General features: G+C 38.4%; 4 protein-coding genes across 4 annotated transcripts; 2 read left to right on the top strand and 2 right to left on the bottom strand.

Moving 5' to 3' along the window:
- Positions 1-10,382: 10,382 nt before the first annotated feature.
- EEIG2 (EEIG family member 2) lies at positions 10,383-55,460 on the top strand. Its single transcript, XM_070939332.1, has 11 exons — positions 10,383-10,644; positions 41,480-41,600; positions 42,806-42,835; positions 43,067-43,183; positions 43,908-43,954; positions 48,827-48,933; positions 49,953-50,048; positions 52,090-52,276; positions 52,366-52,493; positions 53,496-53,565; positions 55,211-55,460. The coding sequence occupies exons 1-11, from the start codon at positions 10,496-10,498 to the stop codon at positions 55,251-55,253; spliced, it is 1,095 nt and encodes a 364-aa protein (XP_070795433.1). The 5' UTR covers positions 10,383-10,495; the 3' UTR covers positions 55,254-55,460.
- Positions 55,461-60,275: 4,815 nt separating this feature from the next.
- On the bottom strand, positions 60,276-74,071 carry HENMT1 (HEN methyltransferase 1). Its single transcript, XM_070941038.1, has 7 exons — positions 73,759-74,071; positions 71,231-71,355; positions 68,276-68,388; positions 67,534-67,668; positions 66,519-66,701; positions 63,073-63,247; positions 60,276-61,498 (listed from the first exon to the last, which is right to left on the bottom strand). Exons 2-7 carry the CDS (start codon positions 71,345-71,347, stop codon positions 61,067-61,069), a joined length of 1,155 nt encoding a protein of 384 aa, XP_070797139.1. The 5' UTR covers positions 71,348-71,355; positions 73,759-74,071; the 3' UTR covers positions 60,276-61,066.
- Positions 74,072-74,223: 152 nt separating this feature from the next.
- On the top strand, positions 74,224-91,138 carry PRPF38B (pre-mRNA processing factor 38B). Its single transcript, XM_070941037.1, has 6 exons — positions 74,224-74,657; positions 82,861-82,929; positions 84,865-85,016; positions 85,099-85,159; positions 86,864-87,087; positions 89,105-91,138. The coding sequence occupies exons 1-6, from the start codon at positions 74,322-74,324 to the stop codon at positions 89,943-89,945; spliced, it is 1,683 nt and encodes a 560-aa protein (XP_070797138.1). The 5' UTR covers positions 74,224-74,321; the 3' UTR covers positions 89,946-91,138.
- A 492-nt stretch (positions 91,139-91,630) lies between these two features.
- On the bottom strand, positions 91,631-108,534 carry FNDC7 (fibronectin type III domain containing 7). Its single transcript, XM_070939331.1, has 13 exons — positions 108,475-108,534; positions 107,096-107,114; positions 106,662-106,919; positions 104,186-104,440; positions 103,005-103,265; positions 102,150-102,407; positions 100,326-100,580; positions 99,453-99,710; positions 98,313-98,567; positions 96,753-97,007; positions 94,016-94,279; positions 92,693-92,722; positions 91,631-91,698 (listed from the first exon to the last, which is right to left on the bottom strand). The coding sequence occupies exons 1-13, from the start codon at positions 108,532-108,534 to the stop codon at positions 91,631-91,633; spliced, it is 2,496 nt and encodes an 831-aa protein (XP_070795432.1).
- Between the last annotated feature and the right edge of the window lie 373 nt (positions 108,535-108,907).

Raw genomic sequence — 108,907 nt, 5'->3', positions numbered from 1 at the left:
AGATAACCTTATCTTATTGCATGAAAGCAGCTTACTAACAATGAGATAAATTCCTATAGATCCAACATTCACACCACAGGTAACATGTTCTTTTCATAAAAGGCTTGCTCTACAGTACAGCTACATGTTGTTCCCGCACAAAACATATAATTTCAGGCAACACAACCAAGGTTGTAGATGACAGGCAATAAAAACAAGTTAAGAAGCATAATTACAGTTATAAAACTGATGTTTCCTTTAACTTGTTAGATTTATGTCCTACCTTTCCACTCAGAGCTGAAAGGAATGTGCGTAGCATTCCTTCCTCTATTTTCCCCAGAACCACAATCCTATCAAGTAAAAAGGTAGTGAATGGCCCAAAATTACTCATTGCAGTTCTTTAATGATAGTGCTGGCCAGAGATGATAGGAACTCTATTCCAATACACTTGAAGGACAAAAAAACTAGGGAAGACCAAATTAGGATGTTTTAAGGGTTAGGGTTAGTCAGTTATCATATACGTGTTTTTTCTGCACTATTGATAAATATAGGAACAATACTGGTATATCGTGCAATATGCATGATTTTCCTGAATTTCAATTTTGCACTAATGAGAAATGTCATTTGAATGTAGTAAACAATTAACAAAGTGGCTTGCTACTTTGCTTACTGGCAACACATGATATACATTTTTATTTATTGGTTTTTTATCCCACCTTTATTACTTTGTAAGTACAGATAGTCATCAACTTACAGCCATTTGTTTAGTGACCATTTGAAGTTACAAATGGCACTGAAAAAGGTGACTTATGACTGTTCTTCACACTTGCAATCATTGTAGCATCCTCATGAACTCATCAAAATTTAGATGCTTGGCAACTGGCATATATTAATGATGGTTGCAATGCCCCAGGATCACACAATCATCTTTTGCAACCTTCTGACAAGCAGAGTCAATGGGGAAGTCAGATTCATTTAACAAACATGTTACTAATCTAACTACAGTGCACATTTTTATATTCAGGTAGTCGTCCTCCACTCACTCATATGAGTAATGAAATGTCTGCAAGCAAACAAATTCAGAAAGAACCAAGGACTCCACAAATCAGATATTAATTACAAATTAAAAAATATTTAGAGCCCCAGGAATTCAAAGGTTTGAGCAAATTCATGCATTTTATCTTTTTAATGCTATCAACTTCTGAATAATTACACCATGAATCCAGCAGAGGGAGTTAAAACATTGGGCTATAAAAAAAGCCTACTGTATAAGGAAACTCTTATCTGCTGCTGAAAAAATTATTCTAAATATTGTATTGGGTTATACTTAAAAAGTTGTATTTTAAAACATGCATGATCAATAATCTTTCTAACTTCCAATTATTTGATAACTGCATGACAATAATCCATTTAAGATGAAAAGGGAGCAAACGATACCTTTATAAATAAATTTATAATTTATTTAAAAATAAATGCATAATTACCACTCTCCATTCTAAATTATACTGTTTTTGCTTTGGAATGTTAAGATATTTTCACTACTTTTTAAAAAGATGTTATATGGAGTTTGTGGAAAATAGCATTGAAGGTAAATTGATATACAGTAGTTGTTATCTATGATCCAATCTAGCCATCCAATATGCTGTCTACAATCTTTGTCTTTTGTTGTTGCTTTCTGAAAAAGTAAACACACTTCTAAACAAAACACTGGCCTGCAGTAGAATTAAAGATGAAAGTTTAAGTTTTTGTTAAATTAAAAGAAATCCACAAAAGTAACAGCAGGTAGTGAAACGTAGTTTGAAGAGTATTAAGAGAGATCTGGTAGGCATATATTGCAGATTCAACTAGCACTATAGGGTAGTTTTCAGCTTCTGACTGTAATTGAGCCTGCCAATTACAGTCGTAAGTTGTGACAGTTGTAAAGTGGGTCATCCAAGTGATCTGATTTTTATGACTTTGTCTTGCAATAGTCATTAAGTGAATGCCATAGTCATTAAGCAAACACTGGTCATGAAACAAATGTGGTAGTCATTAAGTGAACCCATTATTTGCTATGGGGCATTTTTGCTGGAAACACCAGTTTTCAACAAAAACCAGTAAACTCTGTAAAATCACGGCCATAAGACCACGAGATGCTGCAAACAGAAATAAATGTAGGCCTGTTACTAAGGGGCAAAAATGTGATCATGGGAGGAGCTGGCTATCAGAACTGGGTTGTATGTAGCTTTTGGGGTCCATCGTAATTTTGAAAGGTTGCTAAGTGACTGGTCATAAATACTGTAAATACAGGTAATCCTCAGTTTACAACAGTTCACTTAGTGACTGTTCAAAGTTAAAAGGGCACTGAAAAAAGTTATTATAATTTTTCATACTTATGACCATTGCAGAATCGCCATGGTCAAATGTTTTACATTTGGATGCTTGGCAACTGATTTACATTTATGATAGTTGCAGAGTCCTGGGGTCATGTCCCCAGACAAACAAAGTCAATTTGACTTTTGTTTAAGCCAGATTCACTTAACTAATTAACTAATGTTACTAATTTAAGAACTGCAGTGATTCACTTAACTAATGTGGCAAAAAAAAGTTATTAAATGGAGCAAAATTCATTTAAATTTCTCACTTAGCAACCTAAATTTTGGGCTTAACTGTGGTCGTAAATTGAGGACTACCTGTACAGGTTTCATGCCTTTTTTTTTTGCTTCTGTCTCTACTTCCTCTGTCCTATACTGGAAAGGACAGACCAGAGGTAGCAAGGGAAACTTGACCAAGGTGTCAGCATTCCAAGTTCTTCATCATCTGCCATTCAGTCATGTCCAACCCTCTCTATTTATTCATTTATTTATTAGTTCAATTTATATGCTGCCCTCCTCCGAAGACTCAGGGCGGCTTACAATGCACTTATAGCAATAGCCTTCATTCTTTTGAATATACCTGCTTATTAGGGCTTTTGGCCCCCCCATAAGTGGTGTTTCTACAAAGTCAGTTTATTGCCCCCACAATCCGGGTCCTCAATTTACCTACCTCGGAAGGATGGAAGGCTGAGTCAACCTTGAGCCTGGTGAGATTTGAACTCGCACTAATTGCAGGCAGGTGGCAGCTAAGTGCTACATAACAGCACTTAGTCCGCTGCACCACCAAGGCTCTTGCCTTCTATGCCCTCTGTCTCGCACTGCCTCCTTTAACCCTTAACCACAGACGTACTATTTTGGCTACGCTATTACAGACATGAGGTCATAATGACCTCAGTAGCAAAAAGACATTCAATGTTTTCATGGTTGGATCTAAAGCAGAAAACCAAAAAATGTATTGATCTCTATCAAATCCTTTATCCAAGGTCACTTTTTGTTTCTCCATCCTTGAACTTCAATCTTTCTTCTCTAATTTTTACATTGGTCTACTGAATGGTGGCACTAATAATTTCTTTAGAAAATAATAATTTCCAAATCTCTAGGGGAGTATGTGAATTTCCGAGATTTCTAGTCTAGTTGCACAACAATATTGTGAGTAGCAGTTCTGGATCTATTGCTTCTAAAAGGTGCAGAAGACCATTTGAATTTGTTCTTGCTATATAAATTATTGCACAATGTAGATTGTACCTGGTCATCAATTTCATCAGAAGCTTCATCATTGCTGATGTCAGAAACGGCGTCATAGTCAGGTTCCTCATCGTCCATTACAAAATTTTTGTTACAGTCCGATTCCACTTCATTCGGATCACTCTCTCTGCTTCTCCATACCATTTTAGAACAGTTTCTTCAAAGTTTCGATCACCAAATCGCACTCTTTTTGGCAGAACCCTTGGCCCCGACATTATTTAAAAAAAAATTAACAAAGATCTGCAGTCAAAATGACCAAAATTCAAATTCAAATGCCGCTACAGAAAACACCAAATAACTGATGCAAGCACAATGCTGCATACACTCTTATTGGTGGGAAAACAAAAGCTATTCACAACCGGAATGGTCAATTTCTAAAAACAGGGGTGTTCCAAACATTTTGGAAAACTGTTGCAGTCACTATGACCGCAGGTCTGTGGTTATGGGTTAAATCTGCCATGGTCTTTCCAATGTCATCTTTTACAGCAACAGTCCCCAACCTTTCCAACTCGGTGGACCGAGGGAGACAGTAACGACCGTGGGGGGGAGAGAGTGCAGGTGGTTTTGTGCACATGCCGCTTTCATAAATGCAGCTTTGCATGCAAGCACACTCTCTACCACCACTTCCATGGTCCAGTTCTGAATAGGCTGTGGCCAGGCATTAGGCCACAGACTGGGGGTTGGGGACCTCTGCTTTAGTGTCCAGTCAATGGGTGTTCTGACCAGCAGTGAAATCCTCCTGGTTCTTTGTGCACGCGCTCCCGCCTGCTCCCATTCCCGAACTGGTAGCGAAGGTAAGTGGATTTCACCGCTGGTTCTGACCCAGACTTCACAAGCAATGAGAAATCACTTACTCACAAGTAAAACGACCTTCTTTAAAACAGGGCAGGAACAGTCTTTATTCACATTGGATAGACCAAACCAAAAATAAGTAGTCACAAATGAAAGTCTTTTCCCCTTCTGAAATAGGGCACGAATAGTCTCTGTTTACATGAGAACTCAAGATAAAAAGTCCTTCAATGATAAGCCAAGCAGAAACATTCCCTGTTCACACCGGCTGAAGCAAATTCACTACCTATTATTTCCCAACAGGGAGTCTCAGTTGGCACCTCAAATACAGAGCAATTTGTCCCAACAAACCTGGTTCTGGCAAAGGAATCCATCTTGATGTACATTGGAAAATGAACGGTTGTCTGTGACAACAGGCCACTCCCAAACCCCTATTTATTTCCCAGTCAGGGAGGGGCTGGCTATTCAAGGTATTGGTTACCACCTTTAAAGCGCTCCATGGCACAGGACCCGGGTACCTTCGAGACCGTCTTCTGCCACCAATAGCCTCCCACCGACCAGTCCGTTCCCACAGAGAGGGTCTCCTCAGGGTGCCATCAGCCAAGTTATGTCGGCTGGCGACACCCAGGGGGAGGGCCTTCTCTGTGGGAGCCCCAACCCTGTGGAATGAACTTTGCCCCCGGAAATACGTAAGATCTCCGACCTCCGGGTGTTCCGCTGCGCACTGAAGACCCTGTTGTTCCGCCAGGCAGGGCTGTCAATATAATAATTTTAAATTGGGGTATTTTAATTTTTGGGGTTTTAAATCGGCCAAATCTATTTAATTATTTTAATTTTTAATTATTGTTGTGTCTTGTGTTTTTAAATTGGCTGTACACCGCCCTGAGTCCTTCGGGAGAAGGGCGGTATAGAAATAAAATTATTATTATTATTATTATTATTATTATTATTATTATTATTATTATTATTATTATTATTATTATTATCTACACTTTCTTTTCCCTGAGAGCTGGCTTATTGCTTTTCTTTGCTCTCCTCTCCTTTCCTCTCTACGCACACGTGCTGGGTTGGGCCCCATCTGTTCCTCCCCCTCATTCAGCTCAGAACCTGAAGACAACTGCCTCTCCATCTGGTGGCAGACAGAAGGCCCTGGCTCTGCATCTGCTTCTGATTTTGCTTCCTCATCGGAGCCTTCCAAAAGCTCTGAAGCTGGCCCAGGCTCCTCCTCCCTCTCCCCCTCCTCCTCATCTGACTCTGCTGCTAACTCTGCTGCCACAACACTGGGTACTAGAGCCCTTCTCCTTTTTCTGCTGATCATTCCCAGTATGATTGACTTTTTGAGTGAGTCAGTTCGCATGACATGACCAAAGTATGACAGCCTCTATTTGGCAATCTTGGCTTCAAGTGATGTTTCTGGTGAGGTTCAGTCTAGGACTGGTGTTGGCAACTCGCAGCTCCAGATCCACATGCAGCTCTTTGGGCCCTCTGCTGTGGCTCCCTGTAAGGGCAACAGCGTGGGATGAAGCGGCCAGGGCGGATTCTCTGGCACCTCACTCTTGTGGAACTTCTTCCGGCCTGCCTCAGTCGCTGGGGAGATGTGCAACCTGCTCTCCATCCTGAGACATTGGCCTGGCCCAGCCGCAACCGATGCCGGCCTCGCTAACACAAGGGCTGGACGGGATGGGAATGGGATCCAGGAGGATGGGACATCGGAAATGGGGACAGGCCAGCAGCGCCCAGCCACAGCTTTAAGAGGTTTAGGGCAGTGGGAAAAAGAAGCTGGCCCCACCAACCACGCATGCCCATCCTGGGGGTCAGGCTAGGAGAAAGCCCTCGCCAAAGACGCTCGCCCGTCAGCCGATCTCCCCCTCTCTATATATGTCTCTCTCTCTCTGTGTATCTCTCTCTTGCTCTGTCTCTGCGTCCCTTCTCTCTCTCTCGGAAAGCCGTGGTTGGGCCAAACCAGCAAGCTTTCCATGGGGCACTTCATTACTCCTTGTATTTCCTCTTTTGGAAATCCGAGCTGGCTGAGGAACGATTGCCAGCCGCAACAGAGGCTTCCCTTTGGGTGACCCTCCTCTTCCCTCTCCTTCTCCTCTCATGACCCCCTGGCCAGCTGTGGTAGGGTTGGGAGGGTACGCATGTGTGGGGAGACCCTCCTCAAGCAAGTGCCAAAGCACAGCAAAGGTGGCTGGCCACTCGCTTAAGGAGGGTCTCCCCACATGTGCGCATCCTCCCAAACCTACCACAGCCGGCCAGGGGGTCCTGAGAGGAGAAGGGGGGAGGTTTGCCGGAGCCTTTGTGCAGGAGCGAAGCGGCCCTGTACCTGTCTTCGTGCCACATTTGTGTGTAAGGCAGCCTTTGCTTCCTGCTGCTTTGGGCTGGAGCTCGTGCTCTCCGCGCTTGGCCAAAGAGCTGCCGGTGGGGTGGACAACATGGGAAGACGATGACTGGAACCTTAGTGCAGGAGAAAAGCCGCATCCGGTTGCATCCTGTTAAGACCCTCCTTAAGTGAGAGACCGCCTGCCCCACGCATGCCTTTGCTGTGCTTTGCTGTGAGACCCTCCTCACTTGAGGAGGGTCTCCCCACATGTGCGCACGCTTCCGGCCCTGCCCCAGCCAGCCAGGGGATCGCAAGAGAAGGAGTGGGAGGAGGATGGTTGCCTGGAGGAAAGCCTCCACCATGGCTGGCAATCATTCCTCAGCTAGCCCAGATTTCCAAAAAGAAGAAATAAAAGGAGTAGCGAAGAGCCCCAAGGAGAGTTTGCTGGCTTGGCCCAGCCACGGCTTTCCGAGAGAAACAGACAGAGAGACACAGAGAGCGAGAGAGAGACACACACACACACACACACAGATAGGGAGAGAGGGAGGAGAGAGACATAGAGAGGGAGACACAGAGTGATACACAGAGAGGGGGGGAGAGAGGGGAAGATAGGGAGAGATATAGAAAGAGAGACAGAGTGAGAGAGACAGAGAGAGACGGAGAGAGGGGGAGCGAGATAGTGAGAGGGGGAGAGAAAGGAAGATAGGGAGAGGGACAGAGAGAGACACACAGAGAGATACAGAGAGGGGGGAAATAGGGAGAGAGAGAGGGGGGGCAAGAGAGGGAGACGGAGAGAGGGAGAGAGAGATACAGAGAGGGGGGAAGAAAGGGGCAGAGATATACAGAAAGAGAGAGGAGGGGGAGGGGAAGAAACATAGAGAATGATTTTGTGGCTGGGTAGGCATGGCTAGGGAGGTCATGTGTCTGGATGGGAGTAAGTGACATCGAGTTGGCCACGTTCACCCAGGTTTTGTAGCTCCTGGTGTTTTTTTTTCTTTCTGTGGGAAACGGGTCCATATCAGGGGTAGGTTCTACTTACCTTTACTACTGGTTCGCATTGTGCCCGCACGCGCTTTTCTGTGCATGCACAGAACACCTATGATGACATCCGAGTCAGTGGGCAAAGCCTCCCACCAGTTTTATTATCAGTTCTTGCAAACCGGGGGCAACCCACCACTGGTCCATATGGCTGTTTGTGTGTTTAAGGTTGCAGACCAGTGGTGGGTTGCTCCCGGTTCGCACCGGTTCGCAAGAACCGGTAGTAAATATTTGTAGTAGTTTGGAGAACCGGTAATAACTTTGGCTGGCCATGCCCCCGAACCGATCCCCGGCCCAGTCGCTGCTTGCTTACCCCACCCACCTCATCAGAGGCTTTTTTTTTTAATTTTTAAAAGCCTTTTTTCTACAACCTCTTCGGCTGAAAAAATGCTTTTAAAAGTTAAAAAAAAACCTCTGATAATCGCGCGGCTCAGCTGGGATCGTCAGAGGCTTCTAAAAGCATTTTTTTCTGCAACCTCTTAAGGTTGTAGAAAAAATGCTTTTAAAAGTAAAAAAAAAAAAAAGTTGGCTATGCCCACCAAGTCACATTACCCCCCCACCAAGCTACGGCCACAAAATAAGCCACACCCACAGAACCCATAGTAAAAATTTTTAGAACCCACCCCTGTTGCAGACTCCTGGGACCCTAGGATTACTTTGTTATTTTTGCAATCCAGAAATTCAGGGAAAGGTTATTTTTCCTTCTTTCAATCCTCCACTCTAGGTTAAAAATAAGCCTGAGACATGAAAGTAACGAAACTAATGGCATATCTGTTATAATGAGAAACACCTGTATGAATAAGAGGAGACAGTTAAGAAACTGAAGGAAGCTCTGTATAGAAATGTATATATAATTTTGCTAAGCTAAGCACCATAACAATAAGAGTATGTGAGAGTGTATGTCCAAACCTGTTCTGTTATAACTTCCTGAGTAAATTACTGGTAACAGGCATGAGGGAGAAGAAATATCCACTCAGAGGTATACAACCTGGCAACAGATAATCTTCTTATCTCTTTTAACATGAAGCGTTGCTACAATAACCACTTGCTTGGAAATATGCACACCAGGAATTACTAAACTTGGCATTACTGTAATAAGCAGAGCTATTATGTGAGAGATCTAATTTCACATTCCTTCGTGTTTTTAGTTCAAACTTTTGCAATGTTCAGATCCATTCACTGCCAGTCATTCTCTCCCAGCAATCTACTTTGTTAAGGTTAGCCCAGATATTATGGCAGGGCGTGGGAATAAAAATATTGCCTTGAGTGTTTTAGAGAAAAAAATGAAATATTCTAATTCTGTAAAGGTAATTAGTGGCCCATTTAACTGTGCAAAACACAACATTCTTCTACTTGTCTCCACTTAGATGCCTTAAAGTGAATAATGATACGTGTCCTAATTTTTGCTGAGTGTATTTTGCTTAAGGTATTAAACATCCGGCTATTTTAAGGCACTTCTCCTTGATTGAAAGTCCTTAAGGCATTAACAACTCAGTACTTCTGCCAAGGTCTTAAGAGCGGGGAAGTCATAAAACCGTGCTAAAAAACCTTTTTCAAATTGTGAATCATATACAGTAGCACAAACGCATCTCAGTTGCAAAGAGGATGATATATTGAGGACACATTATTTTACAGGGAGGTTAATTTTTTATACTCCCAATCAGCTTTGCTAAAAGGAGTTTTAATTAGCATTTTTAAGTGAATAGTCATTCTAAGTTGCACCATTGTCTCTGGACATGGAGCCCGAAATTATTATTCTAGAATCTAGATGAACTGTGAATTTATATATATAAACGAATGAATGAAAAAGCATCCATCCTAAACACGGAAGGAGTCAGTACAGGCAAGGGAATTTGTATCATTCCGGGAAGAAAGAGTGCAGGATTGCAGTCAAAGCGTGAGGTGCCCTTGTGGCTTGGTTGGGAGAGATGCCCAAAAATTGAAATCTTGTTTCTCTTAAATCGGTGAGGTCACCGTTCGGTCAGGAAATGAGTAACATCATTGCAACACCTGGTTGCGGGCCTGTCCCCAAAAACCTCACCATTTCTTTTACGCCTAAAACCCCCGCCGCCTTACGGGGTCCTACTGCAGCTGGCGGGCAAGGGGAGAGAGAGAGAGAAACGCTGCTAAGGATCAGCGCCCGGGGATTCTCTGGCTGGCGCGCGCCGGACCGACCGACCGACCGCGTCACCTTCTCACCCCCGGGAACCTTCGGTGTCGGCTGGAGCCGGCAGGGGCGCCCACCCCGAGAAAGGGGGGAAGAGAGGGAGAGCTCTCCTGTCACTCGGCGGGCTCCTCGTGACTCAACGCCGCAGGAGGGCAGGAAAGAAGCCGGTCTTGGGAGAGACCGTCCCTCCCCCCTCCAGAGAGCCCGTGCGGGGAGAGAGGAGGCGGGCCGGTTTGAACGTGGCCGGGCGGTTTGTGGCCGGCGTCTCCTTCGCTCGTTGGGGCGGGCGCACCAAGACGCATGTCGTAGCAGCGCCCGCGCCGCCTGCCTGGGTGAAGACAGCGCGCGGGCGGGCGTGTTTTTCTTCCCTCTCTCTCTCTCTCTCTCTTCGCCCACCCGCCTCCTGCTGCTTTTCCTCCCGCTCCTCCCCTGCGTTGCCTGGTCACAAGGGCCGAAGAAACGACGGCTGTGTAGTAATGGAGGAGGCGGCGGGGGGTTAAGCAGAGACAAGAAGACGCCCGGAGGGGCGCTCCCCTTCGCCCTTGGCGGCGAAGGCTGCTTTATCGCGGCGCCTCTTTTCTTTGCCCGCCCCTGATTCGTATGGCTTTCATGATGATGAAGAAGAAGAAGTTCAAATTTCGCGTGGAGCTGGAACTGGACGAGCTCTCCTCGGTGCCCTTCGTCAACGGGATCCTCTTCTGCAAGGTGCGGCTGCTGGACGGCGGGAGCTTCAGCGGAGAGTCCTCCAGGTAGGAGAACCGCTCCGACTCCGTTAGCCTGGCCAGGAGCGGGGGAGGACGGGGACTGCTAAGAGTCTGGCGGAGCCTCAAGACACCTGTTCGGCTTTGCCAGCTACGAGGAATGCAAATTCGGGGTTGGCTGGGGACAAATAACAACATAGGCTATTGCTGCTTTTTTCTCGCTCGCTGCTAAGTTGCAAAATCGATTCTCCCCCCCCCCCCAGACCTGTAGACCCGCGAACCTAGGGAAACAAACCCGCTATCTTAAGTCAAACCCTTCAAATCTTCATTTCCCGGATCTGTTTACAGCCCCAAGACTGAGTTCACGGGAAAGCATCATCTGTCAATAATTGAGTGGCTCTGACGCTGCACAGGGCATCTTTTCTCTCTCTCTCTCTCCACGTTTGGATAGAGAAATCTCCTTCCCCCAAAGGGTTAAACTTCACCGTGGGGATTCCTTAGAGGAGTGGTTGTGTGGTTTCTTGACAAATGAAGCTCTAGTTTAAGGAAGCCATGACCACACCTGTATTTCTTTAGCATAATTGCAAACAATTCCATAGTGTCTCCAAACAGCACAAACCTAAAAATAATTGTATTATCTCATTAACTCCAGAATAAGTCCTCTGGTAGATGTAAGACGTCATATGAAATACAGTAGAATTTCTCCTGCTGGAAAGAGTTAAAAAGTGAGGTTCATTACTCAAAGCTGATCTTTTTATCCATCTATTTCTTTATCAAATCAAAATAAGGGAAAGTCTTTTGCCTTGTTTTATGTAGACAAAAGCAGTTATCACGCCAAGAGATCAACAAAATAGTTATTAATTGGCTTCAATATACTATACAATACTATACAACTCAGATTCTGAAATCTCTCACTGAATATCGTAATGTAAGGTGTACATTATTATTTAGATGGCATATAAATGATGGTTTGGAGTTTTGAAACTAATAATAACAGACTTCAGATTTCCAATATTTCTAATTTGATTTCTACAATTTCTAATACTAACACAAATATATCCAAAATAGTACCTGTAGATGATGGCCCATAAAATCACCAGGAGTTGAGCTCATCTTGAGTAGCCTTTCACTTTTAATTGAGTAATGGTTAGGGAACTCATAATATGCTTGGTTTAGGAGCTTGACTCCTAATCATTTCAGTAACTCCTTCATCTATTTGTATTGGCAGCAAAACAGAAGTGGTTTGACATTTCATTTTTCCTCAAGATTTTTTTCCCAAGTTAGCATTCTATTCAGCTATTTCCTGGAATCTCCATCCAATTTTGCTTAGTTTTTTGAATTTGACAAAGTGTTGCTAACTATGTGGGTACTATAGTATGTGCTCACTGGCTTATGTTTGTAAAACAGAGGGTTCTATTTATTATATTTTATATGCATAAATACTTTCTGTTTCATTAGTATGGGCATGAGTGTAAATTACATGGCGTTTTCTTGTTGCAATATATGAAAATGCACACTGCTGAGCCAGAGTTACATTTTATTAGCCAATAGCTGTGATATATGTAATGCAGCACAGTAAGTCCAAACAGAAAGATTTAATTGTCCTTTGACATATATATATCAGAACTGTCATTTCTTTGCATTCATAAAGTGGAATGAAAAATGGAGTTAGTAGTATATTAGTTAGTATATATAATCTCTCCTTTCCCCAATTTTCCCGAATGAAGAAAAATAACAAAGAATAAAATACTAATGTTGCTGGCCAATGTTTCTGTGGCCTTACCTTCTTTGCCTTCTACGTTCCTTAGGCTGACACAATAGCTAAATTTTATACCAGTGGTCCCCAAGATTTACAGCTTGGGGGCCCAGCCAGGGGGAAGAGGGGAACCTGCCCACCGCTTGTGTAAGTTGAGCTGCATGCATGCACGCCACCCCCGCCACTCACATAAGTCAAGCTGAGTGCCCGCTGCCCAGCTGCTCGCACTTCCCAGTTCTGAACAGGCCATGACCTGGTAGTAGGCCATGACCCAAAGGTTGGGGACCGCTGTTTTACACAACCACACATCTACAGCTGTATCACAGGAACTGAAGAGATGAGACAAACCAAGCAATAGCACACGTTGCTTGACATTCCTATATTTAAAAATGCAATTTCCCTGTTGGTGGATACAATGCCATTGAATTGACATTTATTGCAATGGTATCAACAATGGTATGAACATTATCCTGTGATCAACAAAGAGATAATCTTGCCTTGCAGTCAGGATTAGTTATTTCTGTTAGGGAGAGCATCACAGAAGAAGTTGAAAATTGTAACCTATGTCTGTAAAATATAGCATATGTCACATAACAGAATTTTCAATTACTATGTTTTTTTATTTTATTGTTGGGTAGAAATAAATAACCTAGATTCAACTCCTTACTTGGTTAAGCACCCGAGGGGGAAAGAACTAAATATTTGTATAGCATTTTGAACAGAAAACCAGTATTTTTGTAATTCTCTTTTAAAAGTCAATGTGCTGTGAGATCTTAGAGTGCAGTGTAACTTGGCCAGAGAGAATTCATATAGGAGGCAAAATTCATATTAGTATTCTTTTAGAAAATGTTATTAAATATCTTATTGGATTGCTTATTTATTGTTTCCAGGTGTGAATTAATAAATGCATATAGTAATTCTGTTCTCATGGAAGAACAATACTGGCTTGGTTCTTGGTGGTATTTACTGCCTCTGGTCTTAAGGCAATATACCTTATTAGCTGCTAGATAGCAATCATTATCAGCCTTTCAAAGTAGACCATACTATAAAACCAATGCCATCTAATTCATTGTAAAGCATTAGTAACAGAATCTTGCAGGTTTGAATGTACTTCCGCCCCTTTCCTTCCCTTCCCTTCATCTTCATGTGAACTAAAGATGGATTTGTCTGAAACAGTTACTTTTCATTCTTGGCCCATGTCGCTTTTATCTGATCATCTCCTTGGTAATAGCTTTTCTCCTGTTCCTCAAGGCCATTCCTCTTCCTCTACAATACCTTGGTGGAAGAGGTATCTACATACAGTATACAAGCTTGAAATCTTCCTGAATGGAGTTGGTTGGCCACTAGGTGACATAAGATGATGGACTCTATGGGCTGTTGATCTGATCCAGTAAGACTGTTGCATATTGATATATTCTTGTATAATTCCAGTGCATAGGAAGGCTTTTATAAATTAAAGGTAAAATCTAACTCAATGGAAATTGAAACTGTTTCCAACTATAGAAAACGAACCAATCTAATATCTTACATTGATATATTTAACAAGTATATCCTAGTATTTAAGGGTTAACTTATGTTAACATGGCTTTTCTTTATGTAGCAACACTAATACCATTCCTTATAAATGTTTGTCCCAATATTTTTGTTTATTTTGTTTTACATTACATATTCCAGTGTCATTATTAATTTCGAATTGTGGATAGTATTTGGCTAAGATGCTCTGGTGGGCCTTCTCTGAATGGTTCTACATTTAATTCCTCACCTGTTAATTTTATTTGTTTATTTTGCTGGTCTCAGTCAAATTAGTTTCCAGAAAGGAAAGCAATTTTATATTCCCTTTCCCCTTTTTTACTACTTACGCAATTAGAGAATAACAAAAAGAAATAATAGGTTCAGTAGGTTTTCATGTTTAATAGTAGGCCGCCAATTGGTTGAAGGTTTAGATTCAAATCTTGATCTAATACCAGCATTTTAATATTTATTGTTAATTTGATTTAAACCATTAACTATGATAACCATTTTAAATATTTCATGCTTTTAGTTCAGTCCTCACAATATCACAAATATATTGCTTGTCTTTTAAAATGCCATGAAATATTGTTGTTTTACACACACTGATAAATAGGTTTCTGGAATAGAGACAATTTACTTTATCACTTTAAATATTGCTTTTTAAAATGTTCTGTTGTAATATTCCAGCCAAACTACTGATTTAAGTATATGTTTATCTCTTAATCAATATCAACTCATTCTGTGAGTGAGATGGGCAGTCTCCAAATATGATAAATCAATCGATCAATTGAAGTATTTCTCAGCTTTAACTACATCATGTCTCAGATTTTTATCTTGATGAATTATGTTAGCCTTGCATCAACAGCAGATTTGCAGTGTTACTGCAAGCTGGTCTTTTTGGAATAGAGTATATTTCAGTTATAAACAGATGCTGGACTCAGACTGCCAAAAATTCTCCAGAGCAAGGAGAAATCTTGATATCTCCCATACATATTCTGGATAGCTGGCTTTTTGTGTGTGAATAGATGGCAGAAGCCATTGAGGTCAGTTGCAAACAACTTGTATTCTACCAAACCCAGAGACATTAATATAGACTTTCATGGACTTAATGTTCAACCAAACCTTATCTTTTGAATCACTCTGGACTTTACTCCCCTCTCCCCTTTTACTGCTTTCCATTAAGAAAAAAAAATTATAACTTTAAATTTCTGTAAGATTTTTTTTCAGACTACACAGAAAAAGGGTGATTACCATATTGATTTTAGAAAGTTTTAAATTGATTAAGGGCTTAAATGGACTTGATTTAAGACTTTGAAGCTGATTGAAAGGACACTTTCCTGTGGAAAAATCCTATTGTTTATCCTTTGAAACAGAAAAGATGACTTGGAAAGTTGGACACTAGAAGGCACCAGATGGCTACCTTAAAATAAACGTTTGATGAATGGGTGCTGGAAGTTTTGGAATTTAACTCCTTAGTAAAATCAGAAGTATTCTTGAAGAGGAACAACCCCCATTGAATAAAGCTGAAATTGACTTACAAGTGGATATAAAAATCACTTTCACCTATGAGAAAGTGATGGAAATAATGGATTTACAAATTAAATTTCATGAAGATTTAAAAACTTAGAAAGATATACAAATAATAAATCCAAAGAGCAATGTGGATGATTTTATTATAATGCATTTGCTGGAGTTACCACACTGGAATTATAAAAGGGGCCAGACAAAGATAACAAGACCTTTAAGAGAAGAGACCAAGAAAATACAAGAAAGCAGCCATTTGAGGGTTTTTTGAGGAACTTAAAGGTAGTTGGGGAAAAGAAAAAAGAATACAAAATCAGTTTATTTGATCAAGGTTAAAATAATGGGTTCTATTTCTTGTAATGTTTAATTGTGGGGTTTTTGTGGGGAGGACTGTGATTATTTGAAGAAAAGAGGAAAATGTTTATTGGGTATAGTAGGCAACATGTTTGTAATACTTAAATTATTTCTAGTAATCCTTATTTGACTTTAGCTAATTAACAGGGAGAGATGAGGTTTTATAGATGGGCATATAGAGAATGGGGTAAGGGATTGAAGGAAACAGGATGGTGCACAATAATCAGATAAAAAACAACATATAAAAACAAAATATAAAAATTAATATATATATATATATCATAAAACCATAGGAGAGGTTGGATAAAATTGGCCACCTCAACAATGGAGCCATCTGAGCAAATCTGTAGTTGCCTGGGAACCCCAGGACTTGACAATATAGCTTGGTCTTGAGGATTTTTTGAAATATCAAAAGAAATGAAACTGATCTGTTCTGGGGAGAAGAATATTCCATAAAGCAGGCGCCAAGACAAAAAAGGCATGCCTCTTCGGGCCCACTAAATGAAGGTACCCACTAAATGAAGGTACCTACTAAAGGCATGCCTCCTGGGACCCACTAAAATAACACACCTAGTCTACCAGATCTAATTGGGCAGATAGATTCAAATGGGGATAGGCTGTCCCTCAGATGCCCCACTCCCATGCCATGAAGGAGTTTAAATGATAAGTTGAATTGGCCCAGGAAGCAAACTGGCAACCAATGAACCTCTCCGAGCAGAAATGTTACAATGGTTGTTCTAGGACAGTGATGGCTAACCTTTTTGCCATCGTGTGCCAGGAGACGGGGGGCAGGGGAGGGTCGCGCGCGCACGTGCCCACGCGCATGCGTGCGCAACCCCCTCCCCCCGCCGCTCCTGGCACATGATGGCCTGGTAGGCCCGTTTTTCTTTCTTACCTGGTTCCAGATCCTCTCTGTGTATCTGGGAAGGGCGAAAACAGCCTTTCCCACTCCCTTGGAGGCCCTACGGAGGCTGAAAGGGCCCATTTCCCAATTCTCGGTGGGACAGGAAGTGACATTTTTTGCTGTCCCCAGCCTCCAGAACCTCTCTAGGAGTCTTTAGGAGCCTCTCTAGGAATGTCTAGGAGCCTCTCTAGGAGTCTGGAGGCTGGGGACAGGAAAAACCGTCACTTCCTGTCCCACCGGAAGTCGGGAAATGGGCCCTTTCAGCCTCCGTAGGGCCTCCAAGGGAGTGGGAAAGGCTGTTTTCGCCCTTCCCAGATACACAGAGAGGATCTGGAGCCAGGTAAGAAAGAAAAACGGTTCTTCCCCACACCCCTCCAGGCCCTCCAGAGGCAGGAAACAGCCTGTTTCCCTACTTCTGGTGGGCCCAGAAGGCCTGAAAATCAGCTGGCCAGTGCGTGCATGCGCCCCAGAGCTGAGCTGGCGTGCCCACTAATATGGCTCTATGTGCCACCTGTGGCACGTGTGCCATAGGTTCGCCATCACGGTTCTAGAATTACACATAACTGCCCATGCAGTGGTGAAATCCAAATTTTTTTACTACCAGTTCTGTAGGCGTGGCTTGGTGGGCGTGGCAGGGGAAGGATACTGTAAAATCTCCATTCCCACCCCATTCCAGGGGAAGGATACTGCAAAATCTCCATTCCCCCCTCACTCATGGGAGAAGGATATTGCAAAATCTCCCTTCCCAAACCACTCTGGGATCAGCCAGAAGTGGTATTTGCCGGTTCTCCGAAGTACTCAAAATTTCCGCTACCGGTTCTCCAAACTGCTCAAAATTTCCGCTACCGGTTCTCTAGAACCTGTCAGAACCTGCTGGATTTCACCCCTGTGCCCATGCCACTGTATTCTTGTGCCAGCTAAAGCTTCTGAATACTCTTCCAAGGGCAGGCCCATTGCAGTAATCCAATCTGGAAGTGACCAGGACATGGGAGACTGTAAATAGGACCTATTTTTGTATTTTATCAATACAAAATAATCTTTAATTAAAAATATTTTAAAAAATAAACTCTCAGCCTTACATGGACATAACCAATTGCTAGGGAACACAAGCTGGAGAGTATTATTGCAATCAAATGTAGTTCAAGTGCATTCCATAGGCATCCAGCTGGTCACTGAATGGACTGTTGACATAGAATGGGCTAAATGACTTTTGTTCTGATTCAGATAATTTCTTATGTTCTCAAACCCATTGCATTCATTTCTTTAAGGGAACATATATGATGTGTATTTCCTAAATACAGTAGGCTTCAACCTCCAAGTAAAATTTTCATGTATTTATTCACATCTTTTTATTAAATATCCCCAATCACAACAACCGAATCTGAAAAGTTAACGGGTAATATTTTTAAAAAGGCAAAAAAATAAAGGTAATAGAAACAGTATGCCAATCCTGCTCTATGAACTAACAGTAAAAAGGTGACTCATCTAATTACTTTAATGAGATACCAAACCAAAGTGTAGAAAGTGATACTATTTTGTCACATTAAATATGAAGTTTCAAGATAGTCAGCATAAATACTGAAAAAAATTAAATAGTGTAAGCACTTTCTAATACAGATTTCCCTTTGCCTTTGCCAAATGCCTACTGAAAATAAAAAAGAAAGGTTATTTCCAAGTAAAATACAATTCACTAATTAAATATAGTTGTCCACCAGAAGCTAACCTCCCTTGCTCTAGACTACCAAAAAAATTGCTTGGGAAGTCACAAAATTACAGGTAGTTTGCCACTTAGCGACCATATAAAGTTAGAACGATGCTGAAAAAAATAAATTTATGACCAATTCTCATATTTAACTACTGTTGCAGCATCTCCAAGGTCACACAATAAGTATTTTTGCATTTTGTAACCAGCAGACCTTTGCAGTCGTACCAGCATCCCATGGTCACATGATCACCACTTGCATACTTCACAGCCAACTTCCAACAAGTAGAGTCAGTGGAGAAGGCAGCAAGTCACAATAATGTGATGTCTCAGTTAATGACTGCTTTGCTTAACAATGGAGTTGCCAGAACCAATTTTGGTTGATAAGTGAGGACTTACATGTATGTATCTAGTAGGTCTGTGCAGCATTTCAGTTTCAAAGAGAAAAATGGATTTCAGATTGTAGGAAGTCATGCCTAGCACTTTTTTTTCTGGATTGGGGTGGGGTGGGTAGCTGTGCAGGCCATGTATGTGTGTTCTCCTTAAAGTTAAAAAGTTGCTGTTGGAAATAAGAAGCAAAAACACATTTTCAGTTTTGGGCGTCTGGAAATTCCAGTGTATTTTGATGATTCATTTTTCTTCCTCCAATAACTCATAGGAGGACAAAAAACCCTCAAATGAATTTGAAGAATGATCGTGAAAGTACAACATGAACATCATCATGTAAATTGGAATCTGTTTATCTGATGTGTGTGCTGATTTAAACATTGCATTTCTAGTACATAGGAAGTTGACTCACAGTGGAATGTTTTCATCAACATGCTCTTTAGTGCAGTTGCCACTGACACTGTCATTATAGTTCATTGCTAGGGTAACCAATCAATATGAATGTAAAAACAGATTTAGAGGACAGTTTTAGAATGTACCAAATGTAAAACAAGAACTTGTAAGATACTTTTAAATATGAATGAATGCTCAAAGAAGTGAAGTTTGTACTCAGAATATGTTTTCAATTAGCCTGAGAGTGGATTCTTTTGGCTACATGTACTGAGTATTCTTTCAAAGTTTTTGTTGCAGTCATTAAATATTGTCTCTAAATGTTTTGGCTTTGAACATTGTATTTTAATGGCCAGAAACATATAAACTTTGGGGATATACTTGTGGGGAAAAAATTGATGCCTTAGTTCCGTGATGGCGAACCTATGGCACATGTGCCCAAAGTGGCACATGAAGCCATGTCACCTGACACACGCAGCCCTGCCTGTTTGTCTTCTGGATTTCTGGCTCGCATGCACATATGACAATCAGCTGTCCTTCGTGTGCGTGGCAGTGCCAAAAACCAGTGTGCGCATGCATGCCGGCCAACTGATTGTTGGGTGCGCATGCATGGCAGAACCCGGAATTTCGGCTTTTCCAGAGCGTGATCCCTTCATCCATGCAGCAATGCTGAAAACCAGCCTGTGTTTGCTCACCGGCCAGCTAATTGTTGGGCACGCATGCGCACTAAAACCTGGAAGTTTGGCTTTTCTGGAGCGTGATCCCTTCGCACGTGCGGCAGTACCAAAAACCGTTGTGTGCATGCGAGGCTCAGCTGCAAGGACACAGGTGTGGCTGCGCGAAGAACGTAACAAACAGCTGGGCCGGAGCCTCGGTGCATGAAAATCACGGGGCGAGGCCAGCACAGGGAAGGGGTGTGGCTTGCCTACTTAAAGGCATCTAACAAGCTTGCTAACAGACTTTACACCTCTGTTTTGCTGCTGAATGACCTCGTTGTCTGCCAGAGCCCGGCTGAATAAACCCAGTTTGCTTCCTCATGTGTGTGGCGTTTTCCTACTGATGTCAGTCTGGAGCTTGAACTTTTGAGACTCAAGGCCCGCAGGCTGGATCCACCCCATGGGGTGCTTAGATCTGGCCCACAGGGCCGCCCTGGAAACAACAAAGGACCAGCCTGTGGTGCCCCTGCCATCAAAAAAGGAGCTTGTGAGGGCCGCTTGTAGCCCTCCCTAGCTGCGTTTTCGCTGGCAGAAGATTGCAGGAGGCCGTCCCAGCTGAAAACGGAACTCGATAGGGAGCCTATTTTCGCTGGCAAAGCGCTCGGGCCACTACAGGCGCCCCTGACATAAGTGTCATCAAACTGGCCATGCCAACCCTGGTCACATCCACCCAGCTCCCCCGAAGTCAAATACAACCCTGATGTGGCCCTCAATGAAATTGAGTTTGACACCCCTGTTTTAAACCTTCTACATGCAGGTGTACAATACACTTTATTTAATTCATTCTGTGCATACCACAACCTGTTCCTCAAATTACTGATACTTAAAGTAAAGGTAATATTATACTTATTAATTGACTATTCTTCTAGGAGAATATGCAAATAAAAAAAATATAAGCTACTTAAAGCCATGAGAATAGGTGGCATACAGTGATGGGCTAATCAAAAGTAAAATCTTCACAATAGCCATTCTCATGATGGTGGGCACGGCAGTCATGCCTGGGGAGTGACACTGCCTTGCTCCAATGGGACCGAGTCTGCTGTAAAGTTCTTAAGTCCCGCCTCTTCCTGTGTAGTCCAGTTTTTCGACTCGGTCTTCTCTGGGACAGTCGTATCTGTAGTTACTCAGGTCATTTTTAGAGTATTTACTCTGCTTTTTTATTTTCTTTCTGGCTATTTCTGGTGGAATCTAGCTGGAGTGAGAAAGGCTTTTACCTGAAACCGCTGTGAGCCGCTGGAGCGGCTTCGGTCTGCCGGCTGGCAGAACTGTTTGGATTTTCCGCCCACGAGCTTGCTCCGCGGCAGTTGCTGAGCCCATAATTAATGTTTGGAGCCTTTTGGAGGTTTTTTGGAGCATTTGGAGATTTACGCGGGGGCTGTATGTTGCCTTAAAAAACTTCAGTTCTACAGCTGATTGGTGGGAAGTATTTACCGCACCTTTATTTGTCGCGCCAAGCCGGATGGCTAGCGATCTCAACTTTCTCCAGGAGGCGACCACAGCAAGTATTGGGGGGCTTTCTTCTCAACTTGGCTTCAGTGCCTTATTGATTTGGTAGCTGAAACAAACCTTTTGAGCTGTTTGGGGGGCTTGTTTATATTTGTGCAAATACTTGAAATTTTGAACGAGCTAGATTTTCAAAATGGCCGATGCTATTGCCTCCAAGGCTTCTCGCAAGTCATCCCAAAGGAATGAGTCGCATGGGCCTGACCCAGGGGAGGGTAGTTCTTCCCAACTTCCCCCTTCTTCCAAAGTAGCTCGCTCTTCTGTTTCTAAGGGATCTAAATCCTCTAAAGATGAGGAAAGACGCCACAGAGCCATGGAAAGAGCTTTTAAAAAGGCTCAAGCTGATAAGAATAAAGCCCCAGGCCTACCCCAGGCTTCTCCCCTCTCTGTAGTGGCTCATTCCACTGCCGTTCAGGCTACTAGGCCCCAGCCATCTCATACTCCTTCTGTATCTCCAGATAGATCCTTGCATGGTGATGCAAATCTAGCAGATGCTTCAACAGTTTTTCCAGAGTCCACAGCAGAGTGCAGCCTTAGTCAGGCTGAAACTCAGGATATTGCTCTGGCTGCTCCAGCTCAGTCAGGTTCTGAAGCTGTGTGTGTGTGTGTGTATGTGATCATTCTACTCCTGCCCAGGATTTTAAAAGTGTGTGTGTGTGTGTGTGTGATCATTCTACTCCTGCCCAGGATATTCCAGGAATTTCTCCTGCTCTAGCCTCCATCATTTCTATGGCCATCCGCCAGGGCATTGCTGAAGGTCTTCATCAGCAGGCTCCTTCTGAGGCTTCAGAGGTGCAGAGTCATCATGGCCATTCTCATAGGCATCAAGAGTCCAGAGATACAGTAACTCATCAAGAAACTCATGACTCTCCTCACTCTGACAGTAAGGGTTCACTATCTGAGGGTGAGATCATTCCAGATCAGGAACTTTCTGAGGATGAAGGCCTAGAGCCAGACCAACCTGCATTTGTGGGCCTATTCAAACCTCAGATGTTTAGATCCTTGTTGTTCAAACTTCAAACCACTACACGTATGGGTGTTCCCAGTTCTAATTCTGGTTCGTCTTCCTTGACTTCTGATCCAACGACATCTGTTTTTCTGGAACCCACTGTCCATACTGAAGTTGTTCCTGCTCCCAAGCTGTTTTCAGACGTAGTTCAAAGACAATGGGCCTTCCCAAGTACAGGCCCTTTTCCTAATTCTCTTGACAAACGCTTCTATCACTTGGCAACTGATTTTTCCAATATATTGCAGGTTCCCTCTGTGGATTCTCCTATAGTAGCTTTGTCTTCATCGTCTCTGGTTTCAGGCCCAGCAGAAGAGGTCTTACGCCCGGAGGACAAAAGAGTGGAAAGAAACCTCATTAAAGGGCATCAGGCTTCTTCCTGGGCTGTGCAAGCTTCATCTGCTGCTTCTTTCTTCAACCGTGCTACCATCCTGTGGCTGAAGCAACTCCAGGAGAGAATTCCAGCGGCTGATCATAGATCTCACCAGGACTTAAAACAAAATTTTGGCAGCTGTGGAATTCTCTGCAGATGCCACTCTCAATGCAGCTCGATTTTCTGCTAAGGCTATTGGCTCTTCAGTGACGTCTAGGCGTCTCCTCTGGCTCAGAAATTGCCAGGCCGATCAAAGAGCTAAATGGCGTTTGGCTTCTTCCCCTTTCCAGGGTGACAAGTTGTTTGGGGCCCCTCTAGAACCCCTCCTAGTTGAGACTAAGGGCTATTGTAAAATCTTACCATCTATCCCTAGAAGGTCGGAGATTTGTCCACAGACTTCCGTTCGTTTGGGATCCTTTCAGGGCCACGACTCCAGTTTTTACCAGCAACGTTCCCATCGTTCCTTTCATCCACGAGGATCTCAACAGCAGGACTCTCAGGTCAGACAGGGGTACAGGTTCTCCTCCAGGAGACCGTTCAGAGGCTCCAGAGGCCGGCCTTTTCACCGAGCCCGTTAATTCTCCTCCTGATTCTAGGATTGGGGGCAGGTTATCCTTTTTTGCTGACATCTGGGATAACACCGTTTCAGACTCCTGGGTTAAAGATACTATTCGATTCGGCCTAGCTCTTGAGTTCCTCTCCAACCCCCCCCCCCAATTGTTTTCTGCATTGTCCTTGGACAGAACCAAATGTGCTCGTGTAGATGCGGCCATTGACCACCTTTTACTAATCAAGGCCATCCAGCCTGTCCCTTCTCTCCAATGGGGTCAGGGATTCTATTCCCATTTATTCCTACTGCAGAAGGCTTCGGGGGATGGAGGGCTATTGTAGATCTAAAATCTTTGAACTGGTATATCATTTACCACCGATTCAAAATGCAATCTCTCCACACTATCCTTTTAGCAATTAGAGAGGGAGATTTTATGTCCTCTATTGATTTAACGGAAGCTTATTTACATATCCCTATCCTCCCTGCCCATTGTAAATTCCTCAGGTTTTGTTACAATGGCAAACATTACCAGTACAAGGCCCTTCCAATTGGTTTATCTTCAGCACGTAGGTCGTTTACTAAAATTATGGCGGCCCTTATTTCTCACATTTCCTCCATCCCATCAGGATGGGATCCCATCCCATCATCCCATCATTTTTTACCTGGATGATATCCTCATCCTTTCCCAATCTGAGCTTCAGGCTCGTCGAGACGTTGCCACATCTCTTGATATTTTGAGGGCTCACGGTTTTTCCATTAACTGGAAGAAGAGTCATTTGGCTCCTTCTACCCGTCTTTAGCACCTAGGGTCGGTAATTGATACGGTGTCAGCTAAAGTTTTCCTATCCCAGGATCGACAAGATAGTCTCAGTGATATGGCCCTCTGTTTTGTTCAATCCCGGTCAGCTTCCCTACAGGGCTTGTCTAGCTTGCTAGGCAAGATGGTGTCCTGTTATGGTATAATACCCTGGTCTCGTCTTCATAGCAGGGAATTGCAGTGGCTTCTTCTGCCTTACCAGCGAAACATAAACAATCTCTCAACCTTCCTCCTTCCTCTGCCCATAAACGTCGTCAAGTCTCTCAGATGGTGGACACCCGCGAATGTCTCCAAGGGCTGCTCGTTCCTGGAACCTCAACGATTAGTCATCACAATGGATGCCAGCCTAGTAGGTTGGAGAGCTCATCTGGAGACGCACATGATTCAGGGCAGGTGGTCCCCCCCAGAATGCGACCTCAACATAAACCTCCTAGAACTCAGGGCAATCTTCCTTGCCCTTCAGGGATTCCAGGCCCAAGTCCAGGGCAGGGACATTCTAGTCCTCACGGACAGCATCACTGCCAAAGCACAGATAAACAGACAGGGGGGGACCCCTTCCCGAGCTCTTCTACAGGAGTCTCTTCATCTGGGGCTCTGGGCCGAGTCCCATCTGGTGTCTCTCAGGGCAGAACACATTTCGGTGGTGTCCAATGTTCAGGTGGACTCCCTCAGTCGCAATCCAATCGACCCGGCAGAGTGGAGTCTACACCCTCGTCTATTCCAGGAGCTATCCAGACGGTTCAGCGACCCTCAGGTGGATCTGTTCACCTCAGCGCTCAACCATCAACTGCCCCATTTTTTTCCTGTTTCCCCGCTCAGGGAGTGGAAGCAGTCGACGCCTTATGCAGCCCGTGGCCACAGGGAGTTCTTCTCTACGCCTTTCCTCCGTTTCCTCTTGTAGCCAAGGTGATCCGGAAACTCATCAGGGAGAGGGCAGAGCTCATACTGGTGGCGCCCCATTGGCCTTGGCATCCTTGGTTCGCAGACTTAGTGTCCCTGTCGGTAGCCCCTCTCTGGAGGATTCCCGCCGGACAGGTGTCGCTGCTACAAGGACAGCTGATTCATCCAGATCCTCAATCCTTCCAGCTAGCCATCTGGAGATTGAGCATGCCTCTTGACCTGAGCTCAGGTCCCACCTGAGGTCATCGCAACCATTCAAGCCTCTCGCCGCGGATCTACCACTCGTATTTATGATGCCACATGGAATGCTTTCTCCAAATGGTGTAGACGGCGCAGTATTGTCCCCACCTCAGCATCGGTGGTTCAAATCCTTGGTTTCCTGCAGGAGGGCTTTTCTTCAGGTCTCTCTCCAAATACTCTACAGCGTCAGGTATCCGCTATTTCATCTATTCTGTCTTACTCTTCAGCAGTCCCTCTGCCTAAGGATCCTTTAATTCACAGTTTTTTACGTGGAGCTGCAAGCCTCCGACCTACAGTCATTTATTTATTTATTTATTTATTTATTCGATTTGTATACCGCCCTACTCCCGAAGGACTCAGGGCGGTGAATAGCCAAACAATAAAATAACATAGACATAAAAAATTTAAAAACCAGATAAAATCAAATTAAATTATTTTGGCCCAGACAGATTAAAACACCCCAATAATTTAAAAACAGATTAAAATTTACATATTTAAAAGGGAAGAGATTAGGCCAAGCCCGCCTGCTGGAATAAAAAGGTCTTCACAGCGCGGCGGAAGGTGCGCAGATCCGGGATCCTCCGTATCTCCGGGGGGAGCTCATTCCAGACGGTAGGTGCCCCCACAGAGAAGGCTCTCCCCCTAGGGAGAGCCCAGTCATCCACAGGTTCCCTACGTGGGATCTTAACAAGGTATTGTCAGCCCTCACCAGCCCTCACCAGACATCCCTTTGAACCTCTTCGGGAGGTGGACCTCAAGTTTCTATCATTCAAGGTCTCTTTCCTGGTAGCCATAACCTCAGCCCACCAGATTTCAGAATTGGCGGCACTGTCAATCCGTCAGGATCTGTGTATTTTTCACGCTGACAGGGTGGTCCTGCATCTGGATCCGGCGTTTATCCCCAAGATCAACTCAGTCTTCCACAGATCGCAGGAACTTGTTCTTCCCAATTTCTGCCCGTCGCCGCAGCACTGGCTAGAAAGGGCATGGCACACTCTAGACGTTTGCAGAGCCCTCAGGATCTACATTACCCGCACGTCTTCTTTCCGTCGCACAGAAGCCTTATTTGTCGCCTTCCAGCCCTCGTCCATAGGCACCAAGCTGTCTTCTTCGGCCATTGACTGCTGGATCAGAGCTACCATAGCTACGGCGTATTCAGTCCAGGCCTTACCGATTCCCCGGAATATTACAGCCCATTCCACAAGGAGCGCGGCCACATCGGCAGCCTGGTCCACCAGGGCTCCCCTGGAGGAAGTCTGCAGGGCGGCCACCTGGTCCTCTCCTACTCCGTTCATCCGGCATTATCGGTTGGATGCCTACGCCTCGGCTGATACGGCATTTGGACGGAGGGTGTTGCAACGAGTATATCTGGAGATTGCTTCCCGGATCCAGCCTGCTTCCACCCTATAGGACATTGGCTTTTGTATGTCCCAGGCATGACTGCTGTGCCCACCGTCATGAGAATGGGCGTTGGTCTTGCCTGATATGCCCTTTCTGTGATAGATGGGCATGGCAGTCATCCCCTCCCTGTTGGGCCGTTCCCGGGCATGGGGGTGAGTGGCAGTCTCATATATTTTCTATTTTTCCAGACACAACAGTCTGCTGATCTACCTTGTCTCAAAACTGGACTACACAGGAAGAGGGACTTAAGAACTTTACAGCAGACTCAGTCCCATTGGAGCAAGGCAGTGTCACTCCCCAGGCATGACTGCCGTGCCCACCTATCACAGAAAGGGCGTATCAGGCAAGACCAACGCCCATTCTGTGTGTGAGAGAGAAATCTATAAAAGCTGTATATAGTTTTGCACATGATTTGGAAGCGTATTTTTCTATCAGATGTTGTGGAATAAGAACACAGTCAAAAATAGAGCAGCCGCTTCTAAATCTAGCTTGTTCCTTGGTTAATGTGTTCTCTGTGTGAAAATGTACTTTCTTCTCCCCTAAAAAAAAAATAAAATAAAACTATAGTTAATTTGTTGTCATTATTTTATTAAACGGAATCAAGTTAGTTTTTCCACTGCACTGTTTCCTGATTTACCAAAGCATTATTTGTGCTCAGAAAGCTTTTTCCCTCGATCTCAGTATTGATTATCACATTTGTTACTGTAGAAACTGTGGTTTGCTATAACCTATATTTCAAGATCCACATTACATCAGATTGTTAATAACTGGCTGCCAAAAAGCCAGGTATAGGGGTGGAGTACTGTTATTGTTGTTGTTGTTGCTATTTTAAAAATCTCAGTTGGCTTTCCACAGATGTTATTTTCTTCTGTCTTAGAAAAAGGTTTTGGTTCGTGGGTGGATGTATTTTCTACACAAATTAATGCACTTGAGTGGTCACTAGGAAATTCAAGATAGAATAAATTATTCATAATCTGGATATTCAGAACCTAATTAACAACTCTCTCTTCCATTACAGAAATGGAAAAGATGCTCTGAATGTTTTGTGCTTGAGTAAAATTCTGGGCAGCTTCTTAATATTGTAAATAATATTTCATATTCCATATCCATAAAATTTTAGACAAACTGGATAGAAGGGTGTGATAATATTGCTCAGAATAATGCTTGGTCCTTTCAGTTATTTGAAATGAAGGTGCATTTATTTTCCAGTAGAATATTTTCTTACTTCTCATTTTAAAAACATTTGCATGTGAACTGAATGGTATAACTATTCATCACAGAGAAATACAGGTAGTTCTCAATTTACAACAGTTCATTTAGTGTCCATTCAAAGTTACAACTCACACTGAAAAAATGACTTATGACCATTTTTCATATTTATGACCATTGCTGCATCTCCATGGTCATGTGATCATTCTATAACAACTATGGCAAGAAAGATTGTAAAATGGGATAAAACTGTTAGTTGAAAATACCTAACTTGTTCTCTGTAAATATGTGTATTTGTATATATGTTATTATGTGATGTCATTATGTTCCTTGCCATTGGTCCCTACTTACCTTTTGCTCCTCCTCCTCTGTATATAAGCCGTTGCTCCTGTCAGAACCTCAGCTGTCCAAATGTATTCCTGAGGAAGACAAGAAATAAATACCTTTGTTATAAGAAAGGCTTCAGTCTCTTATATTGGGCCTGACCAGAAAAATTAAACCAGTAACAAATTGGTAGCAAGAAGATGGTTTGGTAGGCCCAACCAAACATAAAAATGCAAGAATCACAAAAAGACAAAAGAAGACCTGCCACTAGATATATAACAAAAAGAATGGCAGCCCAGCTGACTCCTGACAAAAACACACTAATTGAAAACATGAAGAAACACATACAATTACAAGAAAATGAACTGCTAACACAAAACAAACAACCACTAGCTGGAACAGAAGACACCCCCTCAACCTCAAACAAAGAAGGTGAAGTAAAAAGAAAAATACTAGAATTAATAGAAACAACTACAGTTGAATCAAATCTGCTTGTGAAAATCCGCAGCATGATAAACAACCACGGAACAGCAGCAGATAACGAACATAATAAACAAGAAAAATCCAAGGTAAGAAAGTCAACCCCTGACTATAAAAACAACACTGAAGATGGCGATAGTTTCCTGCCTTTTTCTTGGCGGCCATCTTATCTATCTAATACTCCCAAAATGGCCGACCAATCACTAAAGGAATCCCAAATCTTAAACTACAAAGCAGGAAACAAAACCTACCAAGAAAATGCCTACCCGAGTCCAGAAATAAATAAAAAACAACTGTTTAAACAATACAGCACTCAACCTACTGAACTTGAAATAGATAATGCCATACAGGTGTTGACTGCAGCATTCGGGACTAAACTAAAATACCTAACAAACAATCAGAAAATGAAAAAGAACATTCTAAACTAACACCTATCAAAAGTCAAAAGGAAATAAACTATCTAAAAGAAGACCTAGTCACCCGAGAAAAGACGCACTGGCAACCATACTTACCTGCCGAAGAACACCTTACTGAGCGACCCGACTTCATCGCCAATGACGGCCCGCTTCGAGCTCCGCTTCCTGACCGCTTTGAAGAACATGGCCGACAAGCCTCCGGTGGCTTTTTCTTCGATCGCCGCAACTTCAGAGTCTCCCCGACAAGCAGGACAGCATCCCAGGCATTCTTCAGTCACCAGAGGCCCTCCGGAAACAAAGCCGAAGAACAGAAGGCCGACTGGGACTTCATCCCGGGAGCTGCAGGCACAGGATCCTCCCTCGTCGACTGCTGGGGAAGAATGAGGACTGAGCATGCGCAGAACGAACCTGCAAAGAAAAAAGAAGAAGACATAAATACAAGTCAGTACAGATCCAACCAGAACATAGAGATAAGTAAATACAGACATGCATCTACCATACCTAAGCCTTATTGCGAGTATGCTAAGGTCTTAAACCATGGACAGCTCCTGAACATAAATAACATCTCACAACACTCAGGAACACTATCTACAGACTTTATAAAATTAAAATTAGATGGAAGCAACTTAATGGAATGGAGCCAGTGTTTACAAATTATATATTTGAGAGAAAATGTTTTATTTTTTATTGATAATCCACCAGACAAACCTTGGATTTATGAAATAGACTGCCTCCATCATAAGGCTTATTATATATTAATTGCTTCTATTTCCCCAAGTATCCTTCCTAGTATTGAACATAATCTAACCGTATCTGAAACATACCAAAAATTATTTAATTTGTTTTATAGCAAAAGTGTAGCCACAACCACTAAAATTTCAAGAGATTTCTATTCTGCCAGACTAAAACATGATACATCTATGAGTGAACATATCCTGAATCTGAATGCAACCAGAGCAGATCTCATCCAAAGGGGGGAAAATATTTCTGATAACACTATGAAAAGCATTATAATCAATTCATTAGACCACAGCTGGGATAACTATATTACTTTAATTGATAACTTAAGTTTAGAACAAATTACCTTAGAAAACCTTACCAATAAACTTATTGCTGAAGACAGACTTAGAAAGGAACGATATGCACAACAAAGGGAAGGTAGAAACCAAAAAAGGACAGATTTTAGAGTCAGAGACAGATACCCACATGAATGCTCAATATGTGGATCTGAAAGACATCAAAAAAGAGACTGCCCCAAGAACGCAGGATATAGTGATACATATCATCACAAAGATAGAAGAATACATTTCTTAGATAGAACTTCCCCTGACTACAGATATAAACGCAGGGAATCACCACATTCTAAAGAAAAACAAATGTACAGAAACAACCCTAGGGAAAACAAAAAAGGATCACTATATGGAATAAAAGACAATGATACATCAACATCAGATTCACTCAACACTTGGCTCATCGATTCTGGAGCCACATGTCACACAACTCACAATAGAAAAATATTAAACAACTTCACAGAAAAGGAATATTACATAAAAGTAGCAAACCAAAATGAAGTCCTAGTAAGAGGAGTAGGTGACACGCATATAAAAGGTATAGGAAAAATAGAGGGGGTGCTATTTATACCCGAAATTCCAAATAATATATTGGCAACTCTAAAATTAAGCATAGAAAATGAAGTAGAGACCACATTCAAAGGTGGAAAAGTATTTATGACTAAAAACAACAGAAACATTGGCAAACTGTTCACAAATGAAGGACTAACATATCTACTACCACAAAATAACGAATTAATCTATGCTAACTATCAACTAAAAAACAAAGAGGCAAAGACAGATAGTCATGAAGGGGGTAATAATAATATACCAACTGCTGATACTAATATATCAGAAAATTTACACAATGGAAAACCTATACACGACAACTGTACCCATTTACTCCACAGAAAGCTAGGACACGCAAGTTTCCCTGTCATACAGAAAATGTTAGAATGTTCCGAAGACTTAAAAATAAAAAATTGTAAACATTATTTGGAATGCTCCGTGTGCAATTCATCCAAACTCAAAAATAAACCTAAGCCCAAAAAAGCCACTCGCACCACACACTCAATTTTTCAGCTAGTTCATATGGATGTTGTAGGCCCAATGAAACCTTCAATTAAATATAGGAAAAGATACTTTCTAACCATAGTCGATGACTACAGTAGGCTTGGGTTTGTGTACACCCTTAATCACAAAAGTGAAGTTTTCAAAAAATTTAAGGAATTCTTTAAAATGGTAGAAACCCAACATAATATTAAAATTAAACAAATAATGACCGACAGAGGGTCGGAATTTTTATCCAACGAATTTTCAAATTGGCTAAAATTACAAGGAATATTGCACTTTAAATCTTGTCCCTTCTCCCCCTTTCAAAATGGAGTATCAGAGAGAAAAAATGGTTTGCTACAAACCATGGTTAAATGTGTGTTAGACGATGCTGGTTTAAGCCAATCATTCTGGGCTGAAGCCCTTACTTATTCCAATTATACTCTAAACCGCTTATGGTCAAGTACACTCAACAAAACCCCATATGAACTCATGTATGGCAAAAAACCAAAAATTGGACATTTACACGTATTTGGTGTAACTGCTGATGTATATGTACCCACACAATTGAGGCGCAAAGGAGAGAAAGTATCCGAAAGACTAATATTTATGGGGTACGAATCAGGAACCAAGGGATATCGCTTCATTGATAAAAATAACCATTTCATTGTATCCAGATCTGCCGTGTTTCATGAACACGCGAATTGGTCAAAAATACACCTCAACGAGATATATCCAGAATCAAAAAACACTACACACACAGACACAGAACATTATTCAACAGATACCAACCCCAAAATTATAACAACAAACTCAAATACCCAAAAATAATTAATGATGAATGGAAGAAAGGACATCCCACATTGAAAGTAGACCAATTAACTGAAAAAGAAACTAAATATATGCATAGCAATGAACAACCCCAGAATAGACCCATTAGATCTAATAGGGGTACAATCCCTAAAAGATTAGATGATTACGTACTATCTATCCAAGCTAAATATCTGACTCCCAATACATATGATGACATACTCAAATTACCTCTAGAAGAAAAAAATAAGTGGGAGGAAGCAATGAAAAAGGAGATGGATAGTTTGAAGGAACTAAATGTATACTCACCACAGATCTACCCACAGAAAAGTCCCCCATTGGCACTAAATGGATTTTTATAATCAAAGAGCTAGAAGATGGTAAATTCCTATATAAAGCTAGGTTAGTAGCTCAAGGTTTTGCCCAAAGATTTCCTGATGACTATGAGGACACATACTCTCCAACCGTTAGATCAGAAAGTGTGAAGACAGCATTGGTATTAGCTTCCATCTTAAATTTAGACGTATATCAGTTTGATGTACAAACTGCTTATCTACATGCTGATCTTGATAAAGAAATTTATGTAAAAGCACCCCCAGGAAAGAATACAAAAAAGGGAGAGATTTGGCTATTGAATAAGAGTCTTTATGGATTGACTTCCGGTTTCCTTGTCTTCGGCGTCGGCGGTGCTCTTTGAAGCTCCGCCAGCCCCGCCGCCTGTAGAGCCGCTTCGAGACGAAGAAGCGGCTCGAAAACTTCTAGATCCTAAAGGATTGAAGAAGAGAGATCGCAGGGCACAGGTTGAGCCCCTGTAACCCCCCAGGGAAGTTTCTGGGGAGAGAACAGGCGTGGCTCCCTTCCAGCCTGCTGAAACTCCGGGCGACGTGGGACGATTCTGCCTTTGCAGAACAAGCCGGCTGCAGGAAACTTAAAGCGAAAGAACCGGCTCTAATAAACAGCGAAACTACCTGAATCCTGAAATTTGGAAACGCAAGTATCAGCACTTTATTGACTTTCAATTTGAGAAATGTGAGTGAGTGAAAGTGCTTTGGAAAAAAAAATATGGCGCCTAGCCTCAGAGTTAACGAGCCAGTGAATGTGGATTGGTGAAGTTATCTTGTTTTGTTACAAAGTTTCCAAGTTGCTACAAAGTTGCCTTGCTTGTTATAAGAGAAACAACAATTTCTCCCCTTTTAATACTGGACTTTGCTTTATTTTAGTCTTTATTTGATCAAATCTGGGGGACTTTTTTAGAAGTCTTTGTGCAGGAGGGAAAGGAAAAGGAACTTCCCTCTTTAGAAAAACTAGATCACGAGCCAGGATGGCTTCAAAGAAGCAGGAAGGGAAGGCATCAGGGGGGGGATCCCCCACACACAAACATGAAACGCAACCTCCCCCTGCTCAACAGTTACAAACTCAGAAAAAAGAATTTGATGTGGGAGATTTAAAAGAATTTATTTCTAAAACTTTGGATGATAAATTTCAAAAATCCCAACAGGAGATAGATGATAAACTTCAAAAATCACATCAAGAATTTATGCAGGAAATTAATGAAGTTAAAGATATGGTGAATCAGAATCAAAAAAAGGTGACCAAAAAAATATCAGAAGTGGCGTCTGGCCTGGTAGAATTTATTGGGAAAGTTGATTTTAAAGTTGAAGAATTTAAATCAGAAGTTAATGTTAAGATGAAAGACAATGATTATAAAATTGATGAAGTTGACAATAAAATGCAGAGAATTGAAGATGAGATTGTTATGATACAATTTCGGGCGATGGAATTTGCCATACGGCTTCGGGGAATTCGAGAGGAGGAGAGACAGGATTTGAGACAAGTTTGCTCTGAAGCCTTGGCTAAGATTTTACAAGCTAATCCTGATTTGGTATTTCATAAAATAGATAAAATTTACAGAGTGAACTCTTGGGTGGCCAGACAAAGACAACTGCCTAGAGATGTGGTGATATATTTTACTGATAGAGAAATTAGAAATCATATCCTGCAAAAATCTTTTCACACTTCTGTACAAGTGGGGGGTTCACGACTTGAAATTTTTAAAGAATTACCTCCTAAAATGCTGAAAGCTAGAAAAGAATTTGGTTTTCTTGTTAAGGAATTGAAAAATTTACAGATACCCTTCCGGTGGGACGCACCAGCTGGGATAATTTTTAGATACAAGGGAGAAGGATATCGGTTGAATACCGTGGAGAAGGCACAACATTTTTATAGTACTATACTTAAGGAAAGAACTCCATCTCCACGTACATCTACAGTTTTGGAGATTAAGGAGAGTGAAGAGAGGCAATTGAAAGAACAGTCTAAGCAGGAATTAGAAACAGTGCAAGGTGCAGAAGGAGGTTTTCTGAGTGAGCCCTTGCTGGATTCTTCTCCAATTTTGGATTTGATTCAGTTGGCTGAAGTTAAAGATCAACGTATAACTAGAGCTCAATCCAAGCTATTTAAACAAAAGCAACAACAACAACAGGAAAGACAAGACAAGAAGGCAGTTAAGAGTACCGTACAAGAGAGTGGCGCTATGGGAGGAGCGAGATCGAAGCTTTCGGAGGAACTTCAAATATATTGCTCCGCGCTCCAGAAAGAGGCTGATGACCTTTAAGTGTCTATCTTGGAATGTCAATGGGTTGAATTCAGCACAGAAAAGGAAGAAATTATTTACATATTTGAAACAATTTAATAATGATATAATATGTTTACAAGAAACGCATATAACCACTCAAGATCAAAAATATTTGATAAACTCAAAACTAGGAGCACATTTTATATCTTCAACTTCGCAGAAAAAGAATGGCGTGGTTATTTATGTAAATAAAAAATTAACAGCGAAAGTTATAGAAGCAGATCAAGATGGTAGATTTGTAGCAATTGAATTGCTTACAGCAAATGGCCAAATTCTTTTGATTGGAATTTATGCTCCCAACCAACAACAGGACTATTTTTATAAGATGTTACATACTAAAATACTGCAATGGGACTATAGATCTATTTTAATTATGGGAGACTGGAATGGAGTAATTGATTCTAAACTAGATAAAAAGAGCTTGGCAAAGTCTAGAATTAGACTACCACAGACTTTTTTTGATATGAAAGAAGATATGGAATTAAAAGATGTTTGGAGAATACATAATTCAAATGTATTGGATTACACTTTTTTTTCTGATAGACATAGATCCTTTTCTAGGATTGATTTTATCCTGTTGTCAAATGATCTACTTGTTAAGACAAAAAGAACAAAGATTTTTCCAAGAACTTTGACTGACCATAGCCCTGTATGGATAGAAATTGAGATGGATAAGGTTGAGAGACGTTCTTGGAGATTAAATGAGAACTTGTTTAGATATGAAAAAAATACAATAGAACTTAAAAAGCATTTGAAAGAATTTTTTGAAATAAATTTGAATAAAGGTACTCCAATTGAAATTGTTTGGGACGCAAGTAAAGCTTATATGAGAGGGGTACTTATCTATATGAACTCTAAACATAGACAGTTTCGACAAAAGAAAAGAATTGAGTTGGAAATGGAAATAAAGAATAAAGAACAGCTATTTATTAAAAATCCAACAGATGAAAGAATTCGAAGTGCTATAAAACTTTTGAAAGACCAATTTCAAATGCTTATGGCGGAACAAGTTGCAACAAGTCTACAATACGCGAAGCATAATACATTTTGCAACGCTAACAAACCGGGCAGATGGTTGGCTTACACATTGAGGAAAAAACAAAGTATACGGACTATCGATAGTATTGTTATTGGCGGGAAAGAAATCTTTCAACAAAAATTAATTAAAGAAGCTTTTGTGGACTATTATACTAAATTATATGCTAAAGAAGAGGTGCAGAATGGACTTATAGAAAAATATTTAAATGATAAGAGAGTTACAAAAATTACTGATCAACAAAAGGAAAGAATGAATTATCCCATAACAGAGGAGGAGATAACAGCAGCAATTAAACAGTTAAAAACAGCCAAAGCTCCTGGCACGGATGGTTTGACTGCAGTGTATTATAAAACTTTACAAGCTGAAATGGTGGGACAACTTAGAGATTTATTTTGTAACATTCAACAAGGGGGTAAAATACCCCCATCTTGGACAACTGCTTATATATCTTTGATACCAAAAGAACAAGTTGGTCCTAAAAAACCAGAGAATTATAGACCAATATCTCTTTTGAATACAGACTATAAAATTTATGCGAAGGTATTAGCCAACAGGTTGATGCCAGTAATCCAAAAGGTGATTCATGAGGACCAAGCGGGATTTATTGAAGGCAGATATATGAAGGACAATGTAAGGCAAGTAATAGATTTATTGGAATATCTTGATAAGAATAAACAGATTCCTGCAGTGCTGGCTTTTTTGGACGCAGAGAAGGCCTTTGATAGAGTGGATTGGAATTTTCTACTAAAGACTTTAAAAAAGATGGACTTTGGGGACCAATTTATACAGGCGATCTCAGCAATTTATCAAGAGCAAAAGGCACAAATTATTATTAATGGAAGTTTGACAACAGAGTTTAAAATTGAAAAAGGAACAAGACAGGGATGTCCGTTGTCCCCACTTTTATTTATTTTAACATTGGAAGTCTTGCTAAACACAATACGGGACTCTAAAATTTTGAAAGGCATAATGATAAGGCAAGAGGATTACAGAATAAAGGCATTTGCAGATGATCTGGTTGTTACCCTATCACAACCAATGGAATCAATAATCTTGATGAATGACATTATACAAGACTATGGTAGAGTCTCAGGCTTTAGACTGAATTCAAAAAAGACTAAAATGATAGTTAAAAATATGACACAAGATCGTAAACATGAGCTTGAAAGGAGGGCAGGTTTTGAAATTGTACCTAAGGTAAAATATCTTGGAGTTCAGGTTGCAGAATCAAATTTGAAATTGTTTCAAAATAATTATGAGGCGTTGTGGCGAGAGGTCCAGAAAGATATGGAGACTTGGAAAAAGCTGCAACTGTCTTTACTTGGAAGAATAGCAGCAGTTAAGATGAACATTTTGCCAAGATTTCTGATTTTGTTTCAAATGATCCCGGTGCTTAAAAGTGATAAACAATTGAAAGTTTGGCAGTCTGGTGTGAATAAATTTGTCTGGAACGAGAAGAAGCCGAGAGTGAAACTGAAAATTATGCAAGATGTTCCAGAAAGAGGAGGTCTTAAACTCCCAAACCTACAGTTATATTATGATGCGGCAGCTTTAACTCTAACAAGTGATTGGTTTGGAAGTAAAAAGACTGGAATACTGAATGCAGAAAGTTTTGATCTTGAATTTGGATGGCATGCTTATTTATTTTATGACGACAAAGTAGATAAAGTATTTAAAAGTCATATACTTAGAGACTCCTTGATGAGAGTTTGGAAGAAGCACCGACTCAAATGGGATTACAAAATACCACTATGGCTGGATCTTGGTCATACTTTGTGGAATACAAATATAATGTCACTTGGGGGGTTTTTATACAAAGAGGTTCTTTTTACAGATGCGGGCAGATGGCAGCTGAAGACATTACAGACACTGTTGGATGAAGGGCTTAATCTAACTTGGCTACAATATAATCAATTACAATTGAGATGGAAAGAGGACCAAAAAACTGGTATTATGTTGCATGAGGAAGAATTGGTTAGACATATAAGAGAGAAAGGTCCAATGCATATTAAAAGGCTTTATAATGTTTTGCTAGAAAGGGATTCAGAAACTGAATTAGTTAAAGATTGTATGATTAAGTGGGCACAAAATTTTGAAGAACCAGTGATGTTGGAAACATGGGAAAATATTTGGGTTCAGAATGTTAAATTTACAGTCCCAGAACTTGAGGGAAAATTTCTATAAAATGTTTTATAGATGGCATTTAGATCCCAAAAAGTTGTCATGTATGTACCCTAATGTTCAGCCAAAATGTTGGAGATGCGAATGTTTGGATGCTACGTATTATCATGTTTGGTGGACCTGTAGGAAAGTTAAGGCTTTTTGGATAAAAATTTGGTGGGTTATGCAGAATGTTTTGAAGAAAAAAATTCAATTTTCTCCACAACTGTTTTTATTGGGTATAGTTAAGGGTTTTACACGGGGTGAAATAAAACTAATATTGTATATGATAACAGCAGCAAGATTGTTGATAGGTAAATATTGGAAGAATGAAGCCTTGCCTACTATCGAGGAATGGACTTTGAAGATGGCTAGTTTTGCAGAGATGGCGAAGATTTCAGCGTATTTAAAAGACTGTTCACAAGAGACTTATGAATGGGAATGGAAAAGGTGGATAGAATATGTTCAGAACAAATATCAAACTAGAAAGTATCAAATAGCTTTTATTTGAAAATAATGTATTAGAAATATTTTAATGTAAAGAGATAAAGAGGAAAAATTATATAGGGGGAGGGACGGGTTCAGGCTTATATATTAGTGTTATTAGTTATGAGTATGTAATAGGGAAGTCTGGGGGGGGGAGGGTTAGGGAGGGTTAGGGAGGATGGGAAGTTTGGGGAGGGAGGTGGGGGGTGAAAAAGGGGGTGAAAATGTAATTGTAAAACTTTTGCAATAAAAAAAAAAGAGTCTTTATGGATTAAAACAGTCTGGCAAACGGTGGTATGAATGTTTATCAAAAATACTTAATGATATGGGTTTTATAGCTACTTCATCTGATTTATGTTTTTTCACTAAAAGAAATAATTCTATTGAATATGTTTTGATTTATGTTGATGACATATTATATTTTGGACATGATAAAATTAAATGTGATGATTTTGCTGAACAATTGGGTAAACATTTCAACTTAAAAATATTAGGAAAGGTAAACAAATATTTAGGAGTCCAAATTGATAAAACCGATAAGGGTTTCAAATTGTCCCAAAAAGATAAAATTATAGAACTCATACAAAAGTGCAATATGATTAACTCAAAAATTTGTGAAACTCCCATGTCAACCGACTTTCATAGAAACATGCACAATGAACACGAGCCATTCAAAGATAACACTTTATATCGATCAATTATTGGGTCATTATTATACATATCTAATTGGACCAGACCTGATATCACCCTTGCCGTTAATTTGTTGTCAAGACATGTAAGCAATCCTAACTTATACCATTGGGAAGGAATCAAGAGAATTTTGAGATATCTGAAATCTAGCGTTGATGTATGTCTATACTTAGAACCATTCATTTCTGAAAAGCCAACTTTGACCTGCTACGCTGATGCAGACTGGGCTGGTGATCCAAAAAGCCGAAAAAGCACCTCTGGATATGTTTTTCTTATAAATGGTTGTACGGTGCATTGGTACACTGGCAAACAAAATTTAATTGCCACCTCTACAGCAGAAGCCGAGTATGTTTGCCTATCTAAAGCAGTCAATAACCTAACCTGGTTTGATGATTTGTTATCTAATATATGGGATGAACCTATTTATCCAATTATCATCAATGAAGATAATAAAGCAGCAATAGATATATCAGCTTCCGAGGCAATAGGCCAAAGATCTCGACATATCGATATCAAATACAAACATGTGAGACAATTATTGAGTATAGGATTTATTAAAGCTGTTCATTGCGATGCTAGTGAACAAATTGCTGACATTCTCACTAAACCATTAGCAACCAAACAACATGTATATTTAACTTCTAAACTTAATGTACATATATAATATTAATAATTCACTATTGGTTAGGTATTTTAGAGGGGGATTTGTTACAGTTGAAAATACCTAACTTGTTCTCTGTAAATATGTGTATTTGTATATATGTTATTATGTGATGTCATTATGTTCCTTGCCATTGGTCCCTACCTTTTGCTCCGCCTCCTCTGTATATAAGCCGTTGCTCCTGTCAGAACCTCAGCTGTCCAAATGTATTCCTGAGGAAGACAAGAAATAAATACCTTTGTTATAAGAAAGGCTTCAGTCTCTTATATTGGGCCTGACCAGAAAAATTAAACCAGTAACAAAAACTCACTTAAAGTGTCTCACTTGGCAAAATAAATTTTGGGCTCAATTGTGGCCATAAGTCAAGAACTACCCGTCATGAATAAAAACCAAATAGGGTGATTAATTTTGATCAGAAAAATGACATGGGGAGAAATTAAGCACTTCATTCCATCTCTCCAGTCAGATTTCTGGTCTTCAACATTTAGTAAAATATTTTTAAAAAAATATCAAGAGATTGTACACAGACATGTTAGGTTTTACTTTAATGTACATTAAAAGAATTTGATAAAGTTAAAGTTAATGCATTGGCAACTGTTTTTTGTGCAGAAGTAAATGCCAGAGGTATACAATCTCAACTTTCAATATTATTACTTGTTTTATCGAATTACAACTGTGTAGTTAGAGGTCAGCAATGTGTTTTGCTAGAATAAGTAAGTAGATTCATGAAAGAAATTATTTGTTCTGGCAATCCTTTTCTTTCAGCTAAGCCCTCCAATTTATTCTTTGTTTTTGCTTTTTAATATCAGAGCATCTTAGATATTAGATATACCAAATGCAGTACTAGCAAGTGCACTAGTTTCTATTTAGATATAGTCCCAAAGTCATACCTCCTGAAAATCAGTCTCATAAATTATTATGTGCAAGGAAAGTAGGAAGTCCATGATTAATTTCCCTATGGTTAGTAAATTATCTTTCCATATGAAGGGAGAATCAACCTTACCTATTTACACATAGTTTTGCAAATACTGCAGGCATCACCCTAATCCCGTGATGGCGAACCTATGGTGCCACAGGTGGCACACGAAGCCATATCTTCGGCACGCGAGCCGTTGCAGTAGCTCAGCTCCAGCACACATGCGTATGCCGGCCACCCGATTTTCTGGCCTTCCGGGCCCACCGGATGTTGGGAAATGGGCTGTTTCTGGCCTCTGCGGGGGTGGGGAAGGCCATTTTCGCCCTCCCCAGGCTCCTAGAAAGGCTCTGGAGCCTGGGGAGAGTGAAAAACGGGCCTTCTGGTCCCACTGGAAGTTGGGAAGTGGGCCATTTCCGGCCTCAAGAGGGTCTCCGGGGGGGGGTGTCTGGGTAATGCCGTTTTCGCCCTCCTCGGGCTCCTAGAAAGGCTCTGGAGCCTGGGGAGGGCGAAAAACAGGCCTTCCGGTCCCACCGTGCCATTGTGTGCCAATAGCAGGGGGACCGTGGGGGGGGTTGTACACACATGCACGGGGGGCATGGGGCGTTGAATTATGGGTGGGGGCACACGTGCGCGCAACCCCCCTGCACTCCCCCCGCTTTTGGCACGTGATGGCAAAATGGTTAGCCATCTCTGCCCTAATCTCTGATTTAATAATAAAAAATATTTAAAAAAACAGTATTGGATACATTTTACTAGGAGTAAATAACCCCACATGGCTATTAAGGTTAAAATGAAGAATCTGATTATTGTAGGAGGGAATTGTCCTATGGTGTCTTAAATTTTAAAGGGCTTATTTTCTAAAAATAACAAATCTTCTGTTGTCAGTGTCTAATTATCTTGTAACTTTTTTCTATTTACAGGGAAGTGGTTCAAGCAAACTGTGTTCATTGGAAGAAGAGCTTTTCATTTATATGTAAAATAAGCGCAAGTGCCACGACAGGGATTCTGGATCCCTGCATCTGCAGAGTCTCTGTACGAAAGGTATAAATGGGTGTCATACTTACATTTATATTGTAGTTGTGTCCCTGAAAATTACTGATACTTTTAGTATCTCTTCCCATTTAAGTTATAAGTTTATATATTTATTCATTTTGTTACTTCGAATTAGATTGTTTGAGCATATTCTGCTCTAGCTATTTCCTAATCCTTTACTGATGTACAAAAGGTATTTTACAAGTTGATAGCGAGGACAGTATTCATAACATAAGAATTTAAGACTGCTGTATCTTGAAATGTTGGAGCTTTGAATGGATTGCAGCACATACTCTGTATAGTAATATAAACTATGCATGCTGGCTCAATATTCTTGAAATCCAGAATATGTAGAAGGCCCTAAATTGAAGAAGGTTGGATTAAGATAGTGCCGTTAAATCTAGATTTGTGATTATACATACATACATACACCCATACATACACTCACATACAGTACTTATCCATATTATTTTCTTTATTATCTCAAAAGTGAAAAAGATTCTTTAAGATAACAATAGCAATAATAATAATACTTATACTTATATACTGCTTCATAATGCTTTACAGCACTCTCTGAACCAGATGTGTCAAACATGCGGCCCATGGGTCATATCCGGACTGCAATAGACCACAGAGTTGGCCTAGGGAGCCGTCCCAGAGACTGCGAGGGACCGGCCCCTGCCACGCCCACCCAGTCAGTCACATCACCCAGGCCACATCCACCCTAGGCCCCCAAGGGCAAACAAACTCCTGATGGAGCCCGCAACCACATTGAGTTTGACAACCCTGCTCTAAGTGGTTTACAGAGTCAGTTTATTGCCTTAATCTGGGTCCTCATTTTACCAACCTCGGAAGGATGGAAGGCTGAATCAACCTCGACCTGGTCAGGATCAAACTCTTGCTGTGGGTAGAGTTAGCCTCCAATACTGCATTCTAACATTACAGATTCAATAGGTCCTTGAGATTCAGATTCGAAATAAATAAGGGAAAGGGAAAGAGCTGGTAGTCTGCTGTTTCTTTTCCTTATTTTTACTCTGCCTCATCCAGACCTAGAAGAATAAACATTAGCAGCTCCCTTTGATGACAATCGCAACATCCAAATTTTACAGAGAATGCAGCCAATTGTATGAAGTTGCTTGCTATGTTTCCTTATAATGAATCCATATAACTTCCTTTGATCTGGCTTTTTGACTACAACTATTTATTTGTTGCAGGAATTAAAAGGAGGGAAGACTTACGCAAAGGTAAAAGGATAACACTTATAATACAATGGCTCTTTTTGTTTCCTTTTCATATCTGTCCGTAATATTAGTTTAGAGATATATTGCAGTATAGGCGTCTTATTGTTATGAATGATATCAGGCATTATAAAACTTAGTTATGTAGCACAAAGATGATAAGGCATGCTACAAAGCCTAAATGTGTTTTATTTCTTTTCTGTTCTGTGATTACTAACTTTATTCTTTTGTCAATAGTTGGGTTTTGCAGATCTTAACCTGGCAGAGTTTGCCGGATCAGGAAATACCACTCGCCGCTGCTTACTGGAAGGTTATGATACCAAAAACACAAGGCAGGACAATTCAATTCTCAAAGTAATTGTGTGGGAATTTTTTGCTATTCCATTTTAGTTTTTTAGAAGTAGCTTTTTGCTAATTGCTAATAGGAAAACAAAGCACAGTAATCATCCATTATTTCTTTCTCTTTCCCTTCCATCCCCATTCGTGATCACAGTACAGTAAATGGGACCTAAAGGAATTAGTTTGTTTTAATAAGATATCTGATGAAAAATTGTAAATAAGTGAAAACCCATCAGAACTAAGTGCTTAAATCGTTAAGGGTATTTTAGGAATTGCATAAATAGCATCTTAGTTTGCCCAAATACTTTTTTTTTTTTGTTTTCTCATTAGTTACAGTATATCTGATGATATAATGAACACAGAAAAAGTAAAATACTTGAAGTTATACAATTTACTTTTTTCCTCTGAGATAGTTTTGATGACACAATCTTTGTTGATGCATTTGGTTTTAAAATTGGTATTCAATTAGGCCTTTGTAATTGTTTTTCATAAGAGGTTTTAATCTATAATCTATATCTATATTGCTGAGCACATTGTAAGCCGCCCTGAGTCTTCGGAGAAGGGCGGCATATAAATCAAATTAAAAAAAAAAAAAAATATGCTGTAACTATAATCCATTTTTTGTAATAGCTCTGTTTGGTAGTTCACTTGATAGAATATAATTAATTTTTTTCTTGTCGTATTTTTGGAATTGCAGTTTGATTTCATTTTTTAAAATTTCATTCTTACTGATTTGTAGATCTTAATCAGCATGCAACTAATGTCTGGAGACCCTTGCTTTAAAACGTAAGTTTAAATTTATATACATATTTTTCTTAGCGTTTGTCCCACTTGGTTGTCTACTTGTTATGCACTGCTTTTCCTATAGTCCTTATAGCAAATCACTATCAAAGCATGATGAAATCTGGAATTTTACTTTCTAGCTGGCTGTTTGCTGAGATGATGCTGATTAAGGTTGAAAGGCATTGATTGGCCCAGGATTACCCAGCTCCCTTCCATGCCTAAGGGAGGAGTAGAATCTGGTTCTTCCTGCTTCTAGGCCCCAAGCCAGCTCCTTGACCTTTACATCATGCTAGTTATCAATATTTATGAATGTCTGCATGCATGGGCATGTATATGTATCTTGTTGCCTATCTATAATGTTTAAGAATATAATATACTGGCCTTAGTGACCTAATTCCATATTCTATCCAACATGAGCGAAGGATTTGCTGTGCAGTTGTAGTGATCTTTATTTGTACTTGTCATTCTATTAAAACTGGATTCTGCTTAAAGCCAGGTTTCAGTCACCAAAGGCAACGAGATCATTTCCTTCCTTTTTTCATATTCTTCCTTATTTGTAGTCATTATGTATACTGCAGGGTATGTTAATTAAATGTATAAGCAAATAAAATGAAACGTTGTTGTTTGTTTCTGCACTATTATTTTTTGGAGTGCATCCTTAAGCACAGTATACAGGTAGTCCTTGAGTTATGAATGTAATGGAGCCTTCCAATTACATCTGTAACCCGAGGATTCATTAGAGTGAATCACATCAAACGAACGTGATCACTCCCTGCTTTTGCCCATGCATTCACTAATCGAATGTGCAGGTCGTTAAGTACACATGAGGTATCTCAGGGTGGGGAAGGCCATGTGGGGGGGGTGTCTAGTGATGGAACAGGCCACCTGCTTCAAACCACCCAAGGCCTCCCCTGACCCACTGAGATAATTCATGCTCCCTCCCCTGGGATCCCCACAATTGCTCCCCCCATCATGCTGCACCAAGTCACTTACCTTGTGAAGATCTAGCGAGCTGTCTCCTCTCCAGCCTCTCTGCCGTGGTTTCTTTGCTGCTTGCAGTCTTGGCGCAAAAAGTGTTCGCAAGCCAACAGGACTCTGGGGCAGCAAAATCGCATTGCTCCAAGGCTCCCATTGGCTTGCAAATGTTTTTCGCACTGTTCCAATCTTGGCGCAAAAACAGCTTCCCAGCCGATGGGAAGCATGAAGCAATGCAATTTTGCTGCCCCGAAGTCTCATCGGCTTGCTAATGCTGTTTGGCTGGATCTGGTGGAGGCCTCGGTTCACCAAGAATAGAGGCCTAAAGTACTGTAGTATGGTACAGGCAAGATCTCGTACTAGTGATCTCATGTGATCTCACACTACTTTAGGCCTCTGTTCTCTGCGAATGCACTGAAACAGGCAAAGGAACTGACAGCTCCCTAGATCGTCACAAGGTAAGTGAGTCTCCACAGGCACAGGGACTGTGGAGACCTGGCCGGGGGTGGAGGGGGAATAGAAAGGGCAAATGCACTTAATTCATAAGTGTGAACGACATTCGTAACTTCAGGATTGTGTCATAGTTGTCGGAACTTCGAACAGTCACTAAGTGAACTGTCGTAATTTGAGGATTACCTGTACCTCTCAAGAGCACAGTACCACCTTGATCTGGGGAAAACAATATTCTTGACTTACTATTTGGGTGCTTTTATGTGATAGAACAAAAAGATATTTATGTTATCTCATTGGTTATTTTGATGAATTTCTCATCTACCCAGTGTATCAGATCTGTACGAGAAGATAATTTAGTGCTAGAATTGCAATTGTTTGTCTTAAATTATGTGAGTCAAGTCCAAAGGAAACGAGTCTCTCTGGCCCTTCAGTTCCTATCTTCTGTAGTGATAGTATGTGCTGCTGCTCAGTCTGTCTCAAAAACTATGACAATTGGTTTATGTTAGTCTGCATAAATTGCATGTGGGCATTAATAATATCAGCAATATTCTTGTCTGAAGTTATTGAGCAATGTTGAAGGACCCTTTCCTCTTAGTCACAACCTTGTCTTTATTTCCTAAGGTTATATATTTTAACTTTGTTAACAATAACATACTCAATTAGTAATACAGATGAATACCTTGCATTGACCTACTGTATGTTGGATATTAAAGATGTTCTTTTTCTTCTGTGGTTTGGCTTCTCATCCATAAGAGACAGTTTGTATATGTGCTACTCCAGAAAGCTATATACATGGATTGTACCAGAAAGAAAAAAAGTAGGATTGGGATGAATTTCTAGACTTTTGCGATGAGTCATAGCTCAGTGAGTGAGCTAATTGTGGCAGTGCAGCTGGAAGATTTTCTTTTCCATTAGCCATGTTATAATTTACTTATACTGTAGGTAGTGCAAAAAGAAATGTACAATACTATAAAACAGTATACATTCTTAATTTGAAGTTAATTATTTTAAACTGCATAGATTTAAATAGCAGTGTAAAATTCAGATATGAGGACCTGAAGTAATCGATACAAGTTTGTTAGTCTTTATAATACCATAATAGCAGTTTTTCCTTCGTGCCCAGAGTAAACAACTATAGTAATTAGGCTTGTTTGGTTCTGTATTTACTCTGAGTCATCTGTAAATGTCATTTGTATTGAGTACTACTTGTATTTCCTACTGAAAATTTATTTTCAGGCTTTCTGATTATTTAGAAATAGTTTGATGTGTCATTCACATATAGTATAATGAACTGAACTGTTATTTTCCAGCAGGGTAGATCTTCATTTCTTCATAATGTTAAAAAATATCACTAATGTTTGCATTAGATACTCAATGTTACATTTTGGAATTTCATGTTTAATCTTATTAACATACGATAGTTCTGATTTTTTTCAGTGGAGCTGGATTTGGATGTAGCATGCAAGACGAGTTGCAGAGTAGAAATTAAAGCTTTACCTGGCAGTTGCATACCAGGAAGACTTGTATTTTTCAAGATGACAGTGTATCTTTGCTCCAAGATATTTTTTTTTTAAAAAAAAACTTTGCCTGTCAAATAATGGTAGAAACATTGAGGAAGCTTGTTCCAGATGGTATTTCAACCAATTATAAAAGCCGGATGGACTAATATTGCCTTTCCCCTCTTAAGTGAAAAAAATAACCGAAATAAAGTAGAATTGGCTTGCAAAAATTGTGGATTAAGGATCCACATCAAGGATCTGGGAGAAAAAGGTGATATGCTAATTCATTGTTCACTGGAGTGGTTTAGTATGTTTTTGACAGCCCTTCCTGATACACCAGACAGGAAACACAACCAGATGAGCCAATTTTACTTTACTGTAAGGCTACAGTAATAGAATCTTGCATATCTGAAAGTACAAATTTCCTGTTGTCTATTTCTATAGCCTGACCAATTAGGGCAAGTTCTTCCTCTTTCTCTGACTATTAAGCATCTGTTCAATAGATGTTATTTTACTCCATGCAAGCACCTTATTCACATCCTTCATTATAGATATCTGATCTTTTTGGGGCACTAATTTCAATGCTGGCAGTCTTTGTCCTTCTGCTGGTAGTTCTACATCTGCCATAATTTTCTTTTTTAATTCTTCTGGTCAGGGAGGCAGTTCATAGGTTGCTTCAGTGCTGCCTGTACTGGTTCTGTTGTTATTACTTCTTTGTTATCTCTAGTTCACTCAGCTCACTTCTTTTCTATTCGCAATTGTTATTATTTGAGTTTCTTCTACTATTGGTTTTGGGCCTTTCATATTTACAATTTTTCCTAATCTTTTCCAGTTCAGCTTCCCTGAATATTTTATTTCTGGTAATGAATCTCCTTAGATCTGCTAATTGTTGTTCAGTGGTATTTGAATCCAGATAAATTATTTCCTTATGTTGAAATTTTTGTTTTATAATATATATATATGTATATATTGTGGGTGTGGGCGTGGGTGTGGGTGTGGGTGTGTGTATCTATATGTGGTGGGTTGTTCTTCCCACAGGAGCCCAACCAGAGCTCCTGAGTCTCTTGCCCACTTGTTGTCAGATGCTGACTTGTTGACAGAGAGATTGTTTTATAACTACGTGTGAGTATTCTATAGTTTAGATTCACAGTCTAAGACTGGTAGAAACTTAATAATTCAAAGCCTAACCATGGACCTAAGAATTATTCAGAATTAAAAAAATATAGACAGTTCCAAGTAGAGTGGGGTTTGTTTTTTGGGGGTGTGCGTGTGTAAAATTTGAGTGTTCAGATCTGATAAATTCAATATTTCCAGTTACCAAGGAAGTTCTTTAGGTATCGTTCCAGGGCTCAAATCATGACTGGTATAATAATGGATTTCTTTTCTCATAAGCATTCACCTTCGATCTTCAAGTCCCAATAGTTCATAATTTTTCGCAATTGTTTTTCCTCAGTCCTCAGTCCTAATTCAGTCCAGAATTATTATTTATAAATTATCCTTCTTTGCAGTAGTGTTAGAACGCATGCATGTTTCCCCTTCTAATGGCTGAACATGATGAGGCAACAACCAGCAGTTCTCAGACTACAAGGAACTATTATATAAACAACTCTCATCTCCCCAAGACCATTGATCAAATCACCAAATAACCATTAATTTTAAAAATAGGAGGGAAAAGCCAGTTTAACTCTGCAGCACAAATATATAAAAGCTCTATACATTCTTTGCTCCAGAATAGGCAATTGGCTGCTGTGTAAATTTTCATTGATGTTTGCATTGTATTATCTAGCTGACTTTTCTGTTGAGTCAAGCCAAGTCCCGAGTAAGAGATTAAATGTCTGGAGAGCTGAAAATTATTGATGAACTATAGCATAAAGCCTGTTGCCCTTAGGTATGCATACACACAAGTATATACACAACAATCTTCCATCTCAAACTTCTTTGATTGCAGACCTCCATCTACATCAATGTCTATACCAATTGCTGGAGAATCAGAATCCCTACATGAAGACAGAAAAGGTGCAGAGAACACTAAAGGGTCACATTTGACCGTATCAGGTAGGAAACTGTGGAAGGCGATCCGTCACAGGAAAATGAATATTTATTCAGTAAACTCAGTATAAGTCTTCTTAAGATAATTCATTGTACTTCAGCATAGCTCTCTTTCAAATATTTCTCTATGACAAATCAACTAATTAGGTATATCTAAGAAACATGCCTGACATGTCTATATAAACGTACTGCCTTATAGGTATCTAGAATAAGCAACAATATCATATATAACATCATTGTGGAAATCACCCAGCGTTTATGTGCCATGGTGTATGATACAGTTTCCCATCCTTGTGACAGACACCTACGGTATTTCAATGTATATGATAACATAAAGGGGCATAGAATTTTAGGATTATCTGTTTTGTGAAAAATTACTGTCTAAAAAAAGCTAGGATGTTATTTTGAAGAACGCCTTCTTGCATTACAATTATTTACTTACAGACTGTTTTAAATATGGAGAAACGTTCTGATATGTAGTATCTTACATTTCAAATTTGTTTAAACTTCATTTAAACTTCAAGCAATTTTTGTTGCTGGAATGTGTAACTCATTTCTTAGTTACCAGCATTGATTCAGGTGTTGGGATGGCTTTTAAAAAGAATATTGAGATACATAGGTGATCAACATGATTTACAAATATCCATCCTTACTAGATTACAAATTACTTTTTAGTCCTCTGTAGTGATAACAGATGTGATGGAGTTATTTTTCACTATAAATTTTTAAATTTTAAAGCTAAATGAAGACAAAATAGAGGATTTTTAATACAGGAATCAAGTTCCTTGTAGCAAGACAGATCATTATTAGAGAAGTAAACGAGTTAACATAGTTACCTACAATTATTTCCTAATGTTATCTGCATGCTAATAATTCCTCATATATAGTGCAAAGGTATAATATTAGAGATCAATTCAGCAAACTACTGATTAATTTTAATCAAGTCTTTATTACAAGTAGCCCAGTTACCTGAGGAAATAATCCAGCAGTAGTGCTGTTCAATCTGACTTTTTTTTCCCCAACAGATTTTACAAGCAAGAGCATCTCAGTCCCAGATGAATTTGGAGCATGTGGACATTCTAGGACTTCTAGTTATGCAAGCCAACAATCAAAAGTATCTGGTAAAACTATTATTCTTTGCAATATACTACCATTCAGAGAGTGACATGCAACAAGGAAGTACAGTGATGGAGAATGTACAAGATAGCAAGAAAAAAAACATGTGAGCTATATGAGTGTTGTTCCCAAGTCATGGGTGTTAGGTACCCATTGAGGCAAGGATAAACAACTCTACTTTTATTGTTTTACAGGAATCAGTAGTCATAGTTGACCATTTCTAGGCAAGCAGAAAGTATTGTTTAGCATTTGTACCTAATAAGCTTTCAGAATTTTCACTCTCTTTTCCTGCGCTGTCCACTTTAAAGAGACTTAAATTTCTTTTTACCTCTAATTCTCATAATGTCTGTTGGAGATAGGTGCTTCTTTACCTTCTTTGCATTCCTGCATTCAAGTAAGGCCAAATTAGATAGAGATTTTTCAGCCACTACTTTGGCCCTGACACTGAAGGGTTTACTAGATGTCCCTTGAACTAAAAGAGGCTGCTTATCAGTACCAGACTAGTTTAAAAAAAGAAAAAAAAAGACTTATTTTGCATTTTGCAAAGTTCTCTGACATGCATTAGCAAAATATGGTATGATGAAAGAGATGTAGTAAATCACTCTCAATTTTGTTGCTAGCTTTTTAATTTAATTATTTATGCCTTCCCTCCAAGTGGAGACTCCTGTTTGATTTAGTAGATCATTTTTAAAGAAATAAATTATCATTGGCTCCAGCATACCTAAACTTCCCAGTACCTTCCTTCCCCTTTTCATTACCAATATCAGGTTTGTTTGTTTTTTCATACTTTGAGTTTTATACTAATCCCTTCAGTTTTCTTGGCAAGGTTTTTCAGAAGTGATTTGCCATTACCTTCTTCCTAGAGCTGTGAGACAGTGACTGGCCCAATGTCACCCCACTAGTTTTGTGCCTTCATGCAGAACTAGAACTCAGGTCTTTAACAACTATACCAAACTGGCTCTCTTTAAATCTAGCAGCAGCTAAGTCTCTAGGAATCAAGTCTTGTATTTTATGAGTTTATTCTCCTATTCAGCAGGTAGCAGGTTTTGTAATTCTGTAGTAGAAAATGAATATGTAGAATTCATCTAGCTGCCTTACTTTCTGAACTGACAAGGTAATTCCTAACATATGTTGGTGACCCAATTTTATTTGAGGAGTTTAGTGTTTACATTGAAGCCTCCAGGTTGGCACAAATCAAGATTTCATGGCCAACATGGCAATTATGAATCTGTGCACATGACGTGAATCTGTGAAGCTAGATTCATTTAGACTTGATATTTTTTTGCTAAATGATATGCTTGTGATGAAAACCATTCCTTTGTCATGGTAAACTTGCTGCTTAGTAATATTCATGCCCTAAATTCTCCAAGGTTAAGAAACTTTTGCAAATGGTCTGCCTTTGCAAAACTCATAATTCATATGGATTTATTATTCTTAGAGTCTAGATTTTTGTTTTGCATAGTTGGTGGTCTAGTTGAACCTTAATGGATGTTCAGAAGGTTTTAAATTGTTATTTTAGAATATAGTACAGGTAGTCCTCAACTTACGACTACAATGGTACCCAAAATTTCTGCTGCTAAGTGAGACATTTATTAAGTAAATTTTGCCCCACATTATGACTTTATTGTCACAGTTGTTCAGTGAATCTGGCTTCCTTGTTGATTTTGCTTGTCAGAAGGTTACAAAAGGTGATCACATGACCTCAGGATACTGCAATCGTCATAAATATGAATCAGTTGCTAAGCATCTGAATTTTGATCACGTGACTGTGGGGAAGCTGCAATTGTAAGTGTGAAAATGGTCATAAGTCACTTTTTTCAGTGTTGTAACTTTGAACGGTCACTAAATGAACTTTTGTAAGTCAAGGACTACCTGTAATGATTTAAGGTTCCATATCTTTGCTAAGTACAAGTACTTACTAGTTGCTGATAATCAAATAAATCACAAATAGCTATACATTAAAATGGCATATTCTGGTTAAAAGAAGCTGGAAATTTTGACATGGCATCAGGCTAATGGCTCTGAATTAATAATTATGTATTTTAGGATACAGTACTGCACATTCCAGATCATCCAGTTTCTCTGATCTCTGTCATAAAAGGAATACCTCTGTGGGAAGCACATCAACTGGTATAAGTAGTATTCTAGAGCCATGTGAAGAGGCTGAATCGAGAAGCACCGAGGATAATCTGAAAGCAACTATGAAAGATGCACTCTCAGAAAACTCAAACAGGTAAAATACTATGGAAGATTTAATAATATGGTAGTTATTGATCATCGTTCTGGAGCATAGCATTTCTAGATATTTCATATTTTTCATAGGCTACCAATAAAACAGGATTCTGTGGAATCACAGCTGAAGAGGGTTGATGCAACAAGAGTTGATGCAGATGACATTGTTGAAAAAATACTGCAGACTCAAGACTTCAGTTTGGACTCAAGTGCAGAAGGTTTGTAAAACAAGAATGAAAACTTGAGAATAAATTGTTGATGAATCATTCCAACTCTTAGGTTATACAGAGGAAAATCGCTAATGATGTTGTTGTCAAGGTTACAAGTAATGCATCCAAAGAAATTAGAACTCTGAGATAGGAAAGTCCCTCAAAGAATATGTTTATTGGACACATCAAATCAGCACGGCTAGGTGAAAACCAATTCTAAAGGTTTCCCATAGTTTCAGCATAATTAAAAGAGTGGAAGTTCGCCTTCCCACGAGTCACAGGTCACATTGTCCAATTAGAGCAGTTGACAGGCTCTTCAGTCATTCCTTTCCTCCCTCAACTGACACCTGTTGGCATGACCTTGGTTCATGACCATGAAAAAATCTTTATTATGTCTGCGAAGCATCCCAATACTTCCCCCCCCCTTTATCCCCCCCCCAAAAGTGTGTGGCAACTAGGAAGCGGCAAAACAGCTCCAGCTAGGTTTGATTCAGAGTTGACAGTAGTAATTATTAAAGGTACTAAAAATAGCATCTACTGAAGAAATGTAGCAGCAGCCACAGAGAGGGACAAATTATGCAAAGAGCATTCCACCAGTGAGACAAAGATATGTTCCACCCCTTTTGGATGTGGTCATGATATATGCATGCATACATTGGCCGACTTGCAGCACAATGCTGCTTTGATCGTTTTGATGAAAGCATTAAATCCTTTTGACAATCTGAGGAGAAACAACTGTTCAGATTAGAAATGTATTTATAGGATTAATACTCTTGACAACTGTATTTTTATTTTATTTATTAAATATCTATGTATAATTTGGTAACTCTACAGAATCCACAATTCCAGTTTGTTTGAAACTTCTCCCATCATATCCCTTTCTGCTCCCAAAGATTCCTAGCCATACTTACGGCTGGAAGAAAGAACGGGAAACATTTTGTCATAGTTCTTCCACAAAACAGTTTGTCAAACATAGTAATACTGCATATTTTTTAATATCTATTTTTGCAGAAGAAGGACTAAGACTTTTTGTAGGTCCTGGAGGAAGCACTGCCTTTGGAAGTCATCACTTACCTAATAGGTATGTTGTTAATGTAATGCATCCTTTTATCTGTGACATAATCAGCAGTGGAAATCATATCCCAACACTTCAAACCAGTGTTTCTCAACTTTGACAACTTTATGAAGTATGGGCTTCTACTCCCAGAATTCCTCACCCAGATATACTGGCTGGGAAATTTTGGGAATTGAAGTCCATACATCTTAAAGATGCCACGGTTGAGAAACATTGATTTAAATCATTACTGTAAAGCGTCAAAATCTTTCATTTTATATAGCATGACAGAGTATAACACAGTCTTTCTTTTACACTCTAATATTGAAGATAGAGAAAAGGATAGGGGAACATGGAACAAACAGGAAAACAAGAACATTATATATAAAAAGGAAGAAGAAATTACACCAGTTGTCCAACTTGCAAGACAGACCTTCTTCATTCTTTGAATGTATTTATTTATGTTGCATTTTAAACATTGGTTAAACTTACTTGTAAATTGGTGGGTGGATAACAGAACCCCCTAATTCTTTAACATTTTGGCTTCTTCTGAAAAACAAGTGTTAACATAAAACCCTGCTCCCAAAACAATCTTACTACTCTTTCTCAGCAGATATAAGGTTAAAAAGTTAACTCAATTGGCAGCGAAATGGAAATAATTTGTATTATTTCCATGCCACACACTGGCAAGCTAATTTAAATTCCAATCTAGCCTACAAACCTGAGATTTCCTATCAGCCTCCTATATGAGCTTTGTTGCTTTCCCCTTTTTCTTGTTTCTAAGACTATGGCTTTCATTTTATGGTTAAATAAAAATAGTTCCAAAGAACCATTTGAGTCTAGATTCTAATTAATGTAACTTTGATGGATTTCATTTTTTTAAAGCACACCTAGAAAAAAAAAAGTTAAATATATAAGTGGTAATATTCTCAATTTTCATATGGATTTATGCCAAGTTCCACATGAGGAAGTGAAATTATTAGCCATTATTTGCTGGACAAAAAGGGTCCACAACAAAATGTGTCTTCAAATGTTTACCTAGCTATTGCATTCATACTGCCCAGTGTGCCTCTCTGGTATGAAAAATCTTCTGAAAATGTTTCCATTCTATCAACTGAGCACAGAATGTGCTAACATTATGTCCTGGTACTTAGACATGATTTTTTAAAAATGAAAACTGCAAATGTCTCACAATATTAAATTTCTATTGTATGTGAAAGCATAAATTGCTCTACAGGTAGTCCCTGCTTGCCAATGAGAACTCCTTTGCCTAAGCAATGCATTTGTAAAGTGCACTATTACATGATCACACTGACTTATGATTATGGTTCCTGCAGTTGCAACTGTTAGGCGAATCTTAAGAGTCATAGCATCTGGCAATCATATGATTACCATTTGTGACCTGCCAGTTTTCGCACTGTCTTCGATCACTGAAAGCCAGCAGTGAAGATTGCAAATGCTGATTGATACTATGAGATCACCAAATGCCTAAATTACAATCACATGACTACAGGCATTACAACTGCTACAACCATTAGGACCCATTTTCATTATCCCTTCTTCAGTGTGACTGTAACTTTTAATGGTCACTGAATGAGTGTACATTAAGTGAGGACTACCTGTACAAGTTCAAGCTTTCCTTTTGTTTCTAATTTTTCCTCTAATTTTTCAGAGCCGGATCTGGAGCTTATGAACAAGTAGTTATAAAACGCTAGAAGAACTGGACTAAGTTGATGGATTTCCAGAATTTATTTCTCAATATTATGAAGGATGAGATCTTCTGAAAGTTGGCATACACTGTTATGCCTATTTAGATACTTTATATTGAAAGCACCTTCTTCTGAAATCATTTATAAGGGCAATTTCCCATCTTTTAGCATGCTGCTAATTTGTTGGCAGATTTGTTGATGGAGTTGTTGCATTGTTCCATATGTAAATCAAATTGGGGTGGGGTTTGGGGGGGTTTTTTTTGGAAAGAGGAAAACATTCTATATAATTGAACCTATATTGAAATCAGTTGTCTGTAAGACCTTCAGTAATGTTTTCTATAGGCAAATCAGAATAGGAAATGGAAAGTACTCATTCAAGGAAGTGTTTTGAGAAAGTAGTACTTTTATAAACGTGTGTAGTTTTAAAACATGACATGCATTTCAGTAATGTATTTTTGTTATCACTTGAAAATGAGTGGCTAGCCCTAAATAGGAATGATACGCATATTTTATTACTGTTGAACATACTCAGAGCCACACAGCTGCTGTACGTATTCTTAAAATATGAAAAAGTATGAGGTTGTATTGACTGACATTTAGTCTGTACCTAAATCATTATTATAGGATTGAATGAGAACTTTGAGCTCACAAGATGATTTGCAGAGAGAGCTTGGAAAATATCATTTGAGAGTGCCTTGTTTCTAAGGGAAAAGGAAATAACAAACTATTTTATGAAGCTTTAATAATAAATAGTAAACCGCTATAAAGATAAGCACTTTATAAAGGTTACTTCAGTCCATGTGAAATCCATTATTTTAGTTGAAGTTCCAATTTAGGCCTGACGTAAATTGAGCAAATGGCATAATAGCAATTTCCTTACTTTTTGTTGCATTATGTTTGCCGGTCATGGTCCATATATGAAGGAAATACTTGCCAGATGCAGCATCACCCGTGCAAACACTGACATGGATGAATGCTTTGCGTCTAGTGCTGTCCAGTATTAAATTGCTTTTTTCCCATGTCTTCTTAAATAAAATTTATTTCAATTAGACATATACAGAAGAAATCTCCTGGCAGAACTGTGATGCATAAACATTTGTATAAACAAAACAATATAATTTGCCTATGCAACAATTTCAACAAAGCATTATCTGACAGCAGAAACATCACTTTTTTTTTTGCTAATGATATGAAAACTACCAATAATCTTTAACTATATCAATAGTTGTTTAGTAGCTAGTCTCATATCTTTAAAAAATAGAAATTGATACACCTTTAAAAATAACTTTTAATAAGCTAATTATAGGTATCTTATTTAGTGTCTTATTTTTACTGTTTTCATGGCATCACTGATTCTTTTTGAAAAGAGTATGAGTTATTTTTAGTTAAATGAAGGATTTTTAATGTTTGAAATAGTTTTTTATAAATATCATAGCTTTTTTGCTGAAATCACATGTGTGAACTCTTAAAATAATATTTCTTTACTATGGTACCCAACAGTGTTCTATTATGTTTCAACTTGTTCTAACTTGACTAAGTGGTTTTTTTTAAAGCTGCTATTAAAATAATGGAAAGGGAATGCACATGGTTTATTTTGAAATACACTTTAATTTACTTTGAACTTTCTAGTAGTGTGGTTAAGTAAAACAAACCTAAGATAGTGCTTGAATTTATTGAGGAATGATCTTAGTCCTGGAAAATAACTGGTTAAAATAAATGACAGGGTCACTTACAGTACCCATAATGAGAAATTATCACACTCAACTAAATATTCCAGTGAATATAATTAGTACATCAAATGCAATATTAGTCCATTAGAAATATCCAATTTTGTTCCTTTTAGAACTAGTACAGAGAGAATTTCTCTCTTGGCATTCAACATATTGGTGGTAACTCTTCTTATTCCATATGCTCATTCTATGTATTAATTCTTCTGTGTAAAGTTTGAACAAATATCATGCACTTTTATTAATTGTATTATTTTAATGAAGTGATTCCAGTACTATCTGAGACATGGGAAATGATCTTCATATTTATATGGCATTAAACTTGTGTAAACTGTATACTGACATGCTAATGTTTTTTATTAAAACCAACATTTTTATCATAAAATACTTCATTGTAAAGTGAACTTACAAATTCAATAAAATTTGTCCTCAACTTTTACTGTTCTTTTTTAAAATAAAAAAATCACACAGAAATTTAAATATTTTTCCTGCATTACTTTTTCCCTCCACAATAAGAATTAATTCCAAAGAAAGCAGGTTATCTTTCCTGAAAATAACATGCAGAAAGTGAAAGGATTTTTAAATTATTTGCACCCCATTTTCAATTTTTTTATTTTAAAGGCTACAAGCCGCAGCCACCACCTGTCCCTCTCACCCACTGAATAACTGGCTTATTTGAGCCAATAATTTTCCATAGAAGATAAAATTCTATTCAAGGTGTTCCATTCTCTTGTTGGAACTCTTAAATCCTTTTGTTAAATTCCTAGTGCTAAAGATAATATTGATCATATATTAATAATTCACTTATTTGCTAAGTGTAGTAAGAATTTGTATAAAATGGATTTTGAGTGCAATTAATGGTTTTATTTATTTTACTTTTTCCTATAAAATAGTTAAGTTAAAGGTAAATTAGCTTATCTGGTCACATTGCCTTCTGTTTTCTCGTCTATATTAGTTTCTGTAATGTACGCGCTTAAATTAAAAACTAGAGTTGAAAATTCCTTAAAACAAAGAAGAGCCTCTGCATTTTTGCAGGAAGGGGGGCGGGGAGAGAAAGAGTGACAAAGTATCAAGGCAACACAAACTCCATGCCTTTTAGTACCTACATTGCAATGTTCCATGTACATAAAAAAGATGGAACTTGCATCACATCACATATTATCACTGACAAATCTTCAGACTCTGGACACACCTCTGAGAGACCCTCAGCTAATGAAATATCTCAGCCTCAACAATTAAGTATTTTACTAAAGAATTAAAGAGACAAGTTAAGTAGAGCTTGGCAATAAAAGATGCCAAGAAATTTATTTCTCTTAATATATTAACCTGGTTAACCAGCTTTTATTAAAAAGTTTCATACTATGTGAAACCTATTCATTACTTTCTAGTGCAGGATACACAACTCACTTGTAAGGAATTTTGGAGGCAAAATAGCTCCTCCCAGTGCTTATATTGATGTCAGTCAATACATCTGTCTCATATCATCTGGCCGAGTTTTGTATTATAGATCCATTTCAGAGTGTAAGGTCTGAGGATGTAGTTATTTGTAGCTGTGCAGGGCCTCTTGATCATATTTATCATGACTGATTTCACCGACTATGGAACATATTGTAAATGCAGTAAATATTTGCAGGGATTGATGCTGGATACTTTAATAATAGTACTTTGCATACTTGGGGAAAACCACCCTTTTTAATATTTAAAAAGATCATCCACTTCCTACAGGCTCTTTTTTTAGGTAAGACTCACCTGAAGGTGGTTAAAGTGCTGTTAATGATCTGGATGTGTTCCGCTCCACTTTCCACTCCTGGTCATTAGAATGAGGAACCACTAATTGTCCTAACTGATGTTCTTTGTAAGAGGAGTCTGGGAAAGGCAGTCTTCTTGGTTCTCCTTGATCTGTCTGCTGCTTTTACTTTCCTGATTGCTTTTGGGTGGTATGCAGCACAGAATTAAGGATTTGATGGTACAGATTCCAGAGACTTGATGTTCTAATACTGTGTTGGCGAATCTATGGAAACGGTACCTGTGTTGGCGAACCTGCTGGAAGTGGTACACAGAACCATCCCACAAGGGACATGCGGCCTCGCTGGCTCCTCTTCCGTGTTTCTGTGCACACACACGCACCGGTCAGCTGGCCTCCGTGCCCACCGAAACCCAGGAGAGCAGCTTTCTGTTGCGCATGTATGTGCCAGCACCTGAACTTCCGGGTTTCCGTCGCTGTTTGTCGATCATGTGTCCGCGCCGGAAACTAAAAGTTGAGTGCCGGCACACGGATGCGTGACGGAACGCTGGTCTTTGGGGTTTTGGCGCTCCCACATGCGCAGCCAGTGAGGCCGCACGGTCCAGGCAGGATGGTTTTGCATTTCTGGCATGCAGGTCGGCACGCGGTGACATAAAAAGTTAGCCATCACTGCTCTAATTTTATATAGAAAGGAACTTCATGTTTAGTGTATCTGGTTTTACTAGATTTGTTTGCTACATTTATGTCATATGCCATCAGATTCTTGACACAGCTAATTATGAGTCACATTTTTTGCATGCTATTTTCATTTAATTTTTGCATTTTTATTCTATAATATTTTAAAATATTGTATGCTGCCCAAAATGACTTTCGTGTGAGATGGCCAGCTATATAAATATGATAAATAAATAAAATCCTATGTGTTTTACCTGTAAATATACTCATTAAATAAACTGTTATAGGAAATTTCCTTTGAAATTTCATGCTAGTCTCCACTCTTCTCAGGGATATGGGGGAGAGAGAAACATTGGATAAAATTAGGATTATTATCTAATATAGTGTCACATCCTTAGCAATTTTAATATATACGGACTTCAAGTGCCAAAATTCTGCAACCAGCATGGGGAATTCTAGAAGTCAAACTTGAAACAACCTAAAGTTGTGAAAGGTGAGAAACAGAGGCAGTACTTATGAAAGCATGCCAGTGCTATTTGTAATAGAACTGTTCACTGCCACATTGGAAAAATAGCATACACGTTCATGCGCTTCACTGTTGCTGGGAATCGAAGCAATATTTCAAAACTAATTATAGAAAAATCATATTTGTCAACAGAATGTACAGAGAACAGCCTTTATATTTCTAAATATGAAGAGATAGAATGAAGATATTTTATTATAATTGAGCGAAAATATTTGATATAAACCAGTTTAATGACACCAAAGTGAGGACTGCATCTTATCACTAACGATGTTTTAGATTTAGAACATCCATCACAAAAAGAATTATGACAGGATCAGTTTCTGTCATTCCTGTAATGATAGAATTTGAAAGCACGATCGAAACTATCTGTATAGTTATTCCCAGCTGCAAATCAATCACTATGCATGCTTGTCATTTTCAGAAAAATGCAACATGTAATTGGCAAGTTATTATTTTGTAGCATAGAAACATTAAGACATTTGGAGAAAAAGTTCCAAAGCATAATACATGATTACAGGGGATTTATTAAGTACTTAATGTTTACCATACTTTAGTATTACTAGCAAATACTTCATTTTATCTAGTATATACTAATGATCTTTTGTACAGCAATCTCTATATTTTAGTACAAAACTTCTTAAATTTTACATTTTCCAGTATTAAAATTGGGAAAATCATTTTTTAAACTTTTGTTTCAATAACTTTTTTTTTTGCTTTGTGATTAGACTGACATCTTTTCATATGCATTCTTATTCAGAGTTATGTAGTAAAACACATGGACGAGTAAACTTCACTCTCACTCTACTTCCAATTATTTGAAAAGTTGTATTGCTTACTTGGGTTTGAATTTTTTATTTTTTGTTACACTTTTAAGGGAGGATTTTCCCCCTCCCCCTTAAGTACTATATAGTATAACATTACCTTATCCACTTTGTGGGCAATGGCCTCTTGGGAATAAGCTACCTTCCTCAGGTGAAAAACAAAACCAAGTGCCACTCTTGGACACTAAGAAGTTACTCAACCATATATAATCCAATTTAATGTGAAAATGTCACATCTGATTATAGTATTTAAGTCCAATTTTAAACCAGCAATTACTAGTATTTCAATTAGTAGACTGTTCTGTTCATAACAGGAACAGTTCTTTTTAATTCTGATCACCATCCTGTTGTTCATCTTCATATTCCATCTCAATCATCACTGCAGAACCATCATGGCTTAGTGTGATTTTGCCAGTTATGAGCTTACTGAGTTTTTCAAAGGTACCACAAAGTTGATTCACTTTGGAAAAAGAAAAGATTTTTGCAAGAGGTACATAGATAACATTTCCCTTAGCCATCGGCTGCATAATTTTACTATCAGCTTCAGAGAAAGGAAAATCATCCAAATACATCTGGAAACTAGATTGCTGAAATTGGGATTCTGTTCCAATAAGAGTATCACAGTGCTTTTTATCTTCAGATTTTTTATAGTCCAGTTGTTTCCTTGCAATTATCTCTGCTGCTCGAAAAACTTCATTGACCACTGCATTCTGCAAATACTTTTCATCTTTAAGACTTGGATATATGACTTTGAAAATCTTTCTCAAGAAAAAACAAAATTCAAGACATTTATATAGCACATCAATTGTTTAAAGTCTTTACATATTTAGCTTTTTAGCACTATAAACTATACTCAACTTTAAACTTTATGGCAAGTTTACAATAAATCAGAATCAAGTTATAAACAACTAATTCTTTACATTTTCTGTGTAGATGCTCTTCCCACCTTAGGTACACAATAGGTACAGCTCCTTCCTGAGAGTTCAAGGAGCATAAAGCAAAATCATGATAAGTTCTGCCCCCGATAGCCTCCCACCGGCCAGTACGCTCCCACAGAGAGGGGCTCCTCCGGGTGCCATCGGCCAAACAATGCCGACTGGCGGCCCCAGGGGGACAGCTTTCTCTGTGGGAGCACCTGCCCTCTGGAACGAGCTCCCCCCCGGAGATACAGATGATTCCAGACTTACATACTTTCTGTCGGGCCCTTAAAACCTTTTTATTTCATCAAGTCAGGCAGGCCTAATCTCTCCAATTGTGTATTTTAATTTGGATTATTAATGGGAGATTTTAACTGTCGGGCCAAATTGTTTAATTCATTTTTAAATTGTTTTTATATTTTGTATTTGATGTTTTTTACTTCTGGCTGCTCACCGCCCTTAGTCCTTTGGGAGAAGGGCGGTATATAAATTTAAATTTTAAATTAAATTAAAATAAAATAGCAGAAGCCTGGAAATATCGTAAAATTTGAACATGAGAAATTTGAACAAGCATGAGGGCCCAGACAAATATGCTCAGAACAAGTAAAAAAAATCTAGCAATACATAAAGCAATTTATCTTACCTGAAATTTTGCACAAATTACAAGAAAGTTATTACAATCCACTGTTTACATGCTGATAGAAAGTAAATCTCCTTAAACATGAATTTATTTCTAAGAAAGTATATATGTAGAACTATAAATATGCAAGATATAATTGTTTCATTGAGTAGATTTCTTCTCATTTTTTACATATTTTACCTACAATTTGGGTCTTGGGAGCCAGCTTGCTTTTATAATTATTGCAATGTCCTGCAGTCACGTGATTGTGATTTTTGACTTTCCGAGTCAGCTTCAGACATGCAAAATCAATGGGGGAAGCCAAATTCACTTAACAACCACATGATTTACTGAACAACCATGGTGATTTGCTTAATGGCCTTGGCAAGAAATGGTTGTAAAATCAGGTGTATCATGTGATACCTCACTTAATGACTCTGCTAATTGATTTTCCAGTCCCAATTTTGGTCATAATTCAAGGACTATCTGTATTGGTAGTAATCTCATAACATCCAAATGTTTTGGTTTAAATTATCTAAGAATAACAGTAGTTCTTAAGCTCCAGTTGACATATCTGAAAGACTTTCCATACTCTTGCTTCCTTGCTTGACATATTCATTTTGAAGACAACCTGAAATCAACTGAACATTTTTCCAGTAGATATTTTAACGTTTACAGCTACCCTGACCTAAAGTGTGTTTGATATAAAGAGGCAGAAACCCAGTATGATATCTTTCCAAAATAGTTCCTTCAAATGAAAATTGTCTGATCTTACAGAAGAAAAAGATCTACCTACCGTTTTATAAACTCTTCTCTGATATTCTTCAAATCTCTCAGGCTCAACATTTCTTAGTTTTTTTCTTACAAACACTCCAATTTGTGTACAAAATCCAACATCCTTCCCATGAGGTGGTTCTCCTACTCCAGTAAACTCTACTGTGTAATCATAACGAGCAGCAACACTTACAGCCCTAAATTTATGAGAAAAGAAAAATTAAGAAGTCTGAAGGGGTTTATTCTAACAAACAAGCACGTCACACATTCCAATCTTCTATGTCTACTCTTACATGCTTACAATATGGAAATATCTTAACTGCAACAAGAGAGCAAAAAGCCCAATAGAAGAAATAATTGTATTCACTTAGAGTGTCACAACAATACATGGTCATGCTTATGAAAACAGGTCAAAGAAAGAAGGAAGAGTAAGGCTTTCTGGTGGGAAGGGCACTCTATTTCTCCTTTTCTGTTATCACTGCAATGGGAATGTACCTGATAGAGCAGTGATGTGGACAACAGTGACTACTGGAAATAAAGCTACCATTTTACCATGCTTTCTACATGCAAAACCGGTAATGAAAAATTGTCTCCCCGGTTTTGCAGTGTCTCTTTTGGGGTTTGTTTTTTACAACATATTTGGAAGCAAATAGGGCTGAGGCTAACAACTCTTAATTCTGTAACCTCAAAAAGAGAAAGGCAGCAACTTCCATGGTGGCTACCTCTTCTTCATACTATTAAACATGCAGCAAATGATTCAAACCACTCGCTAATAGGCTTTCACAGATAAAAGAGAATTTTGGTATGTTGAATCTAGGAGCTATGATAAGCAAGAGTAATTCAAGACCCATCAGACAGTATTTCTGAATATCACTAGACAAACCCTTTTCAAGATAATTTATTTCTATGAGAAAGGTTAAGATGATAAATTTCACTTTAGTACATGTCTTTTAAAATCTGGGTTCCCACAAATATGTAGAATGGATGTGACTGACTTGTTATATCATTTTCCACTTACTTTCTAATCATTGAGGTTACTGTTAAATCAACTAAATATGATAACACTAAATACAAAACACTCTCACCCCTGTGGGTTTCTTTTTTTTTTTTTTTCTGTCATCATTTCAAAACTGGTGACAGTAAAATATGAGATTGGTTTGATTTTCATTATTTCCTGCTTCATTTCTAGTTCCAATTCAAAGTACTGGTGTTAACATACAAACTACATTATTCTATGGAACTAAATTATTTGAAAATTTTTATTCCCACACATGCCTACTCATACACTGTCATCTTTATCATAAGCTTCCTAACAGACAGGAAGCAGCAGGTGAAGCTAGGCAAAAATCACATCAGATACCTGTACAATTAGCACAGAAGCCCCCCCAAGGCTGTGTGCTCTCTCCACTTCTCTCTATATACCAATGACTGCATCTCAAAAGATCCCTCTGTCAAAGTACTGAAGTTTGCAGATTATACAAGTGATTGGTCTCATTTGAAACAATGATGAATCTGCATACAGACGGGAGATTTTATAACTAGCCTTGTGGTGCAACCAGAACAATCTTGAACTAAATACACTCAAAATTGTAGAAAGATTTTAGCAGAAATCTGCCTGTACTAACACCTCTTACAATACTAGACAACACAGTATCAACAGTAGAGTCCTTCAAGTTTCTAGGTGTTCTGTCCCCATCTCACACACGCACACAAACAGACAGCCGGGGGTTAAATAAACTGGCAGACAACCAATTCTTCCGATAAGACGCTTGGCAGCAACCCAGTAGCTGCTTGCCAAGAACTTTTACTCAATAAACAAAATACATACAGTCAAGGTTTGTCCAGTTCGTAAAATAAATCCAAGGCCGATAATGTTGTTTCCAAAGATGCAATGTGACTCGATAGTAGTTTTGTCTGTCACAGAGTCTGAATGGCCACCTCACCCCCTTTTATACCCTGTGGGGTGTGGTCCAGTGACTCAGCCTAATCTCTGGCACGCCTTTTCTTCTGTTGCGCACGCTCATCTCTGCGATGCTGCTGAGGATCCAGCCAAGACTCATTACCCTCATCACTGTCCACCTGTGGCTGCGTGGACGTGCTTGGCCCCGGCTCTATCTCTTGCCCTTCGGCGGACACCGAAGGCATTGCCAGAGAGGAGGGTCCTGGAGAGGGAGGCCTTGCCAACTCCTCTCCTTCACTCTCGGAGTCCTCTCCTGCCAATGACACAGGCTCAGGTAACGGAGCCACAACACTAGGTTCTATCATATCTTAAGACTTAAAATAGACACCTAACATCAAAAACAACATCAAAAAAGCACAACAAAGAATGTTCTTTCTGTGCCAACTCAGAAAGCTCAAACTGCCCAAAGAGCTGATGATTCAGTTCTACAGAGGAATTATTGAGTCTGTCATCTGCACCTCTATAACTGTCTGGTTTGGCTCTGCAACCCAACAAGACAGACACAGACTTCAGAGGATAATTAGAATTGCAGAAAAAACAATTGCTACCAACCTGCCTTCCATTGAGGACCTTATACTGCACAAGTCAAAAAGAGGGCTGTGAAAATATCTACAGACCCCACATCCTGCACATAAATTGTTTCAACTTCTACCCTCAAAACGACACTATTGGACTCTGCACACCAGAACAAGAAGACACAAGAACAGTTTTTTCCTGAATGCCATCACTCTGCTAAACAACTAATTCCCACAACACTGTCAAATTAACTACTAAGACTGTATTACTATTCTTCTTCTCATCCTTACTAGTACCTATCTCTTCCCACTTATGGCTATATCCATGTTGCTTGTATCTTTACAATTTATATAGTTTTTATTGTTTCCTAGTATGATTTGATTGTTTATTAGTATCCTATGATTATCACTAAGTGTTGTACCCTTATGATTCTTGACTAATATATTTTATTTTTTCTTTATGTACAGAGGACATATGCACCAAAGACAAATTCCTTGTGTGTCCAATCACACTTGGCCAATAAAGAATTCTATTCTATTTTATTCTAGGAAAGCATCACTTCCCAACTGTAGTGAAACACCACTAAGTATCTACTATTTCTCTCTCTAGCACTAGGCAATGACTTTCTATTTCTCCCAAGCCTTTTAATATAATAGTTCAATATTTAAAATTAATGTATTGCAAAACACTGTTTAATGATTTTGGTTGCTGTTAGACTTTCACGGTTTGTATTTTTAATAGTATTGTTTTAATGTCCGTTTTCATGTCTGATTTAAAGTAGTGCAAGCCTAGGAAAATCTAGTTAAGGGTAGCATATACATTTTTAAAATAGCATAAGAGCAAGGAAGAAAAGATAACCTCCATGCCTTCAGAATTATAATGGTTATTAAAAGCAATGGTTTATTTTATTGCATTTTAATTTTACATTAAAATATCCATATTTGTTTTTTATTCTTTCACCACAAAACATCTACAAGATTGAAGGAACTTACCAGTTCTGAAATTGTGTTCGATTCCATTCAAACTTATGATCTGGATGTCTAAATAATGATACAGTTGGAAGTAAATAATTGAATTCTGAGTTTGGTGTGCTAATTACAATCATGGCTGGAGACATGAAACCAAATACTACTTCTGGAAATTTCTCAAGCTCTTTTGCTTCTAGGTGTTCTATTCTGTAATACGAAATTGTAAAAAAGATCTTTTTACTTCTCAGATCAAGTGAATATATTTACTTTTAACAATATCCCAGGACTTCAATGCACTTGTTACAATGAAATGATGCAGAGAACAGAAGTGATCACCAATATTCAAATTTTGGACACAGATGGAAAATCAATGGCACAGGAGCGAAACCAGAGTAGGAGAGAGAGGATCACTGTTCTGTTTGTCCTGAATCACAAATTAACTTTAATATACTGCACTGCCAGTATAAAAATTGGGCTTTTATACTTCTTTACTTCCAGATCATATTTGCATTGTTCTATGGTCTAAGAAATTGGAAAACTAAGAGAAGACATCCCTTATTTATGAAACTTTGCTAAGAACAGGAAACAGAAATGTATAAATATCCTAGATAACCCATAATCCTTTGAGTCATTCTTTCAGAGATATTTCCTCACCAATTTCCTTAATGCCTTCAACAATAATAGAACTTCTAATGTTCTGCCTTCACTGGAAAAGGCAGGATACATTCAAAGACGTAGCTGAAAACAGCCCATATTGAATTGCATAGCACAGTCAAACATCAGCACAGGAAATGGTTTATGACATTTTGTATAAAATTTTTTATACAAATAATTTTTATAAAATTTCTTCCACAAGAGCCATGGATTCCAGGTTTTGGATGCATTCTGTAAGTTAGCCCATCAGAGGTACCTTGGATCAAAGGTTATAAGAACAAGAATTTGTGTAATATATATATAGAGAGAAAATTGTGTTTTTAGTCACCTGAGTTTGCTTTTTAAACATTCATCAACTAATATAAAATATCAAAGGAATACCCACAGTTCAATGCAGGTTACCATATCAAAGCCCAGCATACAAGGATCTTTGTGAGCAACCGAACCCTGAAGAAGGGTGACTGTCAACTGTCTTTCACTTGGCTGAAGATAGTCACTAGGAAGGGGAGACAACATATACCTGGAAGCAAATAAATTACACAGAATGAAAGCATTGTTTTGTCTATACATGTTGTGGCCTGCCAGCAGCCTGCGCGGATTGTTCCTGATCCCGACGACGAGGAGGCTGAATAAATTTTTGTGGGCACTGAATAAATTTCATACAGCATTATTTTTGGAACTACTGTCCACTTAATTATTTTCCTGAATGAAAATGATAATACGTTTTCCTTACACATTAAAAATTGCAACATAAGCAAAGTTCAAAAATGGCACTATCAGGAAAGCAAAAATGTTTATATATTACTTTTTGATTAATTGTGCTAGAGATCTTTATAGCAATGAAATGCATAGCAGATTGTATATGTGAGAAAGATCAGAAACAAACAACCACATTCTTTGTTCCCTCAACTCCAAAATGTTGTAATCAACTCTCAATTAGGCACTGACCTATCATATCAATATTTTTAAAGAATATTTCAGAAATGGAAAATAGAACTCTCTTAGGAGAGAGAGACATGGAAGGAAGGAAGGAGTGAGGGAGGGAGATAGGTAGGTAGGTAGGTAGGTCGGTAGGTTTGGGGCACAAAACATAGTTTTCCCAAAATTAACTAAAACATTCAACTTACATGGTTTCTTTCATCACTTCTTCACTGATATCTAGCCCAACAAGTTCTTCAATACAATTGCAGAATTTCAGCATCCAGAGTAGTCTACAATCAGCACATCCCAAATCTGCTACCTGTTAATGTGAAATTGATACAATTCCTAATAACATACGTAAGACTTGTTTGATACTGTTTTCTTATGTAATGAAAATGAATGCTGATTTAATGCTAGGCTTGATTAGAGTTTATTATATGGTGATAGAGAACTATGATCTACAGCACTGGAAAAAAAAATTGCTGTAACATTCTTAAGGGGACAATATCCTCACTACTACTTGTATTTATACAGCAATCGAATGAAAAAATTACGATGCATATATTAGCAAAACACACCAAAAAAAATTGCACATGTATACGACTCCTAAAATGAATCTTACCTAAAACTAGATCAAATATCTCTAATTTGATAGGTTCACACATCCCACTAAGCAATTATTATTTTAATCCAACTAACGAAGTAAGCCATATTATGCCATGAACCATACAATAATGTGGTTTGTTTTTAATTTAGCAAGCTGTGCAACTGTAGCTTTTCTGTGAATTCTAAATCCATATTTTATGGCTTTGCAAGTTATATATGAATGGATTCAACTGTGGCGCATATATTTATTTATTTATTTATTTATTTATTTATTTATTTATTTATTTATTTATTTATTTATTTTTGAATTTGTATACCACCCTTCTCCCTAAGGACTCAGGGCGGTGTACAGCCACATAAAAACATAGACTACAAATATTAAAATACCATTAAAAGATATATATAAATTTGGCCCCATAATTAAAAACAGTAACAAACCAATTAAAACATTTAAAAAGTGTTAGGCCAGCCCGGCTTGCTGGAAAAAGAAAGTTTTAAGGATTTTTTTCTTTAACATCCATAAGTGCTTGGTGAATAGTGTATTATCTGGGTCAATATACTTTGCATACAATTCTGATAATAGTACCATTTAAAAATACATCATTGTAATTTTTCAATTTCTAACATGTGTATAGTAATTACAATATGTTTCAGTAAATATAATACTATTTTCCCAATTTCTACTTTCTACTTCTTTTTTCTAACACTTAATAAAATAGCCACCATGTTAAAAAAGATTCTGTATCTATCCATCATCTCTTGCTCTTTTTTGAATTTCAAGTCTTATTAACTTTTTGGTGACTCTTGCTTCTCCTCTGGTATTTTGTAACTCCTTTTATCATGTTTATTTGATCTAAATATTTACTCTGCCACAGTATCTCTCTTGCTGTTGAATCTCTAGAGCACCCATCCACAGTTCCCCCATCATTTTTAGGGGATCTTTCTCTTTATTCTCTTTTCTATTTTGAATTCTTAAAAAATATTCTATTTGTTCCATGTTAGAAATTACTGCTCTCTCTCCCATCTCTTTATCTGCTTGTATAATTTTTGGAATTATCTCCTCTATTCCTTCCTCAGCTCTTTCTGGACTCTCCTCTATTTTCTGAATTTTTTGTTCATTTTTTTTATTGTCATTTGCCAGGGTTTTCCTAATCTCCCAATATCAATTCCATCATCTCCCTATGATTCCTTGTTATATCTTCCGTAATACTTTGAAACATTAATAATATTTTTTTATAAACTGCATTGTTTTCTCCCTCTGAGGCATTTTGTGCTGGCATACTGCACTATTCACTACTCAATATTCCACCAAAATTTCAATATCCCAATTGTCCAAAAACACCAGTATTAATAAAATTTACAGTCCTGGAACTGTTCCTTAAAATCCCCTAAATTTATAATCCTTAAAATTTTCCAATTTGCACCCTCTAAATTTTCCAAATTTTTAAGTCTTATTCAATTTTTCTTTCTTCTTTCGCCTTGTAGAATCTTCTGTCAGACAAGTTTAATAATCCAGATTAGCCCATCAAATTTCCCCAGATGTCTTTAATCCACAGTCAAATATTCAATTTCAATGATGTTTCTTGTTAATTGTCTTCAAACGGTTCACTAAACTGTGGCTTTTCAATTAACTATGATCAAGCCAACAACAGCTTATTTGTGACTTCAGATTATATCACTTATCCACTACCCTTTATTTTTCTGATCTGGGTCTACTGTTTTATTGAAATGCTTTTTCACAGCATCTACTTGATTAACAACCACAATATTTAAAATGTACGCCCCTCAGTGCTGTGGTTCCCAATCTGTGCACTGCAATACCTTGGAGAACCATAACAGGATATTTTACTAAACAAAACTTTCTAACTATTCTGGGGTACTTGCAGTGCAGAGTTTGGGAACTACTATAGCAGCGATGGCGAACCGAGTGCCCAAACCGGAATGTGTGTGTATGTGCGTGCATGCACACACACCGGAACACTGGAAACCTGAAGACCAGCTGGCCCATGCATGCATGCCTGTTTTTTGGCTGGGTTTTTTTTTTTTTGGACATTTTCAGGATGTTTTTGGGCCGTTTTCAGGCCATTTTTCAGGCCAAAAACGGCCTGAAAACAACCCGAAAAATGACCTGTTTTTGGGCCGGTTTTCGGGCCATTTTGGGGGCTGTTTTCTGGTGCTCCGGCGCCTGCGAAGACCAGCTGGCCGGCACACCGGAAACCAGAAAAGCTGGCGATGATGGCTCTGTGTGCCACCTCTGGCACCCGTGCCATAGGTTCGCCATCACGGTACTAGAGGTTCCATAAAATAAGAAAGTTTAAGAATCTTTACCTTAGTGTAAAAAATACTAAACACACAAAAAAATACAATTTATACTATTCATGACAAATACATAAATCCTCCTTATATTAGTTGTTTGGAGTCTTCCTACAGTATTATAATTCCTAATTCAATTTTTTAAATGTGTTTTCTCACAGCAAAGTAATAACTTTAAGGTAATAGAGTTCTAATACAGTCAGCCATACTGAAAAAAATTGTACTAGGAAACACATACTAACCTTTTTAGGTTTATGCTTATCCACCAACTGCTTAATAAAATGGTAACGTTGCTTATACAATGGTGGTGTAAATGTAATAATCCTCACAAGGTCATCTTTTTTCATTGTTCCATCCATATTCAAAACTAAGAACAAAAAATAGCATTATTTAAATGCTATACAGGTAGTCTTCGACTTGTAAGTTTTTTTTAGTAAGTTAATAACAGCACTGAAAGTGACTTGACTGTTTTTAACACATACAACTATTGCAGTATTCCCATGGTCACGTGATCAAAATTCAGATGCTCAGCAATTGATTTATATTTATGACGGTTGCAGCAGTCCAGGGTATTGTGATAATCTTTTCTGACCTTCTGACAAGCAAAGACAATGCGGAAGCCAGATTCACTTAACAACCGTGTTACTAACTTAACTGCAGGAATTCACTTAACAATTGTGGCTAGAAAGATCATAAAATGGGGCAAAATTTACTTAACAAATGTCTTAACTTAGCAACAGAAATTTTGAGTTCAATTTTGGTCATAAGTCAAGGACTGCCTGTAGTCTCAGAAACTCTTGTGCAAATTGAGATCCGAGTATATTTCATGGCTCTATAAATTACATACATATATACAAATATTGGAATCTGCTTTCTTTTGATTGTCATTATGGTTATCAAAATTTCTTTCACATTCCTTTTTCCTATAGAATTAATCTGCAACTCTTGAAATAAATCAGGTTTGATCTTATTTATACATGTCATTAAGTAATTCAATTGATACTGAACTTCTTTGGAGTTTTTTGACAAGATGAGATCTTTGATTTTCATTTTCTCTTTTTAGTTAGGCCTTTTATTCTAACACAGAATACTTTTTAAAACAATTGTGAATCAAAATAAAGACAAAGCAAGTCTGGGTTTTCGACTTTTTTCCTTTTTTTAATTACTTTATTAATGATCTGGTATATGAACTAAGTGAACTGTATTTCTTTCCTTCCTCTATATGAGAAAAAAGATTTCACTTTAGCCTTATGCAGATGATATGGTTTTGTTTACTTAAGCTCAGATAGCAGATGATAAATCTAAAGTGACTGTGTTTAAAGATGAAATGCCACATAGTAATAGCCAAAATAAAATTGAACAAAATTCCTCATATCAGTATCTTGGAATTTTCGGTGGTTTAGGTTGATTGAATTCTAATGTGAAAGCACTAAACCTAAAGACTTTGGATTTTTGATCACAGAGGCAGGAGTGGTGTCCCCTGCAACACAACCCACGATTTACATACAGCCTGTGTGTGGCTTCCACCCCCCACCCCCCAATGCATCCCTGCATTTCTTAACTGGAACACCTTCTGCTTAATAACCTGCAGTTTGGCGTTAACGATTGGGAGTGTTATATTTTTAAATATATTTTTGTTATTTCATCATTCTCTGTAAGAAATTCGAGTCTAAAAAACTGGTATGGTTAAAATAGATTTATCCTCATTCATCTCTGTAAACTAATCTCCAGACATATCTAATCTACTTGCTACCTGGGTCTCCTCTCTTTCCTACTTTAGATCCCCCCTTTTTTCCCCTCTATCAGAGAAATGAATTCATCCAAATTGTGTAGGCATTCCCCCTTTTTCACCCATTGGGATTTTATCTATAATCACAAGCAAGAAGTTAATGTGACTATCTTTTTCTAATCTGAACTCTTAAGTACAAAAACCATTTACATTTGAAGCCCAAGGAAACTGGGTCCATTTTATATCACTGTCTCCCAATGAACACCAGTCAACTGTGCGGTCAAGTGGAGCAATTTCGCCAAACTTGTCAATTATTTCTATGGATGGAAACTAATCAAGGAGAGAAGCAACCTAGAACTAAGGAGAAACTTCCTAACAGTGGGAACAATAAACCAATGGAACAGCTTCCGTCCAGAAGTTGTGGGCGCTCTAACATTGGAGGCTTTCAAGAAAAGACTGGACAACCACTTGTCTGAAATGGTCTTGTCTCCTGCTTGAGCAGGGGGCTGGACTAATGACCCCCAAGGTCCCTTCCAACTCTGTTATTCTATGTTCTATGAGATTTTAACACTAGTGGTAGGTGAAAAAGAAAAAGCGAATGCAAAAGTTGAAGAGATTTTAGTGCTTCAGTAACTTGTTGAATCACAAGTGACAAGGCATTCCAGATCTCTTTTATCATTCTAGTACCCAAAGGTACTTTTTCAAGAAGCAACTGGAGTTTCTGTTTTTTCTTTGAACATGTGTTTCGCTTCTTGGATGAGAAGCAAAAAGTCTTCAAAGAAAAAACAGAAAGTCCAGTTGCCTCTTGAAAAAGCACCTTTGGGACAACCATGACCTGGATAACTGAGACTCTCCATAGACTTTTACCATTCTAGTTCTCAAAACCTGTATGCCTTTTTTTTTTTAAAGGATATTTTTATATCATTAAAAAAAGCCTATCAGTGAAGTGCGTTTAAGACCTTATTAAAAACGCTCAAATAACACACACACACACACACACCACCTAAGCCTTGCACTACAATTTTAACAGTTCACAATTACGGTGCTAGACGTGCTTGACGAGACCGAAGAGCTGAGCTGAGTTTACAACAGAGCCCTCGGCTACCATACGGTCAGCCTCATTGCAATTCCGCGTGTCCTGCAAGCACAGCCACAGGAGACGTAGCCTTCGTCTCAATTCTTCTTCTCAACGGCGCTCTATTACTACTACGTGAAACGCCAGGCGTTGCAATATGTGGGCGGTTGGGCCCTCCTCACCCTCGCCCAACCAAACAAGCGAAGCAGGCTTCGGCCTCGCGTGCTCTCCGAGCCCAACCGAAGGGAAGCCGCGCGCTCCTCCTCCCCTCCTCCGCGGGCTTTCCGAGCAGTCCTCGGAGCCGGCTCAACAACCTCCTCTTCTCAGCCCCCCCCCACCAAGCTGCGATTGGCCGTCCCAGTCCCGGAAGGAATTTTTTTTTTTTGCTCATTTCCGCGGGAGCCGCCATCTTGTCGGCGGTTGGCGGAGTCGCTCTGCGTTCAAGCTGGAAGGCTTCAGCCCGCCTTACTCGCGCGGCCTAGTCGCCCGCTCCTTTGGCGCCAGCGACTTGTTTTTCGCTGGGGCCGCTATGGCCAATAACTGCCCTCTCGTGGGGCCCGGCAACTGCCACCCGCTGCCGCCTCACCAGTCGCCGCAGCAGCAGCAACACCACCAGGGGATCCTGCAACAGCAGCAGAATCCGCAGGCCGGCGCCGTTTTGTCGCCCCCGTTAGCGCTCCAGAGCGCGGGCCCCAAACCGGCCGCCTCGGGCAAGCAAGGCAACGCTCTGCCTCTGTGGGGGAATGAAAAGACCATGAACCTAAACCCCATGATCCTCACCAACATCCTCTCGTCCCCTTACTTCAAGGTGCAGCTTTACGAGCTGAAGACCTACCACGAGGTGGTCGACGAGATCTTTTTCAAGGTGAGCGGGCGAGGCGGGATAGGAAATAATAGGCCACTTGGGGAACGGGGGCGAAGCTAGAGGGATCCTCGAAACGAGGCTCTCTCTCTTGAGGCCGAACATTGTGGCCTCCGGCCTTCGAGTTGGGTGGGTCTACCTTCCCACTTCCTTCTGAAAGAAAGAGGCTAGAAAGGGGCTGCTCTTCCTCCCCTTCCTATTTCGAAATCAACGGAGAGGGCCTTACACCGGAATGTTTGTGCAAAAGGGGCAGCCAAAACCTACAAAACGTAGATGTAAACCTCTCGACCTAATTCCTGACCCCAATTGTGTGTTGGTACTATTTGGGAGTGGGTGGGTCGGAAAAAGCACTGGTTTTGTGTTGAAGCCTATCCCTTTGGAAAAGTTCTCAGTATGGAAAAGGAATGGAATGAAAGTAAGGTTAAATATAGTTTTCCGTTCCATGCTGCTTCCACACCTAAAGTGAGAGTGAATTTTACTTTGTTTGTTTTTTTCTCTCCCAGAAACGCAGGGTAGCGTATATTAGAATCTAATTTTATAACAGTTGTGAGAAGTAGTTGCCCTGAGGAGTATGACCACATCACGCTGCATGATGAGCTTAATGGATGAATGAGTTCCTGGTCTAAAATTCTACGTTTACCAGATGTCCCAATATATCATTGTGATTGAGTATTATTTATTCTTTCGTTTTTTGTAACTGCTTCTCTGGGGGGGAAAAATACTAATGAACTTTGTGAGACTTGGTTTTATTACATATAGGTAATACACTAGTAATTTTAGCATAGATACTACCATTCTATGTTATAATGGCTAGCTGGACACTGCATCTACTTGACTTTTTACTGGCCTTGAAAAGCAAAATACAGACATGATTAAAATTTAGATAAATAGTTACTAGGAAACATAAACAATACTAAGCTATAAAATTTGGATTATATCATGGAGATGCTGCAAATGTCGTAACTGAACAATGATCATAAGTCACTTTTTTCAGTACCGCAACTTTCAATAGTTACTAAATGAACAGTTGTGAATCAAGGACTACCTGTAAAATGCTAAATTAAGTTTTCACCCTTGAGAAGGCATTCAAAGATCAATTTGCTAATTTTTTTTTCTTGTAATCTAATCTGAAAAATTTGATCAGATTCAAAAAGTATTCTGAACTGTGAGTTAAATAAGGCTTTTCAGAGTCAGAACTGTGTTAGCATTACACAAGAGGAATTGCTTCTTAGTGTTTTCTATTAAATTTCAGTTATTTTAAGTTGCAGGCAACATAAGGGATTGCAAGGTAATCTATTGGAGATCTAGCTTTTATAGAATTATCCAAGCCTACACCATAAATCTGGATTTGTGGATGTGTTTGAGGCTCTATTGGTCAGAATCAGTCAAAACTCATTTGTCCTAATCTCACCAGAAAATGCTGGATGTGATAACTAAGGTGACATCTCCTTTATCTTATTGACAAGCATTATGTGAAAGCCTTGATGGATCAAAGGGTGACAGACTGAGACCCACCTGATAGCAGTCATGTTTTTGATTGCAACTTGGGGTGCTAAAGAGTATGAATGAATGAAATGAAAGAGAGAAAAATAGTATTTGTTGGAAAGAAAGGGGAAAGGTTTATTAAGGTGGGCTTGTGGAGTGGAGTTGATGAATAAATGCATGCATGGAAGTGAAGATATAGTTTATGAAATTAAAGGGTAAGAGCTATTTCAGAAAGGATGAAGTTAGTATCATTCAGATTGTATGGGTGTATATAAAAGTACACACTATGTTTCATTGATAGTAGAAATGAAAGCACCAGGAATGAGTTTACAGAAAAAATATGTGACATTCTGAATGAATGCAAATCAGGAAAAAAATGTCATGAATATGTGAGAACAAAAATGAATACAAAACTGAGCCATTTGAAAGCCCCAATATTGTCATTAGTCTTTGGCAAATATTTGTGTTGAAAAATGTTATGTATGTATGTATGTATGTATATGTATATTGAATCTAGGTTTCTTTATACATATATCTTGCTCCAATTTTACCCTGAATTAAAGGATTACAGGGTCATAGTGACTTTTTATGGTAATCCATATATAGATAATCCTTGATGTATAATCAAAATTGAGCCTAACAATTATGATCATGATTCTTGATAAGTAAAACAGGTCATTACATAACTGAGTTTTATTTACCTTTTTTGCAATAGTTGTAAAGTGAACCCATTGTTCACTATAAGCAGTTTTTGCCAGAAATCAGTTTCTGGCAAAAATGTAAATCATGGTTTGTTAGAAGACTACCAATAAATCTAAAAACATGTATTTTATTGTTTATGATAAAAAGTTTGAGGGAATCGGTGAAGGGAAGAAGTGTGATGAAAGATTCTGATTGTGGGATATGCCATTTTTAGATAGTGTCGGGTTGTTTTTTGGGGGAAATGGACATAAAAAAGGCAAATGAAAAAAATAACTGGAGGAAAAAAAATACAAGTCCTTTATAACAAACTGTTAGAAAATAAATTAGTCAATCCCCCAGGATAAATGGAAAATCAGTGTAAGAAAACAGAATATGGAAGCAATTTTGAATACAATGAAAATACACTGCTCAAAAAAATAAAGGCAACACAAAAATACGACATCCTAGATCTGAATGAATGAAATATTCGTAGTAAATACTTCGTTCATTACATAGTTGAATGTGCTGACAACAACAAAATCTCACAATTATCAATGGAAATCAAATTTATCAACCCATGGAGGTTTGGATTTGGAGTTACACTCAAAATTAAAGTGGAAAAAAACACTACAGGCTGATCCAACTTTGATGTAATGTCCTTAAAACAAGTCAAAATGAAGTTCAGTAGTGTGTGTGGCCTCCACGTGTCTGTATGACCTCCCTACAACGCCTGGGCATGCTCCTGATGAGGTGGCAGATGGTCTCCTGAGGGATCTCTTCCCACACCTGGACTAAAGAATCCCCCCAACTCCTGGACAGTCTGTGGTGCAACCTGGCATTGGTGGATGGAGCAAGACATGATGTCCCAGATGTGCTCAATTGGATTCAGGTCTGGGGAACGGGCGGGCCAGTCCATAGCATCAATGCCTTCGTCTTGCAGGAACTGCTGACACACTCCAGCCACATAAGGTCTAGCATTTGCGTGTGTTAGGAGGAACCCAGGGCCAACCGCACCAGCATATGATCTCACAAGGGGTCTGAGGATTTCATCTCGATATCTAATGGCAGCCAGGCTACCTCTGGCGAGCACATGGAGAGCTGTGCGGCCCCCCAAAGAAATGCCACTCCACACTGACCCACTGCCAAACCAGTCATGCTGGAGGATGTTGCAGGCAGCAGAACATTCTCCACGGCGTCTCCAGACCCTGTCACGTCTGTCACATGTGCTCACTGTGAACCTGCTTTCATCTGTGAAGAGCACAGGGCGCCAGTGGCAAAGTTGCCAATCTTGGTGTTCTCTGGCAAATGCCAAACGTCCTGCACGGTGTTGGGCTGTAAGCCCAACACCCACCTGTGGACGTCGGGCCCTCATACCACCCTCATGGAATCTGTTTCTGACCGTTTGAGCAGCCACATGCACATTTGTGGCCCGCTGGAGGTCATTTTGCAAGGCTCTGGCAGTGCTCCTCCTGTCCCTACTTGCACAAAGGCAGAGGTAGTGGTCCTGATGCTGGGTTGTTGCCCTCCTACGGCCTCCTCCACGTCTCCTGATGTACTGGCCTGTCTCCTGGTAGCACCTCCATGCTCTGGACACTACGCTGACTGTCAGCAAACCTTCTTGCCACAACTCGCATTGATGTGCCATCCTGGATGAGCTGCACTACCTGAGCCACTTGTGTGGGTTGTAGACTCCGTCTCATGCTACCACTAGAGTGACAGCACCGTCAGCATTCAAAAGTGACCAAACCATCAGCCAGAAAGCATAGGAACTGAGAAATGGTCTGTGGTCACCACCTGCAGAACCATTCCTTTATTGGGGATGTCTTGCTAACTGCCTATGCTTTCCACCTGTTGTCTATTCCATTTGCACAACAGCATGTGAAATTGATTGTCAATCTGTTTCTACCTAAGTGGACAGTTTGATTTCACAGAAGTGTGATTGACTTGGAGTTACATTGTGTTGTTTAAGTGTTCCCTTTATTTTTTTTTAGCAGTGTAATTGCATTGTATTGTGTCACAGAAGCATGTAGAGTTATTTTAATAGGAAAAAGGAGACTTGGTAGTAAGATGAAGTGAAAGATGCTATGGATACAGAAAAAAATCATACAAAAATGCTGCAAAATTGGGCTGAAGCAAAAGTGGAGTGCTGGGAGAAGAATTTATAGATTAGTATTGCAGTGATGATAATACATTGAAGAATAGAATTGAAACAAATACAATAAATTTTAATGTCTGAAGGAGTGAAAAGGAGAATGCAAAATATTGAAAAATGGTAAGGCTGTAGTCTTAGATGACATAGTTGGAGAAATGGTAAAACACGGGTATAGTTTACTGATCATTTGTATGATTTCCTTAAAGTGTGCTTGAAGACTGTCTGACCTTGACAATTGGAAGAATTTATTGATTAAATTTATAGGCTACCCATCTCACCTACAAAAGAAGCCATGGGTGGAAGAATTTACCATACTGTATACAGTGGGAAGTATAACAAAAGTGAATGCAAAAACTACAGGGAGTTTTTGTTATATATCATTGGGAAAGTGCCTGACAGAATTCTAATTGAAAGATTCTTTAAGGTGACAATAAGAAAAAAATCAGAAATGTGGATGCTGCTTTTCAACAGGTCATTGAGAAGTACATGAACTCAGCAGTGTATTATATAAGTGTTGATTTAGAAATGCATATGATAAATAAAATAAGCTTGAATTATGGAATGTTCTAGACAAGTGATGGCTAACCTTTTTGCCATCACGTGCCAGGAGGGGGGTGGTCACGCATGTGCCCATACCCCCCGCACTCCTGGCACACGATGGCCCGGTAAGCCCGTTTTTCTTTCTCACCTGGCTCCAAGGCCTCTCTAGGAATCTGGGGAGGATGAAAATGGCCTTCCCCAGCACCCCACCCCCACCCCCGGAGGTCCTCCAGAGGCTGAAAACTGCCCATTTAACAACTTCCGGTGGAACTGGAAGACCCGTTTTTTGCTGTCCCCAGCCTCCAGGGCCTCTCTAGGAGTCTGGGGAGGGCAAAAACAGCCTTCCCCCACCCCCCAGAAGTCTCCGGAGGCTGAAAATGCCCCGTTTGACAAGTTCCGGTGGGACTGGAAGTTGTCAAATGGGGTGTTTTCTGCCTCCGGAGGACCTCTGGGGGATAGACAAGGCCATTTTCGCTCTTCCCAGACTCCTAGAGAGGCCCTGGAGCCAGGTGAGAAAGAAAAACGGGCCTCTCTCCCCCCCCATCCCCCGGGCCCGCCGGAAGCAGGAAACAGCCTGTTTCCCTACTTTTGGTGGGCCCAGAAGACCTGAAAATCAGCGTGCCAGCGCAGACATGCATGCCAGAGCTGAACTCGCATGCCCACTAATATGGCTACGCGTGCCACAGGTTCTAGACAAATACGGAGTTAAGTGTTGGGTGTTGAATACAGTAAGTCTGGCATATGATGCATGGTTAAAAATAAATGGATTACATAGCAAATGTATTCATCAGAGGTATGTGATAACCTTTTGGTTGTTTAATGTGTTTATCATTAAATCTGAGAAATTCTTGTGGTGACAGAGGGGTATTGGTTAGAAATGTGAATGCAACGGTAGTTTTATGTGCAGCTGATGTGTTGCTGGCTGAAAGTCTAATTTGCAGTATAGGTAGTCCTCAGCTTACGTCTGTAAAGGAGCCTGCCCCAATATGGTTATAAAGCAGGTCACATTACCAGATCTGTTTTACCATTATTTTGCTGTGATTGTTAAGCAAACCCATTGTTTGCTGTGGGGTATTTTTGTCCCAAACCAGAAGTAAATACCAGTACCAATTTTCAGCAAAAATGTAAATCAGAACCACCTGACCATTGGATACTTGCAAGTGGCCATAATTGCAGGCCTTTTGCCAAGCACACAAAATGTAGTCACATGCAAGGAGGTGACTGTCAGAGCCAAATCATAAGTACCTTTGGGAATCTTTGTAACTTCAGGCAGTCACTAAATGACCAGTCGGAAGTTGAGCACTAAGTATAAATGTGACAAGTATAGTATAAGGAAAATTGAATGAACAGCTTCCACCATTTATCAATAAATGAAGTAAAACTAGAATAAGAATTTATATATATTTGGTAAAATGTTTGCTAAAGATGCAGAAATGGATTGAGAAATTTTAAGATGTGCTATCTGCTTATAGAAAATAGCAAGTAGTACATGTTCTTTTGTGAGGAATGTGTATTTGTCAAAATCAGTGAAAGTGGTTATGTATAAGAGCTTTTTGAGAACTGGAGAATGATTTTGGTCATTATATTCAATGCCAAAACAAATACAAACATGACATTGTTGGAGAATCAGCTCCTAGTTAATTAAATGTGGATATTAGGATAATATGGGAGGAGAACAAACATCACCATTATCAGACACAGTTGTACTACTGATTTGTTTATTTTGGTTAATTTTTCTGCAATTAACTTTAAAATTTATTTCAACTATGGATATATAGTTTTCATTCAGTTTCAAGCTATGAACATTTCCTTATTTTTGCAATTTACAAATCAATTCTTGATTTAGAATGAATTATTCAAAAGAAATGGTTACATGTTTACATGTGTGCTCTAAATTTAGATATTTTAAAAATAATAAAAGCCACATATAAGTTGTGTGTGTGTGTTTGTGAAACTTATTTTATCACCTATTACATTCTGCACTCAATGGAGGAAATTAAGAATAGTTTTTTGGGAGTAAAGGAATGTGTGCTTTCATTTTCTTCTCATTCTTTGAACTATAGAAATATCTCTTTGCTTAGGTCTGCTGCTGTAAATCCTATCGTCTTTTTTCTTTTTCTTTGCACTTTTCAAAAGTGGCATAATAGCATCTATATTTTATTTATTTATTTAATCCCACTTTTATTTTTATGAACAACTCAAGGCAGTGAACGTACCTAATACTACTTCTTCCTCGTGTTTTCTCCACAACAGTAATCCTGTGAAATGGGTTGGGCTGAGAAAGAGAGTGACTGGCTCAATGTCACTCAGCCAGCTTTCATGCCTTAGGCAGGACTAAAAGGCACAGTCTCCTGGTTTTTAGCATGGTGCTTTTACCAATAAGGCAAACTGGCACTGATGTATTCTGTTCTACACAGGGTGGATTTGATTTAAATCGAGTTGATTTAAATCACGATTTAAATCATGATTTAAATCACGATTTAAATCACGATTTAAATCACTAGTAAAAAGGCTTGATTTAAATCAACTCGATTTAAATCATAATTTTTAAAGAGCAACTGTCATCTCTGCTACTCCTTTGACCCACTGTTGACTCACAGATAGTCCCAGTGTTGTAGAATATACAGCCTCATGCTACATAACTGAGCTCCATTTCATGCTGAATAAACTAAATTATTTATGTATCTTAAATAGAAAACTATCTTACGATAGATTTTTACCCCAAAAGTTTTTTATTAAAATAAATTTGATAAAAATCAAAAAAATCGGATTTAAATTAAAAAAAACGGATTTTTTTTATTTATTTTTTTAAAAATCATTGATTTTTATCCATCCTGGTTCTACACACGAACTGCAGAATAGACTGATTAGGACTTATCATTCATTTCTATACACTACTGTTAACAAACACTTTAACAAAATATTAGCTTGAAGTTGCTATTGATATCTTTATTTGGTTTGTTTTTATTTTAAACAATGCCTAAACCTTTCTATAACATTTAAGAGTCTTCCAATTTCTGATCAGTATTTTGCAATTATGTTCACTTTACTTATGAAGACCTGATATGTTTGCTCAAACAAGGGATGCTGTAATAATTGATAATCATTATTGCATCATGTGGTAGTGAGTTGCATAAGATGTTATGATTTGGGTGATGTTCTTTTTCATCACTTTTTCATGGAATTCATAGTAATTGGGGCATGTCCAAATTTCTTATAGTTTGGAATATACAGAAACAATATGCTTAATGAAAAGATAAAATTATAATAACATTGTGTCAGACAGAAGAAAATCAAATATAAACATGAAGTTATGGTGGATTTAATTAATTTGTTACTTGTTTACAGGTTACCCATGTTGAGCCTTGGGAGAAGGGAAGCAGAAAAACTGCAGGTCAAACAGGGATGTGCGGAGGGGTAAGTAGAAGTACGTGATTTCTGCATTTCGGAGTTTTATTTTAAAAAAAAAAGTTAATCTTTTCAAAACGACCGATAAAAAACTTTAGTTTGCAAGCTGTCACCCAGTTCATTAGTACAATTAGTCCTCGATTTATGACTGCAATTGAGCCCAACATTTCCATTATTAAACAAGGCTGTTATTAAGTGAGTTGTGCTTCATTTTATGACCTTTTGCCACAGTTAAGTGAATCCTGTAATTGTTGAACAAATCGGGCTTTCCCTGTTGACTTGCTATGTCAGAAGCTGACAGTTACAAATGGTGATCACATGACCTCAGGATAATGCAACTGCCATAAATACATGCCAAGTGCTCAAATTTTGATCACATGACCATGGGGATGCTGCAACGGTTGCAAATATGAAAAAAGGTCATAAGTCAACTTTTTAACTGCCATTGTAGTTTTGAAGAGTCGCTGAATGAATGGTTGTAAATTGAGGATTACCATTAAAAGTTTTATTCATAACTCATGGAACATATTTTTATTTCAGGGTGAGATTTTCCTTATATTTATTGTTATGAAATCTGTTTGAATATTAGTAGCTCGGATTGGGAGTTAGGCTATTGGTTTGAGCTCCGAGCTTGGCAATTTGGTTGCAAACGTTTTGTCACCATTCGAAGAATCATCATCTGCGCTTTGAATTGTACTCGTCTGTCAGAACACAGGTCTTTAAATACCTTAGGTATTAATAGCTTGGGTTGGTCTAATTACCAACCCGAGCTACTAAAATTCAAACATATTTCATAACAGTAAATATGAGGAAAATCTCACTCTGAAATAAAAATATGTTCCATGAGTTATGAACAAAACATTTAATGGATCAAACTAGAGGTAATCCTTGACTTACAACCATTCATTTAGCAACCGTTCAAAGTTACAACATTTTGATACCTTAGGTCCGTGATGGCGATCCTATGGCACGCGTGTTAGAAGTGGTGAGCAGAGCTATCTCTACGGGCACACCAGCCATCGCCTGTTGCTCTTTCTGGCGCTCCCGCATGTGCACACCAGGGAGCTGCTCTTCCGGTTTGTGGTATTCCCCTCACATGCACACTCCCTTTCAGCACTTGGTGCCGAAAAGGTTCACCAACACTGCCTTAGGTATTTAAAGACCTGTGTTCTGAGAGATGAGCACAATTCAAAATGCACTGATAATGTCTCCTCAAATGGTGACTAAATGTTTGCAACCAAATTGCCAAACTCGGAGTTATAATGGAGATTAAGAGGATTAAAGATAATCTTTCCTAATGATAAATGTAGTGCTAATTTTTATATTTTATACTTAATCAAATGCTAATTTTTATTAATTTCTAGGTTCTCAGTTTTTTAAAGAAGAAACATAAGCTTTATATAAATAATAAGTCAATAAGTTAAAATTTAAGTTTTAAAAACAATAAAATTTTACTGTGTGAGACATTTTCATTTTAGAATATTACTTCCCAGTTTAGCAAACACTGCATACATAACATATTTATCCCTTATTCTAAGAGGAACAAACAAGTTATATGTACATGTTTTCTCTTCAAGCTTTTCAAATGTGTGAAGAAGAAAACAGGTTTCATGTGTTGACTTTTTTAATTTAATTTTATTGATTTATTTTTAATGTTAGCCACCCAGATTCACTCTGGCAAAATGGATGGACATGTAAATCTAAGTAAGGAAATAAAATATTTCTTCCCTAAGCTATGCAAGCAACCCCCAGTTGAATGATTGGCAATAATGTCATTTCATTGAGAGAAGATGTAGCTTCTTGTACTACGTACACCTAAATCCGTTCTTCCTTCTCCTAAAAATTTGAGCACAGAAAATAATTTATTTAAAAAAAAACCTCACCTATATTGTTCCTCTGTTGAATCAATTATGGGTTTGTTTTTTTCTCTTCTCATTTTGAAAGGTGCGAGGAGTTGGAACTGGAGGTATAGTGTCTACAGCCTTTTGCCTCTTGTACAAGTTATTTACTTTGAAGCTTACCCGTAAGCAAGTGATGGGACTAATAACTCATATAGATTCCCCATACATTAGGGCCCTTGGATTCATGTATATTAGGTAAGTAGTTTTGTATTTAATTACAAACGTTTTATCCACAGGAAAAAAAATGTTAAATTTACACAATTACTTTGTATTTCAGGTACACACAGCCTCCAAAAGATTTATGGGACTGGTTTGAATCCTTTCTCGATGATGAGGAGGTATGTCAACAAGGGTAATACTTTGTTTTCTTTTTTCTTTTCTTTCTGATATTTTAAATATTTTATGAAATGCAAAAATAATCTTTAACTGCAAATCTTAGCAGTAAAAACTTTCATCCTTAATGATGTGCAAACTTGGATTCGCTTTTAACTTTATTAAAAGTTAATCATTTCTCAGAACTCAAGAGAAAGGTGTTTTTTGTTAGGAAGCAATATGTTGATAGTTTTGAATTGCCACTTTTTTAAACAATAAACAATAAATGTTTTCACTTCTAGAATTGTCCACTAAACTTAAATTTTCAAAAAAAAAAAAAACCCAAACAAATTTCTATAGTAATTAGGAACTCCATATATATATCTTGCTTCAATGTCAAATTGTCTAGTCCCCATACATTAGTTTATCTGAATTCTTTTTTTACACACACACAGCACTGATCTGATGTGAATTCTTTAGGTTTTATCACAAACATGTTTGTTATAGTACCCATATACTATACAATATTATACAATAACAGTGGTTATTGAAATCAAGTGATGCAGTCTCTTAAAGTGAGATTTAGATGGATTTCTTTCATTCATTACACATGCACATACACAACACTGGCACATTTATTTATTTATTTATTTATCATGTTCTCAGTTCTTATTCATAACTAATTCATGGCTCAGTTTTTCACCCAACTAACTAAAACTGAAGGAATATAGAGGAATCACTTTCATATGTTAACATATTTTCCAGTTTGCCAGTGTTGAAGATGTGAAAGCATCTATATCTATAAATATATATTTGCCTAAATATGTTTTTATGAATTCATTGATATTCTATTTATATTTTTCAGGAACTACATTTAAGCTAATGTATTGTTTTCTTCTTTAGAAAGAAAATCTTTGCAACGATTTTGTTTGGAAAAACTGTATTTCTGAACACTTAAATGTGTGTGAGTGCAAGCAGTTTTACATACAGATTTTCTGTTCCTGTTTTAGATAACAAATCTCACTTTCCTTGTGTGCTTGCACTATAGGTTTGGGCCTGACAATAGCTGACTAACATGTCCTGAGCTGTGAGAGGGCATAGCAAGAAGGCCTTCATGCGGTAATGACCCTTTTCCGAGACAATGGTCATCATGGATTATGCGTTTCCAATTATTTCTTACTTTATTTATTTGTTGCATAACTCTAAATTAGAAAACTCACTGCTTCATGGCAGTTGGTTTGCTATTGCTTCCTATTTAGGTAGAGTCCATTTTATACTACAGACTTTTCTGATCATTTTTAGACAGGAATGGTCATCCTAAGTATGGATAAATGGTAGTTCTAATTTGTGGCAATAGTCCTCAAAATACCAGATAATGTAGAACAAATTACTGTTCCTTTATGGAATAACCATATGTGATAATAGAATACAACTCAGTTATGCTAATATTTCAACCTGATTTACTAAGAAATGGATCCTTTACTGCCTGGCTGCAGGAATAGTCTATACCTGCATGCTTAGGTATTAAATCAAATTTCCAGCCAGTAAAATAGCAAAATGCAAAGATGCAAGAGATGAAGTTCATATAAGAGCTTAATTATCAGCAAAAACAGCTAAGCCATCGTATTTGAAATATGGCAATCAGTATAAGTAGCATTTGTTTCTAAATAAATTTTAGATAGCTTCTCACAATCAGAATGTGTTTTGTGTTTTGTGTTTTTCTTTTGAAGGACCTTGATGTGAAAGCAGGTGGCGGCTGCATGATGACCATTGGAGAAATGCTACGCTCTTTTCTTACTAAGCTTGAATGGTTTTCTACGTTATTTCCGAGAATTCCTGTACCGGTACAAAAGAACATTGATCAACAAATTAAAGCCAGACCTAGAAAAATCAAGAAGGATGGCAAAGAGGGAGTAGAAGAAACAGACAGGCATACAGAGCGTAGACGTTCAAGGTTATATTTTAACTTTATAAAATAAATTTTAATCATTCTCTTATAATTTGGCATAATCATTGCATTACTTTGCTATTGTAAATATTATTTATCTATTGCTATTACACAAATAATATATCATTTTGAACTAACAAACTGCTTCATGTTATTTTCTCAGCTCCTTTGTAAGAATGGTACATATTCCCATATGGTAGTTAAGTTGTGATAAATGGACTTCACTATTAGATGTTCATGGTTGAAGTGAAATTTAATTTGAACACCTGCTCATGTAGAGATAGTCCTCAGTGACCATTTGTTCAATGACCATTCAAAGCTAGGATATGCGGAATGAATGGTAGTTACAGCTGGTCCTTGAAGTTATGATTGTTCTTGTGCCCTACAGTCATACGATCAACATTTGGGTACTTGGCAACCTGCCATTTATAACTGCAGTGTGCACTTCAATGCCCTCCCCCCTTAATTCTGCCCTTTTGTCTGCCCTGTATTCTACTGACACTGTACCCCTGCTCACCCAACCTGATCTTCACCATCTTCTTTCTTCCATTGCTGATGTAACATGCCCAGCTGAGGCAGTTGCTGACCCTCCATGCATCTATTATATGAGGTTAAATTTCCTGTATTTACTAGTAGCTTGGTGCCCTTTGCTCAGTCTTGATTAGTCTTGCAAGTTTACATAGGATTTATGTGACCCTGTTTGATCTCCAACCCATTTGTTTAGGGAAAGTTGGGTGAAGGGGGTTGGAACTTAGTTGCAAAATATCCTAGAAGAAATAGTTCATCTAGATCCTTGCCAATCTGGACCAAAAACTGCATTTATTTCTATTGTAAATTATTATAATGGGACTTGTATAATGGGAATCACAGTCCTTTGGATTTTATTAAACCTCTCTAGAGATGCAGAGTTTATCATACCTAGTGTTTAGAAGTTATCAGGGACTGAATAGGTCAAAAAGGTTCAAGTTGAATGTGTAATGATTCAGAAAGATTTTTAGTAGCTCTGACTTGGACTTTGAATGGAGTTTCACTGATGAAGGAGCATGTGTGAAGTGTAGATTCTCTTGAATCTGTGGCTCCTCCTAGAGGAATAAATAGATCCATTCTTTGAGTGCATTGGCTATATTTACTCATATCCTCATCACCCATATTAGACTATTGCAACATGCTCCATTTCAAATTGCTTATTATTCAGAAATTTCAACTAACAATGAATGTGAGAGCCCATATCTTGACAGATTAAATCCAGTTCAGCAGAGTAACACTTCTTTGATTACTATAGTGGTCACCTGTAGATTTCCTAATCCAGTTCAAAGTGCTAGTTGGTAGTTATCTCTCAATCTTTTCATAGCTTGGATCCTGGCTGTCTTTGGGACTGTGTGATCCAAATAGAATCTGTTCATCCCACATGTTCAAGTCATGAAAGCCTGTGGTAGATACCCACTATTCATGAAACTAAAGAGATGGGAACCAGAAAAGTTGCCTTTTGTGTGGCTGCCTGGTCTTATGGTTTGTCCATTTCAAGATAAACCCATCTTTGAGTTAACTCTGATGAAAGAAGTAAAAGCAATCGTTTTTCAACATTTTTTCCTGTTATAATTTATATGTTAGCTGCTATTACATCTCAGTTTATTCATTGATCTTTATTTCTAAAATAACAGTTTTGTGATTTTATGTTCTAGGTTCTTTTATTTATATAAGATGACCTGTGTCTTCTGATGGGGATGGCAATTAAATACTTATATAAAGTATTTAATGTAAATTAAACAATCACCCAGTTTTGTTGAGGATTGGGCGATATACAAATACAATTAATTATGCTAAGTAGACACCAGAAGTTGATCAAATGATTGCACCCTGCCTCTGTGCATTTTCTTATACATTACATCAGGTATAATAAATTAATAATGCAAAAATTTGATTCTTAAAGTTGATAACCCAACAGATGAAAAAGTTCAGATGTTCTACAGTTAAATACTTGTGAAAAACTCTGTTTCTAAAGCATTATGTCATTTTAATATAGGTCTCCGAGAAGATCCTTGAGTCCTAGGAGGTCACCTAGAAGATCAAGAAGCAGAAGTCATCATCGGGAAGGACGGGGTTCATCCAGTTTTGACAGAGAATTGGAAAGGGAAAGGGAGCGACAAAGATTAGAGCGTGAAGCTAAGGAGAGAGAGAGAGAAAGGCGACGGTCTCGAAGTTCTGATCGTGCATTGGAACGTAGGCGGAGTCGGGAAAGGCACAGAAGTCGAAGCCGCGATCGAAAAGGAGACAGGAGAGAGAGAGAGAAAGAAAATGAAAGAAATAAAAGGAAGGAGCGTGACCATGACAAAGAGAGAGGTGTTGAAAGAGAACGAGATCGCTCTAGAGAGAGAGAACATTCTCGAGAAAAATCGAAAGACAGAAAAGGTAAAAATGAAGGAGATGAAAGGAGGCACAAAGATGAAAAAGATGAAAGGAAGCATAAAGATGAAAAAAGAGATGCCAAAAAGGAGAGGAGGCATAGCCGAAGCCGAAGTAGGGATCGTAAGCATAGGAGCAGAAGTACAAGTAGAAATGCTAGCAAGCATAGTAGAAGCAGGAGTAAAGACAAGTCAAGTAAACATAAAAGTGGAAGTAAAGAGAAATCAAACAAGCAGAGCAGAAGCAGAAGCAGAGGAAGAACTGATAGCAGTGAAAAGTCTCGAAAACGAGACCGTAGTCCTAGTAAAGAAAGATCACAAAAACGTAGCAAAAGCAAAGAACGTTCCCACAGACATGACCACAGCGATAAGGACCACTCAGATAAACATGATCAGAGGAGCCAAAGTACAGAACAAGAGAATCAAGAAAAACCATCTAAAAACAAAGATGAGACTGTATAAATATTCAGAAATGGATCACATTGAATCCTATAAATGTTTTGAAATCTTGCTTATTTTTTCTTAAAATCGAGATTGTGCAGTAGTTGATGAGCACTCTTCTTCAACCTCCCTCTAGGCTGCAGATTGTCATTTCCTATTTTGAGTAGGGAAGTGCCTTTGTAATCCCATTAAAAGTGTTGGCTATTCCAGTCCATTTATTTAGTTAATTTCATGATGCAAATCTATTTGTGCATTTTTTTTTAAAAAAATGTTCAACTGTTTCTGAAATGTACAATCTGTACATATGTCCTGAAACTGTTGTAATTCCTTTGGCATGGTTGCCATGTTGGTTAAATTTGTATACGGCAATAAAACTGCCACTAATTCTACTTTGTTTTATAGATGTGGAATTATGGTTTCTATCTTTGCATTAGCATGGCTGTGCTTTGCATAATAGTATGGCAGAAGCTTTTAAGGATGGGTCTTGAACATGTATTATATCTAAAATATTTATGTGCATTCAGCATCCATGAAGGTTGCAGTTCTAGAACTGTTGTCTTGGGAACACATTTAAAACACATTTTAACTGTGAAACTCAAGAATGTGTTATAATTAGATTAGACTTTTCAAAGGAGGTAGCAATTTAAGGCAGGGATATAGATTTGGCTGAGTTTTATGTAGTAGTCAATGCTACCTCACAGGGACATTTAAGATTGATAATCCTATGTACCATATCTGCATATACTTTATGGCTAGTGTTTATTGTTCATGTAAAAATTCTTTCAATACAAATTACCTTATGTTTTTCATTTGTTATGTTATGCCCTTGCCCTGTTATTCATGAAACAACCTTAGGCTAACAAAGATGTATTGAGGGAGGCAGGATGGCAAAATAAGGTCAAATACCAGACTTTTAAGTTTCAGACTGTCAGATCTTTTTTTTATAAATGAGACATTTAAAATAAAACATTCTTCATAGTGTTCCTTTCGTAATGCATAATGTTTTTTTAATCAAAGATTTGTGATCATTGCTTGAGCTGAAGAACTTTTCTCTAACAACAGGAACTAAATTTTAAAACATTTTATTACCTGTGAGATAATGTCAAAATGCCGAACCGAAAGATAAATCATATCACAAAAGTTCATATCTGTTTGGTAGATTTGTTCTAGTGGCCTGTATAAGAAATATCTGGAATAAAGACTGGATTAATTTATTTGTGGTTATCACCAGTTCATTGTGAAAAACAAGTCAGCCTGGGCTTGCATAAACAATAGAAATTGCAGTTCATTGTGTAAAGAGTAGACCTCTGGTCTATGAGCAAAACTACTGAACAAGCCAATTGGCTGAGTGGTTTTATAACAGAATGGAGAACTAGTTTGGTACCTTTATGATGCTTATTAGGTTATTAATAGTAATCTTTATATAGTGAAAATAGCCTGCATGTCATCCTCATGACATACAGGAAAAATATATTTTATAGTGTTAAATTCTCCATAATGGTTCACATTGGGGAAAGGACATAAATATGCAATAATAATTACATGGTGGAATTTTATAAGAATTCTAATAGCATCTTTTCTGACTAAAATATATGGTACACATCTGTTGAAACAAGTGATCCAAAAAAAGTACAGTGGAAGCTGGATATAGAATGAAAAGGCATAAAGAGCATTACATTCCAGTTCAAAGATAGTTTTAAATATTCTTACGGGATTGTTTCAGTTTTTTCACTCAGCACCTGATGCTGATCTGCACTTCTTCCTCTGTAAATCACTGAAAATTGTATTAAAATATACATTTAAATCCAATAATTAAGGTATTGAGTTTTTATATACTCTATCTCAATTTGACCCTTTATGAACAATGTTTATCTGGTGTTTTACTTTGTAATAGAAGTGCTAAGACCTTAATCTCTTTCAGGGCAATGGGTTTTTCCCTATTCAAGATAGGTAGGGATAATTTATATACTGTATAATGTTTATTTTTTGAAACAGTCCAAGTTCAATCTGCTTTTCTAATGCCCCAGGTAATATCCTAACACATTGTTTAAACTTGATTGCTTCTGAGTGCAAAACAATGTTTAGACAACGCAGTTCTAGTAATGTTGGATAGATCTCTTATGAGTGCAGAAAGTTTCAGATTTAAAATACTTTGCTACTTCTGGTAAGGATTAGTCATAAAGAAGGAAGGTAATTCCGAAAATTCACTTGAAAATTTAAAACTGAAATTATCTTCAGGGCAAGCCAAACTGGTAGCTTCATGGACACACTCCTTTTTTTATGAATAACAATATGGAAATGGTTTGCTATAACCACCTTTCTGAAATGCTTTTTCAACAGCCCTAGTCTCTCCGCTGTGTATTAATTAGGCCTTAACTTTTTGCGATCAATCAAATACAAGCAACCTCTGGCTTTGGTAATGGTTTTTGCTTCCTTCGGGGTTAAGTAACATGTCTTGAGGTTGGTTTAGGCAGAGTGCTTTCTTATCACATTTAGTTCATTCCCTTCAGCTACGTTTAGCAGTTTCAAGTGTTAAGATTTTAGTAACTTAAAGTTTGTAGTATACTGCATACCAAATTTCATGTAGTTCTGAACATAGATCGATAGACATTCTTGATTATGTATGTCTATGTAGAAAATACCAATGTTAAAACAGAAATTGTATCGGAGAGGATGAGTTTCTGATACAAATATCTAAATATCCAGTTAGTTGAAGCTTAACTTAAGAACACTAACTTAACCAAAATGTTCATTAAGAATCCACTTACCCATTCCTACTGAGTTTCCCGAACATGTCACTAGAAGAAAAATATGCAAATATAAGTATTTAAGAGAGCAAAACTTATCAAAAAGGTTACATTGGCTTATTAAAAAAAAAAAAAAAAAAGCTTAAAATTGCTGGATGAGTTTTATACAATGAAATCAATGTGTAACTTTATAAACTTGTAAATACATTCATATTTGAAACTAATCTAGGATAAAGCTGGGTAAGAGTTTAGTGGTTAAGATAGCAGCAGCCTAGAAAACAGGAGATAGTCCCGCCTTAGTCTCAAAGCCAGTTGGATGATGTTGGGCCAGTCACACCAACTTCCCCAGGAAGCAAGCAAACCTCATCGGAAAAACTTTGGCAAGAAAATTGTCCAGGCAGTCATCGGGAATCGATACTGACTTAAAATGTACATACATGCACTCAGAAACACTAGTAAATTTGAATCTTAGTTGAATAGAACATTAATTCTAAAATGCTAGTAGTTTTTCCAAAATTCTCATCAACAGTGTCACAAGCTTTCATGGACTAGATTAATGAGAAGCAAGTCTCTAGAATGAAAATGATGTATTACAAAATAATTGCTTCTACACCATGTAGAGAGTTCTCATGCTGTTAGTAGGCATCACAAAGATGGGCTGACAATCTGGCAATGATAATAGTGTACATGCCAGTCATTGTGTAAATCGGGTGTCCAACCTTGGCAACTTTTTTAAGACTTGTGGACTTCAACTGCCAGAATGCCCCAGCCAGACATCATCTTAAACCAGATTAATAATTTCTATGTACCGTATTTTTCAGAGTATAAGACGCACTGGACTATAAGACGCACCTACCTTTTTTGGTGAGGAAAACAAGAAAAAGAAATCTGCCTCTGCCTCCCAGCAATTTTGCTTCGTTGCAGCAAACAGCCTGGTTTACTTTCATTTTTGTTTTCAGCATAGCTTGATTAGCAGGAGAAAAAACAATCTGCTCCCAGCAATTTACCTCCTTGCAGCAAGCAGCAGAGGCCTCTGCAAAACAGCTGAGAGTCAGGAGGCTGATCCAGTCAATTTGTGCTAATTAGGCTGTGCTGAAGCTGAAATGAGCTGTTTCTTGCTGCTTATTGCAAGGAGGTAAATTGCTGTGAGGCAGAGGCCAAAGGGTGGGGGCCAGTGGGTGGCCGGAGCTACATTCGGTGTATAAGATGCACCTAAATTTTCACCCCCTTTTAGGGGGGGAAAAAGGTGTGTCCTATATTCCGAAAAATACAGTATTTTTATTTCTCTGCATATGCGGTCCCCCCAAATTTTTTTACTATTGCAATCCCTTTTAGGGTTTTTACCTGAATACATTTTCTTAGGACAAAATGCAAGCTTTGCTCTATTATGATCAATTAGTGGTGACACTGCCACCATATAGACGTCCCCACAGGGTATCTCGGTGATGTCACAGTATGTCAGGGCTCCAGTGGATATACAGGTGAAATTTCTTTTTGAGCCATATAGATTTGTGCTGTAATTTATTGACTCTTTTGAACTGCGCCAATATACTCTTATGCTATTGTTGCCCAGTCTGTATAATTTAACCCCAGATGGACAGCAAGCACCTAAGAGAAAATAAAATAAATTGCAGCTTTAGTGACTTAAAGGCACTGTTGAATACCTAAATTTCTTACCACTTATTGGCATTTAAAAGCATTCTATACAGATATCAGTGAAAACTTAAATGGTGTTCTGATACTGTTCTCGTTTCAGCAAAAGGAAGGAGGTAGGATTTTCATAATCTATATAATGTGTGTGTGTTTGGTTTTACAACTTTAGTATTTGTTTTGTGAACCCTGTCAGTTACCTATTGGTTCTTCAGTCAAGCAGGTCACTTTCAACCTCAGAAGGCTGGATTATACAGTATGTTGGAATTGATTAGTTTTATGACCATTAAATCATCATAAATAAGTGTTATAAGTGTTAGCAAAATGCAGCTAGTATAAAGTTTACACATGCCTTATTTGCAAGCCATAGAGGGGATGAGCTAACATTTTCAAAGGAGTTTAAAAGACTATTTTCCCCATTAATCCTGCCTGTCTCCCAAAATCCTAAAACTAAAGAAACAAGCCTGAAACCATTTCCTCCACCACAGCAATAACACCTCTGATCAAACTTTTTGCAGCCTCCAGAAAGCCAGTTTGGGGTAGCGGTTAAGGCACCAGGCTAGAAATTCTAGTCTCACTCTAGGTACAAATCCAGCTGAGTGACGTTGGGCTAATTATTCTCTCACAAATTACAAAGAAGGCAATGGTGAATCACTATCTTGCCAAGAAAAGTGCAGGGACCAGTCCAGGCAAGCACTAGGCTTACTTGACACATACACGAAGCCAGGACAGCAAACTGAAAAAGATTTCTTATTCCGCATAATCAGGCATCACATAGGCTGCAGATATAAAAATTGGATTAGTTACGTATGACATGTACCTATTTATTATGAGGGGACATAACAAGTAGAGTGTCATAACGAAAGAAAACTCATGAAGGCTTTCTTGCTCTTATAGATACTCCTCTAACTTCAACCACTAATTCAGTGACCAAATTTATGATGGTACTTGCAACAAATCCTCAAAGTTGCAACCGTCACAGCATCCCCATGGTCACATGATCATGTTTCAGGCACTGGCTCCCAATTACAACAGCTGCAGCATCCTGCTGTCACGTGATCACCATTTGTAACTTTCCCTTCCAAGCAAAGTCGATGGAGAAACTGGCAAGGAAGGTCGTAAACTACTCTCATCATATTTTACTCCAAGGAGCCCCACTAGAAGATCTCAGGGATCTCATACTCCATAGCATCCCCATGGACACTCAAGTTCTGTAGCATGCCTGCCCTTAGAGCTCTTCCATCTGCACTCTGTAGTACCCACCTGCAGCCTCCACCTGCCAGCCTATCCTCCCTAATGCCCCCTCCACAGCCTTATCATCCCACTGATGGCCCCCCACTATCAGACCTGTGTTCTCTAGTGCTCATCCAGCATCTTACCTGTGGCTCTCATCGGCCCCCAGCACTCCCTACCACCCATCTGAGGCCCTCATCAGTTCAACCGTACTTCCAAGCATCTGCCATAGAATCTGCAGACCACCCTATGGCACTCATGCGCACACACAGCCATACTCCACAACATCTGTCCATGGCACTTTTGTACCCCCACATGGGGGTGCTTGGGACTCTTGCCTCTTCCAATTTAATGGCCCACCCAGTACTGGGGTTACAATGGCAAGCAGAACTGCCAGGATTAGTGTCATGAAGTAATGTGATCATGTAACACTGCACATCATTAATATTGGAAATTCTGGTCCCAATTGCTGTTGTTACACGGAGATTATCTGCATTCTTGGATTTCCGTAAAAGTTACCAAAGACTTTGAATGGGACATAAGGGATTACATCGTGAGGGAATCTATGATGCTCCTATTCAGTTTGAACAATCCTCTCTATAACCACTTACACACGAAGTAGGACTGGCCTTGATGACAGCCTGGCTAGACGCTGAAGATCATTCTCTTCTGAAGTATCAATGATTCTCTAGAACAGGGGTCTACAACCTTAAACACTCAAAAAGCCATTTGGATCCGTTTCCCACAGAAAATAAAACACCGGGAGCCACAAAACCCTTCCCGTGCCTGACTATTTCTTGAGCGGCCACAATACTAACATATGTAAACATTTTCTTTTGAAACTTTTCTTTCCTTGGATTTATCCATGGTTGGCCTACTGGGGGTTGAAAAGCTCAATAAATCGCGTGCCGGCGGGTGTCACACATTGGCGGTTGTGATGCATATTTTGAGTGACAGGGAGCCGCAGCAGAGGGGTGAGAGAGCCACATGGGGCTCCAGAGCCGCAGGTTGCTGACCCCTGCTCTAGAAAAACAGGAGTTGAGAGGAGAGGATCCAGAAAGGCCATTTCTGTAAGTTCTTTTTCACTAACCGTTTTCAGATTTCAAGCCCATGAACATAAATTACTAATTGCATGCAAACATTCTTTTATATTCTCGTATTTCAACAACAGTTTTAATCAGCAATTTCACATACTTACTAGAAGAAAATCCGTTGTATATGCAATCAGAGATCAAACCCGTTTCACTAACTGCTTTGACAGTTACAGTGTAGTTAGTTCCACAAATAATGCACCCCAGGAGACAAGAGGTTTGGAGAGTATGACACCGGGCTTGTCTTTGGTCTGATTCCAAAATGGTTATGTATGTCTTTGCACCAGTCCCAGGAGACCAGCTGATATTGGTTACAGATTGTGTCACTTGAGTTACTAAAAGATCAGCTGGGCAGCAAGGATCTTGAAAAAAAAGAAGAAAATGTTTAGCATTTGATACTAGCCTTCTTTTAAATACTGTACAGACAGCCATGTTCTTAAGGGGTGACTAAAGTATTTTAGCAACTTTGGCAATAGATGCTATTTATGCTGATAAAATGTCAGTAACATGGATAACAGATCTATCACGTCTTGTGTAACATACATCTTCCTATAAATATTTCAATACTACTTGAGAAAAAAATGGCACTGGTAATCCTTGATTTACCACAGTTCATTTAGTGACCGTTCAATGTTACAACGGCCCTGAAAAAAGTGTCTTAGGACCATTTTTTACGCTTATGACTGTTGCAGCATCTCCAAAGTCATGTGATCAAAATTCAGATGCTTTGCAACTGACTCATAGTTATGACAGTTGTAGGGATCATCTTTTGTGACCATCTGACAAGCAAAATCAATGGGGAAGCCAGATTCACTTAACAATTGTGGCAAGAAAAGTTGCAAAATAGGGCAAAATTCCTTTAATGTCTCACTTAGCAACAGAAATTTTGGGCTAAATTGTGGTCATAAATTGAGGATTACTGTATTGTTGCTGGTGGCTTTATTTCAGAATTATACATCTACAGTATGTCAGGTGGAGCTACATTCTCTGTTTAAGAACAAGTTTGTGTTCTTATAGTCCTTCTACAACCAGTTTGGTGCTGGACAACCACATTATATCTATGGTATGGGGGCCCTTTATAATTTTGGCCTACAAACCAGTTGTGGTGCTGTTTAAAGCAAGGGGGGGGATGATGTTTGTAATAAGTGCATACTGCACACTGGTGACTTCAGTTGTATTATTGCAATACTTTCCTTCGTATAGTCAAGGCTATAGTTTTCCCAGTTGCAATGTATGGTTGTGAAAGTTGGACCATAAGAAAGGCTGAGTGTCAAAGAATTGAGGCCTTTGAACTATGGTGCTGGAGAAGACTCCTGTGAGTCCCTTGGACTGCAAGGCAATCAAACCGGTCAGTCCTAGGGGAGATCAACCCTGACTGCTCTTTAGAAGGCTAGATCCTGAAGATGAAACTCAAATACTTTGGCCACCTAATGAGAAGGAAGGACTCACTGGAGAAGAGCCTAATGCTGGGAAAGATTGAGGGCAAAGGAAGAATGGGACAACAGAGAACGAGGTGGCTGGATGGAGTCACTGAAGCAATAGGCTTGAGCTTAAATGGACTCCAGAGGATGGTAGAGGACAGGAAGGCCTGGAGAAACGTTGTCCATGGGGTCACGATGGGTCGGACACAAGTTCACAACTAATAACAACAAAAATACTTTCCTTACCTGTCTCTAATGGGACACTGTAACTAGGCAAACTGTATCCTGCTTCTGTACTTGCTACAGCATTGATAAAAAACAGGGACCCACACGGAAGGTTATGGATAGAGCATGAATTTCCAGAACTTGTGCAATACCACTTTCCTGCTTCTCCTTTTACTGTGACAGTATACATTGCTCCATCACTACGGGCATGCCAATACACACTAATTATAGGAAGAGTGTCCTTTGAGATGTTTAATATTTCTGGGCTACACGGAGCTGAAAGGTTATAGAAAGAGCAGAGAAAACACCACATTCTTATTTGTGACATATACTGTATTAAAAGAGCATTATAACATCAGCAATTTTACTGAAAGTCCAATAATACAACAGTGGAAACACACATACTGCAAAATGTCCTCTCTCTGCAACCATGTTCTTTCAAATTTTTATTTGAAATTTCAAAATAATAATTTTCAATATTTTCTTAAGAGATTGTGTGGCATAAACTTCTCTAATATTTATTTATTGTATTTTATTAGATTCAACAAAAATAATTGTCAGTAGTTTACAACAAATCCCAAATGATCATTGGTGTCATGAACTGTGTATTACCAAAAGCTAAGCAGAATTTGGTCAAACTTGTGAAGGAGATCAAGGCTGTAGGCTAGACTGGCATGTTTTTAAAAAAAGACCAATGGCCAAATTCACTTCTATAGTGTCACCAAGAATATTATGTAGACATATCTATGGAGATTTTAAGAATCCAGCCTGACCTGAAGAATACTTTACTTAATGAAAATAATGTAATCAAGTGCTTAACTATATTGATACTATATTATTAGAGCCAAAATAAAACAAAGAAAAATTAGCCAACATTCCTTTGCTGTAATTGTGCTTAACAGACAATAAGAAACAGTTACTATAGGGAAAAACAATACCCAAATTTTCAAAAGAAATGCAAAGCAGTTTTATTTTAGTTGTTCTCTTGGATATTCCCCCCTCTCAAAAGTACTTTGAAGTGTGATAAATGTACGTATAGTCATTTTCTTCTGCCACTTCCAACATGGACATCATAAGATAGCAAATATTAGTTTATTTTCAAGTCTCATTTCCTCTTATTATAATTGATGTCTTGCTCTAAAATAAAGGCTAGAGTCATACCTGTTGTCACTTGTTTAGGTTCACATGACATATTGCTGCCTCTGATTTCACTGAATGAATAGACTGTGATATTGTACTGAGTGCTGCATTCAAGGGCAGAGAAGGTACACGTTGTGGCAGTATCATGGCATAGTAACTCACTGGTCAGGGCAACAGCTTTGGTTTCATACATTTCAGCACCACGGACAGGAGACCAGATAATCTGAACCGTGTCACTAGACACAAAGACTGGGCTAAAATTACTAGGACAGCAAGGTGCTAAAAGGAAGGAAAAAAAAAGAAGGCAGGGTTGGGATTAAGACAATACTAAAAAATAATAAAGCAAATTATTGCAATGCAAACATCCCAAATAAGGATTTAGTCATGGGTTCTTATGTTGTAATATTATGATAGAAGAAATAATTGCTGAACAACTCTTGGGTACTTCAGCACCACTATTCCAAGTGGCAATGGTCCTACTGTTGGGTCATCAAGGATCTTCTAATATAAAAAGCCATCCAATCATAACTGGAAGTAGGCATTTCAGTAGTCTGATTTCCTGAAGACATTTCAGGACCAGTCTACTTCTTGCTTTTAACCCAGGCCATATGATCAGTACTGTAATCAAGAGATGATTCCTCCAGAACTAAAAACCTCAACAAGAGGGAAAGAATAATTGCTCATCCTTGAATTAAAACCAGGTTGACACCAGCCTGGTTCTTTCATCTAAACAATTCATTCCTCAGGCAGAGATGGAATTGTTTCTGTACTGCTTAACACCATTACAGATGAAAACTTGTCACTGGCCATGACAGTCATGTAATTATTGCCCTTATCATTTATTAAAGCAATTGCTAACTTTGTGCAAATATACAGAAATAAACTGACCCTTACCTGTAGTATAGTTAAATATGTCACCTAAAGGGCTCTGACCGGCCTTGTTATAGGCAAAGACACTAATGAAATAGGTGAAGCCACAATCTGATTGGAAAAGGCATCGGGTACATGATGTGTTGCAGTGCACCTCCAAGCCATCATCACTTTTCACAAAAGCCACATAATAATCACCAAGGTCAACATCTGACCATAACACAGCCAAACTGCCTGGTTCCTTCTCCTCAATGGTTATACATTCCGGAGCACAAGGGACTGTAAAGATTTTAACAAAACTCTCTTTAACTTTTCTCATACGAAACAAAACTCAGGACAATAACAACTGCAGCAACTTTTACAATTGCCAACAATGTGATGTTTGAAAAATGTTCATCTGTTGCATGTGATATGACGTAATTTTGTAGAACATCTGCTTTTATCGGTCCACCTGTACTAAAGATGCCAATCACTGTTGTAGCTCAGTCTAAAGCCAAAGAATATGACAAAAAAAATCAGTCCATGTTGCATAACTTACACAGCAAATGTCAGAAATGGTCTTTAATCAATCAGAATAGAGCTGGAAGGGACCTTGGAGCAGGGGTGTTATTCAGCAGGTTGTGACAGGTTCTGGAGAACCGGTAGCAGAAATTTTGAGTAGTTCGGAGAATCTGCAAATACCACCTCTGGCTGGCCCCAGAGTGAGATGGGAGTGGAGATTTTGCAATATCCTTCCCCCAGGAGTGGGGAGGGAATGGGGATTTTGCAGTATGCTTCCCCTGGAGTGGGTTGGGAATGGAGATTTTGCAGTATCCGTCCCCTGCCATGCCCACCAAGCCACACTACATCCACCAAGCCACACCACGCCCACCGAGCCACACCCACAGAACCAGTAGTAAAAAAATTTGAATTCCACCACTGCCTTGGAGGTCTTCTCTAAACTAACCCCATGTTCAAGCAGGGAACCCTATACAATTTGAGACAAGTGGCTGTCCAGTCTCTTCTTAAAAACCTCCAGTGGTGAAGCATGCACAATTTCTGAAGGCAAGCTGTTCCACTGGTTACTTGTTTTCATTGTTAGGAAGTTTCTCTTTAATTCTAGGTTGCTTTTCTCCTTTACGGAGCATAGTGCCTGCTATATCTAGCAGCAGTAACACCTCCACTCACAAGCACATGGACAAATACTAATCAGATCTATAAGTACATGTTATCAATATGTTTTTATACTATCAAGTAATTTTTGTTTTAAAATAATTTTATTAAGCAGATGTCAGTATTGCACTCTTGTAGATTTTGGAGGAAATTATTCTTGCATATGATCTAAAATGGAGATCTCCAACTTTGGCAACTTTAAAATTTGTGGACTTCAACTCCCAGAATTCCTCAGCCAGCCATGCTGACTGAGAAATTCTGGGAGTTGAAATAAAATCTTAAAAGTAGCCTAGGTTGGAGACCCCGGATCTAAAAGACTAACATTACTAAACAAGAAACCGAGAGACTATGAATTCTTGTCCTGTTTTAGGCAGGAAGTCAGTTGGGTAACTATGTACCAGTTACATTCTCTAGTGTCTAAGAAGGAGATGGCAAACTATTTCTGAAAATGCTACCAAGATTTGTCCAGGCAATTGCCAGTACTCAAGATTGATATACACACACACAAACACAAAATATCTAAAGAACTAGCTGAACTAAAAGGAGTGGAGGCAGCTCATAAAACAAGCCTTGCAATCTTATAAGAAAGACAGTTCAATATTTTGGATATTTTATTTCCATAAAAATAGTCCATGTGTCTTTCTGTCTTATATTCCTCTGTGTGCTATAATTTTTGGATTGTGCATGTTCACCTACCAGTTTTGAAAATCACAGCCTCTGAGGGGTTGCTAGAACCAGCTTCATTGCTTGCTATAACCACCAGGGAATACTCAGCCCCACACTCCAACGATGAGATAGTGCAGGAAATGGAAATAGAACTACAGTTTCGTTTGGAACTGTTGCTATAGGCTGCAATGCTGTAACTGGAAGCTCCTTCTGTCGGCATATAAGAAACCATTGCTCCCAAAGACCCACTGTCAAAGACCACTTGAACGTCTCCTGGTGCATGAGGCCCTGGAATACAGTTTTAACAACATCCCACTGTCATTTGAATGGAAACAAAACCAAAAAGAGCTTTTAATCAAAACTATCATCAAAACTGTATAATCTGCTTCAACCATCACACTAAAGTTATGGTACAGTATGTTCCCTTCTGGTTTAGTTTATAACAATTGTCAAATCTTGGTTTACGGTTTGGCTTACTGTGGGAAGCTTATTTAACTTAACATTGTTAAGCAAATTCTCACTCTATGTGAGGTATAAATCTATATGAATGCTTACCTTTGCTATATGAATAGCAAAGGTGTTTGCAATGAAGAAACCAAGGTAGCCAAAATGGCAACATCAGCTCCCTGATGTTTGGTGATAATTTTGCTTAAATTGCCCAATTTGAAGATCAGTTGTAAAAACTGTTTATATTTTCACTCTTTATCATCTACAACAGTCCATGGTATTAACACTTCAAAGAAAGCAGTAACATTGAAAATGCAATGGTTATTCAAGTATTGTTGCTACTAAATCCATGGGCAATAAACAAAAATCTTTTTCTTTAATCATTATGATATTTATTGAAATTCAATTGTTCCTTGCAAAAACATGCTGGCTTCTTACTTGTTCTTTGATTGTAGGTAAAATCATCTCCAGGTATCCCATTAATATCCCATGCATATACCTTGATGGTATAGAGAGTTCCTGGATCTAAACTGAAAAATGTCAAGGAGTTGTTGGTGGTATTTTCTTTTAACATGTTACCCAAACCATCTGATCTTATGATAGACACAGAGAATCCAACAGCCATATATACAGCATTCCAGCTAACCACAATGTTGCTACAACTCAGAGAATTTGCTATCAGCATAGGAGCAGCGAGCACTGTAAATGTGAAAATACAGATTAGATTTAGTGAGTTCTGGTACATGGGTAAATGGAGGTGAAATCAGGCAACATATCAGTCTAAGTCAATAATGGTAGTGATGTTTCTTAGATAATGTTTGTATACTATTGGCATACATATCCTAACACAGCAATATGCAGTTGTCTACCGTAAAAATACATCTGTTATAAATATCTATAAAACTCATATTTCCTCCTACAATTCATGGACACAAGGGTTCAATATTTTTATGGATCCTAATTCTTTAGTAGACAATAATAGATGATGGGAAAGTGTCAAATTGGAAAACATATTCTGTAAAGTGCTTAAGTCAACACTAAGTACAAATAAACTGGCAGCTAATACACCTGGCCCAAGCTAGTCTATAGTATTGTTTAACAGTACAATTTGCACCAAATGAAATTTCTAAATCTTTTCAAGAGAAGTCCTAGATGGTGTGCATTACTATATTCCATTACTGAAGGTCAGAACGTTATGTAGTATAAATTTTCCAGCGTGAAATGAACACATCAGATAAGTAAATATTCCTAGCCGGTTGATAGGTTACTTGTAGTAGATTTCTTAAATTAACCCCTTAATCGGAAAACTGCATTGATATTTTTATTGGCTATGCAGCACTTTGGATTCAAGACAAAAAGTACATATGCTACCTGACTGCAACTCTTTAAAGCAACTGTATCATTTCCTTTTACATGCCCACCCTCTGAAGTTATAGCACCAGTCCAGGAAACAATATATTTGTTCTGATGACTAGCATTAGAGAAACATTCCCATGCATTATGTAGAATTTACTGTGTCTTCCTCCATATCCAAACCTTTGCACAGTCCTACTTTTGGTTGCAGAAATCACTTTAATATTTAATAACTTGCATAGTGTCTGAATAAAATCAAAAAGTACCTGTCTTTGCTTTCTTTGAAGGGGAAGGCTGACTTCTTCCTCCTGTGTTTATAGATCGAATTGTGATTTTATACAGCGTAGCGGCCTTCAATCCTGTCACAGTCCCTGGTGAATTTGTGACTATTGTTTCAATGAACATCTCTCCGTCCTGTGCTGTCAGAAGATAATTGGATGCCCCAGTGACAGCTGCCCATTCCACTGTGATACTGGTACTCAACTTTGAATAGGCTTGGTCAATTATGGGAATCTCAGGAGCTTCAACAAAGGGAGGAGAACCTCAATCATTTCAAAATCAAGACACGTCATACTGAAAGTTGCTGAATGTGAATGTTTCTTTCAAAGATAGGAACTCTGAAAGCTTGGATGCCTTTACTCTGTTCATAATATGTGTTTTCTTATCAGTATCTGATTCCAGAAACATAATAGAAGACCACACTGGGGACAGTACAGATAGTCCTCGGCTTATGATCACAATTGAAACCAGAATTTCCATTGCTAAGCAAGGTGGTTGTTAAATGAATTGTGCCAGGTTTTACAGCCTTTTCTGTCATGGTTAAGCAAATCATGCCATTGTTACATCAACAGCATGGTCATTAAGTGAATCCAGCTTCCCCCATTGACTTTGCTTGTCAGAAGCAAACTGGGAAGTCACAATTGGTTATCACATGATCTTGGGACACTCCAATTTGCCTCCAGAAGTTGTAAGTGCTCCAACACTGGAAGTTTTTAAGAAGAGATTGGATAACCATTTGTCTGAAACGGTATAGGCCGTTTCCTGCCTAAGCAGGGGGTTGGACTAGAAGACCTCCAAGGACCCTTCCAACTCTGTTATTCTATTCTATTCAACCATCCAAGCACCTAAATTTTGATCCTGTAACTATAGGGATGCTGTGAAGGTTGTAAGAGTGAGTATTGGTTGTAAGCTACTTTTTTCAGTGCCACTATAACCAGTTGCTAAATGAGGATTACCTGTATACAGTTGTAAGTCGAGGACTACCTGTATATGAAAACTTTTTCTGAATAGAGAAAAAATTATAGGCAGGGGAAGAGAGAATTCAGGAAGGAAATGACAGGAAAAAAGAAAAAGAAACTGCATTCTCAGTCAGCAATTTCACAATAAATGGGGTTTCAGAAACCTTGGCAATTTTCCTGGAGCTGTTCTAATGCAAGAAAGGTGAATTCTTTTTGAACAATATTTCCCTTGTATTTCCCCTAAGCCAGTACATTCTTTCATTCAGTGCTTACTAACTAGCTATTCAGATACACACACACACACAAATTTTTTTGCAAGGATGCTTATTTAACAAAAGTTTGCGCTAGTAAGAAATTATTCAGAAAAAGGAAGTATAGTAGCGGAAATAGCATGTCTTTACTTTCTACTTCACTGCAAGTATTTTTTTTCAAAAACACATTTAAATTTTCTGTTCACAAAATAAAGACCTGTGGGAAAGTAAAACTCAGAACACAGTGTTTCATTTTATTTCATTACAGAAATCCTCTATGGGTTTAACTGTTTTATTGTACACTTCTCTAATTAAACACAGAGATGAATATATCTCAAAGAATACAGTGGATGCTTTGTCATCGGGATTCCAAATTGAAGCGGCTAATTGCCTGATGAATTGTAAGAAGTCCAGGAGAAAGGATTGGAAAGGATGAATCAAATACACTCCAATGACACACTTAACCCAAGGTTAACTAAACACAACTTTTACAGTTTATAGTAAATTGTAAGCTAACCACCCAGACCCTAATTGGCTAATTTTTCATTGGCCTAGTTTGTGATTCAGAATAAGAAAAACCTAGTTTGTGAAATGCAGTTGATAGGATTAGCTGATACAATTTTTCATCAACCCCCATTATAATGGAATGTGTGAATGACCTTGAAGGACGAAGGGAAGAAATGCTGCCTAGGAAACAATCAGACAAAAAAGACAGAGGCCTCATGAAGTACTGAAGCAGTTAGAGAAAGAAATTTAGGAAGGACCCAGCCTAATTGTTCAGATAGTGAGAAGTTTGTACCTTCAGACTTAAAAGATTCTGTTAATGTAGCCTTACAATAAAATAGTATTAGTTATCTAGTAATGTTTCCTGTGTGGTTTACCCAGAAAGGCTGACACCCATTAGCATTAAGAAGATAGATCTAAAAGGAAAATTTGTGGGAGGAATAGAAGTGTACAATTTGTGTACAATTTATACAATGAAGTTGTCCAGTTTATTTCCATTTGTTCATAGTGAAAGGAAGATGGATTCATAGTCGCACAGTAGAGCCCAATTCTTGGACTTCTGAAGGGAGGGCTAAATCAAGATCAAAGAGAGTCCTTTAACTAGTTAAGACTGCTGATCCGTGCATATCACGATTGATCGCACAAACCTTTTTCAATGTGGCACTCTGCAGATATCCTGGGAAATAGGAATATAATTCCCACAATTCCCAGTCACCCAATTCTCATTTTTCAAACTATCTGGTACTAACCTGTTAACTGCTTTATGAGTGATTCAGCTAGTATAACCCCATTTTTATCAACAGCATCCACCATTACAGTGTAAACTATGTTGGGGGCCAGTGATGACAAAGTACCTACAAGTGTAACATCACTGAAATGGCCCATCAGAGTATGACCCAAAGTGTTGACAGGGGTTGCTGTGACTCTGTACAAAGAGGCACCTGGAAATTTAGGCCAACGAAGAGAAACAGTTCTTGATGTCACATCATAAACAGATACTGTGAAACCTGCAAAACAGATACAAAAGTCATGTTCAGTTTTCCCCACTTTCCTGGTTACAATTTAGAAAATATCCAAATGCAATGCAAGTCCTTCAATTATTAAGTTCTAAAAGCATTTGCAAAAATGTACATTTTTAATATATATTTTTTTAATGGCATTTTTTTTAAAAAAAATTTTTTACCTGTGCCAGCAGAAATAATCTGTAAAGAAAGATTTGGAAAATTAGTAACAGAAACAAGCACTGAGATATTTACCTTAAAAATAAAATATAATGGCAGAATAACTAGGAATTTTCACTGAAGTACTGGACATCTGAATGTTTTCAATAGGAGTTACTCCCTACTTATGAATTTTAAGTTTTCAATATTATGCACATAAGAGTCTATTAAAAGAGCCTTCATGTCTACATATAAATCTCTATTTAAAATCTCTTTACATCTAAATAATAATAATAATAATAATAATAATAATAATAATAATAATAATACTGTTGACTAATTAAATAATATGATAATCACAAAGCTATGAAAGAAATGGGCTAGTATTCAAAAGTTCATATTACTAATGAATCTTCCCTTTCAAAATCTGTCTGTTATTCTAGAAGGGAAAGTTTCCAGTTGCTGACACACAGATATGTGAAACCCAAACACAATCCTACCATTTTTCCTAGAAGATCTGAATGCAAACCCCCAAATCTAGTAAGAGAATTCCAAATATTCATTCTATCCCATGTTCCTGTTATGGCCACAATTGTCATATGCATTATGGTGCTTTAAGGGATATAATTTGTTTTGTATGACTTGTTGTTGTCCACCAGCCATAACTGGATCCAAGCCAAAATGTTTATCTCGTTAAGATCTCTAGGCCACTCCGTTGATAAGTTAAACTTGCTCTTTAGACCAATTGACACTTGCAAACACAAAAATATATTACACAGTTGAGGCAGCCAGGCTTAATTCACGAAACCTCATTGCTAAATAGTTATGCATTGGATTGAATTGCTGATTTATTTCTGAATAGCTGTGTCAATAGATCACACCAAAATAATATACTAGGGAATAAATTGAACTGAGCTCAAGCTTTTAAATAAGCACAGAATACAGGAATCATAAAACTCATTTTTGGGCTAACAACTATATTACAGCTCTAAAGAAATAATAAGGTTAAAGTGAGTTTTTCATTTTTTTAAAAAAGGATGTCTTTTAAATTATAAATTGAGTTTAAAAAATTATAATAAAGGTACATTTTCATCCTGCACTATCTCATAAAAATGAAACACCCAATGCTGCTACGCAAATAAATAATTGAGCAATAAGATGAAAATGTTAATGTATTGTAAAACATTTCTGCATTTGAGATTGCATATAGTCTAAAGTCTAAATCAATTAAGACTAACTATTGATCTTAACCTAAAATAGTTTTTAAAAACCAGCATCATTTCAGAATTTTAAAAGTTTCATAAATGAAAAGAAAATGTAGAAAATATTAAGACTGAAAGTGTTTTTAAAAAACAGCAAGTAATTCCTGGAAGAGTTTAAGAAATAAACAAGACAAACTCACCATTTTAAAACTTATCAGAAACAATCCAGAAGAAAGGAACAGTTTACAGCCTCCACACATCGTACCTACTTTTCTCACCAACAGAATGAAATTACCACTTAGAAAAGAATTCACCTTCTAAGAAAGTTATCAGTTGGCTTCAGCATCCAGGTTTGTAGCTCCTCCTCCAGTTACAAGTAGCTTGTAAAAATTGTACAGAATAAATCTACATCTATTCAGGTAAAGATATTTCTTTTCTTTTTTTAACATTATGGGATGCATACATAAAATCTAACATCTTACATAGTAACATATTAGCCCATAAATTGCTTTCTCAAAAGTTAGTTCTGACAATATATTGAAGACCAACATGAATAAAACAGATCTGTTCACAAGTTACTCTACTCAGGTGAAATATACAATAGGGAACTATATACCTATTAAAGATGAATGC

The sequence above is a fragment of the Pituophis catenifer genome, unplaced genomic scaffold (genome assembly GCF_029215685.1).
Source record: "Pituophis catenifer annectens isolate HBS135680 unplaced genomic scaffold, rPitCat1.0.hap2 SCAF_3, whole genome shotgun sequence".
NCBI classification, from domain to species: Eukaryota; Metazoa; Chordata; class Lepidosauria; order Squamata; family Colubridae; genus Pituophis; species Pituophis catenifer.
Note: the sequence above shows the minus strand (reverse complement) of the source record. Positions and strands in the feature narration are given on the sequence as shown.

Bases quoted from the DNA above. Each gene is read 5' to 3' on its own strand.
- EEIG2 (XM_070939332.1), top strand. From the start codon at position 10,496: ATGGCTTTCATGATGATGAAGAAGAAGAAGTTCAAATTTCGCGTGGAG. The intron at 43,184-43,907 runs GTAATTGTGTGG...ACTGATTTGTAG, and splicing joins AGGACAATTCAATTCTCAAA to ATCTTAATCAGCATGCAACT. The intron at 43,955-48,826 runs GTAAGTTTAAAT...CTTTGATTGCAG, and splicing joins GGAGACCCTTGCTTTAAAAC to ACCTCCATCTACATCAATGT.
- PRPF38B (XM_070941037.1), top strand. From the start codon at position 74,322: ATGGCCAATAACTGCCCTCTCGTGGGGCCCGGCAACTGCCACCCGCTG. The intron at 82,930-84,864 runs GTAAGTAGAAGT...TCATTTTGAAAG, and splicing joins AAACAGGGATGTGCGGAGGG to GTGCGAGGAGTTGGAACTGG. The intron at 85,160-86,863 runs GTATGTCAACAA...TTTCTTTTGAAG, and splicing joins CCTTTCTCGATGATGAGGAG to GACCTTGATGTGAAAGCAGG.
- FNDC7 (XM_070939331.1), bottom strand. From the start codon at position 108,534: ATGTGTGGAGGCTGTAAACTGTTCCTTTCTTCTGGATTGTTTCTGATA. The intron at 99,711-100,325 runs GTAAGGGTCAGT...CCTTCCTTTTAG, and splicing joins CATATTTAACTATACTACAG to CACCTTGCTGTCCTAGTAAT. The intron at 97,008-98,312 runs GTAAGGAAAGTA...TTTTTTTTCAAG, and splicing joins CAGTGTCCCATTAGAGACAG to ATCCTTGCTGCCCAGCTGAT.
- HENMT1 (XM_070941038.1), bottom strand. From the start codon at position 71,347: ATGGATGGAACAATGAAAAAAGATGACCTTGTGAGGATTATTACATTT. The intron at 68,389-71,230 runs GTTAGTATGTGT...TCACATTAACAG, and splicing joins ATAAGCATAAACCTAAAAAG to GTAGCAGATTTGGGATGTGC. The intron at 67,669-68,275 runs GTAAGTTGAATG...ATTTGCTTCCAG, and splicing joins GAAGTGATGAAAGAAACCAT to GTATATGTTGTCTCCCCTTC.